Below are 144179 nucleotides of genomic sequence, written 5' to 3'. Positions count from 1 at the left end.
GGTTTAAGTTTAACTTGCCACAAAATCATTTATGCAATGAGCACTTGCTGTTAAGTAATAAGGAAGAATGAAAAAGAGAATTTGATCAAATTTTGCTTTTCCTTTAGCCCATATTGACCCCCAAATAATATTACATCTCATGGAGAGTTTTAGTCCTGATTCTACCACTTACCAATTGCCTATGGCTTAGTACAAATTACTTTTTTACCTACTTCCTCTTTTCTCAAATTGAGCATGAAGTGCTAGAAGAATTTTTGAGAATGGAGAAAATACTAACAGATACTGGGATTATCAGGGAAAACTATAAAGAAAATAAAGAAGCTTAAGGTAGAAATAGGAAGAAAGGACATTTTACATATGAAGACTGAGCTGAAATGTTATAGCATTGGGAAAATAGCTAATAAATAGTTTAGTTTGATGGTAGCATAGAGTCATTAAAGGGGAATATAACCTATGATTCCATGCCCTGAAGGTCTAGGATTACATGGCCTGGGTCCAATACGGAGAACAGTCTCCCAAAATCATAATTTTAATGCATTTTGTCCCATCTCACTACAATAGAGAGAATAAAATTTCATATTATGTGACTTTAATGGTATAATTTAAATGTGAGCTTGGAGATTGGAGATAAGCATTATCATTGTGGTTTTTCTTGGCATTTAAAGAAGAAACCTGAAAGAATATTATGAAGAATTTATTAGGGAACAGATAGGTAACTCAGTAGATTGGGTGTCAGGCCTAAAGAATGGGAGGTCCTGGGTTAAAATCTAGCCTCAGACACTTCCTAGATGTGTGAGCCTGGGCAAGTCACCTAACCCCCATTGCCTAACCCTTATTATTCTTCTGCCTTGGAAACAATACACAATATTGATTCCAAGACAGAATGTAAGACTTTGGGGATTTTTTAGAGTATATTAAATTACTTTGGTGCATATATATATATATATAATTATATATATTATATATCATATTATATTATTATATTATATATTATAATATATAATATAATTATATTATGTTATTATGTTATTATTAATTATTATATATTGATATTTCTATATTAATAATATATTATATTATATTATTATATATTATATATTATATATATTATATATATATATGTATATATACATATATATATAAAACCTACTGCTACTTTCCCTAAAGGACTGAAACTCCCCAGAAGGAAAGGTACTTAGAATTGTATCTTAATCTAAGATTTCATGCCACTGCTTCTCCAAGGCCAAGAAACCCAGAAACCCTCTGGTTTAGTGAGTGGGAAGAACTTCCATATGCCTCTGCCTCTGCCTCTGCCTCAGTTTCACTGGTAGCTCTGATGTTCTCTGGTCTGTGCTCTGAAAGAGGAAAAGGTAAAAGGGACAGGTTCTGATAATCAAGATACCTTTTTATAAAACTAACACAAAGGGGTGGTTCTATCTCATGTAAGTTTTAAATTGAGGTTTTTATTACTAAATAAGAAAGTTATAAAGTAATATTGTTGCTGATTTTAAAATATTATAACTTAAGTCAAAATGACTTTTAGCAGCTTTTATTTACAAAGAGGTGGAAAAAGTGAAAGTGAAAAATGTAGATAAGGAGACATGTAATATGTCTACCAGCCCTTCTCTGGTGAAGTCTGGCTCAGCCCTGAGCAGGGGCTTCCCCAAGTCCACTCTTCATGTGTGTCTCCCAGTAATCCTCATCAGAGGTCCTGGTGGTGTCTTCAGTCAGAGTTCTACCAACTCAGCCTCCTCCAAAGCCAAGGCAGAAATCTCAGCCAATCACTCCAAATGCCAGGAAAGGAATGGTCCCTAGACCATGCTGTTCTCTTCTTTTATGCTCCTTTTTCCAGGTCACATCCTGTCACTCCTCCTCCTCACAGAAACCAATTGCAGTCTTTCAATTTGCCTAGCACTGCCCAAGGGGGGTTGGGGGTGGCAGTGACCTTTGGAAGTGTGAGTAAGCGACTTGTGAATTCTCATACTTAATGGTAAGTAGGGGTGCTTTGAGTTTTGATTTGATTAGCTACAAATAGACAGGGGAGAGTTAATCCTATCTTCACACTCATAAACAATCAATCATCTTAATGATAGTTTGCATGGGTTTGTGTATGTGAATTGCCTTAAGGTTTATGCAGCAAGCTGGCCAGCAGCCACTGCAAATAAGGGAATATCTACCAGATTTTGACTTTGAGGAGGAGAACAGAAGCCGGAGGCATGTTTAGAGAAACTGAGGCAGACACATACAGATCAGATTGCAGGGAGGAACCGCACAGAAATAGTTCCTGTTATCTTTCTTTGTAGGGAAACAATGCAGAAAGATAAAAATAATCAGCAATACGTGAATCAGGTATGAGGATAGAGATCAATTGAGAAATAACCTCTGACAGATTGAGAGCCTATGCTCTGAGTACAGTTTGCACTGGCCTGAGGTCAGGTGAGAAGGAAGGAAAGATTAAAGAAAGAAGATCTTTAGAGAAAACAATGGGGCTCCATAGAGGGAGTGATTCAAGTTCCAAGTAAGAGAAAAGAAAGGTAAGAGAGGGCATTTCTGGTGGTTCCTCCTTTTTTATTAGGATAATGAGGTAAGAGGTACATAATGCATATGCAACAGCACACAGTGGATTGCCATTGGTTTAAATGTAAAATTACGACAAGTTCCAGGCGTGGAGTATTCTAATCAGGTGAAGACAAAGAAGCCTGGACTGGTGCCAGAATGTTAAGAATGCTGAGATCAAAGGTCAAGACCTTTACTGCCATGTGCAGGTCTGACCATGCGTTTCTTAATACAATTCCATAGATCAAACATCTACCTTATACATACACATGTGTGGACTGTTACAGTTTACAAAATGCTTTACATACATTATCTCATTTGAACATCACAACTCTGTGAAATAGAGGGTCAGAAAGGTTAAATAGCTTTCCCAAAGTCACATAGCTATTAAGTGTCTGAGGTAGGATTTGAACCCAGGTCTCCAACTCCTATGCTCTGGCCACTAATTCAGATGTCCTCATTTTAAGTTAATGAGTTTCAAAGAAAAAATTAGACAGAAGACCTCCTCCTCTATCATAAGCTTGAGTGTGTATTTTTAAAAATTAATTAATTTGTTCTTTACATTAAAATTCCCACATATCTGCTATCCTCTTTCCCCTCTCAGTACTAGAGAAGTTATCATTTGATAAAACAATATATGTATATTTAAAACCATGTCTTGTTTGTTTATATTTTTCATTTCTTTCTATGGAGATAGATAACACAATTTATTCTTCACATAAGATTTGTGTTATATATAATATTCTCTTGGTTATGATCATTTTATTCTTCATAATTTCATGTAGGTCTTTCTATGTTTTTCCAAAATTAACCTGTTTTTTACAGTGTGATGATATTCCATCACAACCATATGGCACAGCTTGTTTAGCCATTCCCCAACTGATGAGCATCCCCTCAATTTCTAGTTCTTTGTATTATGGAGAGTCACTATGAATATTTTAGAATATAGGTTCTTTTCCTTTTCCCTATATTACCTTAGGAAATAAACCTAATAGGGACATTGCTGGGTCAAAGGGTATACATGGTTTTATAACTCTTCCACCATAATTTCAGATTACTCTCCAAATGACTGGATCAGTTCACAGTTCAACCAACATGTATCAGGGACCTATCTTTCTATATCCCCTTCAACATTTTTCATTTTCCCCTTTTACCATTTTAGGTTGGATAAATCTCATTGGCTAAAGCTACAAGATATCGCAACACTGCATTTCTCTAATCAGTAATAATTTAGAAATCATGTAACCATGGAAAAATATTCTAAATAAATAAAATAAATAAAATTTTAAAAAATAATGATTTAGATTACTTTTTCACATACTTATATATAGCTTTGATTTCTTCATACAGAAACTGTCTATTCATATCTTTTAACCATTTATCAATTGAGAAATGGCTCATATTCTTATAAATTTGACAAAGTTCTCTATATATTTTGGATTTGCAATATGAGAAAGTATCTATAAATATTCACCTCTTTTTGGTTTTCCTTCTAATCTTGGCTACATTAGTTTCACTAATACAAATCCTTTTAAATTTAATATACTAAAATATTCATATTATTCATATCTCATAATGCTTTCTAACTTTTGTTTATTCATAAATTCTTCTTCCATCCAAAAATATGGTAGGAGATCACAAAAGGAAAACTAAATCCAATATGTCACCTCCAGTTTCCTGATTTCAAGTTTGACATAAAAGTTTTCAAGAATCCTGTATGAATTTGATGTGCATAAACAAAAAGCTATAAAAAATCCTTTAGGAAATATGTTCCCTATTCTAATTTATGATATCTCCCTTTATACCCAGGTCATGAATCTATTTTGATATTATCTTGATAAATGGTATAAAATATTGGTCTATATATAGTTTTTGCCAGACTGATTTCCAGTTTTCCCAATAATTTTTACCAAATAGTGGATTTTTATCCCAAAAGCTTAAATATTTTTATCACAAGGTTACTATAATCTCTTACTGCTACTTGTTTTATGTCTATTCTGTTCCACTGATATACTTTTCCATTTCTTAGCCAGTACAGAAGTATTTTTTAAATAAAGCTGTTAAAGGTAGGCTGGAACTAGACTGTGAAAGACCATAAATGTCAGGTTAGGGAATTTTATACTTTATCCTATAGTGAAAGCGAAACACTAAAGATTTTTGATCAATGGAGTGGCATTAATATGGAGTTAGAGGAGGCCTCAGAACCTATCTAGAGCTTTAAAAAAATAATTTATAAATTCATAGATGTACATGGCCCATTGTTATCAAACTCATGCCTCAGATGCTGAGAAATCAAGAACTTGCAAGAGATCAGCAATTTCTAGAGGCTTGTAAGGGTTAAATGGTAGGAGTTTGACAAAAGTGAGGAGAGCAATTTAAAAAAAACACTTAATTTAATTTGAGAAGTACTGATAAAAAATAGAAAGTAGGAAAGAAATATTACTTTAATGCCTTGTAACTATACCTAAATTACTCATTCTATTTCAAAATCAAATCTTTAAATACAAAATTTTTGTATTTTATTAAATACAAATCTTTTATTGAAAAAATATGTTGCACATAATAACTGGAAGTTGAATTTGGATTAATATCTTTAGGTTCTTATTTATGTAGAGCATAGTCAGGATTGTGTTATTTGTAATTGTAATTATTTATAATTTTGTAACTGTATTTGTAATTGTTTATAATTTGAGACTTGTATGTTGTAAGATTTGACTTTCTTTCTTTCTTTCTCTCTACTTCTCCATTTCTAATATAGAGTGTAAGATAGTATTTTTTTTCCCAAAGATCCATTGGGGCAACTAGTCTCCCAAAGGATATCAAGGTGGGGTTTGTTAAAGGGTTTTTCTCAGTCTCTCCCTCTGTCTCTTTAAGAGGCAGGAGAACAGTTTTTCTAAGTGGAACAGAACTGACAGAGGTCAGTGAAGGAGAGCTGAAGTTTATGTTTCCTCAGAGATGAGGGGGATAAGGAAGTAACAGTTGTCAGAGGTTTTTTGCCTCTGGATCTCTTGAGAGTAGGAGATCTGTCTCTGTCTCTGCTACTGGCAGAGTGGCAGTTGAGGTCTTTTGCCTTTGGATCTCAAGAGAGAAGGAGGTCTGTCTCTGAAGCAAGAAGCTACTAACATTTTACTACTGACAGTTGGAGGATAAAACCTTATTTAAGGAGGTCATGGGTGGTGGCTGTTGATTTATTAGTGTAAGATAGGTAGTTAGATAGTGTAGTTTAGATAGGCCTGGTCTGGCCAGGCAAGAAGAACCTGTCCTCAGAAGACAGTTAGAAGTAGGTTTTAGAAATTTTAGTTAGTATTAGGAATTTAGATAAAGTCATAGGGTATTAGAATAATAATCTCTTTTCCTCCTATTATCTATCTATACTTCTCAAATTAAACTTAGTGTTTTATTAAACTGTTCTCCTCACTTTTGTCAAACTCCTACTGTTTAACTCTTCTAAGCCAAGTGAGCCAGGTAGGGGTTTGATTGATTTTGATATGTTCTGTAATATTTAAAGGGATTGTAGAAGACTGAAGAAGGTAAAGGGGATAAGGAAGGTTTTATAACAGGGAATGGAGAAGTTGAAGGGAGAGAGGGAATATAGCTGCCGGTGAGGCAAAAGGAGAGAGATACCCCTACTGAAAGGCTATCTTTGAAAATTGGGGTTCCCAGAAATGGGCCAACTATGATAGCCTGAGGGCATGTCTTCTCAATTGACTGCTGTTGAAGATACCCCAGAGCAGTTAAGCAAGGACTCCCTTGAGAGACAAGCCTCACTGCAGACCAAGGTTGCCCAGGAGGGGTCTGATGAGAACTGTTTATGGTTTAATGGCTATCCTGAGGTTCAACTCCTTCTATGTTCCCCTGAAATGACAGTCCTCTTATCTGACTGTGGTTATTTAAATAAAGATGAATTTAATAACAAGTTTAGATTGGGAAGGTATCAGGGAAGAGGGAATCGGGATTTCCCTAAATTGGGTTTGAGTTTCTCTCAGCTTTTGAGCTGAGGCCAGGTCTCACAGGCTAGTGGAGGATTCCTTTTATTCTTGTCTATGCTAATCTGTGCTAGTTTTCTTAACTTCAAAGTCTTTAGCAATAGAGAGCAAGAGGAAGAAAAGGTTCTGACCTTCAGAGCTGGTTGGGCCTGTCTCTTCAGGCTGATGCCCTAAAGACCTGCCTTACAATTCAAACCACTCCCTTAAATCCTTTTGTTCAATGACACGATCACAGGAATCCAGGTAGAGTACACAGTTGGGAAAAATCCAGGTACTTCTATCCAGAGACAGGTAGAGAGTCTCCTTCCAGTCCAAGGGCCAGGAAGAGAGAGCCCATCACAAGACCAACTCTCACTCTAAGTAGCCCTTCCCCCATAAACTCTCATTCTTGTCAATATCTTCTCTCTAACATTCCAACTGTTGTTTGTTCCACCTGAGTGGCAGAAAGTCCAAAAGTTGCTTCAGTTTTCCTTTCCACAATCATCCCCTTTTTTGTTGTGACCTTCGCAAGGTCACTTATTTTTATTATACTTGCCAATCTACTAAACCTACTTTCTAACTACTCCCCCCAAAATAATAATCTTCCCTCAATTACTCCATCACTATTCTATGCTAATTTATCTAATCTAAGGAATTCTAGGCAGGAAAGTTTGGGCAACGGTAGTTTTAGGGTTTTACAATAAATTCAGCATGATAAATGTATGACTAAAACCATTACAAAGAAATTTGAATCTTAGTGCTAATACTACTTACTCTTGCTAAATTAAACTAATACAAACATTTTTCCTATTTTATATATCTATAATTATTTTCAAAATATTTTATCTATATATATTTCCATTAAACACAATTTCAGCATCAGCTTTATAATAAATGATTTAAACTTTACTATCTGCAAATGCAACTTAAGTCTAAGTATAATTAACTGTCTATGATATGCTTAACTTAATTTACTCCTAATCTATTCCCTACTTATTATAACTATTCTCTAAATCCCTAGTCTAATCTATAACCTAATTTTATGTACAACATATATATATATGCAAAACTAAATATTTACAGACTCTATCACTATGTTACTAACCTAATTATAGTATATATATTATTTATAGAGATTATTTACATATTAAACAATAATATAAATTGTTCTGCAACCTGATGTCAGTCAAATAGAAATAGTGTTTTATTAAACTGCTCTCCTCACTTTTGTCAAACTCCTATTGTTTAACCCTTATAAGCCTAGTGAGCCAGGTAGGAGTTTCATTGATTTTGATATGTTCAGTGTCATTAATGCATGCAGTCAATCATTTCTTATGGAAGGTCATTTTTTTAAATACAATAATGTCATATAAATAATGTATATTATATGTATGTGTCTATAATATAATATCACATATATATATTATATCCTTCCTGAGGCAGGTATTGACCAACACTTATAACACTTTGTAACACTTTATCATTTGCCTATCATTCAGGTATTTTAACTTTTTCTACAATCCTATAAAAGTATATTCATAATAATAATTTCTAAACAAAAATCCTATAACATAACATAAATTATGCACTTATCTATTGGCTATTATTTATTCTTTTTTCACATGAGAGCAATGGATCCATGATATCTTTTCTCCAAATTTTACCACTATTGGGATTGTTAACAGTACTTAGAAAGGACCTTTCCAGGCTGGCTGAGTTGCTCCTGTGTGCTGGAAGTCCTTCACATATATCATATCTCCTGGATTTAAATCATGAAGAGAAAAGTCTATAGGTCCAGCTTGCATCATGGTTCCTGATTCCTGAAGTTCTCATATTTTGGTTTTGTTACAGTTAAAAGAGTGGTTGCCTTAAACTGTGACCACGAAGATGTGGGTTTCAATACTTTGAATTGCCAAAAACTGTAAAGATAATTTTTAGTGTCTTGATTTAAATAAAAAAATAAATGGTCGCCATGGGAAAATTCCCAAATATAAAATACAAGTCAGCTGGGTTTTATGGAGATTTTAATTAATACAAATAAAGGAATTATGGAAAAAGGAGAGAGAATACCTGAGCCTTAAGAGAGAAACTAGTCAGTCTTTTATCAACTCACCACAAGATCCTTTCAAGCAAAACTCTAGTGTTCAGAGAGACCCTCCAGTTCAGCTCCTGAGCTCCACTTCAGCTTCCAAGTCTGAATTCCATTCAGAGGCCTTCTGGCCTCCTTTTAAAGAGAATTTTCTCCTATGTCACCTCCCCTAAGGTTTGACATCTACCAATCACAATAGATGTTTTCACATGACTGACCATTCTTAATTCACACCTTATTATCACCTTCTCCAGGTAGACTAAAACCTCACACCTCTTGCTAAGCTTGCTTGAACTTTTAGTGATTAATTTGACCTTCATAGGTACTTAGCAACTTTTTGTATTAGATCTAAAAATAGACCCAGCTTAAGGGTTTTAGCTTTACTTTAAGTATGGGTTAAGTACTTTTCATTGTTCAGTAAGGAGTTTACAACTTTATCTTCCCATAAAGTATGCTTAAGTATGTGTGGAGTAATGTTAGAGTTCTCACATTCCTGATCAAGAACCTTCATTGTTTAAAATGGGTTTAGAACTATATGAACACAACTACAAAACACTCTCCACACAATTAAAACTAGATCTACACAATTGGAAAAACATTGATTGCTCATGTGTGGGACGAGCTAACATAATAAAAATGATCATCCTACCCAAACTTATCTATCTATTTAGTGTCATACCCAGTGAACTACCAAAAAACTTTTTTGCTGAATTAGAGAAAACCATAACAAAGTTCATTTGGAAGAACAAAGGATCAAGGATATCCGGGGAAATAATGAAAAAAAATAAAAAGGAAGGGGGCCTTGCAGTCCCAGATCTCAAACTATATTACAAAGCAGTGGTCATCAAAACAATTTGGTACTGGCTAAGAAACAGAAAGGAGGATCAGTGGAATAGACTTGGCGTAAATGACCTCAGCAAGAGTGTCTATGACAAACCCAAAGACCCCAGATTTTGGGACAAAAATCCACTATTTGAGAAAAACTGCTGGGAAAAATGGAAGACAGTGTGGGAGAGATTAGGTTTGGATCAACACCTCACACCCTACACAAGATAAACTCAGAATGGATGAATGACCTGAACATAAAGAAGGAAACTATAAGTAAATTAGGTGAACACAGAATAGTATACATGTCAGACCTTTGGGAAGGGAAAGATTTTAAAACCAAGCAAGATGTAGAAAGAGTCATAAAATATAAAATAAATAATTTCGACTACATCAAATTAAAATTTTTCTGTACAAACAAAACCAATGTAACTAAAATTAGAAGGGAGACAACAAATTGGGAAACAATCTTCATAACAAAAACCTCTGACAAAGGTCTAATTACTCAAATTTATAAGGAGCTAAATCAATTGTACAAAAAATCAAGCCATTCTCCAATTGATAAATGGGCAAGGGACATGAAGAGGCAGTTTTCAGTTAAAGAAATCAAAACTATTAATAAGCACATGAAAATGTGTTCTAAATCTCTTATAATTAGAGAAATGAAAATCAAAACAACTCTGAGGTACCACCTCACATCCAGCAGACTGGCTAACATGACAGCAAAGGAAAGTAATGAATGCTGGAGGGGATGTGGCAAAGTAGGGACATTAATTCATTACTGATAGAGTTGTGAATGGATCCAACCATTCTGGAGGGCAATTTGGAACTATGCCCAAAGGGCGATAAAAGACTGTCTGCCCTTTGACCCAGCCATAGCACTGCTGGGTTTGTACCCCAAAGAGATAATAAGGAAAAAGACTCATACAAGAATATTCATATCTGTACTCTTTGTGGTAGCCAAAAATTGGAAAACGAGGGGATACCCATCAATTGGGGAATGGCTGAACAAATTGTGGTATATGTTGGTGATGGAATACTATTGTGCTAAAAGGAATAATAAAGTGGAGGAATTCCATGGAGCCTGGAACAACCTCCAGGAAGTGATGCAGAGTGAAAGGAGAGGAACCAGGAGAATATTGTACACAGAGAATGATACATTGCGGTTCAATCGAACATAATGGACTTCTCCATTAATGGCAATACAATGTCCCCAGACAATCTGCAAGGATCTATGAGAAAAAAAAAAACTATCCTCAAGCAGAGGACAAACTGTGGGAGTAAAATCACCGAGGAAAAGCAACTGTTTGACTACAGGGGTGGAGGGAATATGATTGAGGAGAGACGCTAAATAAGCACCCTAATGCAAATACCAACAACAAGTAAATGGGTTCAGAGCAAGGACACATGTGATACTCAGTAGAATCGCGCATTGGCTAGGGGAGGGGGGGGGGAGGAAAAGAAAATGATCTCTGTTTCCAATGAATAATGTATGAAAATGGCCAAATAAAATAATGTTTTAAAAAATAAAATAAAATAAAATAAAATGGGTTTAGCTTAATCAAATCTTCTGAAGTAGAGTCTGAGAATTTTTAAGATTCACAAGTCTGAGAAATTTTACGATTCACAGTTTTCAGATCTCATAAATATGAGGCAACAGAAGTATCTCCCCCTTCCAATGATGTATATACAAAGTTAAATTGTTTCGCATGTATTGGTAGATGACCAAACAGCATCTCAAATGGTAAGATGCATAGACCTCCTCTGGCCCTGTTTCAAAGGTAGAATAGCACTAGAGGTAGAGCTTCAAGCCATTTCAAATGAGTCTCAGTGCATAGTTTTCCAATCATAGTTTCAGTTCCCTATTCATTCTTTCAACTCATCCTGAGCTCTGGAAGTGGTCTGGTACATGAAACTTTGGTGTTATTCCTAAACATGAGTAAATTTCTAACAAAACCAAATCAATAAAATGAGTTCCCCTGTCTGAATCAATCCATGCCAGCAGACTAAAACAAGGTATGATTTCTCTTTAAAGTATTTTAGCAACAAACGCCACTGTTGTTCTAGTGGTTGGAAATGCTTGACATCTGGTTAGCTGGTCTACTATAACTAAGCAAAATTTGCAGTGTCCAGCCTTTGGCATTGTAATGAAATCTATATGGAGATGTTCAAAAGGTGTGTAAGTCAAAGGACATCCACCAAATCTCTTCCACAAAAGATATGCTGATTATATGCTTGGCAGGTTTTGTAGGCTGTATATACTTTATAGGCAATGTTAGTTATGCCAGAAGCTATACATAAATTTTTCACAGAGTCTACAATGCCTTCGGTTCCAAAATGACCGTTTCTATGGATGAATTGATAGATTTGATAATAAAAAGGTCTAGGAAGTATTGGTTTTCCTTCAGGTGCCACCCATACTCCATTAATCTGTTTAGTCTTGAAGTTTTGTTTCCATTTTTTAATTTCTTTTTCATTATATGAAAGGGATAAATCTGAGTCATTGATAATTGCCAATTTTAAAATTAATTCAGGGCCTTCTATAGAAGTGAATTTTGCAGTATCATCTGCCTGATGGTTTCCTCTAGAGACAGGATCACTTCCACCTGTATGGGCAGAGCAATGTACAATAGCTAGGGTTTCAGGTAGTTGGAGAGCAGAAAGTACCTCATTGATGATTTTAGCATTTGTGATAGTTTTGCTGACTGGTGTAAAAACTCCCCTTTGAAGCCAAAGGGTATCAACAGCGTGACATATTCCAAAGGCATATCTCAAAATGTAGTTTGTTGCTTTCTTGTCTCTTGCGATTACACAAGCATGTTTCAAAGTTATTAATTCTGCACCTGGAGCACTTATATTTGATGGCAGTGAAGGTGACCACAGACTGGTAAATTCTGTGACTACAGCTGCTCCAATGTAATGTATACCATCTCTCATAAAGGAAGAACCACCCGCAAACAAAACTAGATCTGCATTTTCCATAAGAGTATCCAGGAGATTTTTGCAAGGTTTTTCTGCCATAGACAGTAACGATTCTCAATTATGCAATGGTTCTCCTGTGATTGGTAAATCTGGAAGCAAGGTGGCAGGGTTGAATGTTGTGCAGCATTTTAAAGTGATGTTTTCATTGCCTAATATAGTACATCTTGTAAGTCTTTGGTCAGAGAATGCCTGTGTTCTATGCCTTAGCAATAATGCTTCAACTTCATAAGGACACATCATTACTGGGCTAAATCCAGATTTTGTTACTAGCAAAGCTGTTGCAGCTAAGCCTCTAAGACATGATGGTGCTCCTGAAGCTATTGGGTCTAGTTGAGCTGAATAATATGCAATTGGACATGGAACAGGTCCTAAAGTTTGTGTTAAAACACCTGAAGCTACTATTCTTCATTCATAAATATGTAGGATGAATGATTTTTTGTAATAAGGGATGCCTAGAGTAGGGGCAGACAGGATAGCCTGTTTTAATTTAGTAGGCACAGCTAGGTGTTCTGCATCTGTAGAGAAGGAAGTTATAAAGTGCAAGAAGTTGCATAGTAGTTTGATTGGCAGTCCTCAAGCTCAGAATTCCCCGAGAGCTGGCAGAGGAAAAGTTCCAAGCTATTGAAGACACAGTTTACAACTGTCTGTTTTGGAGCTGATGGTGAAGCCTGAAGGGTGTGTGGATCTGGACTCTACCTAGACAAGATCATCTTGGAAGCTGATTGCCTCTGAATAAAACAACAAGGCTGAGATGAAGATTTCTCATACATTCCTGGTGGACAGAGTGTGTTGGAGGAGCCTTTCTCTCTATTCCCTGGGACTTCTGAGGACTCAACAGCTGGATTCCTGCTATCAACTGTTAAGGGTAAATTTTAGGGTTGAGACTGAATAAAATTTTAGTGGTCACCAGGGATTTAAATTCTAAATACCAATGAAATACTCAAGTCAGAATAGAATTTTATGGTGGTTTATTTTCAATAGAAGGAAGAAATTAAGAATGAGGGAGAAAGAGTGAAAAGGGAATTAGATCTACTCCAGCCTAGTCTGAGCCAGGAGGGAGTTCAGAGACCTTTCAGGCAAGGGACCTTCCCAGAAGATTAAATCTAGCTCAGCTTCCATCCACGAGGCCTCCTCCAAGAAGGGGGGTCCTCCTTAGAGGCTGGTGCCTTCAGAAAGGTCAAGGGAAAGGGGAGTCAGCCTTATCACTCACCACGTGGTCGCCTAAGGGAAACAGGCTGAGGTCCCATTCTAGAGCTCCGAGTCAAGTTCCACTGCCAAAGTCTACAAAAGCCCCTCTCATAGGAAGTGATGTGAAATATAGAGGCAGTTTTTTACACTTCCTGCAATGACTTAAACTTGGCTTAGGACAGCCCAGGGGGTAGGTCAGTTGTTTCTGATTTGTCACTTGTTAGCACACATGAGTCATAGAACATCCTTCCCCACAATTAATCCTTAAGTGGGGGGGTATATACATTCCTGGTTGCTAAAATTCTAAAGACTAAGCAGGGGGGGTATAAATCTAAAATTCACACTACCTTACAAGGACTCTGTTTGTGAGGTTCTGGATCTCTGTTGGATCCCTGTTGGATTCTACCCCTTAGTAATCTGTAATTTAGTTATCTAAACAGGTTAGCTTAGGATAATCATTATAGTGGGAAATAGCTTGGGCTTATAGTAAGATGCCAACCTCTCCCTCATTCCTTTCCCATCCTTCCCTTCTTTGTTAAAAAAATCATTTTATTTATATGTGATTTTACCCTTTGTATAAACCCTTTCCCCTTTCCTAAAATCCCCATAAAACATCCAACCTAAGTGGTTCAGTGACTGCATCTTTTTTTCAAAGCTATAAGGGGTTTGGTGATTTCCCCATAGCAAGGAATCCATTGCCTGCAAAATCCTGTTGTTCCCAAAATTGCTCTCAACTGTCTCTTAGTGGATGGGGCACTCAATTTTTGGATATTTTCAACATGCTTAGGGAAAATGAAGTGGGTACCATCAGTTAAAACAAATCCTAAATACTACACTTTGGGGAGATATCACTGAACCTTTGACTTTGAGATCTTGTGTCCTCTCTTATATAATTCCAACAGGAGATATTTGCTATCTTCTTGGCATGCTACAGTATTTGGTGAGGCCAAGAGCAAATCATCCACAAAGTGTATTGAATGGCTCTCTTTAAACTCAATATTTGCCAAATCTTGGGTCAAAATTTGGGAAAATAAAGTTGGATTTTCTACATAACCTTGGGGCACATGATACCACATATAATGAGATCCTTTCCAGATAAATGCAAATATGTTGGGGATCTTCATGGATGGATTTTGGGAAAAAAAAGCAGAACACAAATTTACTACTGTGAAATATTTAGTGTTACAAGGAATAGAGTATATAATAGTGGATGAACTTGGAATGACAGGATGTCTTTTGATGACATGATTATTAACAGTTCTTAAATCTTTAACAAATCAATAAACAGGTTTTCCATTTTTGTCTAATTTTGTTTTTTTGATAGGCAAGATAGGTGTATTGTATTATGATTTCCTTGGGATTATTATTTTTTGTTTAATTAAAGAATGTATCACTGAGGTAATTCCCTCAATCACTTCTTTTGATAATGGATACTGAGTAATGGATGGAGGTGGACCACCTTTTTCTAATTTGAACTGGAACAGATGATTTAAGTAGGCCTACATCATACGAAGATATAGCCCAGAAAGATTCGGGTATATCTGTTGGTATTTCAAATGTGGAAGTTTTATCTCTCTCCTGACTATCTAGAAAGAGTACAGGGAACAAATTTAGAGATTCTTCAGGTAGTTCTAATGTAATATCGCCAGCTTGAGTACATCTTATCATGGTTCTTAATTTACACAAAAGATCTCTCCCCCAATAAATTCATAGGGGAGTTAGGCATTAGGAGGAACAAATGTTCCATTGATAAAGGTCCCACAGACACCATTCATGGTGAAAGCTTTGGAACTTTCAGAGGTGCTCCAAACACCCCCACAACATTGATAGAGCCATGAGAATTACCATTAGAATAGGAGTACTCATCAGCACAGATCTTGATGTCCGAGTATCTATAAGACAATCATATAATGTATTTCCTACTTCAATGTCACATGTGGTTCATTGCTATTCAGGGGGGATTGCCCTGGGATTACTGGTGTAATTATATCAGTGTCTGGAAAATCAAATGTTTCCATCTTTGATTCCAGAGTTCTTTCTCCCCTCTCAAACCTTCATAAAGGTCCATGTATACCTCTCTGAGATCCCTCATATTTAGGAGGCTTTACATTTCGGCTATTACATGGATGAGCCCCATTTCAGATATATTGTAACGTGCCATTTGCCTAATTTTGAATACTGGTTGTATCATTCCCATAATTTCCATAATTGTTATTTCTGTAATTTTTTCTGTTGCTATTATTATTTCTAAAATAGTTGTTTCTAGAATAATTGTTCCTATAGTTTCCACCATTATTTCTAAAATTATTGAATACTTGAATCCAGCTTCTGCAATTTAACATTAGGTGTCCCCTTTTTTCTACATAAGTAACACATTGGTCTTTGGTTTGTAGATTCTCACAAAGGAGCCATAGCTACCCCATAATTTGTATCTCTTTTTTCAAGTTTTCCCTTTAATACTTTTATCTCCTTTCTTAACACCTCCACTAAATCACTATCATCATTATCTTTCCTTTCATATCCCTTATACACATATACTACATCTCTTCTTAATTCATTAAGGTCCATATTTGGCCAGTTAGGACAACTGATTTTGAAATAGTCCTTGACCACCCCACAACAATTTTTCACAAACTGTCTTCTCAATTGCCTAACATCCCTTTCTCTGGTCAAATCTAGGTCTACATATCTTCCTTCCAGTCCTACAAGTCTGTCCATGGATTGTGAAGGATTTTCTCTGATCTCTTGTTTTAATTTTTCAAAATTTTCCAGGTACCAGATTATGATGTGTCATAGCATGCTCTCATTGATTTGAGTACTGACTCCCTAGCTTGACACAATCTTGTGTAGTCATCTTCATCATTAAAATCCCATCTGGGATCTTTCACCAACCAGTGAACTGCTCCTCTTCCCCAAGCCTCATTAGTAAGCTTGATAAACTTATCCTTTTCCCTTTTTGTTAACAATTCATCTAGCAAAAGCTGAAAATCAGTCCAGGTTGAATCAAATTGTTGGCATATGATTTCTGGCCTTTTTATAACAGCTACTGAATCTTCCTCAAAAAATGTGATAGCAAAGGATTAGAAACAAAATAGATGCCCATTGACTGGGGAAAGGCCAAACAAACTATGGTATATGGATGTAATTAATATTATTATGTTGAAAGAAATTATAGATGTAGCATACATAGAGCACAAGAACTGACTACATGAACTGACAGATCCAAGAAAACAATATACACAATGACTATAATGATGTAAATGGAAAGAATTATATTAAACAAAAATATTACAAAGAAAATGTAGTAAAATTGGGAAGATGACACATGCCTAGAAAGGAAAGATATGAAAAGATACTCTCACTTACTTGACCCTTATTAGAGACATGAGGTCTACAGGTATTACACATTGGATATATTTTCAGACTTTTTTTTTCTATGTATTAATTTGTTGTGCTGATTTTTCCTCTTCTTCTTCTACTTTCCTTGGTAAAAATACTGTTATATGGGATGCCTCCCTGAAAAAAGGAAGCATACTGGAAGAAATAGCAATTATGTAAAAAACAAAAGATAGCAATGATAACTATTTTTAAGTCATTTGACCATGTCAGTTGTGTTCACTAAAAATTTGAAAATCTGATCTGAATAGTTGGAAAATCTTGAACTCCAGGACTACATTCCCCAAATTCCTTCTAGATTTCCCAGCATCCTTTTCCCTTCATTTACATGTGTCTTTACATGATTGCTTATAACTTTCTGTGGCTCCTCCCTCTTCCTTTTCTTTATCAAGACTGTGGCTTAAGTTAGCTCCCTTTTAACTCTAGTTTTTTATTTTAATAAATCTTATAATTATAATATTTGAGTTATTGTATATTAATTTTAATTCTCACAATCTGTCCAACCATAAAGGGATAGAATTCTCAAATATTTTTTAAGATAGAATAGATAAATTTTGCAGATGCATTTTCTCCTGCCACCCAGTCTGGAGCTTCCACATGCCTGTGACAAGACCACCCTCCCCTGCTGTGAGCCTGTGCTATGTCTTTTCAACACACAACCTGGGAAATTTTAAGAACCAGATGAAGTATAGATCCCTATTCCCAATCCCTACCCCACTTCACATGGATATTCCAGCCCGCCCTAGCCATTTTTCAGCATGGAGAAGCAAAACCCCACTATTCAGCTCCAATCCCTTCTAGTTTCTAAGCATATTTCTTAAGCCAACCCTGGGCTCCCAGTTTAAAAGACTTTTACTAAAGGTTTTTCACAGGGAGGGCAGTTAGTCCAAATCAGTGGATTGAAAGTCAGGATTTTGGGGAATAAGCCTGATTTTTTCTCTTGTCCCAAAACACCAAGGAGGAATACTCTTTTCCTCATATGCAAATACATTATTGTTCTTCCTCCAAGTTTTGTCTCCTAGCTTTTTTAGCCTATAAATAAAATCCATTCTGCTTTTTTTTTTTGAGGAATAATGCTGTTTCAAAACATGCTTGAAACTCTGAAACAACAGTTTGAGTTGGTAGACCTAAAACGTGCAGTTTGAATATGCTTAATTCTTTTCCTGGGAGTTTTTATTTTCATTGGAGATTTCCCCCTTTATTTACTTCTCCTTAAGAATATGCAGCAAGAAGCTAGGCTGCTTGAATTCCAGTCCAAACTGGAATATTTTGACAAAGTTTTGAAAATCTTAAATACTCTCAACATACAGAATGGAAATCCTGCCCAGTGAGTGTATGAGAGGGGTGAAAAAGAAATTGAAATGGATGATAAATAGTTGGGAGGGAAAGGAATCTGAAAGATATATGAAAGTTTATTGCTTGCTAACTATTTTTAGTTTATTCCCCTCCATAATAGTGAAGAAGTCTATTGGAATTATAGAAAAAGGATTTTTTAATTCACTGCCTATACCCTGTCAATCCTTATTATATTTTTCTGATTGCTTTAAGGTCGTATCTTAATCTATTCAATATTTTTCTGTTATACTGAATCATTTTAATCTACTGTGTTGGCTATTAGATATATTCTGTTCCATTGTTCTTTATTTGTACCTTTACTCTATGACTATACTGAAGAACATCATTGTGAAAAGCCATAAAACATCTTTTTCAGTGGAAAAACCATAGCTCCTTAGGAATGCTGACTTTGTTAATTATTACATAGATGATGATGGATGGATTTCATAAAAAAAAAAACTGGCTACAATTTGTATACAACCTTTAGATAATTTAATGAGCTAAGAATTTAAATTAATTTAAGGGGTCTTCAGAAATAATTTTTAAAATAACTAGTAAGCTTCTGAATGTATGGCTGAATGGATAATATATATATCATTGGATATATGTATCCAATGATATATCTATCTATCTATCTTAGATAGATAGATAGATAGATAGATAGATAGATAGATAGATAGATAGATAGATAAGGAATGTTATATTAAAAGGTAGAGACCAAAAAAGAAGTTCCTGCCATAAAAGTTTTATGCAAAGCATGAAGCCAAAGTAAGCTTCTGCATGTTGTTGTTGTTGCTGTTGTTTTATTCTCCTAAGTTTAATCTACTTCCACCAGAATGATCTAGAATTCTGAAGACATTTTAGAACACAAAAGCTTTTCATCAACATTATAAAAGTTTGTGTTTTTTCAATCTCTTCTGCCAAACTTTGGAATAATGGCAACAATAGACTTTGTTAAAAAATATCTTTGCCAAGGTTGAAAGATTTGCTATACCTATAAAATTTGTGACAAGTATCCATCAATTCATAGGTTGTTTTTTTTTTAAATGTAATATAGCAAGTGGCTATATACAACAACTCATGGGAATCCTATATGATAGTGTGATTGTTTGCTATTGTTGTTAACCGGGGTATTGTGAATTTTGGGAATTTTTTGGTATTCTTTAAATGTGCATTATCTACTGTACTACTATTTTATAAATCTGGGTTTTTTTTGTGGAAATCATTTGCATTCACACAGTGGTTCATGGTCAAGTTAAAAAAGGAAATAGATCTCATTTTTGGTGAGGAATCTTTGTATTCTACCTCTCCTTGGCTGACATAGTGTGTCATTGAACGTAAGCTATATATTTTTTATTTTTAAAACTTTTTTATTATTGTTTTTCTTGCATGTGCAATATAGTATCTGAGTTTTATTTTTTCTCTCCTTTTTATATTTAAAGCACATGTCAAGAGTATTGAGAAGATTTTCTTTAACTCTTCTTGATTTCTTAGTAATATAAGTTTAAACTATATTTACCCTAATGTCAATGCATACCCAACAAGCTTTTGAGTATAAAAATGATGCCATTGGTTGTTTAAAATGCATGGTACTTTGCTTAATGATTCTGTCTGATTCCAGGAGAAGAGAATACAAAAAAGGAAAAAAAAGGCACTGTACAGTTCCAAAGAAGCACAAAGCTACTTGCATAGGAACATTCAAGCACAAGGTCAAAGAGACCAACCTATCCCAGGTGGGATTGATGACATTCTGTGCAAAAAAACACAAGGACTTGATCATGTATGAGACTGAGGTTGCAGCATTTAACATGTGTTAAATGCAGGACTTCCTTGTACCACACACCCTATATCAAGTACATAAAATAGATTGTTCTGGCTCCAGTATCCCTAAGAGAAAAGGTAAAATCATACCAAGTAATGCTATTTCCCAATTTGCTACTGAAATCTAGACCCTTTTCTGGCTTTCATAGTGTGGCAAACTTTCTGTAATCCTAATTACTGATTGGGTAAGTGCATAATTGCTTAAATCATTTTAATTGGGCCCTAGTTCAAGGACCTGTTATAGTTTTGTTTTTCCTTTACTGATATTCTTTTAGACAATAAGACTGATATTTTATATTTCATCCACAATTTATTTTTTCTCTTTTTTTGGATTTTTTGATGTTTTTTTTATTTCTTTTGCCAATTGATTCATATACCTCATAACTCAGCCATGCATCCTTTAGTGATCCCTGTGTGCATTATTATCCTCCTCAGAGGGGGCTATATTATTATCCTATAATACAAAATTTTAATTCTTTTGAGAGTAATTTTAGGATAAGAAAATTGGTGAATCCAGAAAGTAAACTGTTTTGAGAAGGCACCATGAAGATGCATGCAGAGACCACATGCTGCACCAGAAGATCCAGAGATATGGCCAATTTCAACTTTGGGAGGCTGAATTTATTTATTTTGAATATATACTCTTATGCCAAAGGGGACTGCCCCCAATTGGCTTTTTATCAATGTGTCTAATAATCAGTGGTTTTGTTCTCTATTCCTTTTATCCACAAATTATTACAATGTATAAGTTAGTTTTGTTTCCATGATCCTTTTGGGGAAACTTCTCCCAAGAGGATCACAGGGCAAAATGTATAGTTGGAAAATCTTGAACCCCAGAACTATATTCCCCAGAATTCCTTCTGTATTGCCCAGCATCCATTTCCCTTCATTTACGTGCATCTTTACATGATTGTTTATAACTTTTTATGGCTCCTCCCTCTTCCTTTTCTTTTCTTTTTTTTTACTTTCAAACATTATTTTATTTGTTCATTTTCAAACATTATTCCTTGGTAACAAAGATCATTTTCTTTTCCTCCCCCCCTCCCACCACCACTCCCATAGTCGATGCATGATTCCACTGTCTCTTCCTTTTCTTGACTTAGACTGAGGCTTAAGTTAGCTCCCTTTTGATTCTAGTTTATTTTAATAAATATTATAAATATACTCAGTATATTTATATATATATTTATTTATTTAAATAAAATATATTTATATATATTTATATATAATAACTTGAGTTATTTTATTGTATATTAATTTCAATTCTCACAGATCTCAACTGGACTTTGCTATAGATCAATCCCTTTTGACTCCTGTGTAATTTTCTCATCCTCAAAATCATGTATTTTTGTCCTATTAGTGGAAGCTATTACTCTACTCCTAACCCCACCTAGCTCTGATAAGTAAAATCCCTTGCTTTACCTTCCATGACTCTCTGAAGACCCCTAAACATGGATTTGTGAAAAATAACCTTTTCTTCTTCCCTTTTTCCTTCCATCACCCCTTTATATCTTAGCTCATTAAATGTATGCACCTTGAGAAGAACAACAGTTTCATTCACTTTTATATTCTTGATCACTTAGAACAAAGGTTCTCACCTTTCTAATGCCATGACCCCGCAATACAGTTCCTCATGTTGCAGTGATCCCAAACCAAAAAATTATTTTGGTGGCTACTTCAAAACTGTAATTTTGCTAGTTATGATTTGGAATGTAAATACCTGATATGCATTATGTATTTTCATTGCTACAAATCAAACATAATTTAAACATAGTGATTAATCACAAAAATAATATTTAATTATATGTTAAGAAATATTAATCCAGCAGGAGGCAGCCTGAGCGCTAGGGCAGGGAGGTAAGTCCTGGGGGTCCTCTGACGCTGCCTTCTTCTTCCTGTCGTCTCTCTCCAGCTCGAGCTGAGGCTTCACTTTTCTGAGGTTATTCTGCTCGGTTATCCGCTCCAGGAGTTATCCGCTCCAGGACTCATTCTTAACCCCTCTGGAGTCAGCGCCTGGGTGCTCTCTCTGGGTTTCTGTTTGAGTCCAGTCCCCAGGCAACAGGGTAAATCCATCGTCCCTCATAGGGGGAGAGCTGCTCATAGATAACTAATTAGTACAATGTTCGGGCAGCAGGGTCCCCGTTGTTTCCGAGATCCTGCTGTAAAGTAGCGCGATTTCTCAGCGGCTAAAGCCATTGGAAATATGTATTTTCCGATGGCTTTAGGAGACCCCTGTGTTTTGGTTGTTCGACCCCCACCGGGGTCATGACCCACAGGTTAAGAACCGCTGACTTAGAACAATACCTGGCACTTAGTAAGCACTTAATAAATATTCAACTATTTATCTATCAATCCCAAACTTTTTTCTCCCTCTTCAGGCTTCCTAGGCCACCTTTCTTGTTCCTCTTAATAGAGATCTATTCCTATTTTTCTGATAAAGTAGAAGCCATCCATATGAAATTTCCTCTTCATCACTTCATACCTCAGACATGCCCCATCATTTTCCATTTTCTTCTCCTTTGCTCCAACATCTGATAAGTAGATGGGTCTCATCAAAGCTAACCCTTCCAAGTTATATACTTGATCTCATCCCCTACTATGTCCTGGAGCTTGCCTTCTCTTTCTCTCTCTTGCCATCTTTAGATTCTTATCTACCAGTTCCTTCTTCCTCTCTACTGACATTCCCAGGTTTTCCCAATCCTTAAAAAAAATCATCATAACTTTGATATTCCTTAAAGCTATTGTCCTATATATTTCCTCCCTTTCGTGGCTAAATTACTGGCATGAATTTTCTAAACTTGAGATCTCCATTTCCTCATTTTCCTGTCACATTTCATTCAGTACCCTATAATTCAACATCCATCCCTAGCATAATACTGAATCTACTCTCCAAGTTTATCAGTCTCTTAACTAACAAATCTAAAGGCCTGCACTTTGAACTATTTAATAACTAATAATGATCCCCTGGAGAAAAAAATATGTCCCTTCTCTTGACAGAATGTTGAGAATCTTGCATACGTTGTCATATCAATTTCCTTTTATTTTTTGCTTAACTTTTTTCTTTAAGGGGAGAGTTCGTTGTCTTTTATGGTGAAGGTGAGAGAATGGTAACATCTAGAAATTATATAAAAACAGAAGGCATCAATACTACTTTTTTATTTAATTGAATGACCTTTTCTTGCTCTCAACCCTCTTTAGCTATCTGATCTTTAGATGTTAACCACTTCTTAGACACTCTTCTCCCTTGGCTTATGTAGCATTGCATACTCTTGTTTTTCTGTCTATCCACTCCTCATTCTCTTTTATTAGAGTATTGTTTTCTTCTGAACTACTGTGTTTCCTTTTCACTCTCCCAAAGACTATCCTGGATCCTCTTCCCTCTTTTTTCTTTCTCCTATTTTTCCTTCTTATGTCCAAAGGGTCCAGTTATCAGCAATGCAAATGATTTCTGAATATATATGTGTATATATATATATATATATATATATCCCTAATATAATTCAGTATTATCAACTACCTGATGGATAGTTTTATTTTGATGTTCCATTAGCATTTCAAACTCTGCATACCCAGAAGAGAACTCTTATTCCCCCCAAAACCATCTTTCTGCCATACTTTCTCATTTATGCTAATAGTTCTTTGTAATTAGAATTTTGTACCCCAGCACTCTGTTTCCCAGAATCTCCTTTTTATCCTCATGTTACATGCTTAAATAAAGTTTCTGAAACCTCGCCTCGTCTCTCTCTTCTCCCGCTATCGTGGTCAGGAAAATTTCTCTTCACTCAGGCTTTACTTTTGTCATTTTATTTCCTCTACTTTAATTGATTATTAATAAATCTTATAAAATATAATACTTGGAGTTATTGGATATTGATTTTAATCTTAAAGTTCCACAATTATTTTAATCATTTGAATTCATATGACTTTGGAGCCATCCTTCCAACTCTGTATCTAATCAGTGGTCAAATCTTGTTGGTGCTGCTTCTACAATATCTATCACAATTGTATTTTTTTTCTCCATTGTAAATCTTGAAATTTCTCAGACTTGTGAATGTTAAAAATTTCCACACTGGGGAATTCTCCATTGGAACAATTCCCTATTTTGACAGTGAGAACTCGACTTGGATCAGAGAAAACTTATTCAGAAGTTTTTCTGGTTCAAATGTACTAAAGGGATTAGTCGACCCAGCAGTGAATTCAGAATGGGCTATCCTTTGGAAAACGTCTACTGTGATTGGTAGATGGAAGAACTTAGGGGAGGTGACATAGGAGAAAACCCCCTATATAAGAAAAAGCAGAATCTCTTGAAAATCAATCCTTTTGGAAGGATCTCTTGTGAGGAATCCTTTTGGAAGGATCGCTTGAGAAAAGAATCCTTTTGGAGAAGCTCTTGGGAGAGGCTCTGGAGAAGGGAAGCTCTTGGAGGACAATCTCTAAGGAGGTCTCGCTGGAGTTCCTCTGAGGGGACTCTGTCCCTCTGGAGGCTCTTGAGAGAGGCCCTTTGAAACAGTCTCTGGCTGGAAGGCTCTTTGAGGAGGACTCAGGCTGGAACTCTCACTGAGGAGACTCTGTCACTAGAATCCTTGCTTAGACAGACCTTGTGGTGAGTGATAAAAGACTGACTGATCTCTCTCTCTTAAGACTCAGGTCTAGGCCATGTTGGCTTAAGGCCCTTCATACTTATTCCTTTCTTACTCTTTCTCTCTTTCTTTGATTCCTCATTGTATTATTAATTAAAATCTCTATAAAACCCAGTTGACTTAGGTATATTCATAATTGGGAATATTTCCCTGGCAACCACCTTATATTTGATTTAAAACAAGACACTGTAGTTGAAACATATTTTAAGCAGTCACAAATTTACTCACCCACTCTTATATCGATTATAATTTATATCTTCCACTATTTTACTCACTACAGTTTATGTCTCTAACTCTTTTAAATGTTACAGTTTATGGAATCCCACTCTTTTAAATATAACACCATTCAAAGAAAAATACCTTAGTTCAGGCTTCCTTCATTTCTTGCCTAGACTATTGTAATAGCTTTATTATTGGCCTCCCTGTGTCTTATTCTGTCTCTAATCTATCATCTATATAGATGCCAAATGGAAATTCCTATAAAAGAGGAATGAAATAAATTAGTAACTGAATGAAAAAGCATTGATTAAACACCTAATATGGTCCAACCACTATGCTAAACTCTGGGAATATAAATATAAAAGTGAGCCAGTCCTTGTCTTCAAGGAATTTACATTCTAGTAGAGGCAGACAATACACGTATGAAATGTTAGACAGAAAAAGTAGTTAATATTTGGGGAATCACAGGGATGATTAGTGGAGTCCACTGCCACATCTTTCCAGAAGCTATGGTATCATTTATTTGATTATTTTTCCCAGAGTAAGAGGTAGAAAAGGTCTGCCTGGCTGGCAGAACACCAGAGGCAACTCAGAGATAGGGGAGCTTCCCTTTATTGAATCAATTCACAGTATTCTTGATATATCCTAACTTAATATCCTTCCTCTATGACCAAGTAAGTCAATTTTTGTTAACTGTTGAATGGTCTATGGGTGTCTCATTTAATTTCAACATTGGGCTTAAATTGCTAGGGAACTGACCTAAGTCAGGCCCAACTCAGAACAATGGGAGAAATAGTGGCAAAATAAATGGCATGATGTCCAGAGTGGAGGGATGTGAAAGTCCAGTTTGAGGCCAGTTATATATGGTGCAATAAATGATGTTTTTGTTCGTTCACTCATTCATTGGGGCAGCACAAGCCCAGAGCAGAATTCCATAGCTATCTGTAGAGACGAGCTTGACAAATTATTTGTGGGTCATGGAATGGTATAAGAGGAATGAGGTTGGAATCAGGAAGGTCACAGACAGTCTTACAGACAGACTCAAAGGCCTCTCACTGATCAGTGACAAAGTTTATTGATTTCAGGTAGATACTTCTAAAGAAATGATGTAAACTAAGGGATTAGGTAAGCTTTTTACAGGGACAATGGTTAGTAATGGTTTACAATCTTAGTACAATGACTTAGTTTACTTCACTGAAGCTTAGATAGAAATTTCTATAGGATAATAAATCATAGGTAAATATATCTAGCCAAGCTTCTCACAGAATTCCCACATCAGTAATTTCTTGGAAGAACATACAGTTTTTACAAAGTACAGCAGGAAGGGGTTAGAAAGGAGGGCTTTGGGGGGCCTCATGTGAAGAGTGATTCTGACCAGACCATGGCTTTGATTTTACTGGGGTCGACTCTCACTACTGAGGACTACAGCTATCCTAATTCCTATCCTCTACCCTCAGCTGTTATTTCTGCTTCTATTTTGTCTCTATGTAAGGTTGATAGAAAACTCTGGGACTGTCCCCCTTTTGATGAAGCATAGCAAAGTGGCTCTTTACCACAATAATAAAACAATTAGTCCCCAGTTGATGAGATACAATAAAAATGGTGACAGATAATCAAAGTCCCAAATAAAAGCTCCTAACCCTGCAAGTTCATCAGATTGGTGAGGTCCCAAATGAATGAATGAATGAATGAATGAATGAATGAATGAATGAATGAATGAAAATATTCATTAAATAATTACTCTGTTCCAAGCACTGTAATAAGACCTAGAATACAAATACATGTCTGTTTTTGCTATTTCCTTTCCTGAAGTCATGATTGCTATCCTTGCTTTTTTTCAGTTCATCTGATGCATGATAGATTTTGTTCCCATGCTTTATTTTAATTCTTTGGAGGCTTTATCTGGTAAACCATATATTCTGCTTTGTAATTCATTCAATTATCCTCGTCCATTTATGGCTGAGTTCATCTCATTTCACACTCATAGTTACGATCATTAATTATACATTTTCCTCCATCTTATTTTCTTACGTTGTTTCCTTTCTTTTCTCCGTGCCTCCCCTTTAAGAGATAGTCATGAAGTGGGAGTGTGTTTAGCACCAATACTCTATGCCAATTATAATTGACTTCTGTTTCCCCTGCTCCCTTCCTGGAAAAACAAATATAAAGGCTAGAGGATCCTTGCCAAACCCTATAGATGAAATCATGGATCCTTAATGTATTGAAATAAACAGAAGAGATTAACAGAGATACTAATGTTAGCCACTAACATCAAGAGACAAGCCATCTGGCATAATGGCTAGAGTGTTGAACTTGGAGTCAGGAAGATCTTAGTTTAAATTTGACCTCAGATACTTATAAGCACACCTTCTTTTATTGTGTTCCCTGGATATACTGTATCAGTTTTTAATAAATTAAAGATTTATAACAACTCTAACTAGTGCCATTTTTCCAACAGAATACATTCACATCATGTATGTGTGTCAGATTTTGGTAATTTTCATAATATTCCAAATTTTTCCATTATTATCATATCTGTTATAGTGATCTGTGTTCAGGGATCTTTAATGTTACTATCGCATTGTTTTGGGGCACCACAAATCACCCCCCCAAATAAGACAGTAAACTTAATTGGTAAATGTTGTATATGTGTTCCGACTGCTCTATCTAACTGCCTTTTTGGTTTCCTCTCCTTCTCCTCAGGCTTCCCTACTTCCTTAACAGGACAGTATTAAAATTAGGCCAATTCATAACCCTACAATGGCCTCTAAATGTTTAAGTGAAAAAAAGAGTCCCAAGTCTTCGATTAAGCTAGTGAGGAAGACATGTCAAAAGCCATGATAGGTCAAAAGTTGGGCTACCAACCTGATCTATCAGTTCTCTACATCAAGGGAAGACCCTCCACCAGCAAAAAGATGACAACTCAATGAAAACACAGATGATGGTTAGCATTTTTTAGAAGTAAGATATTTTAAAATTAAAGTATATACATTTTTTAGACATAATACTATTGCATATTTAATAGACTATAATATGATATAAGCATAACATTTATATACACTGGGAAACCAAAAATTTTATGTGTCTTACTTTACTGTGATATTTGCTTAAATATCTCTTCTGAGGTTTTTGCCTATATTACTTATGTGTCCTTGGGTAAGTCACTTAACTGCTCAACCTGTTTCTTAATCTGTAAAATGGAGATAATAATAGTATCTACTTCACAGTCTTGTAGTGAGGATCAAATGAGATCTGTGTTTTCTGTGTTTCTTTATTCACAACAATAATCAATTTGCTCTTTTTAAAAAATATATTTAAGTTCCGAATTTTGGTAAAAATAGAAAGCAGTTAGTAAATATTTATTGAATTGATTAGAATTCCCCACCCTTGGCCATGATCTTTTTCTTAAGCTATTTCTTAGAATAGCCATTACACTTGATATACTTCTGGTTATCTTTTGACTATGAGTATCCATAATTAAAAATTGAGTTATAAGTACATTTTTCTATAAGAATATTTAAAATATGTGCCCCACTATTACCACTGATATCATGTACAGTTTGGAGAGTACATACACCTATTGTTTATGGGGGAAAGTTTTGTTACTTTTGGTCTTATGATGACATCTCAGTATTAACTTTGTTTTGAAAAAAGATTAATTTTGAAGAGAAGTTACTTGTTAAAATTTACATATACTCTAAGAATAGATGAATATGAGAATTCAGAGAAACATAGAGACATATATATATATGAGTGAGCCAGAAAAACAATATGCCTGACAATAATGCAAATTGAAAAAAAAATCTCTTGAATTTACATAATGGTAATGACCAAATTTGGCCCCAAAGAAGAGTTATGAAAATTAATCTCCTTCCTTTCTTTGCAAAGGTAGAAAACTATAGGAGTGGAATATTGTATGTATGAGAATAGATTGGTGTGTTGGCTGGTTTTGAAGAACTGCTGTTTTCCCCTATTTCTTTTTTCTTCTTTATGTCAAAGAATGGCTCTCTGGAGATGTGAGGTGGAAAGGATACATTCAGAAATAAAGCCTTTTTAAAAACAAAAGATATTTAAAGATTTTTAAATATACCTCATCATGGAGCACACCTGGAGTATGCATTCATCATTCAAGGCACCTCTGTACATGACACTGTTCAATTGGAAAAAGCACAGAACTATTAAATAGTCAGAAAAAAATACTTCTTTACTTAAGGAGAGGGATTCGGTACTTTCCTCAAGGCACAGAGTTGGGCGCTAAAAAGTCACACAGGGCCTGAGACTCTGGCCACTCTGGCTACTGACCTCTAGTAGTGCCAACTGGATAGCTCCCAGGAAAAAAAGAATTTGGGGAACTTATGTACCCTTTAAGGGAACTGAGAGTGGGAGAGTATAGTTGATTGGCTTTACAATGGCTACAAAGAAAATCAGGAGCCCTAAAGAGGATTATCAGTGAGAGGCTGATGCTTTACAATGGACACAAAAGGGTAAGATTCAGCCAGGGACTGGGCTACCTTGGAAAAGGACTTTGACACAAAAGGGAGAAACTATCTGGACAAAAAAGGGTTCTTAACACCTGATTGAATTTGTCAGATCCATCTAAAATACTTTAAGGTCTATTATTCATCTGAAACTTGTGAAATTGGGCTTTCTTTCAGAAGAAATTCTCATGTGGCAAAGTCAATCTTGAGGTCTTCACTTCCAAGCTAGCTTTCAGATCCCGGTGGCTACAAGTTTGGAGCTTTCTAGATTCCACCTTGACAACACTAACCAGATGAGTTGTAGAGACAAATGACTGACATTTGAGTCTTGAAGAGAGGGTATTATTTCCACCCTTCATGCTGTAATATATACATGCAAAAATTCAAGACATTGTTAATGAAATTGGAGAAGATATAATATTGTCTTCCGCCATTCCAGTAATCGTTCTCAGGAGGGTACAGGAACCTATTGCATTTGTCCATTTATGGACAGTCACACCTCAAAAAACAGAAGCACTAAAGTAGAGACTAGAGGGACAATGCTCTGCCTCCACACAGTCAAGCACAACTATCTCTAGGAAAATGCATCAGGAAAAGGGATTTTCCAATGAACCGAGGAACTTGGGGTTTTATATACTCTTGGGGGGAATAAAAGACAGGAAAGATAATTGATTGGCTTACAATGGAGACAAGGGAAGAAGGATATCAGTCAGGGGCTAGAGAGGCCAACATACTAGGAGACAAACTTCTAAGACAAGAGGATACTTAAGATTTGATTACATCTAATAATTCTATCTGGGCTGAGATCATTGGGTACTTTAAGGTTTATTGTTCATTCTAAGACAAGGGTCAGTCTGGGATTTCCCCCAAGGCAAGTTCCCTAGGGACAAAGGTAGGTTTGTGGGTTCCTTAAAACAAGGTCATTAGGACCACATACTAAAATGCAGCTGAGTGGTAGGTACTGATAATGCATTTTGTTCTCCTTTCCTGAAATAAATTACTTTGGGGAACAACCTAAATTTCCAACAAATTTTCTTCCCAGTAGCTAATAAATTTAGGATTTATAAGAGAAAAGGAAAAGAAGCCAATTGAATGTATTAATTTTTACATTTCTTTTTAGGTAAGGAACCTACAGGCCTGGGAAACCCTAGCACAGGGCTTTGCTCTTGAGCATTCAGTAAATGTTTGTTGAATTAAGGAGCTCTGTAAAGAAAATGGATTGAGCATCCAAAAAAATTCTCTGTCCATCAAGCAACTTTTTATTTCTTATGGGAGGAAAGGAGAGGGGGAGAAATAGGGGGGAGGAAGGGCTGTGTCGAGGTGAGTGAGCAGCCGCACGTATGAACTCGCACATGCATTCATAATTTAATTATTTTCAAATGAGCCAGTGAGAAGTCCTGGGACCACGACAGCAAAAATGGTGACTAGTAAATAGGGGTCTAACAGGAGGGAATCTCATGTAAAAGTAAAAGAGAAGCGCAGCCAGCCGTAAAGAGGAAGAGCAGAGCAGTGGTCCCTTCCAGCACCCCCATCCCCCTCTGGCGTAGACCACGTGGTTTGACCCAAGCGGGTACAGTGGGGGGACAGCAAGGAGGAGGGGGGCGTGGGAGGACGCAAAGGAGTCTCAGTGCCCAAGGCTTCGGTTGGAAGGAACGGATGAGCTCATAGCTGCGCAGGCGCGGGATGGGCGCGACCATCTTGTCCTCCCTGAAAAAGAGGGGAATTCAAGCAGTAGCTCTGAATATCTAGTTGTGGGTTAAATCCGTAGTTCCATCTTGCCTTTTCATTTTATTTTATTTTCCTTTGTTTTCTGTAGCAATGTGAAGACAGTTTGGGAAGGCTAACTAGTAGCCTAATCTAGAAGGCTCTTTTGTGTTACTTCCCCCACGGCAGTAACAGTAGGTGCGTCCCCACCTCCCCACGCTCCCCTGAGGTGGTGGCGACTCTTCCCCCACCCCCTAGTGTCGCGAGTTGGCGCTGCTTCCTCCCCGACTCCACTTGTCGGCCCCCTCTGCCGGGCGGTGCCGATTCCCCCTCCCGGCACCCCTCCCTCCTCACCCTCCCTCCCTCCCTCTTTCCTTCCCTCCCTGTCTGTCTGTAGCGCCCCCGTGGCCGCCGCCACCACCACCACAGTCCCCGCGCAGGCCATCCTCTGTCCCCTGCGCGCTCCCGGCCAGCCGCGGAGGCGGCAGCTGCAGAAGCGGCTGCAGAAGCCCAGGAGCCCGAAGTCAGCAGCAGCAGCAGCAGCCGCAGCAGCGGCGGGGGCAACTGGGGGCCCATGGCGTACAGTCAGGGAGGCGGCAAGAAGAAAGTCTGCTACTACTATGATGGTAAAAGAGGCCCACCCTCAGCGGGAGAGGGAGGGCTTGCTACTGGGGCTTCAGGCTCCCCTTTCCCCCTCCCCCACCTTGCACTCAACCTTGGCCTTCCCTCTTTCCCCTGCAGTGGTGGAGGAGTCTGAAATTGGGATATGTTCCCTTCCCCAACACACACACACACACACACACACACACACCCCGCTGTGAGTGAGGGGTGGTCACTTGTTTCCCTCTCTTTACTCCCGCCCACGCCCAGTTTGCAGGCGGGAAAACAGCATCTCTTCTCCCCACCCTTCCTTCTCCCCCACGATCCCCATCCTCCCCAAAAGTCACCACCTCCTGGGGAGCCCGCCCAGTCTTCTTTGGGGTTAGGGTAATGGCGAACAAGGCCCGCCCTTAACTCCCACTTGCATGCCTGGGGAGGAGAGGTTGTGAGGGGTGGGGTGTGATGGGGCGCTAGAAGTGCATCCCATTTACACTGTCACTCCTGAAATAATGGTTTATAAGTCTATATGGGAGATGTTCTCCGTTTACACAAAGCGGTGCATCCCCCTAGAGCCAGAGCTCCGCCTTCTCTCCCCTTCCACCCTTCCGCCCCTTCCTTTTTTCCCTCCCCTTTTTATTTTCCCCTATTCCCTCCAGTCTTTCTCCCTCCTTCTGGCTCCCTTACTTACCCACCTTTAATGCATCCACTGCAGAAGGTGGAAGAGGGTTTTTTTTTCCAAAACCAAAGGCCAGGTCAGGATTACATCAAATATTCGTGTTAAGGAATGATCTTTTCCCTTAGCCGTTGTGCATCCAGTTTTTGAAGCCCCATATTCTCAGAGCCAGTGGGATAAAGAGGGCCCCTCCTACCTCGTCTTAAATGACACAGTTTTTTGGCGTTTAAAACTAAGGTTTTTACCCAAGGGTTTTTATCGACTTTGACACTGTCGCTGAAGTGATCAATTAGAATTAAAAAGAAAGAAAGGTGATAAGGAGGCCGTTGAGGTGTTACTACTTGTTTTTGGAAATCAGATCTGATGGGGCCTGGTCTTGGTCAAGCCTCTATCTCAGTGGTGCCAAGTTAGAAGTGGTTGCTGCCCACTTCTTTGTTGCTCTTTGGTGGGGGCGGTGAAAACCCCTGGTTTAGGAATTTTCATAACCCTTTTGGAACATTTGGTTTAGTGGAATTAGAATCCTGGTGATGGGAAATGTCAGCAGCAATTCGGAAGTGCTCTATGATTGCAGGTAGTTGAATACTTAAAGGAACCTGGATATTCGTTCTACTGGTACATATTGCAATCCCTTTGCATCTTATTAGAAACCCTTCAGAATTGGATATGGCTGGAAAAAAAAATCACCCGGTGGCCAACATGTTCAAGAACCTCTATTAAACACCTTTCCCTCTCCTCTTAAGTGTAATGGGACTTGATAGCACTTGTGCTACACTAGTGAACCCTGAAGTTATCTCCACAACATGAGGTATCAGAATAAAACTTGATGGAAAAAGTTGCAAAAATATTTTGAAAATTATTGAAACATATTATGCTAGAGGGAAAGAAATCCCAAATTCCAACAGAAAAATTAGACATCTTAGTCTGATAGACCTTGAAATAAATAAATTTTAAAATTTGTATGAAATAATTCAAAAGCTTCCCTTTATAAACAAGCTTTCTCGCAGAATATTTTGGAAGAGACCTTATAAGTCATCTATCCCAACTTAGTCATAGCCATATCAAAAAAAAATAGAAGTTGGTCTTTTGCCTTTAGACTTTTTTAAAGCAATACCACATCTTTGTAGTGAAAATGACATAGCTTTTGGCATAATTTTTCTTAATACCTGTTCTATGAGCCAAAAAATTGACCTTTCTTTCTTAGCAAATGAAGTAAAATGTATGGGATTTATGGCAAGGAGAATAAAACAGTAAGTTTTGTCTTTGTTAGAAGTATATCATCTAGAAGACTTAAATGATTAAATTGTTTAGAAGTTGTATATGCGGCCTTAAAGTATCTTAGCAAGACTGATACTTTACTTTTGTATATGTTTTGGGGTACCATAAAATTTTTTGGTTTCTTTAATAAACTTCGATTGTTCATGTTAGAAAATGACTTTTTATTTAAATACATTTTTAGAGCACTTTTAAAAATTGGTTTGAATCTTTAAAAAAGGTTTGAAGAAATCAAGGAAACCTGATCCACAGAATGATTCAAACAGCTGTTAGTTGGTCTTGGCAGTGAATTGTGGACTCTGAATGGAGTAAGCCAGCCTGTACTTTTTTTTCTGGTCTTAGTAACATCTGTGATATCCAAGGGAGAAACTTAGTCTCTTCTTTTCCCTGTATCACTATCTCTTTATAACTGTATATGTGTAGTTGTGTACCTAATGTATACCTCTCAATAGATTGGAAGGTTCTTGGGAACCGAAACTGTCATTTTTAATTGTATCCTACATGCCGTAGATATTCTAAATAAATGTTAGAATTGAATTGACCCCAATAGAGCTCTGAAAAATTTGGGTTATGGTGGCTACTACGTAATGAATACATCAGGGTTTTTTGTGTGTGGCAAGGTAGTAGTCCTAGGTAAAATGATGGAGTAGCAACAGTGAGAATGGTTATAGAAGTTGTCTTTGTTAACATTTATTGTGGACACTTTTAATTAGTTACCTTACTGTGCCAAGGGGCTGCCATCAGAGTTTTTAGGGACACTATGAGTTAGAATAGATAGCTTTATATAACACTGGTCTTTCCCCTCTTCCTTCTTTCTGATACCATCTTACTTTTTCTAGCCTTATCAAATTCCCCATGGCACTTTAATCAACCAAACCTGACTACTCCCTGTCCCAGAAGAAAGTCATCATCTTTTTTGCTTATTTGGTTAATGGAACCACCAAGAACATCATCTCCTTTTCACCTGTTTATGTGCTTTCTGTTTTAAAAGAATGATGCCTAAATGCCTTTTCATAGAAGGGTTTTTCCCCCTACCTCTGTCCTTTTATAGCATTTGTGTTTTATACTTGTGAAGTGGATTTTTTTATTTGTTGTATATCACACAGTTAACAGCTTTATCTAAACTTTGCCTCATTGTCTAGCATGAAAAGCATAACTGTTATTTAGGTGGATGTTCAATAAATGTTTAAGTTGAATTGATTTACTTCTATGGTTCTTTTCAGTCTATGTTCTTAACTTGCCTACTTTTAACTACCTTAATATGAAATTATAATTACATAAATATAAGTGATTATGTATTACTTCCTGTACTCTGCATTCTAGTTAAACTGGTCTTGCTATCCCTCGAGACATTTTGACATATCCCATCTCCCTGCCTTTGCACAGGCTGATCTTCCCATTCCTGAAATGTATTTCTTCCTCTCCTCAGCCTTTTAGACTAGATTCTTCCAAAGCCTAGTATGTATGTATATATTTTATATTTGTGTGTGTATGTTGTTTTGTTCATACATTGTAAGAACCTTCAGAGCAGAGACTGCTTTTGTCTATGTGCCAGTGTTGCCACATAGTAGGTAATTAGTAAATGCTTATGGTTGATTGCTTTTCTTTAGAGTAGTATATTTAGATAAACTGCCATCATTTTGATCTTTGAAAAGAAGTTGGGTCTCTATTTTTGAACCTTTATTGGTTAACAATTTGGCAGCAATATCTTTGATTTTAATAACTTTATTATGTTTATAATCATTAGCATTATTTAATAGTCTTAGTCCTTCTCCTGTACATGGTGCTGAGATCTATGTAATAAATGTAAGTTTTTCATATCTTCAAGAACCTTATTGTTATGATAATATTATGTAGGGAAGGATTTATCAATCCTTTGAAACCTTTGGGGTAAAAGCCTTGTAAGTGGTATAGTTGAGTCAGAGGATATGCACAGTTTATTAATTATGGGCATAGTTCAAAATTGCTTTCCAAAATGGCTAACCCAATTCACAAATCCACAAGAGTTCAGAATATACTTATTTTCCCACAGCCCCTCCAACATTTATCATTCTCATCTTTTGTCATCTTCACCAATATGTTGGGTGTGATCACTTTCATTTGATTTATTTGGATCCTTTTTATGTTAGTATTGATAACTATTGGGGGAATAGCTCTTAATTTTATAATCTGAATCAGTTCTTTGTATATCTTGGAAATGAAACTCTATACAAACTTTGCACAAGAAAACTTTCCAGTTGTTTTCCCTCTCTGACTTTAACTACATTAAGTGTGTATAAAAACTTCCAAATTTTATGTAATTAGAATTGTCCTATTTTCTGTGATGTTTATTGCTTGTTTAGTCATGAACTCTTCCCCTGTCCATAGATCTGAAAGGTCATATCTTTCTTCCTCCAGTTTGCTTATATTACCTTTTATGCCTAACTCATGTATCCATTTAGAGTTTATCTTGGTATGTGGCCAGTATAGATATCTATATCTGTGTGTGTGTGTGTGTGTGTGTGTGTGTGTGTGTGTGTGTGTGAGAGTGTGAGTGGGGGGTGGGGGGGGAAGGACACAGGATATTTTCACACACACAGCCATCCATCCATCCATCCATCCATCCATCCATCCATCCATCCATCCATCCATCCAGTCTGTTGTGAAATCTATTGATTCTGTCTTTCCAGTATCTCTCACTCGGGTCTTTTTCTCTTCTTTGACACTGCCACTACTCTAGGCTCTCATTTCACATATGGACTGTTGCTCTTCCCATTATTTTCTATCCTCACCTCTGTTTTCAAAGTGATCTTAACTAAAACAAGTCTGACCATATCAATTCTAATTTATCGTATATATGTTTTACTTGTATATAGCAGTTTGTGTGTTGTTTCCCCTTTAGGATATAAGCTCCTTGAAGTCAAGTACTGTTTTTGTTTTTCTTTGGTGCCTAAACCTAATGTTTAATAAATACATGCTAATAAATAAGTTTTTAAATTTTATTTTAAAACATTTTTACCTATATATACAATTTAAATAATCATTTTCTGACATTTTTTATCTATGATCTCCTTCCCTCCTCAAAGAGGTGGGTACTATGATATAGGTTGTACGTGTGCTATCATGCAATACATATTTCCATGATTTTTGTGTTGTGAAAGAAGATACAGATCACTTATGCTTGAGAAAAATTCATGAAGGAAATAAAGTGAAGAATGGTGTGCTTCAATCTGCATTCACTTAGTCATTTCCTTCCATGACAGTGGACAGCCTTTTTATTATGAATCCCTTGGAGTTGACTTGGATCCTTGTATTACTGATAATAGTTAAGTCATTTCACAGTTGATCATTGCATGTTATTGCTGTAACCATGTGTAACATTCTCCTGGTTCTTCTCACTTCACTTTGTATCACTTCATATAACTCTTTCCAGGATTTTTATGATCATCTCGTTCATCTACTATACTATAAGTGTAGTATATAGTACTATAGTATTCCATTATAATCATATAACACAACTTGCTTAACTAAGCTTTTAATAAATACTTGTTGAGTTGATTTCACTTATACTGTGGTAGATTTAAGACTTGTAAATCCTTGATAAAGCAGTTGCAGGAATACATGCCATGTTTAAATTTATTTATGATGGATTTTTTTTTTACTGTATTCTATATTATTTCCATAAGGATCCATATGGAACTTTTAAAGGTTCCATTATATCATTGATTAATAGCCATCATAACCTTCCACACCTAAGGAGTTGGGAAAGGATCTCTGTGAGTTGCTGTTAAAACACCACTAACTATCTTGTTATGACTAAACTAAGACTCATCCATGGTAAATTCTACCTTGGACTAAGCTCTGAATATATACTGTGATAACCTTCAAGAATCCAGGGTCACCTTTAATCCACCATGGGGCATGGGATGAACTTAAGTGGAAGAGAATTTATTCATTTAGGATCCAATTAAATCAGCTAAATAGTTCCAAACATATTTAGACATTGTAAGATATGGAGATCTAAATAGAAAATCACTTTTCTGAGCACTCAGAAATTGAGTTGTTTGAATATCCTATAAGAATAGAAGTTTTCTACAGAGGCCAGAAACAGGACCAGTATGGAAGTTGCTGAAAGGCAGACTTAGCAATGTCATGTAATGAGAAATTTTCCAAAAGTATGAGGTGGAGGAACGGACAATCTTTCAGCAGGGACTGCAATCAAGCATTTGTTGGAAATTTTGTAGAGTAAGAAGTCTTGCTGCGGTACCAGGTTGACTCGGTAACCTCCAAAATCTCTTCTAACTCATAAATGCTAAATATTTTGAATTTTCATAGTGCTCTACATTCTGTCTTAACAATTAAAGATGTCTTAACATGGAAGGCATTTTTAAACAGTCTAAAAGACAATTTGCCAGAAGTCTTGTTTGTGGGATTTTTTTGGTGTTTTGGATTAGATGGAACCCATTGCCCTGTTTAACTGTTCTTTTACAATGCTAATTTTCAGAGTTTTTTTTCCTAATTTTTTTTAGAGGTAGAGAAAGAAGACTTCACAGTTCAAAGTTAAATTAGCAAAACAATATAATATTGAGATGTTTTCATCTCCTCCCTCTGACCCCCACAAAGCTTTAACCACTTCCCTCTCTGTAATACTCAAATAGCAACCTAAATTGTCATACCATTAAAGTGAGGAAAAGTGGTTTTTGAAAGTCTAAGAACAGTGTAGTCTCTACTACTTATTCCTTTTGCATTTTTAACTTAAATCTTATAGGCAGTTTTTTAAGTGGAAGGTGACAGATGAAATAAATTGACCTAGACTGATGGTAGTCTGGTAACGTGTTCTGCTGTAACAGGCTGTGGGCCATTCTGGTAGGCCTCACCACCTGATTGACTGGTAAACCACAATCTGACTGCTGTTGATTTTTATTAAAAGGTATATGGGTTTATTGAATATTTCAACTCGGGAAAAGGAAGGAGGGCCAGGGATAGGATTCCCTAAATACTAGTTTCTCTATTTCTCCTCCCTCCAGTCTGTGGGGTCCTCACAAATCTGTCTTCTGGTCTTGCTGTTGCTTATTCTACACTGCCTAAAAGCCAAACCCCTATCTATCTAACTGACTACTGGCCCCCCAAATATTATTAATGGATAAGTATAGTTCAGGTGGAATAGATAGGTTGAAGGTGATAGTGAAGTCACCCTACTGGGTCCAGCCAAATATGGCTACAGCTTCACTTCTTGACAGACAGATCTCTGGGCTCTGGTTGGCTTCTTAGTATAGATGAAATCTGTTAGGATACTGGAACACAGGAACAAGGTTGATAGGAACAGAAGAAATCCAGGTGGATACGATCTCTATCTAGGAGACAGGATGATTGAAGAATCACAGGATCAGGGCAAATGGCTTCCCCCAGAAAGTCTGGTAACTCATGCTAGGAAGTGTTCTCTCCCTACTCTCGAAGAGAAAGGAACACACCCCATCTGACTCTGTGAATCCCCTTATATCCATTCCTGACACTGTAGAATCTCTCCTGCTTAGTTCCCTGTGTGAGCCAACCTTGGTTTGCAAAGCCATGCATCTGACTTATGCAAAACACCTTACCTGTCTTTTCTCTCTTTCACAGAGGGAGTCCCCCTATAATTTCATTGCTAATATATTTGTGATTTTTTTCTTTTAATTGAAAATGAGATGTCCATCCAGTGTGTTGCATAGTACCTTGTACATAGTATTTGCATAATATTTGTTGAATAAGGAAAAACTTCAAATTGGTTTTTGTAGATATTTTATTTTATACTTCAGTTGTCTTTGACCTTAGGTTAATAGTAGAGGATTATGGAAATGTGAAAATACAAGTAATTACCTATTAATGGAAACTAAGAAGTTACTTATCCATTCTCTTAATGTTCATGTGTGTTAGCTCTCTCTTAATGTTCTTGTGGGTTAGCTCTAACTTGTTGCTCTCTGACAATTATATAGATACATTGTTTAATATCATTCCTACTATATTCACTTTACTTCTGTGATGAGGTTACTGTTTGAGTCAACTGACATTTCAGAATCCAGAGATATCTGCCTTCATAAGAGGCTTTGCTGCTTAATGTTGTACAAATAAAAATGGCAAGTTATAAAAAATAAAATATTTAGAATCAAAACTGTTCAGATTCAGTGATGAAATGAAGCTCAAATGTGAACTTCCCTTCAGGACCAGGCGCAAGGATGCTAAAGAGACTCTTATTATAAAAATAAAATATTTATTGAAATATATAAGGATAAAAAAGAATGTCTAATTCTGAAGGATTCTAAATCCACCCAAATAAACTCCCTGGTTCTGCAAGGAACCGCTTCTCCTGTGTTTCACAGGCTACACTACTCCTCCCTGATCTGACTAACCCAAATTTATACTGTCTGAATAAAAACTACTACTATTATCCTTATAGTCCTTTTTTTTTTTTAAATATAACCCCTTACCTTCTGTCTTGGAATTGATACTGTGTATTGGTTCCAAGGTAGAAGAGTGGTAAGGGCTAGCCAATGGGGGTTAAGTGAATTGCCCAGGGTCACACAACTGGGAAGTGATGAGGGCAGATTTTAACCTAGGACCTCCTATCTCAAGGTCTGGTTCTCAATCCATTGAGCCACCCAGCTGCCCCTATCCTTATAATTCTTAACTTCGCCTTCAAATTATAAAATAGCAAAGGCTAGCTAGCTGAGGCTCAACAAGAATCAAGTTAGACTCTAAGCCTTAACAGACTCAGAGTCCAAACCAAAGACCAGGCATTTCTTTGGCCTTCTCAGTTTTAAATCAATTTATAAAACCGTAATAGATATTCAGTAGTGTTTCCCAAGTTGGGAAAGGAAAACACTAAACACCTTCAGATCTTTTCTTAAGACAGAGAGAGAGAGGCAAAGATGTTACCTCCTCCAGCTCTGAGAGTATGTCTCTGCCAACTGCCAGAGACCAACTCCCAACTGCCAGAGAGAGTAGACACAGAAAAACGGTTATAATTGTCAACATCTGAAATCAACATGCTCTCTCAGCTCTGTTTCAAACTCCAGTTCTTTTTCAAGCCAGCACACAACTTTTTAATCCCTAAACTAATAATGCCTATTTTCTAATATTATCTTTACAATGTACAACCATAATGGATCAGTAGATAATTTTGGAATTGTGGATAATACAGAGATATTATTACCCTTTTATTTTTCATAGACAGACCTTTGCTTTCACAACAGTAACCAACCCACAGGCTTGCCAGTCCTTGTTGATAGCAACTGGAAATTAGAGGTTGCTAACCTTTATCCTAAATAATTCCTAAATTCTTCTTTTAATTTCAGAAGAAAGTTTCAAAGCTAGGAAAAGAGAAGAAGCAAGTACTAATAGACTGAAGATACTTTATCTCAAAAGTTGGCTGAAACTAGAAGTTTCAGTTAACAGAATACTTAATATCAAATAGCATGTTAATGATTTTGCAAGCCTTAAGGCACTATATAAATATTAGCTATTATTATTATTACTTTTGGAAACATCCCAGCATTTTAAAAATTGATCATTATCCTTGTATCTTGGCCGTGGCAAAGAAACAAAAAGACTTTATTCCCAGAATTTCCATGATAATATAACTAAAGCTTCTCTGCTAAAGATGAATAGGTAGCACATGAGGAAACCTTAAGTAACTCCTAATTGCAAGAGTACTAAATTTGCTACTGAATCATAAGCCTAATTTAATACATTGAGAATAGTTTGATAATTATAACAAAAGTATAAAAAGTTTGTTGCATAATTTTGTTTCACAGTATATTTCATATAAGTGATATAGAAAGGAAGCATAATTTAGTACAAAGAGAATAGCACTTATAATCAGGAAGACTGGGTTTCGTCCTCCCTCTGACACATTGAGACAAATAAAGCTATGACCTGCGAAGGTCACCTAGACTGAGCCTATAAGATGCAAAATGATATTGATCTACATTGGTAAAGTGTATTCTCTTATACCAGGAGTCCCACAAACCAATGAAAATATAGGTCCTAACAAAAAAAAAAGATAATAAATTTGGTATGAGGGTATAAGAAGCAAACTATATGCTTAAAGGATGCACAAAAAATAGTTTCATAGTATGTTGTTTGTCACTGAATTGGAAAACTTAAATTAACTTGAATATTATTTTACTCATTGTCTTTCATTATGGAAATTTTTTTAATAATTTGAATTTGTAAAGATGTGATTTAAAATAGATTTTAAATGGTATTGACTTTTTGGTAAAAACATTAATATAATCTAACTTAGAACCAATACCAGGTAAGGACTGGGCAATGGAGGTTAAGTGACTTGTCCAGGGTCACACAGCTAGAAAGTGTGTGAGGTCATATTTGAACCCAGGACCTCCCATCTCTTGGCCTGACTCTCAATCCACTGAACCACCCAGCTGCCCCCTGTAATCTAACTTTGAATTCTTAAATGTATTGTCACAGGATTGGCATGAGTATTTGAGACAATATAAATTATACTTTTAAGTTTTTCATTTATTTTGAGTTTCAAATTCTTTCTTTCTCTTACCCTTCCCTTACCCACTAAGAAAATAAGCAATATGATCCCCATGCAAAACATTTCCATATTAGCCATATCCCTAAAAAAAAAGACAAGGAAAATAAAGTTGTACTTTAAATATGCATTCATAATTGATTGGTTCTCTCTGGAGGTAGATAGCAATTTTTATCATGAGGTCTTCCAAATTATCTTGGATCCATTATATTAATAAAAGTAGCCAAGTCATTCACAGTTTATCACTATACTATTGCTGTTACTGTGTATAATGATTTCTTGTTTCTATTCTGACTTTACTCTGTATCAGTTCATGTACAATTTTCTAAGTTTTTCTGAAACTACTCCCCTTGTCATTTTATTTCACAACTCTTTCAGCGATTCCCCACTTGATTGACATGCTCTCAATTTCCAAATTATTGCCACTACAAAAAGAGCTGTTACAAATATTTTTGTACATATTGGTCATTTTATTTTTTCTTGTATCTTTTGGGGATACAGACCTTATATGATTTACACTTTTAAAAAGTTTTATAAATAATAAATGGGTCTCATCAAGCAAAAGATCATGAATGGACCAGTTTTTTCGTTCCTTGTCACTCATCTACTTGGCTGAGACATGAATACTAAGCGGTGTCTTATCATAATAATCAGTTATAACTTTCAGGACTATGAATGAATTTTTCAAGTATAGTTATTTCATCATGAGTCCTTTGAAATTGTGGTGAGTCATTGTGTTGTGATATGGAAATCACTTTAAAAGACTGATATATATTAATTTAAGATAAAAAATTAAATTAACTGCTCACCCTAATCAAGGGAGGGGACTAGAAAAGGTGTCCCAAACATTGCCTGCCCTACAAACACCCAGTCAGCACACTGTGGCTGGCGGGTCATCCCCTTTAAGTGGTCGAAATCAAAGAAAAAATACAAAGAAACTCCTACTAGGAGCATGGAACATCAGGACATTACTTGATAGAGAGAATACCCCAAGACCTGAGAGAAGAACAGCTCTAATCGGTAAAGAACTGGCGCGATAGAACATCGACATTGCATCCTTAAGCGAAACACGCTTACCAGAAGAGGGATCACTCAGCGAACCCAGCACTGGATACACCTTCTTCTGGAAAGGTAGAGCCTCCAATGAAGACAGAATCCATGGTGTTAGCCTGGCCATCAAGACCAGTTTGCTCAAACAGCTGCCAGACTCGCCTGTGGGCATCAGTGAGAGGCTCATGAAGATCTGTTTGCCTCTCAGCAAAGACCGGTATGCCACAATCATCAGCGCATATGCCCCAACACTGACCAGCACAGAGGAGACCATCGAGCAGTTCTACTCTGACCTGAGTGCTGTCCTGCACTCAGTGCCCACAAATGACAAGCTGATACCACTGGGAGACTTCAACGCTCGTGTTGGCCAGGACCATGAAAGATGGAAAGGAGTGCTTGGAAAACACAGCGTGGGCAAAATGAATAACAACGGCCTACTGCTACTCAGCAAATGCTCAGAGTTCGAACTCACCATCACAAACACTGTGTTCAGAATAGCAAACAAATATAAAACAACGTGGATGCACCCAAGATCAAAACAGTGGCATCTCATTGACTACATCATTGTACGCGGGTGAGACATCCAGGATGTTCAGATCACCAGAGCCATGAGAGGAGCTGAATGCTGGACAGACCACCGATTGGTTAGAACGACTCTTCAAATGCGCATTGCGCCTCGCCATCCAAAACACACCCCGACAGTTCGCACATTTTACAATGTGAGTCTTCTTAGAGATCCATCTTATTTGCAAACATTCCAGTCCTGCTTGGACAACAAGCTGTCTGCCAAGGGACCACTCCCTGGAAGCTCAACTGAGAAATGGAACCAGTTCAGAGAAGCAGTGAAGGAAACATCAAAGGCAGTCCTAGGCCCCAAACAACGCAACCACCAAGACTGGTTCGACTAGAACAACACTGCTATTGAAGACCTTTTGAGCAAGAAGAACAAAGCCTTTATAGAGTGGCAAAATAACCCAAACTCTGCTCCTAAAAAGTACAGATTCAAGTCTCTCCAAGCCACGGCACAGTGTGAGATCAGGAAGATGCAAGACCGATGGTGGGAAAAAAAGGCAGAAGAAATCCAGCAGTTTGCTGATATGAAAAGCTACAGACAATTTTTCGGTGCCCTCAAGACTGTCTATGGGCCATTAAAACCCACCACCACTTCCTTGCTATAAAAGATAAAAAAGGCATCAGCAACAGGTGGAAAGAACACTTCAGTCAGCTTCTCACCCGACCCTCTTCAGTCGACCAAAGCGCCCTTGACCAGATCCCCCCAAACCACTCCATTGAACAACTTGACGTCCCTCCTTCAATAGAGGAAGTCCAAAAAGCCATTAAACAAATGAGTGCAGGCAAGGCACCCGGTAAAGACGGGATCCCAACCGAGGTGTACAAGGCCTTAAATGGAAAGGCACTCCAGGCATTCCACATAGTGCTGACCAACATATGGGAAGAGGAAGACATTCCCCCAGAACTCAGAGATGCTTCAATCGTAGCCCTATATACGAGCAGCCTGTGACAACTACAGAGGCATCTCACTACTCTCCTCTGCTGGAAAGATCCTCGCCCGTGTTATACTCAACAGACTCCTGTCATCTGTTTCAGAGCAGAACCTGCCTGAATCACAATGTGGCTTCCAACCAGATCTCAACACCATCAACATGGTCTTCACAGTGAGGCAAATGCAGGAAAAATGCCTTGAGCAGAACCTAAGTCTCTACATTGTCTTCATAGACCTGACAAAGGCGTTCAACATAGTGAACAGGGATGCATTGTGGATGATCCTCAGCAAGCTCGGTTGCCCAGCAAAATTCGTCAAACTGATCCAGCTCTTTCATGTCGACATGACAGGGGAAGTCCTATCTGGTGGAGAGACTTCCGATCACTTCAACATCTCCAATGGCGTGAAACAAGGCTGTGTCCTCGCTCCAGTACTATTCAACCTATTTTTCACCCAAGTATTACGACATGCTGTGATAGATCTAGACCTGGGCGTCTACATCAAATACCGACTGGATGGCTCACTATTCGACCTTCACCACCTGACTGCAAAAACAAAGACAACAGAGGGACTCATCCTGGAAGCTCTCTTTGCAGCTGACTGTGCTCTCATGGCCCACCAAGAAAATCATCTCCAAACCATAGTGGACAGGTTCTCCACTGCAACAAAACTGTTTGGCCTGACTATCAGCCTCAGCAAACTAGAGGTGCTGTTCCAACCTGCACCAGGGAGGCCAACTATCCAGCCGTGCATTATAATCAACAGCACACAGCTTTCTAACATCAACACTTTCAAGTACCTGGGCAGCACCATCTCCAACGATGGGTCCCTAGACCACGAGATTAATGCCGGATCCAAAAGGCCAGGCAGGCACTTGGGCGGCTGCGCTTCAAAGTCCTCCAACACAGAGGTGTAAGCACTGAGACGAAGCTCAAAGCGTATAACGCAGTGGTCCTCAGCTGGCTTCTGTATGGTTGTGAAACATGGACACTGTACCGGAAGCACATGAAACAGCTGGAGCAATTCCACCAACACTCCCTCCGGTCAATCATGAGGATCCGATGGCAGGACCGAATCACCAACCAGGAAGTCCTCGACAGAGCCAACTCCACCAGCATCGAAGTAATGGTCCTCAAAACCCAGCTATGATGGTCTGGACACGTCATCCGCATGGACCCACAGTGAATACCAAGACAGGTATTCTATGGTGAACTGTCAGCTGGACTCGGGAAACAAGGTCGACCAAAGAAAAGATTCAAAGATCAGCTAAAGTCCAACTTGAAGTGGGCTGGCATTACACCAAAGCAATTAGAACTTGCTACCTCTGTCGGAAGCAGCTGGCAAACCCCACATTAACCATGCCGCCACCACCTTTGATGATGAGCAATGTCGACGTCTTGCCGTTGCGCGTGAACGCCGACACCAGGCCACAACCGCACCTCCCATAACAACTGGCGTCCCATGCCCCATGTGCCACAAAATTTGCTCCTCAGCCTTTTGACTCCAAAGCCACATGAGGGTACACTGTAGATGAAACTGCACAAAGACAATAGTCATTCTCGATCACCGAGAGACTACCACTACTACTACTACTACTATATATTAATTTAAGGTCACCAAGGAATTCAGCTATGTAATTCCTAAATGAAAACTCAAGTCAGCTGTCAACCCTTTCATGGTGTTTTAATTACAAACAGGAGGAAGAAAAGTATTAGAGGGAGAGAGAGAGTGGGGGAAAAGGGAGAGAAGAAAATAGGGCTTAAATACCCACTTTGCTTAGGATGAGCCAAAGGCCCAAGGCCCTGGATAGCTGAAGCAAAGAAAAGAGTTCAGTCCCTATCTCTCACGTGACCAAAATGGAGAAACATTCTGTGGGCTCCTCCAGCTCCAAACACCAGGCTCCACCAACCTCCTTCCCTCCTCACAGGAAGTACCTAGAACTCCTGAGCTGTCCTCTACCTCACTTCCTGTGTCTCACCTTTGCCAATGATGGCTCTAGTTTAACCCAGGACCGCCCAGAGGTCTGTCCTTTTTGCATATGTCTATTGAAGGCCATATTCTCAAATAATTAAATCTTGAGTTTTGCTGCAGCCCTTCCTAAATCTTGTTACCCTGAGTAGGGTGGAGATTGTAGTTTCTAAGACCTGATTCTGTTATTCCAAGTATCTCTATTGTTATTGATCAGGAAATAGCTAAATCCCATCTTCTAAAGAATGATCTGAATAGAGTTGAGTAGTTTTGAAATTCACAAATGCCCCTGAGGTCCAAGGAAGACTAATCTCTCAGATGGGTCTTGTAAACATAACAGCTATGAAATTACAATAGTTAGAGATAAGGGAAAAATAGGAGAGATAGAGACAGCAAAACCAATGTTTTGCTGGGCAAATTGACAAAAGCCAATTAGGGGGCAGTCCTCTTTGACAGAATAGTGTACATTCAAAATAAATTAAATCAACCTTCAGTTCAAGCAACCACACCCCAAGGTTCATTCTTGATCTTGATGTAATGTAGGTTTTCTGGCATCTTTCCACAACAGTTCATTCTCTGGATTTAGGAGTTAGCAAGCTTCTTCCTTGAAGATCTTTCTCAAACAAACAAACCAAAAAAAAAAAAAAAAACCAAACAACTTTTCAAAATCTTGGAATTTTATTAAAATACAATGCCCCCTGAAGTGGGGGTTAAAAAAATCCAGTTCAGCTCAGGATGCATTGTTGAGTTTTGGGGGTGTATGAGTCAGTTATTAAAAGAATTCAAAAACAATAAAAACAAAACAAACAAAAAACAAAAATATATAAAGGGAAAAAATATGGAAGAAAGTTAAACTTTTGGGAGAAAGGGAAGAAAAAAAAATTCAAAATCAGAATCAATACCAAAATCTATGTATAAAATGTTGAGTAAACAAGAATAACTTCATAAAGTAATTTCTATCCCACAAGTCTGTAGGACAGAATGCAATAATATTTCACTTACCCATTTGCAGCCAAGACTACAGGAAGTTGTCATATTACAAGAAGGAAAGGAATTAGAATTCTATTTTGATAGGGAAGAGTCATTCCCTGGTCTGACTTTTTTCATTCTTAAGGATATAGGGAGCCAGCATGATAGTCAAGTTTTTGTACTTGTATAAAGAGTGTAGATACAAGGAAGTCCTATGACAACGTATGTCAAGCATCGCAACCTTGAGTCCACATTAGTATTTCCTGTGTGCTCTTTTGGCACTATTCAGGTTAAGTCTGTGCTCCTTGTTTTTATCCCATTTCCTGGAATCAGACACAAACATTAATCATAGTCCCATAACATTTTCTCAATAAATGGCAGGTTCCCACAGTCTAAAGCTGTTTGGGTATGTTTTAATAATATAGCAAGTATGTATATTTAAACTTCTATTACTGCAGATAGAGAGGGAAAAATTTAATTATATGTACCTTTTGTATAAGAAATTATGAAAAGGGGGGAATTCAAATATTCAAAAGAAAAGCAATAATTTAAAAAAAATAAGGGAAAGAGAAGGAAAAAATCAGGAATTCAGTGTGATTTTGAAAAACAGCATCCACTTGTCAATGGATTATTATCTTCAATGCATATGATAGGATACAGTCAATCAGTCTCAGCAGAAGATGCTCTCTTTACATGTGAGCAATGAATCCAGGAGTCCTTCTCTCCAACCTTTATAGATGTTGGAGTAGTTAACAATATTTGGAATGGTCCTTCCCATGAAGGCTGAGTTGCTCCAGTACGCTGGAAATTTTTAATATACACCTTGTCTCCTGGGTTCAGGCCGTGAAGTGAAAAGTCTAGTGGTCCGGCTTGTACTGCAGCTCCAGATTCATGAAGTTCATGCAGTTTATGCTGTAATTCCTGTATATAGGAAGCAATAGTAGTATCTCCCCTGTTGGAAATTTCACCATTGGGATATTTCATACTTGGAAAATTTCTTACTGATAGTCTATTGGAATGGGAACCCCATTGGCATGGGAGGTTCCTTCTCTTCCCTTCTTAAGATTACTTTAGGACAGAAACCTTTTGCTGAACAATGGAAAGGACTTTGACCTATGCTTAAGCATAGAACAGGAATTTCTTTGAGTCATGATTGATTTTAGAATTGATACAATGGAGATACTTGGAATCAATCTCCACCCTATTCAGTCCTAACAGGATTGAGTAAGGGCTGCAGCCTAGATCAAAATTTAATTATTCCAACCTCTACCCTACTCAGGTTAACAGGATTTAGAAAGGACTGTAGCAAAGGATCAAAGATTTAATCATTTGAAAATATGACCTTCAACAGACATGTGCAAAAGCCAGAAACCTCTGGGCGGTCCTGGGTTAAGCTAGAGCCTCCATTGGCACAGGGAAATTGATGAACAGTGATTGGTAGATGGGAGAACTGAGGGGAGGAACTTGGATGGTTTCCTAAAAGATAGGAGGAGTCTGAAGACTCGGGGGGGGGGGGGTGGAGGAGTTGGTCGGAGTGGTGGCAGTGTACTCTGAGAAGCTTGCTCTGAAGGAAGCTGAAGGTGGGGGCCTCTGAGACTGTTTCTCCATTTTGGTCACGTGAGTAATAGGGACTGATCTCTTTTCTTTGCCCCAGCTATCTAAGGGCTTGGGCCTTTTGGCCCAGCCTAAACAGAAGGGGTATTTAAGCCCTATTCCCTTCTCTCCCTTTTTCTCTCTCTCTATCTCTAATTCCTTTCTTCCTCCTATTGAAATTAAACTCCATAAAAGGTTGACAGCTGACTTGAGTTTTCATTTAGGAATTACATAGCTGAATTCCTTGGCGACCTTAAATTAATATATATCAGTCTTTTAAAGTGATTCCCTTGTCACACCCCCTAATAGTGATGTATATGCCAGGGAGAAAGGCTTAGCCTGTATAGGCGGATGTCCAAAAAGCATCTCAAATGGTGAAATATGTTTCCTCTAGGCCTGCTTCTAAGATAAAATAGGGCCAGAGGGAGAATTTCAGGCCATTTTAAATGGGTCTCAGTGCATAATTTGCCAATCATAGTTTTAAGTTCTTTATTCATCCTTTCAACTTGGCCTGAGCTCTGGGGATGATATGGAACATGGAATTTGGGAGTTATCCCAAAGCAAGAATATATTTGGTTTAAGACAGAATCAGTAAAATGACTTCCTCTATTGGAATCAATACGTGCTGGCAGGCCAAAACGAGGAATACTTTCTTTTAATAGCACCTTTGCAACAAAAGCCACTGTGGCTCGTGTCATAGGAAATGCTTCCGGCCATCTGGTCAGTTGGTCTACTATGACTAGACAAAATTTATAATGTCCAGCTTTTGGCATTGTTATGAAATCTATTTGTAGGTGCTCAAAAGTGTGTAAGCCAGAGGACACCCACCGAAAGCTTTGCCACGAAAGGTGTGTTGGTTATATGCCTAGCAGTTAGAGCAGGCTGAACAAACTTTAGAGGCTATGATAGTTATACCGGGGGCTATCCATACTCTCTTAACAGAGTCCACAATGCCCTGGGTACCAAAGTGACCATTTTTATGAACAGATTGGCAAATTTGGTGATAGAAACTTCTAGGGAGCAGGGGTTTCCCTTCAGACGATACCCATACTCCATTAATCTGTTTTGCTTTGAATTTTTGTTTCCATTTTTCCACTTCCTTTTCATTATAGGAAAGTGATAAATTTAAATCATCAGTGGTTGTTAATGTTAAAATTTATCCAGGTCCTTCTGTGGCTATTAGCTTCGCAGAAGCATCTGCTCGGTCATTTCCCCTAGAGACAGGGTCAGAGCCACATGTATTGGCAGAGCAATGAACAACAGCTAGGGCTTCAGGCAGTTTGAGAGCAGAAAGAACTTCATTAATAATTTCTTCATTAGCTATGGATTTTCCAGATGAGGTTAAAAATCCTCTGTGGAGCCATAGCATCCCGATTGAGTGACAAATGCCAAAAGCATATCTAGAATCCGTATAAATTGTTGCCTTTTTTACCCTTGGCAATATACAGGCATGTTTCAGAACTATGAGTTTTGCCCCTTGAGCGCTAATGTTAGAGAAAAGTCTTTCACAATCAATTAACTTTGCAGTTTTACTATTACTGTGTAGATTGCTCTCCTGGTTCTGCTCACTTCCTTTTGCATAAATTCCTATAGGTTTTTCCAGGTTTTTCTGATACTTTCTTAGAGCACTATAGTACTTATACCAGTTTAACTTGTATAGTCATTCCCCAATTAATGGGCATTCCTCTCAGTTTCTAATTCTTTGCTACCACGAAAAGCTGCTATAAATATTTCCTGTATATACGAGTTTTTTTTCTTTTTTGGGGGGTATATCTAGTCACACTCACTGCATATAAAGTTGTGCACTACTTAATAGCTTTTTGAGTGTAGTTCCAAATTACTTTCCAGAATGATTGGACAACGTCACAGTTCCACTAACTAGTGCATTAGTGTATCTGTTTTCCTACCTCTCCACCAGCATTTGTCATTTTCTTTTTTTGTCATCTTAGCCAATCTGATGGTTATAAGGCTGTACCTGAGTCATTTTAGTTTGCCGTTCTCTAATTTTAAATTATTTAGAGCATTTTTATTTGTCAATAGTTTTTATTTCTTCTTCTGAAAATTGCCTATTCATATCCTTTGTCCTTTTGTCAATTGGAGAATGACTCTTATGCTTGTAAATTTGACCCATATCTTTATATATTTTAGAAATGAGACTTTTATTAGTGAAATATGATACAAAGATTTTCCTCCCAGCTTACTGCTTTTCTTCTAATTTTAGCTGCACTGGTTTTGGTTGTACAAAAACTTAAATTCCTTATAATAAAAACCTTCCATTTTTACTTCCCATGAACCTTATTGTCTCTGTTTGGTCATAAACCTTTCCCCACTCTATAGGTCTAACTGGTAACTACTACTCTGATTTACTGATTTGCCTATGATATATCATTCTTTATGTCTACATTGTACACCCATTTTAAGTTTCTCTTGGTATGCAATATGAGATATTGGTCATTTCTACCAAGATACCTTTACAGTTTTCTTAACAGTCTTTTTATCAAGTAGTTATTTCTTGCCAAGTAGTTGTGATTTTGGGATTTGTCAATAACTAGTTTGCTTTGTTCAGTGGCATCTGTATGTTGTGAATCTAATCTGTTCCATTGGGCAGCCTATTCAATTCCTATATTGTTTTTAATGAGTATAGCTTTTTGTAGTAGTGTAGTTTTGAGTTCTGGAATTAATAGGCCCCCTTCCTTCCAATTTTTAAAAAATTAATTCCTTTGATACTTGTGATCTTTTGTTTCTCCAGGTGATTTTTGTTATTTTTTCCTAGCTTTATAAAGTAATTTTTTGGTACTTTAATTGGTATGGTATTGGATAAATAAATTAGGTAGCATTGTCGTTTTTATTATATTGGCACAGCCTACCCATATGCAATTAACATTTCTCCAATTATTTATTTGTGTAAATTGTGTTTTATAATTGTCTTCATTTAGTTCTTCTGTGTGTCTGGTTGGTAGATTTCCAATTTCATTTTGCCTGTAGTTATTTTAAGTGGAATTTTTCTTTCTGTTTTCCTGGTGGTTTTTATTGGCAATATACAGAAATGCTGATTATTTATGTGGGTTTATTTTATCTCTTGCAACTTTACTGAAATTGTTAATTATTTCTGTTTTTCTAGTTGACTTTAGTGTTCTCTTAGACCATCATATCATCTGCAGAGAGTGATAATTTTGTTTCTTTGCTGCCAATACATTTCTTCAATTTGTTTTTCTTATAGCCAGCATTTCTAGTACAATATTAAATAGAAATGGTGATAATGAAATCCTTGCTTTACTTCACCTCACCTTACTGGAAAGTCCTCTGGCTTATCCATGGGGTAATAATACTTGCTCTTGGTTTTTATACAGGTGCTACTTAATCATTTTAAGGAAAACTTTTATTCCTGGGCTTTCTCAAGTTTTAACCAGAATGAGTATTAAATGTATTTTGTCAAAAGCTTTTTTCTGCATCTATTAAAATAATCATGTGGTTTTTATGGCTTTGTTATTGATATGGTCCATTATGCTTATAGTGTTCCTAATATTAAATCGACCATTTGTTTCTGATATAAATCCAGCCTGGTCATAGCTTATGATCTTTGTAACCTCCTTACTAGTACTTTATTTACTTAACTAATTAATTTTGTTCTTAAAAAGTCCTGGTAGTGTTGATTATACCCATTTCTTTTTATTTCAGGTGACATTGGAAATTATTATTATGGACAGGGTCATCCTATGAAACCCCATAGGATTCGCATGACCCATAACCTGCTACTAAATTATGGCTTGTATCGAAAAATGGAAATATATGTAAGTATCAACTTTTCATATGAATATACATGACTAAAAAGTTGAATTGAGCTGCTGCTTTGAAATGAGTACCATTTTGACAAAATTAGGAATATTTGTTAACAGTAATGAGAGAAAACCGTCAGTGTTTTTTTTTTCCTCTCTTTCCTCAGTTTTCTTGGAACCTCTGCACCTACTCTATTAACTAATATATAAAGGATTCTGTTTAAATGGCAATTCACTAACTTAATTATTTAATAAAATAGAACAGCAGAAAGGAATAAAGAATATTATAATAAAATATTATTATTTTATGTAAATAAATATAATAAATAATAAATAAATAATATATTTATTATTATAAATAAAAAAAATAAAAAATGAATAAAAAATAAAAAATAAAAAAAAAGCATTAAGCATGTTTGTCAAGTACCAGTTAATTTATATATGTATGTCATTGCACAGAGTGCTGAGGAAAATGCAAAAGAAGTGAAAAAAGAGTCCCTTCTGTGCTGTAACACATGGTCCAATTAGGAAGACATGCTAGAACCAGAATTTGAATTAAAGGTCTGCTGTGGGGTGGGTCCACCACCCACAGGGAATGGGGTCTTGGAGGTGGGAAGGTGTTGGCAAAATGATGGATGGAACACAGCTTTTGCATTCAACCTGCAGCACAGGTTTCATAGGATAAACTGTTCCACCTTGGCCCAGGCCTGGCTTTATTTTATACCCTCATGATCACACAGTTACTTGGCACACAGTTTCATTCTCAACATACATGTTTCCATGGTATCTAACAGTAGACAGGAAGCCTAGGGAGATAGTCAGCGAAACATTGTTGCTAAGGGAAGGATCAGTGGGTAGAATCATGACTCAGACATAGGTTAGGGAATTCAGAGCACAGATTTGCCAGAAGTTTTTATGCCTAGAAAATGGGATCCTATCTAAGTGGGCATTTAAGAATCCTTAGGTTTAATTTTATAAGTGGGCTCTCCTGGTAATATCTTGGGGGAAAGAGTGGGACATCTGTATTAACCCTGCAAGCATGTTGCTCTCATCTATTTTTCCTGGGGCTAAGTAAGAATAATAATCATAGCAATTCCAATAATATGGGGATGTTAATAATGAAAGTCAGGGGGGTTTCAGTGGGTGTTTCCAGCCTTCCTGGGTACTGCTTTGCAGTCTGCAGTTTCCAAATGTACCATGTCAAACAGCATGATCTTTGATGTCTCCTGGCATCTCCCCCTTTTTTGTTTTTTAATTGGAGTGACTGCAGTTCATCTTGGGCTAGATGTAGGGTAGAACCTAGTTGTGGATGATGACTGTTGTGCAGTCAATCAATTTTCTACGTATGTGACATTCTACAATTTGATTGGATGTTATCAAATCACTTAAGCAACACTCTTGTGATGTTACTACAACAAAGAATTCTTTGATCATTTACTAGGTTTCTACAGCACTCTGTAATAGATAGGATTAATGTGAATAAAGCCATTTGTAGGTTAGTACCCCTTGACCTGCCGAGAGGATCATTGTGCTTTTGGTCAGCTTTCACTATCAATCATAATTGCTTGGGAGATGAACAACAAAACATCTTTGTATCTAGGTGTGAGGACTTAAAGCAGACCAGTTTTAGAGTTTTCCTCAATCTACAAGTTGTTTTTCTTGTATTACTTTCAAGTGCCTAGCAATGCTGCTTGGCTTCTATTTTAACAAATTTATTGGAGTGTTGTAACTGTAGGAAAAGATTCATTATAGTACTCAAGCTTTTGTACTCAAGTTTATTATAGGGCCTTGGAGTGTGTCTTGTGCTTGAGAAAGGAGGGGTCATGGGCAGTAATCTTTGGGCTTTAATTCTGTAATTGTAATCATTTGGGGGTAATAACCTAGGGGGCTTAAAGTAGGGTATATATATATTTATTGATTCTATAAGTATTTGCTCTCATATTAATATTATTTCTTCTGTGTTGGGGAGAGAATAATAATCATAATAAGTCCATTAGTGGGGAAAATTTGGGGAGAGAATTCACAGAGGGGGATCATCAGGGAGCCCTCATTCTGGGGTCTGCTTTGCTGACATTCCTTCCTTGGACCATGACCTTGTCAACCGGTCAGGGTATTATGGCCTCCAGCAAAGGTCCAGCGCATTTTTGCCTAGGCCATTGTATAAATTAGTAAATTAAGGTTCAGAGAAAGAAAGTGATGTGCCCAGGCTAATTGATACCAATATAACTCTCAATGTCTAATTCTAATATTCTACTATGCTGCATGACCTTAGGTCCTTGAGCAGTCTTTCTTGTCCACCTTGATGTTGGCATTTCATATCCTTACTTCAGCTGCCATCTAGTCCAGTGTAATATATACCTGAAAAAAGCACTTTCCAGTGCCGCATAGCCAACCAGTAATTTATTTGTCCTGTACCTAAAGACCTCCAATGAGACTATACCCTATTATGCTCTACCTTAGTCCCTACTTAAAGTTAAACATCCCCATTTTCTTTAAGTGATCTTCTTTATAACACTTAACCCTAAGGCTTTTCACTATTCACTATTATTTGAATATTTTATTTTATTAATATCCTTCCACAACTATGCCACCTAAAACTGTACATACTATTCCAGATATGGTCTGACCACAGAAGAATAGAGGAACCATTATCTGCCTTTCTTAATGGCACCTCAGAATACATTAGGTTTATTGATTGCCATATCTCATTGTTGAATGCTAGAGTTTTCACTTTGTTAAACCATATTTCCAACATTTTGTATCTGTGAAGTTGATTTCTTGAACTGAACCTAAATATGAAACTTTAATCCCTATTGAATTTCATCTTTCTAGAGTCAGCCTAGTTTGCTCTATATAGCCTATCAAGAGTTTTTTAAGATACTGAATATCATCCATCCACTGATAACTATCCATCTTCATCTTTGTGTCATTTTCAAACTTGATTAGCATGCTATCTATACCTTTAATCGTAATACATGGATAAAAATGTTCAAATAAGATAGCTAAGCATAGATCCCTGTGACACTTGCCTGGAGACTTCAATGTTAATTAATAAATTAATGACTGCTTCATGAATTGAAACATTAAGCTGGTTCTGAATCTAATTGTATTGCCCTCTTATTTATTGAAGTATGAAGCTACTTTAAAATGCTTTACTAAAAATCTTTATTAAACTCTGTTATGTCCCCTGTTCTTGTCAGTTAAATAATCCTATCAGAAAAACAATTGCTGCTATTTTAGCATGGCCCATTCTGGATGATACCATGCTGGGTCTTAGTAAAAAACACTTCATTTCCCAGGTGGGTACTAATCCACTCTAATGCTCTTTTCTAGAATTTTCCTATGAATCAAAGGGAAACTCTCTGGTCAGTAGTATATAAACCAAAGGCGACTGGGTGGCTCAGAAGATATAGAGCCAGGCTTAGAGACAGGAGGTCCTTTGTTCAATTCTGGCTTCAGACACTTCCTAGCTGTGTGACCCTAGGCAAATCACTTAATCCTCATTGCCTAGCCCTTACCACTCTTCTGCCTTAGAACCAATATACAGTATTGAGTCTAAGATAGAAGGTAAGGGGTATATAAACCATTTCTTTTGAAAATAAGAACATAACCCTTTTCTAATCTTTAACAGTTTTTCCCCTAGCCTTTCTTCCTTTCAAATATTGTTTGTGGTGACTCAAGCCATCCTACCTTCTAGTTGTTTAGTTTCATCTGAGTCAGGTTAACTTAAATTAGCAATGAGTGTAAAGAGTACTCCTTTACTTACCTTGAGTATGCACTCCCCATTAGTCTTTTTTTCCATTTTTCTATCCCAAAGGTCATGTCTTTAATAGAGAAAACTGACATGGAAAAGAATTGAGTTCTACCTTTTCTTAATGACCTGGTTTTGTTGCCATTTTCTGATCATATCTTTATTTATTTTTGCCTTCCTTTTTTTTATTGTTTATTTATTTTTGATATCTGATCATATCTTTATAGAGTTCCATGTTCATTCACATTGGTCTCTTCATAGGTACTGTTTTTCCTTCTTATTAGAATTGTTTCTCTTTATTTTCAGAAATTTCATTTTTGAGGGTTTTCTGTCCCCCACCCCCAAGTCAACTTCCCTTGTAGAATTTTAGACCATAGAACTTGACATCTATCTTTAAAACCTTAATCTTTTGAAATCTGCTCTACCAATTTATAATGTGCATGCCAGACTATACCTGGTTTTCCTCTCCTATATCACACATACTATGAGAAAGTGGTCACTTCCTTTCAAGGGTTCCCATCAATTCTACTCTAGCAATCAGTTCCACTGTTTGTTAGGATCAACTCCAGAATTGAATTTCCCCTTGTTGTTTCCTCTACTTTTTGAAAGACAAAATTATATCAAGAAATTACTAGCAGTGCTTTTTGGCACAAATTGCTCTACGTAGAATTTAAGTCTTCTATCATCACTGTATCACGTCTTTTACATAGGGCTTGTTTTCTGTTATGTTAAATTTCCCATCTATTTCCTCTTTTTTTGTCTAGGTGGTTGATAATAAAATTACTTCTTCCCAATACACAACCAAAGACTTTCTGCCATACTTTCCCCACTCTTGTCTATAAATTTGAAGATTTCTTCACACAAAAATTTTTTTTTATATACAGTGCTACTATTATCTTCTTTTCCTTTTAAATAGTCATACCATAATTTTACATTAAGGCACAATTTATCTAGAGTATATTCCAGTCATAGATTTTATTTCACCAAATTTCAGTGGTGAGGGGAATTTTAAATAGACAGAGAAGGGCATTTTAGGGAAAAGAGAGCATGTTAAAAGTTTAGAGTTGGGAATGATCTGATATTTGGTCTGGTCTGTCTGGGATAGACTTACTTTTTCAGTCAAAAAAATTTTTTTTCAATAATATCTACAAATGAGAACATTTAAGCATCCTTTTTAAATTAGTTCATTTCAAAATAATTAGCTACAATCTTAACATTTTAATTTTTTTCCTACAGAGGCCCCACAAAGCTACAGCTGAAGAAATGACCAAGTATCACAGTGATGAATACATCAAATTTCTGCGCTCAATAAGACCAGATAATATGTCTGAGTATAGCAAGCAGATGCAAAGATGTGAGTTTGGATATTAAAAGCATATGTTCTATGTGACTCTGGGCAAGTCACTTAATGCTATTTGCCTAACCCTTGCCCTTCTGCCCTAGAGTTATAATTAGGACAGAAAGTAAGGGTTAGAAAAAAAAGTAAATGTTAATATTGTTTCATAAAATTGCCCTATTTCTATAAAAGCTTCATATATGAGGTTATGTAAAGTTTATTGTAAATGATTACTTACAGGTATGATAGGATTAACATTAATTGTCCTCATCATCCCCACTCATCATTTTTATCAGTGCATATCAAGATAATAACATTTATGGAAAGAAATGTCTAGAATTTTCAAAACTACTTAGCAAATAATAGTAATAATGACAACTAACAAAAAATATAAGGACAACTAACATTTACATAATACTAAAGTTTTGCAAAACACTTTACGTAATAGTTCATTTAAGCCTAATTGCAGTTCTGTAAGGTAGATAACAAGTTTTTGTCTCCCTATTTTGCAGATGGCAAATAAAAGTGACTTCCTATAGATCAAATGAAAGAGTAATAATCTCTAGTCAATTGGAAAAGATTAAAATGAAGGGGCAGTTGAGTGGCTCAGTGGATTGAGAGCCAGGCCTAGAGATGGGAGGACCTAGGTTCAAATCTGGCCTCAGACATTTCCTACCTGTGTGATCCAGGGCAAGTCACTTAACCCCCATTGCCTAGCCCTCACTGCTCTTCTGCAATACATAGTATTGATTCAAAGATGGAAGTTAAGGGTTTAAAAAAGAAAGAAAAGAAAAGATTAAAATGGCATTTAGTCTGGCTTAATTGTTCTGTATTCATTTCTGTCCTAATTGACAAAAGATTGACTTAAGACTATAAAAGCAGTATAACTAGAAAATGTCAGGATTTGAAAATTGAGTTAATGGCCTTTGTTTGTTGGCTCTAGGGACTAGGATACAACGAACTTTAAACCCTTACTTACTGTCTTGAAATTAATATTGTGTATTAGTTCCAAACCAGAACAGTGGTAATGGGGGTTAAGTGACTTGTCCAGGGTCTTGTGACAAGGAAATCACTTTTAAAAGACTGATATATATTAATTTAAGGTCGCCAAGGAATTCAGCTATGTAATTCCTAAATGAAAACTCAAGTCAGCAGTCAACCTTTTTTGGAGTTTAATTACAATAGGAGGAAGTAATTAGAGAGAGAGAGAGAAAAAAAAGGGAGAGAAGGAAATAGGGCTTAAATACCCCTTCTGTTTAGGCTGGGCCAAAAGGCCCAAGCCCTTAGATAGCTGGGGCAAAGAAAAGAGATCAGTCCCTATTACTCACGTGACCAAAATGGAGAAACAGTCTCAGAGGCCCCCACTTTCAGCTTCCTTCAGAGCAAGCTTCTCAGAGCACACACCAACCACACCGACCAACTTCTCCACCACCACCTCGAGTCTTCAGACCCCCCTATCCTTAAGGAAACCATCCAAGTTCCCTCCCCTCAGTCCTCACATCTACCAATCATCTGTCCATCAATTTCCCTGTGCCAATGGAGTCTCTAGCTTAACCCAGGACCGCCCAGAGGTCTTCTGGCTTTGCACATGTCTGTTGAAGGTCATATTTTCAAGTAATTAAATCTTTGATCCTTTGCTACAGCCCTTTCTAAATCCTGTTAACCTGAGTAGGGTAGAGATTGGAATAATTAAATTTTGATCTAGGCTGCAGCCCTTACTCAATCCTGTTAGGACTGAATAGGGTGGAGATTGATTCCAAGTATCTCCATTGTATCAATTCTAAAATCAATCATGACTCAAAGAAATTCCTGTTCTATGCTTAAGCATAGGTCAAAGTCCTTTCCATTGTTCAGCAAAAGGTTTCTGTCCTAAAGTACTCTTAAGAAGGTAGGAGAAGGAACCTCCCATGCCAATGGGGTTCACATTCCAATAGTCAAGACCCACTATCAATAGGAAATTTTTCAAGTATGAAATTTCCCAATGGTGAAATTTCCAACATTTATAAGTCTAAGAAATTTTGAGGTTTACAGTCTCACAGTTAGGAACTATCTGAGGTCAAATTTGAACCCAGGTCCTCCCATCTCTGGACCTGACTCTCAATCCCCTGAGCCACCTAGCTGCCCCTGATATAACCAACTTTTAATGGGAATCTAACATATATAGTTGAACTTTTGAATATTAATAAAATAGTGTGATCTATCCTTACTCTTTTATAGGTAAAACAAAATTTGGGGATAATAATAGCACCTAGGATATTACAAGAATTAAATGAGATACTTGTAAAGTGTTCAACAAAATGCCTGATACACAGTGGACACTTAATAAATGTTTATTTCTTTCTCCTTATAACCATTTTTGTACTGTTATGGTAGGATTTGGGGTGAGGAAAGAACAAGAGGAAAGCATATAAATAAATTTTGATTTATTGTTTGTGAAGGGTAGAAAGCAAACCTTTTCATCCTTTATCACAGTACATATGAACCTTTTGCTGGGAATAACCTACTTAAAAGGGAATGCATAGTTCTCTAGTAGTGGACTTTCTGGGTCAATGAGTATAAACAATTTTAGGTAGTTAAGTGATTGAAAACTTGTGTGGTCCAGCCTATAATGAATTAGTGCTGCTTGTATTCATGTAATCTTTTCAACAATATTTTCCCATCTCTTGGCATTTTTACTAGTTTGAAAGATATGTCTATTTAGCTTTGTTTTGATATTCATTTTTATTATTAGTAATTTTTAATATTCTTCAGGTGGTTACAGATATATTATTTTGAAAACTATTTTTAGTCTTCGAACACTTACTTATTGTGGAATGACTCTTAGTTTTATACATTTATGTCAGCCCCTTAAAGATTTTGAATGTCAGATACTTAGTTAAAAAAGGGATTTTTCCCCCTACTTTGTAAGTTTTCTTATTCTAGCTAAACTGATCTCATTTGTTCATTGGTTTTTTAAATTTTATATCATCTTAACTGTCTCTTTTGTCATGTATGATCTATCTTATGTCTAGTTATGAATTTTTCCTCTGACTTCTCATTCTTTGCTATTTTGTAAATGGTTTGACTTTTTTTAGCTCCTTTGTCCATTTGGAATAGATTGTGGTTAGATTGCTTTCCAGTGTCTGACCATTTCTTGTTGAGGATGAGTAATCCACTCCTTGGTATTCTTAGATTTATTAAATTCTAGATAACTTCATTTTTATGAGTATTTATCTTTTATGTGTATATATGTTTAAAATAACCATTACCAGATTGTTTTTTATGATTATTGTTTCTAATGTTATTTGAGTGAGATCTGGTAGCTCTAAGACTCCATCATTCTTACTTTTTGTAATATTTTTCTCAAAATAAATTTTGCTATTATTTTTATCTAGTTCTCTGAAGTAGCATACCTCTCATTTATTCTATCTTTTAGTATCTTTTCCTTTTCTGGCTACCAGTATTTCCTTTATGCTATCACATAAAATCATAAAATGCTTCTATGAGTATCTTATTACATAATTTTACTGCTCAGAAATCTTTAGTGATTCATCATTGTTTCCTAAATATGAAGCCATGACTTTTTTCTTAAGCCTTTACCTTCTGTCTTAGAATTAATAGTAAGTATTGATTTTAAGGCAGAAGAGCAGTAAAGTTTAGGCAATTAGGGCTGTAACTTGACCAGGCTCACACAGGTAGGAAGTGTCTAAGACCAGATTTGTATCCAGATCCTCCTGTCTCTTAGGCCTGGTGCTCTATCTACTGTACTACCTAGCTGCCCCTGAAGCCATGACTTTTTAACTGGATATTCAAGGCCCTCCATGATCTGGCTTTAGTTTGCTTTTCCTGTCTATCTCACACTGCTCCCTCTCAAACTCAGTACTTCACAAATATGAACTTTCCTTCCCTTACTTCTGGTTGTTGAAATACTACCCCCTAAAAAAAATCTTCCCTGAAGCAAAACTCTAGATAAAAATAATCTCTCTTGATTTTAATATTAGAACACTTACATTTTTCATGACTTTGTGTACTGAACTGACATACTTGTATTAACTCATGATTTTCTTTATGGCACTGACTAACTTTGGTTCCTTATACATACAGGATATTTAATATTTATTGTGTTTAGTTTTTTTTTTTGCATTAATAGATTAGGTTAAATTAGACTTGGTACTTTTTTCAGTTAATGTTGGAGAAGATTGTCCAGTGTTTGATGGGCTTTTTGAGTTCTGCCAGCTGTCAACTGGTGGCTCTGTTGGTAAGTAATTTTGATTTAACCCTACATCCACAAATGAGTTTAAAATTAAGTCTTCCTGTTTCAAAAAATACATAATAGGCCCTTAAATACTTCTTGACTTAAAATCAAGATCTGAAAATTCCCTATCTTTTGTGTATTTACAAAATTATGCCAAATTCTTTTTTGTTTTAACCATTGTTAGAACTAACAGCTTTTTCACCTTTTTAATTTTTCTTTCTCAGCTGGGGCAGTAAAATTAAATAGACAACAGACTGACATGGCTGTTAACTGGGCTGGAGGTCTTCATCATGCAAAGAAGTCAGAGGCATCTGGTTTCTGTTATGTTAATGATATTGTCCTTGCCATCCTAGAACTGCTAAAGTAAGTTTATTTAATATTAAGTTGCAAATATTGACATATTAGTGAAAAGCTCCCTTATTAACAAAAGGTATATTTTCAAGTATTTTATCCTGTTTGTGTTTTGACTTGCATTAATTTAATCCAGCATTAATAAAGAGATTATCCTTGACAGATTTTATTTTATTTTTATATTTTATAAAGTTTTATTAATAACAACTAAAACAAAAGAACTGCCTGACTTCAGCCCCATCTCAGATCCAAGAGAGAGTGTGGGTGGAGTTACTTCCTTGACAAATTTTTAAGAAAAGAAAATTTTAAATGTACAAAAACCAAAATTAATGTCCTGTCATGATTTTCCATTATAAGAATGTAAAATCTCAATTATCATTGGAACCTTAAGGTCTTTCTGAAGACTTGGAAAAGATATGAAGGAAAGTAGACTTTCACTAAATAGTCAGTATAATTATATTTAATAATTTCCCTACCAACGAGTTTTAAGGGGTTTCCTTCCTGAAGACAGGCCATAATCAGAATCTGGTGTTTTAAAGCAACCTTTTCAGAGTTGGCATTCTGTATGGTTTTAGGCTTTTCTTCACCTTTGACTTCATCCTCAAGAGGGAAGAGAGGGTAGAGCATAACACATTATATTAAAACAGAAATGTGTAGGAAGATTAATGTTCTTTGCCTGAATTTTACAGAGAGATTAAAGAAGTAGTGGCTAAAGTATAAGAAAAAAATTACCATTCTAACCATTAAAAATATTTATTGAGGGGAAGCTAGGTGACTCAGGGGATAGAGAGCCAGCCTCTCAAATAGGAAGTCATAAGTTGAAATATGTCCTCATAGACACTTCCCAGCTGTGTAATCCTGGGCAAGCCACTTAACTCCCATTGCCTAGCCCTTACCGTTCTTGCCTTGGAACCAATACACAGTTGATTCTAAGATAGATGGTAAGGTTTTACACATATGCACACATATATACATATATACCCCCACAGATATATGTGTATGTATTATACATGTGTGTTTTAAAAAACTGTATGCTGGGGGACTACATTCCCCAGCATTCCCTACTCCCAGAGTTCCCTTCTCTTTATGTCCTTGTGTGGGATTGGTCTATAAATGGTCCAATCCCACTCTGGGAGGGACTTTTTGTCCTGGGCTTTGGTAGGAGTGCAGGAGTCTGCAGGAGCTCAGGTTATTTTTTTCCATATTAAACACCCTTTTTTCTTCACATGTAAATAAATTTAATTCATTGATAATATTTTTTATAATGTAAATGATCATTGACTGTCTCCATAAATATCTTTTGGTAGTTTTGTAAATTTAGCACATTCCTTCTTTATTACTAATTTATTTTATATTCTCCATCTATTTTCCCATAAACATTTATTTTCTATAAATCTTTTTGTAGGTACCATCAGAGAGTGCTATACATTGATATTGATATCCATCATGGTGATGGTGTTGAGGAAGCATTTTATACAACAGACCGTGTAATGACTGTATCATTCCACAAATATGGTGAATACTTTCCAGGCACAGGAGACTTGAGGGTAAGATTACTAAACATTTTAATTTGTATTACCTAATAGGTAATTGAGGAATTCATATGTGAGCATTATACGCAGTATGCCAGGAGCTTTCTGTGTCTTAGACTTGAATTTTAATTTTCCTTTGTAGCATTTTATTGAGCATCCACAATTGTAAGAAGTACTTGTTTTAGTGAAGCATTGCATAACTGATGTAGCCATGATTGTGAAGTTAGCCATGGTAAATGAAAGTAATTTGAGGGCTTTGCTTGTTTCTCTGGACAAGGACTAAATATATATATTTTCTTGCTAAGTCCTTCACCCATTTCCTATGCCTTACCTTTCTATCCAATTTAAATCTTATAGCCCTATATGTTTAATTATCATAGAAATATACAACAAAGGAGAATCAGGTTAATTGTAAAAGGAAAAGAGGGTGCTTTTGTTTTCAATAAGGTTTTAATCACAGTTTTTCTGGTCTGATTAATATTTTGCTATGATTAGTCAAGTCACAAAGTCTGGTTACTATTTACTGTTATACCACAAAATGTATACTATTTTATTGTACTATATTGTATACTATTGTATGTATTTTGACTGCCAATGGTTGTATCTTCCATTTTTAATATCAAGAATTATTTTAGGATAGTAGAAAGAACACCCAACTTGGAACAAAAGAACTTATATTTTATTAAAAGTTTGATGGTAATTCCAAAATCTCATTTTGATGAACTCATAAGTAGAAAGAACTTTGAGAAATTATATAAGTAAGGGTTCTACCAAAAAATATGTAATTAAAAAAACCAAAAGGACATGGCTTTCCTATAAAATAAGATGGATCTATGATTTTTTTATTTTTACTTTTAAACATTATTTTATTTGTTCATTTTCACAAACAAAGATCATTTTCTTTTCCTCCCCCCCTCACCCCTCCCATAGCCGATGCATGATTTCACTGGGTATCACATGTGTCCTTGATTCGAACCCATTTCCATGTTGTTTGTCTTTGCATTAGGGTGTTCATTTAGCATCTCTCCTCAGTCATGTCCCCTTAACCCCTGTAGTCCAGCAGTTGCTTTTCCCTCAGTGTTTTTACTCCCACAATTTGTCCTCTGCTTGTGGATGGTGTTTTTTCTCCTAGGTCCCTGCAGATTGTTCAGGAACATTGCATTGACACTAATGGAGAAGTCCATTATGTTTGATTGTACCACAGTGTATCAGTCTCTGTGTACAGTGTTTTCCTGGTTTCCTCCTTTCGCTCTGCATCACTTCCTGGAGGTTGTTCCAGTCTCCATGGAATTCCTCCACTTTATTATTTCTTTTAGCACAATAGTATTCCATCACCAACATATACCATAATTTGTTCAGCCATTCCCCAGTTGGAGGGCATCCCCTCATTTTCCAATTTTTGGCCACCACAAAGAGTGCAGCTATGGATATTCTTCTACATGTCTTTTTCCTTATTATCTCTTTGGGGTACAAACCCAGCAGTGCTATGGCTGGATCATAGGGCAGACAGTCTTTTATCGCCCTTTGGGCATAGTTCCAAATTGCCCTCCAGAATGGTTGGATCAATTCACAACTCCACCAACAATGAATTAGTGTCCCTACTTTGCCACATCCCCTCCAGCACTCATTACTTTCCTTTGCTGTCATGTTAGCCAATCTGCTAGGTGTGAGGTGATACCTCTGAGTTGTTTTGATTTGCATCTCTCTGATTATCAGAGATTTCATCTATGATTGTTTACTACTAGAACTTTAAGTTTTTTGATTATAAAAGTTTTCACTATTTCACTGAAATAACAATTAAAAATTGTTACATTTGTTTCTAATATATTAAAATATTATTTTTGGTATTTTAAAGTTATTTTTTCCTTTTTTTAATTATATTTAGATTGTCATCATTAATTAATATTTTACTTCCTTATATGTATATCATTCATCTGTCAAAAATAGCAGTGTTCTTTACGATTTACTTTTGGTAGCAATTTTTTTTTCTCCTACTAGATTTTAGGCAGAAAATAAATGTATCTATGCTTTTCATTCAGTAGATCAAATTAAACCCTTAAATGAAATTTTCTCCTTTGATATGACTAAGCCATGAATTGTGAGTTCTTTGGTAGAAAAAAAAGTAGATTTTTTTTTTTTGTAAAAAAAAAAACATTAAAACATTAAAAAAAACAAAAACTCTTACCTCTTACCTCAATACTATCTATTGGTACTTAGACAGAAGAGTGGTAAGGATTAGGCAATGGGGGTTAAGTGACTTGCCCAAGGTCACATAGCTAGGAAGTGTCTGAAGTCAGATTTGAACCTAGGCCCTCCTGTCTCTAGAGTTGGATCTCAATCCACTGAGCCATCCAGCTGCCCCCTAGATGTTATTTTTCATAGACTTTAATGATGATAGTAGTTGTCTTATAATGGAAGTATCATGAAGACAAGTGCTGTATTACAGTTTTTATCTTTGTATATATCTAGTGCCATCTACTTAGTAAATGCTTAATAAATATTTGTTGAATTTAAATAAAGTTTAAACCAAATCTTTTCTGTTTATTTTCATAACTTTGAACTATTTAAATGACATATTTGGGTGTTGGAATAATCAATGTACAGTATTTCTAAGTCTTAGTTGTTTGTAAAACAAGTTATTAGAAGTCTTCAAAGCTACAATATTTCTTTCTAGATGTATAATTTTTACTTCATCTGTCCACAAGATGGTACTGTTTCTTTAACCCATGAGTAATTAATGCTAGATTCTTGAGAATATTACAAATTTATCTTGTAAAAGGCATTTAGATATTTTTTTATTCCATACATATATGATCAATATAATTATTAGGATTTTTTGCTAGTTTGAAGATTTTTTAAAATTTGCTATTTTCAACATTGTACATAAAATTCTATACCAGGTGCTTTTTGAATATTTTGTTTGATATAAAATTGACTTGACCCAGTCTTGCTCTTTCTACTTCTTTTTTTCCTTTCCTATGTTAATAATAGACCAGGGGATAAAAAAAAATGTTAGAAGATTATCATTTGAAATGCTGTTGTTTCAGCATGTAATCAACACCCCCCACCCCAACCCCCATGTTACAGTTCAGGGAACAACCAACCTTTTATTTACTCAGACTCACAACCTAGATTTCATCCTAAATTTATACTTTATTACATATATTATTAGCAACATGAACAATCAGTTGCCAAATCTAGTTGATTCTACTTCCTAGCATTTTTCATATTTTCTTTTCCTCTGGCATTGCCACTATTCTCATACAAACTATCATCTCCTTGCACCTGAATGATTGCAGTAGTCTGCTGGTTGGTTTCCCTAACTCAGGTTTCTCCCTACTCCAGTCCATCTTCTTATGCTATCAAACTGATCTTCCTAAAAATTGTCTTTTCTGACCATTCATTCATATAACTACATTGGCTCTCTGTTACCTCCAGAATTAGATGTAAAATTGTTTGACTTTTAGAACCCTTTGTAACTTGACCCTTTCCTATCTTTTCATTCTTCTAATACTTTACTACCTTCCAAATACTCTACTTTCCAGCAATAAATCCACCTTGCTGTACAACATACTCCATCTCCAACTCCCAACTCTATGTATTTTCAGTGGCTATTTCCCATGCCTGGAATTCTCTTCCTCTTCATCCATGCCTTCTGGTTTATTTCAAGTAATTTTTAGGGAAAATCTCACCTTGAACAAGATTAGTGCCTTTACTCTGTCAATTATATCTTTTTGTACATAGATTTGTGTGTGTTATCTCCACCATTGGACTGTGAACTTCTTCAAGGCAGGGGCTGCTTTTTTGAGTTAAATGTCAAATGCATTAAGTTTTTTCTCTTAAGATTAATGAGTTCAGTTTGGTCTAAGTCAGTATCTTTGATAGTGTTTATGCCGGAAAGTAGAGGATTGTCAAATCAGGCTCAACTATGATACCACCAAAATAAAAATAACTTTAAAAGACTTCTGAATTGTTTATAGGTAATTTAGAGATTTCTCTTTTTCAGAGAAATTAACACAATTTTACTCCACTTCATAGTGTAATTGTTGGCTCCTGTTTTCTTTCCTAGCTGCTTAGCCAAAAACCTATCATTACATCAGTAGTATCAATAATGGTGATTTCGTGAAAATGAATTGAAAGATGTGTCTCATTTTTATTCTTAGAAATATCTAGCATGAAGGCAACCAGTGAATTAAAGTCCTTTCTTTCAAAGTGTTTTCAAAACCAAATTTACTTTTTTTTCCAGTTGCCATTGGTTCACACAAGCTGTTCAGGACTTGTCCTTTTGAGAAGTAGGGAACTCCTGCATAGTGGAATAGCATTTCATTTTCTGCTCTACTTTTGGATAGACTTTAAAAAATATGATGATTTAAAGGCCTACTTCTGATAAAGTTGATGACTTTTATGGCTATTGACAAAACTTTTTTTGGAAGAGAAAACTTAGAAGAACTTTGTTGCCAATGCATGCCAATCTTAAAAGCAGTGAGCAGTGGCAACATGGAGTTTCCTTTTTTTTTGCTTAAGTAGTAAAGATTACCCATCTCTGAAGCAACACTGTACAAAACATGAAACTTTTCATTCTAAAGTTATATTTGGCGAAAAGAAAGCTTTATTTTATTGTTTCTAAAACATTAATGGCTTTTGTAGTTTCCAAAAGGAATTTACAAAGTAGTATCAGCTATTTTCATTAAGAGGTATTTGCTTTCATGCATACTAAAGGTGGATAATGGCAAGTCTACAAATCCTGCAGTGACCTGTTTCAAAATATTAAAAGAAATATCAGCTATTCTATAATGTATCACAGTATTTGACAGTGAAATCACTCCCAAATTTTTCCTTTGTTACATTCCATAAACCAGCTTGACATTTTCCAAATGTGGGGTTTCTTTTGTTTGGCAATTTAGTAACATAGCTTTATGGAATTATTCAGAGTTTTTTGAAAAGGCAGATATGAGTTTTAGAAATACCCTTACTTTGGGGAAATACCTATATTTTCAAATTGTGCTTTCTTCTAACAAAGAACCTAATGTCTTTAGATGCATTTTTAGGGTGACTAATATAAGGTACACTTTCAATTTTGCTGACTTTATACTAACATTGGCAAGAATTTTTACTGCAAAAAACATTGTGACATGTTCCATCATGTTCAGATATGGTTTCTGTCATACTTTATTTCAAAACTTCTTTTTAAATTGGAATTGTAGGATTTTTTTTGAAATTTGGTATTTTGTATGGTTTATAAGTGATTTATTTGATAAGCCTAATAAATAAGCAATTTATATGTTATCAGTAAGCATTTAAGTGCCTACTATATACCAAGCATTGTGCTAAACTCTGGAGATAACAACAAAGGCTAAATCAACCTCTGCTCTTAATGAATTCACCCTCTAATGGTGGAAACAATATATAACCATGTAAATAACTTCATATGTGTAGGCTAGATACAGGATAAATTGAAAATGATCGAGCAAGAAGGCTAGCAGCAAAAGAAACAAGGAAAGACTTCTTGCAGAAGGTGGAATTTCAGCTACAATCTGAAGGAAGTTAGATGAATCAGGAGTCATAGATGAGGAGGGAACAAATTCCAAGTATAGGGGATAACCATTGAAAATGCAGAGTTGGGAGTTAAGAGATGGAGTACCTTGATCAGCATTATTTCACAAAGTAATGGGGCAGGGGAAGGAGGGTAAGATATAAGAAGATTGGAAGGGGAAGGGGCCAGACAGAAGAACTTTAAAAGCCAAATAAAGGGAGTCCCTGGAGTTTAATGAATAAGAAGGTGACATGGTCAGAAATTAGGATTTTTTTCTTCACACTCTGTTTATATACATTTATAAAGCATAAAGGTATTTGCACATAGCATGTTGCATATATGATGCCATATTTATTATTCAATGAAAATAATACTCATTTAAAAATTATTTTTCAAGAAAACTGAATCTGAAATGAGAACCATTATTTCTAGGAAGTTAAAACAAAATCCAAATTCCAGAAATAATAGGTTTCTTGAATTATTAAACCATTAGAAATATTAAAGTTTTAGAGAAATTATAATTGTATGTTTTTTTACTTTATGACAAGTAAAATAGTATTTAATTTTAACTTAAATATTATTTTACTTCTCATAAAAAGTATTTGAATATTGATACTTTACCTGACATTTTGGTAACTGTTTTCTCTAGGATGTTCTACTTCCATCCTTTAAAAGCTCTTTCTCGGGGGCAGCTGGGTAGCTCAGGGGATTGAGAGCCAGGTTTAGAGACGGAGGTCCTAGATTTAAATCTAACCTCAGAATCTTCCCAGCTGTGTGACCCTGGGCAAGTCACTTAACCCCCATTGCCTAGCCCTTATCACTCTTCTGCCTTGGAACCAATACACAGTATTGATTCCAAGATGGAAGGTAAGGGTTTAAAAAAAAAAACCCTTTCTCTCCTCTCCAGCTATACTTATACTGGAGAAATTCAGCACACATATTGATGTTTCCTGAAATATCCTAACTTTTCAGGTCCTCAGCCCCCACCCCATCTCAGCTCCACACAGAGATTATCCCACCCTCAATATTGCCATTACCCACAAGTGTTCTACACTTCCACATTTGTGAACTTTGACATTCCTGATTACTCACACCATCCACTGTCCTTTCCCTCTTTTAGTTATATGCCTTTGAGAAATATCACAAAACCATACATAATCTCATCTGGGCCCTCACTGAAGCAAGACAGTCCTTTTGTACCTCTTATCTATTCACTATCCCCACTCAAAATAGCAGCTTTCTCAATCTTTATTCTTTCTCAAATCTCCAGTGGCTCCCCAAATCCCATCTTGCCTCATATTTCACTGAAAAAGAAAACAACCAAAAAAAAAAGGCCATTTGCTAAGAGCTCTCTCTTCTCATTTCCAATTATTCAGATGCCTTTCCTCACTCTCTCTTCCTTCATCCTTATCTGATATTAAGAGATAGCCCTTCTCTTAGGCAAAACAGACTCCTTTACGTGGAAAAGTGGATCTCAGTCCATCCCATATTCTCCAGCAGCTTGCTTCTTTGTCTCCCCCACTCTCTCACTAATCTTAAATCACTCTCTACTTGTTTTTTCTTTACTACAAACACACCTGTCTACTGTATCTTCAAAAAACTTGTCATATATCCAACCTCACTAGCTAGAAGCTTATATATTTCCTCTTTCATAGTTTTAATTCTTTGAGAAGTCAGTCTATAATTAATATTTCTACTTTTCCTCTCAATTCTCTGCAGTCTGTCTTCTAACTTAATCCTTCAAAATAACTACCATCTCTAAAGTTACCTGTGATATGTTTTTTTTTTAAATTTTTACATGTTGAAACAATTTTTTAAAAATAAATTTGGTCATTTAATTGGGATGGCATAGATTAGTTCAGGCAGGATTGTCGTTTTAATTATTGGTTGAAGTTGGTAAATCTGGAAGCAAAGTGGCAGGGTTAAGGGTTGAACAGTGTTTCAAGGTAATGTTTTCATTGTTTAACAAGGTTATTTCATACCCTATAAATGATCAGAAAATGCCTGTTCTATGTCTTAGCAACAATGCTTCTACCTCATGTGGGCACATAATTGTTAATGGGCATCCCAATACTAGATCAACCGTTTTTGTCACTAGTAAGGCTATAGCAGCTACTCCTCTAAGACATGGTGGTGCTCCTGATGCAACTGGGTCCAGTTGGGCAGAATAATAAGCAATTGGGCACTGAGAAGGCCCCGAAGTCTGAGTTAAAACACCCTCTTCACTCATGTACATACAAAGTAAATGGCTTGTTATAATCTGGGATGCCTATAGCGGGGGCAGACAGGATAGCCTTTTTTAGACCTATTAGAGCTGACAGTTGTTCTGGCTCTAATTTTAGGGGCTCAGGGACCAAATCCCTTGTTAGTGCTATAAGGGGTTTAATAATTTCCCCATAGCAAGGAATCCATTGTCTACAAAACCCTGTTGCTCCTAAAATTGCTCTCAACTGTTTCTTAGTGGTAGGAGCGCTTAAATTTTGAATATTCTCAATTTGTTTGGGAGAAATAAAGCAGGCACCCACAGTCAGAATGAACCCCAAATATTCTACTTCAGGGAGGCACCATTGAACCTTATCCTTCGAGATCTTATGCCCTCTTTTATGCAGTTCCAAAAGAAGGTGTTTACTAACTTCCTGACATACTTCTGCATCTGTTGAAGCCAATAGTAGATCATCTACATATTTGATTAATTTGCTATTTTTAAATTTTGTATTATCTGTATCTTGGCTCAAAATTTGCACAAATAAGCTCAGGCTGTCTATGAAACCTTGTGGGAGAGGACTCCAGGAGTACTTACAGCCCTGCCAGGTGAAAGCAAAGATATGCCTCGAGTTCTCATGTATGAGTATGGAAAAGAAGGCTGAGCACAAGTCTACTACTGTAAAGTATGTAGCTGTGCTAGGAATAGAAGAAATAATAGTATTGATGTTGGAAACTGTGACAAGGAAATCACTTTTAAAAGACTGATATATATTAATATAAGGTCGCCAAGGAATTCAGCTATGTAATTCCTTAATGAAAACTCAAGTCAGCCGTCAACCTTTTATGGAGTTTTAATTACAAACAGGAGGAAGAAAGGAATTAGAGATAGAGAGATAGAAGGAGAGAGAAAGGGGAGAGAAGGGAATAGGGCTTAAATACCCCTTCTGTTTAGGCTGGGCCAAATGGCCCAAGCCCTTAGATAGCTGGGGCAAAGAAAGGAGATCAGTCCCTATTACTCACGTGACCAAAATGGAGAAACAGTCTCAGAGCCCCCACCTTCAACTTCCTTCAGAGCAAGCTTCTCAGAGCACCCTGCAACCACTCCGACAAGCTCCTAAAAACCTCCAGTCTTCAGACCCCCCTATCCTTAAGGAAACCATCCAAGTTCCCTCCCCTCAGTCCTCACATCTACCAATCACCTGTCCATCAATTTCCCTGTGCCAATGGAGGCTCTAGCTTAACCCAGGACCGCCCAGAGGTCTCTGGCTTTGCACATGTCTGTTGAAGGTCATATTTTCAAGTAATTAAATCTTTGATCCTTTGCTACAGCCCTTTCTAAATCCTGTTAACCTGAGTAGGGTAGAGATTGGAATAATTAAATTTTGATCTAGGCTGCAGCCCTTACTCAATCCTGTTAGGACTGAATAGGGTGGAGATTGATTCCAAGTATCTCCATTGTATCAATTCTAAAATCAATCATGACTCAAAGAAATTCCTGTTCTATGCTTAAGCATAGGTCAAAGTCCTTTCCATTGTTCAGCAAAAGGTTTCTGTCCTAAAGTACTCTTAAGAAGGTAGGAGAAGGAACCTCCCATGCCAATGGGGTTCACATTCCAATAGTCAAGACCCACTATCAATAGGAAATTTTTCAAGTATGAAATTTCCCAATGGTGAAATTTCCAACATTTATAAGTCTAAGAAATTTTGAGGTTTACAAAACTACGGAGTGTCTCTTTATAACGTGATTGTTCACAGCCCTCAAATCCTGTACAAATCTATAGAGGTATTTGCCATCAGGCCCTCTTTTTGGTTTTTTAACAGGCAGGATGGGCATGTTGTATTCAGATTTACAAGGGATTATTATTCCCTGTGCAATTAATGAGTTACTTACTGGGGTAATTCCCTCAACTGCCTCTTTTGAGAGGGGATATTGAGGAATGGAAGGAGGTGGGCTAGATTTAGTTTTTATCTGCACAGGAACAGCCGACTTAAGTAAGCCTACATCAGAAGATGTGGCCCAAAGAGACTCTGGTATATCTTCAGGTATTGCAAAGGTGGGATGGTCTTTTCCCTCCTGGCTCTCTGAGAGAATTACAGGGAGTAAATTTAAAGATTCCCCAGGTACTTCCAGTGATAAGGAACCATCTAGAGAGCAAGTTATTGTGGCTCTGAGTTTGCATAGAAGGTCCCTCCCCAGCAAATTTAAAGGGGAGTCAGGCACCAAAAGGAAGGAATGTTGTACCTCTAGGGGTCCTACAGACACCATTCTAGGGGGAAATTTTTTTAACTCTTTGGGGTATTCCTGATACTCCCATTACATTCTCTGAGCCAACAGAATAACAATGTAAATCAGGTATTTGCTTTACAATCATAATAGGTGTTACCCATCTATAAGTAACATAGGGTTCATTAGTATGGGGGGGCAGTGGATAGGGATAACAGGTAGTAGGACATCAGGGTCTGGGAAATCAAAGGTTGTATCCTCAGATTCCTGTGCCCCAGCCCCCCCCCCCATCCCCCTGGACACCTTCATTGTGTTTGGGAAATTCCTTCGGCACCCCTGAGGGGCATTAGAACCTCGAGTATTTTTCGGATGAGCATCACTTAAGTTATATTGTTGTGGAGTCATTTGATTTGAGTTATCATTTTACTAATATCTATTCCTATAGTCATCATTCCTAAAGCTGTGGTTTGCATTGTCATAATTATAGTTATTTCTATAATTATCACTTCTGAGGTTGTTAATAAACTGCATATTCCCTCGGATAATCTTGAGAACAACTCTAAACTCTACCATTCTGTCGCCCTTCTTCCCACAGAAGTGGCAGGTAATGGATTGATAATTAGATTTCTGGAGAGGGGCAAGTGTCATTGGTTCATTTTCATGCCCACTTTCTAGTTTAGCTACCTTATCTTTTAAACATCTCATTTCTTTCTTCATTTCCTCTATGACATCATTATTTTCTTCCTCCTTTTCTTTGTTTCCCTTTAAAACATATACAGCTGTTTTTCACAATTCTTCAAGGTCCATCTCTGGCCATCTTGGACAATGTGTTCTAAAATAATTCTTAATCACTTTGCAAGAGTTTTTGACAAAGATCCTTCTAACTTGTCTTAAGCTATTCTCTTTAGATAGGTCAAAATCCAGGTATCTACCCCCAAACTCGATTATTCTATCCATGAATCTGGAGGGTGTTTCCTCCTCATTTTGCTTAATTTTTTTCAAGTTCCATCCACTTATCTGTACTGTCTGCACATTCCCTCATAGCTGTAAGGATGGCCTCTCTACAACAGTATAGTTGTAGATAATCATCAGGGTTATTATAGTCCCATTTGGGATCCTGAGATGGCCAATGTGCTGCATTACACTCCCGGGTTTTATTGACATGAGCAATTATTTTATTTTTCTCACGTTCAGTTAAAAAAACCTGTAGCAAGTTTTCAACATCTTTGTAAGACGGGTTATATTGAAAAAATATTTCTGTCTTTTTTGTTACCAGAAAGGGATCTTGTTCATATGTGGGAACATTTCGTGTAAATTCATTTATTTCTTGGGGAGTAAATGCTATATTGTGCGTTAAAGTCACCACATTGCCATTCTGTCCTATTTCAAGCACTTCTCTTAGAGGAAAAAGGCCTCTAGTTGAATTTTGTACCTGTGGGTCAGTTCAACTAGGATGAGTTTCTCTAGGAGGAGATCTCCTTTGGGCTGGAATTTGGTTTTCTGTAGGAGAAGGAACATGAGAAACTGGGATTGCAGGGGAAGGGTTTTGGGGATTAAATTCAGACAAAATTTGCTGACCATGAGAGACCCAAACTGTTAGCTGAGCTATAGGGAAGGTGTTTTCCATCTCTGTTTCAGGGAAGGAAATTTCCTCATTCAAAGGTTCTGAAACAGGTCTATTTCTGCTAGGGTGGATGTTTGCCAATTGAGCCTGTAAGAAATATTTTAAGTTTTCTAATTGGGCTTGCATGTTCTCTTACATATTTTTTATGTTCTCAATTTTTTGAGTGTTTTTCTGAATTTCAGCTTCAATTAATTTTTTTATGTTAGCATCTCTAAACACAGTGCTGAGGAGTACAAAAATGACATTACCTAATAATATAAAAAATTGGAGGTATGCTGTATTCCTCAATGTCCCTAATTCTTCAACTGCCATATAAATGTCAAAGAATATAGTATTCATTTATATATATATATATATATATATATATATATATATATATATATATATATATATATGTATTTTTCTAACGGTCTTCACAAAACACGTGGGGAGCAGGACAAAGCCAAAACTTTCTACAGGTTTTTTCCACTCCTAATCTAGGCAGTTGTTCCCTAAGGGAAAGGAGATTTAGAAACAGCTCTCCCAGCTAGGACCTTAGGGCTACAGCTATGTTCTATCTAATTTAAGGAGAGAGGGAGAAAAGAGAAAAAAAAATAAATCCAAATGTACTTACCTTTACAGCTGATCAAAATAAGCTATTAAAAAAATAGTCACAGTAGGAAAAGGCTTAGGAAAGTTAGAAAGATTGAGGGTATAAAGGGTGAATATTATGGTTGAGTTTGAAAAAATCTAAATTTAAATGGTTGCCAAGGGAAATCCCAAATAATAAAATACCCAATTCAGCTGCCAAATTTTTATGATGATTTAATTACAACAGGTGGAAGAAAATATTAGAGGGAGAGAAAAAAGGAGTTTATGTCAGAACCACTTTGGCTCATGCTGAGCGAAAGCGGGCGTTATGGCTTTGGAGAGCCAAGGCAGAGAAAGGAGTTAGTCCTTATCACTCACATGACCAATCTGAAAGAAAGCAGTCTGTGGGGCTCCTCCAAGCTCAAGCTTCAGGATTGAACTGAATTCTAGCCCTCTCCACAGGAAGTCACAAGAACTCCAGAGGCTGTTGTCTACCTCACTTCCTGCGTCTCACGTGTGCCAATGGTAGCTCAAGCTTGACTTGGGACAGCCCAGAGGTCTGTCCTTTTTTTGCACATGTCTGTTGAAGGCCATTTTCTCAGATAATTAAATCTTGAGTTTAATGCAGACCTTCCTAATCTTGTTAAACTAAGAAGGGAGGAGAAATGTAGTTTCCAAGACGTGATTCTGTTATTCCAAGTATCTCTTTTGTTACTGATCAGGAAATAGCTAAATCAGATCTTCTAAAGAATGGTCTGATTAGGGTGGAATAGTTTTGAAATTCCCAGTTTTAATTTTCTTTTTTTTTTTAAACCCTTACCTTCCGCCTTGGAATCAATACTGTGTATTGGTTCCAAGGCAGAATAGTCATAAGGGCTAGGCAATGGGGGTCAAGTGACTTGCCCAGGGTCACACAGCTGAAAAATGTCTGAGGCCAAATTTAAACCTAGGACCTCCTGTCTCTAGGCCTGGCTCTCGATCCACTGAGCTACCCAGCTACCCCCTCTTTTCTTTTTTTTTAATCAATAGTGATTTGAAGCATTTTTTCATATGACTAAAGATAGTTTTAATTTCTTTATCTGAGAATTACTTGTCCATATCATTTGACCATTTGTCTGTTGGGGAATGCTTTGTATTCTTATAAATTTGACTCATTTATCTATATATTTGAGAATTAAAGCCCTAGTGATATCTTCATTACTAAATATAATGGCCTTTTCTTAATCCTCAATCTCTTTGACCTCTTTGTCATCTTTGACACTGCCAATCACCTTCTTTTCCTTGATACTTATCTTTAGGTTTTTACTTTACTGCTCTCTCCTGGCTCTCTTCCTTTTTGTCTAATTGTTCCTTCTCAGTCTCAATTTCTATATCTTTATCCAAGTTACTTCAACTAAATGTGACAGTGACTCAAGATTCTATCCTGGGTCCTCTTCTTGGTGATGTCATTAGCTATATTTACTAAGCCCTCACCTTCATTCTCATATCTGCCAGCTGCCTATGAGATCTATAACTAGATGTTTTAAATTGAGCATGTTCAGAACTGATCTCCTCATTCCTCACAATCTCTTCCTGTATTTTTCATTTCCCTATTACTGTGAAGTTCACTATTGTCCTTTCACTGACCCAGTGTAGCAACTGAGGAATCATTCTCAACTCCTCATCTCATTAGGTACCCATATCTAATCAGTTGTTAGACCCTATCACTTCTAACTCTCAATATCTCTCACAAATACCCTCACAAAAAAACACCTTTTAAGATGGTGCATGACCTGTATCATTACCTAATTTGTTAGTAGTAAAAAGTTATTTTAAATTCATAGAGATAGCTCCTTGGTACAGGAGATTGAGTGCTGGACCTTGAATCAGGAAGAATTGAGTTCAATTCCTTCCTCAGGCAAGTCCCTCAACTTCTCTCCACCTTGATTTTCCTCATCTATAAAATGGAGATAATTACATCAATAATTCTTAAGATTTTTATATAAAATGAGATTATGCATGACAGCTATTTCAACTGAGAGACATGTTGGTCATATTTGTCTTCACTCATGGCCTAGTTCCTATCTTTGTTGGAAAAAACCAATACTACCTTGTGTAGAATTTTAATTCTCACTTGTACTGCTGAGTTTTACAACATTTTAACAAGGAAAACAGCATACTTTCTTCCTTGTATTGATTAACAACCAATTTTAGGTTGGACATACTGGAAAGCAGCATTACCAGTCTGAGAGAACTGTTTAGTGGTAAGTGGGTACCACAGTGGCAGAATTGCCTAATAGTTGGCCAGCTATGATTTCTTTTGGTGATAAATCATGGATATTCATAATACTACACTGGCTTGTTGTTGCCTACATTCATAATTATAATAAATGCAAACTTTTAATTACACTTTTTTGTTAGTTTTTATGAGTTAAGAAACATTTGGGTGCCCACCACTATGTGGTTTTCCTTTTATGTTGATGTGTACTGGTATTAGTATTATGTCGGATTTTAGGTTTGTTCCTTTGTACTTCACTAAACATTGTAAGATTTGTAATGAATTAGTTTGATAAGTTTTATAGAACTTGTTAGGAAAAATTCTAATTTTTAACTCATAAATTTTAGGACATTGGTGCAGGAAAAGGCAAGTATTATGCTGTCAACTTTCCAATGAGAGATGGTATAGATGATGAGTCCTATGGGCAGATATTTAAACCAGTAAGTATTATATATGTATATATATATTAAATCTTATCTCTGTTTTTTATTATATTTTGAAAGGGATTAACCTTTGATATCCTCTGTTTTCTTGTAGATAATATCGAAAGTGATGGAGATGTATCAGCCTAGTGCAGTAGTGTTGCAGTGTGGTGCAGACTCATTATCTGGTGACAGACTTGGTTGTTTCAATTTAACTGTCAAAGGTAACTTTAAAATATATTCCTAGATCAGGGTGGGAGGGAAGTTTTAAAAAATAATTTTAAGTTATTATATTTTCTTTGATAAGAATTTAAACCTCAGGTGCATACATGTTTATACATATACATAGCTAGTATGAGGTGTAACAACCATTTGATCATTGGACCTTCTGCCTGTTGTCATTTTTAAAAATTAATTTGTGATTAGTCTTTCACTAAACTTACCTAACTATATTGTAGAGATAATCTTGGGTTGTTAAAGATTATGCCAATGGAATACAATCTTTAGCAGATTCTGCCATTCTAGAAAGCCTCTGAGTAAAGGCTCATTTCTGAGGTCCAACTTAACATGAAAAAAGCTCATCCTCAAATTGGCTTCAGAGGAAAGAATTTTTCAGCTGTAACATCTCTTTAAGGCTGTTGGAAGTAGAGCTTTAATGCCAGCACTTTTAGTTTAGGTTCAGATTTTAGAACAAAATGACTGATAAGTCATTAAACATTTAACAAAAGGAGTTTTACTTTGCTCTAACACAGCAAGGATTTGCAACAAGAAAACAGTAGCACTTATCTTTGACTTTGGTTGATCCGAACTCCCTCACCTCCTCATGGAAACACATCTGATCAGCAGGTCATTAGCATATGGTCCTAGGCATCCATCAAGACTGAGAGGCTTAGATTCCACATGGCTTGGACTTTTCAGTCATTAGATGACCTTAGATCTGTGACATGAAAATTAGGGCCAATCAAGTCCCAGGACAGATTTTGTCCTAGGCCTATCCGAGAAGGGAGGTAGGAGTTGGGGATAGAGGGAAGGAAGCTGCATCAGAGAAGTAGGAGTTAATCATATAGGCCAATTTACCGCTCCATGTTTTAGGGGGGGTGGAAAGAATCTGTGTCAGGAAAACAGTAATCCTGTCATATAATATTACTTGGTGTCAAGGTCTTAAGGGTCTTCTAGAAGACTTTCTACCATTTAATGCTTATAAGACTTTTGCTGTACAATAGTAAAGGGGGATATGGAAAAGAGGAAGAAAAAATAAAACAAAAACATGGAGGTAATAAACAAGAGCAAGAAATGCTAGTCCTTTCCTCTCCCCTTCAGAAGAAACAAGGCTCAAGTTTAAAATCTAGTTCGTGTGGGTGCTACCACATCAACTTAGGGATCTCCTTTCTTCTAGGTAATTATGAACCCTCCTCCATTGTTACACAGTTATAATATCAATTCTCTTGTACTACTAGAAAGCAAGGAACTTTCCAACAGTTCTATCCCTTTATGGGAAAGAGTGGTCCAACCTGTCCCAGAGGAAAGGAAGCCTGCTAGTTGAGGGGAACATGCACTACTTGTCAGGGGTGTATACCACCCTCTGAGGAGGCAAAGACCCTGAGACCATGGTGTCTGCATCAACACCAGACGGACTCATATACCATTTCCACTTAGCCTCCTGTGCTCTAATGACATTTAGTAAAGAGGGACCCTTTTATATCACCCAGTTTATGACCTTGTTCTCTGTTCAGTAGCAGAGCCTAGAAAGAAATAAGCAACTGATTTTCAAAAGTGGTTTAGTTACCATGTGGCCTAGAAAACTTGGAGCTCCAAAAGCCTATTGCTTCTAACCCCTTGCTGTTTGCTAAAGATTCTCTTCATCTTGATCTTTAAGGACATTGACCTCAAGAAATGTCTTACACAGTCATATGGGTCCAAACAGAAACTATAAAATAGCTTGTTTTATATCTTTCCCAGGCTGGGGCCTGCTCTGGGATACAATTTGAAAGAGGCATATTTGCAAGGGACAATAAATAGGGGTTATCATGATACCCAGGGAGGAAGTACAGGTTCTCTATAACTTGAAAAGTCCATTGACTCTTTGGCTTCTTTTTCAGCTCATGCAGAAGCAAGTATACATAACTTATTCCTAACTCTACCAGAAATCCTCTGGGTTTTGTTTGTTTTTAAAAAAAACTCAGTGGAGTAGTCTGGACCCTGCCACTCATTCTTGTTCTTCCTCTGTGGCTTCTGCCATAGCAGACTTCACCTGAGCCAATTAGCATTACATTATCATTGTGGTAGCATGCACAAATGCCCTTTGAGGCCTCTCAGGACTCTCCCTACTGTAATGTGGTAGTATGAGAGTTCTCAGGAACCCTGGGGATGGATGGGGAAATTGTATTGAACACCTTTCCAGGGGAAAGTAAATTGCTTTTGACCAACCTCAGCCATAGAAATAAAGGGGGAAGGGAGAAGCATTGGGAGAAGTTGTTTGTGCTTGCCATTTACTCTGGTCCTAGGCAACTCATCTACAACATTCACAAGATCAGGAATAGCTGCGGAAATATGTTTTACAGCTTTTCAGCGTTTAGTCCCCTATAAGCTACCAGGCACTATCTACTTGCTTTCAAATGACACAGGGTTATTTAAGGGGAGTTGGTATAATGATGTGATCCAGCTTCTTTCATCTCTTTCACTTGAGGAAAAATTATCTTTCATCTCTATTCACCCCCTGAGAACCAGATATTCTCTGGCGTTAACTACATGAAAACAGGTAACTAAGCATTTTCATTTGGCCCTGCCAAGAGTAATATGTCTGCAGAATGCTGAATGGATCTGCACAGGCCCTGAGGTATGCTCTCTCATCTCTACGTGGTCTTTCCTCTGTAGCTTCCCCTGAATGTTCTATTGAGGCAGGGGCTTTAGGGGATATCTCAGGGTAGGGCTGAAGGACCCTTGGGATAGAGTTTCTTCATTTCTATGTACAGTTTTGCTAACACAACCTTGAACTGCCCATCAATTATTATCAACCTCATGTTTTTGGAGTCCTTGGGGAGGTGTTATCTCTTCTGCCTACCCACCAGAGTGATAGTTTCTGATGCCTCTTCAATTTCCAGTTTTCCATTTGAACTGACAGTACTTACCCAACTGTCCCAATCTCTTGCTCAAATTTCACCACTTGATAAGCTCATTTTTGTGATGTTATGTATCCACGGAAATCCATAGCAAGTCTGAAGCCTCCAATCAGGGCTCTACCCGGGGAGCAGGATCTACTTGTACCTGAGACAGGTTGGGTGTAGTGTGTAGCATGTCATCCAGTCTGCCAAACATATTTCCTTTTACAACTTTACCCTTTCCCTTGTTGATTTCTTCCTTGGTGAGGAAGTAACTGCAGTGGGAATTCTTCTTTATGAGGCAAATAACTCTATCTTTGCCACTTTTAAAGGGACAAAGAGCATTCCCAGTCTGGAGGTTCTAAAAAATTTAACTGACTTTATAAAAGTCTACAGAGTTGCCTAAGCAATGTGAACCTCTCAGCATTGGCTCTGTTAGACCAGGCCTGAGGAGCCATTACTCCAGGGACTCCATAGGTTTCTCTTTGTATTTCTAAAAACACTATTTCTTCAGTGGAAAAGGTTCCCATAAACTGAGTTCCTGAATGGGACCTGACAAACCATTGGTCTCTATTCCCATCAGGGAATGCCTTTAATTGATCAGTTAGTAGCTGACCTTTGGCTTTTATTGCATAGTCTCTGAAAGCTGAGAGTTCAGTGTCTTAACTACTGAATGCCCCATTCCATTTTATTTGTAGTCTTATGTTGGTAGTCTAACTTTTTCAGATTAATCAACAACAGTCAGGGAATTCTGAACTTGAAGCTTTCTTACCTTTCTGGGCAACCACTGAATGAATCCCTCTACTTAAGCAGGAGCTTCCTTGCCATACTATACCAAAAGACACCATCAGGAGGGCTTTTAAAACAGGAAGTCACATAGTGGTCCAATCATCCCATCCTCCTCTATATTTGTAAGACTTCCTCCACTTCAATCTAAACTCATCACAACTTTCTACATCATGTATATCAGAGGTGTTGCTCTAACAGTACTCTTAGTTCAGGTTCAATTTTGAGGACAAAGAAAGTTTACTTTGTCCTAACACAAGCAAAAATATATTACAACTGCCTCCTCACTGGATGTGGTTTTAGTTTTCTGCCTAAGTCTGAGAGGTTTAAGTTTCACATAGCAGAGAGTTTTTATGCCTTTAGATTACCATGAACCTGCATCATGGAAGCTGGACCCAATCACATCTAGAAAACTTTGTCTTTTGATAGGTAAAGCCTCCCCATGTCAGTGGGGAAAAAAAGAAGTTGCATCAGGGAAACAGGTCCTATCCCAGAGACCTAAATTTAGAAGCATTGCAATCCAAATGTAAAGACTACCCAAATAAATTTCTGAATTTCTGAATTGAATAAAGCAATCCAGAGTTTTCCTAAAAGACTGCTACCAAAAAAATATGAAAGCGGTAATTACTGTTTTATAATAATAACATTTAATCTGTGGGCTTATTAAATTATAGCATATTAAAATCACATACCAAATATTCTTTATATAGGCTAATCATAAATTCAGTTTTTCTTTTGAAAATAGTAAACTGATTAGTCAAATGGCACTTTGAATTTTTACAGAGAAATTAAGATAGACTGATGTTCTAAAGTGATAATTATTCCTATACATAATTCCAATTCTCAGAACTCATTGTGATAAGAGTCCCTAAGTTCTTTTGAAGGCTATATTAGGAAAGTTCAAATAATTTAAGGTTTTACACTTTGGAAAGATTTGGTGTCAATCAAAGAGTAGATTAGATGTGCTTCCTAGAACCCAGTCTACCTAAATGGAAGAGGCTCATCACCATGTCTGGCCACTAGACATGAATTTTTTGAACACAATAACCTTAAGTAAAATGTTTTAAATGGACCTCTGTCTCAGGTAATTCCTTTCTACTTATTAATATGATTGGAGTGGCAGAAAAAGGAACAGAGGTGGCTAAAAATATCATTATTTAGAAGTTTAGAAAATAGTAATTTTACCTTAGGTACCCCAAACATAAGATCCAACAATCAATAAAATATTTGATAGGGTTGATTTTTATACAAAAGCATCAAGAGAAATCAATTCAGGAGATTCCTGGTCATCTTGCTTTTTCATGCTTATAATGAACATGAGCAGAAAAACTACCCCTAAAGATTACTGCAGCTTAGGTACCAGAAGATATCTCAAATGCGTATGCCTCAGTATCATAGTTATTCTGTTTAAGAAGGGAGTTCAAAGATCAAAACACCAAGTTGGAAAAAAGGAAGCGGTCTCCAATTATTCCAGTAGAACTGTTCCAGTGAACTCTTTGAACTGAAAAACTAGGACCATCGCAAGGAAAAACTCTCACACAATTCTTTAGGTAGCTATAAATAAGGGAACATGGCTGTCTTTTGTAACAGTTAAAATTAGTTTCTCTCTTAGAAGTATTATATTTTTTAGAGGTTTATTAAAGGTTGAGAATTTAAGAATATACAAGTAAGAAAAGCACATGCAAAGGAGGGCCGAGAGGCCCATTCAACCTCACCTACATCATGAAAGTCCCGTCTGCTTGCAAGTGGAAACAGGAAGGCGAGAGCTCAGTAGGCTTTTACAACCAGTTAAATAGAACTCTTGATCCCGCTCGGGTGAAGATCTCAGTGAGATTACAAAGCATCCTGGGAAGTGTCCAAGGACTTCTGGGGATTGGAGTCCCGGGTTCAAGACTCCATTTTTACACTTTTAATGTTCAAAATTGCTGATGACTCAAAGGACAATGATGAAACATGCCTTAGTACTCTGGCACTGCCACTAGCAACTTATATACATTAAGAAGTGGTATGAAATATACCGTCTTGGAAATCTGATTAGAAAAGTAAATAAGACTAAGTATAAAGGCCATGGATCAAAGAACAAAAGTCTAGGATTGTCAAGGGAGATACTTTTTAGAAAAGGCAAAGATAAGAAATTTAAAACTAAGGTTAGGAGCAACTATATAGCTCACTGGATTGAGAGTCAAGCCTAGAAATAGATAGGAGGTCTTGTGTTCAAATTTGGCCTTAGGTACTGGAAAGCTTAAAATTAAATATCGATAATAAAAATGTTATACTTTAAAGGATTTATTATTGATCATTAGAAATCAAGGAATAAAGAGGATACAAAATAAAGACCATGTGCCCATGGCCGATTAGCCATTTCAAAATTCCCACTTACCACCTCCATGCTCGCCAACAAGGCCAAAAAGAGGGTGGGACTCTTCACATCCTTGCCTAATATATCCCATCTACAGGAAGTCAGTGGACTCCCAGGAAATGTAGTTCTTTTTTAGGGTAACAGATTTTCAATTATACAATACTTCCCAGACGTTTGACCCTGGGCAAGTCACTTAACCCACCATTGCCATCCCTTAACACTCTTCTGCCTTGGAACCAATAATGCATAATAAAATATTGAATTTAAGATTGGAGGGTAAAGGTTTAAAAAAAAATCTTCGAAGGAAAGGAAACAAAGGAACATTTTATTTGACTCTAGCTGAAGGAGGAGAAAAGGGAGACTAATCATCTAGGTAGAATTAGCAAGAAAAGTGAATCTGTAAATTAGGGAATAATCCAGAACGAATGGGGTAACAAATGAGATTGAAGAATCCAATAAAAACGACCTGCAAAAAAAACCCTAAATCTGTTGCTTACAACAAAATGTATTTTTAGAATACATAAACAGAATAAATATGTATTAAGAAAAAAACTACTATGTGTCATGAAAGTTTCAAAACAGCATTGTCAAGTAAAAGCACATTGAAAAAATGAGAACTGGCTTAGGTTGAAATAACCATTTATCAGTTTTATACATGTTTCAAATACATTTGCATCTAAATTAAGAAATGAAAAATAAACAAGAGGATATAGTAACAGAAGTGACAGTATTTTTATGTCTTAGTTGTGGATGAGTTTATAAGAGAAAATAGAGAACTGAACATTTTGCTGGAAAAATTAGACTTGAGATGTCTTGATTTCTCATCCCCAATCAAAACTTTTGTAAATTTTATTGTGTTGGGGCATAGAGATATTATGAACATGTAAAAAAGATGTAAATAATACATTCTTTATGTAATGCAATAAAAATTATGAGTTGAGAAACCACAACAGAACCAACTAGAGACTAAGCGAAATCATAAAGTAGATTTAGAATAAATCATGGAACTATTTGAAAGAAAGTGACAATGATGAAGCAACATACCAGAATAGCACCATGGGTACAGTTAATGCAATACCTCGAGGGGAAAACATTTTTGAAAACATAACAAAATAGAAGTATTAATGAACTGAGTACACATTAAAGGTTCGAAAGCCAACAAATAAAGCTAAAGTAAATACAAAAGGTAATGTCAAAATTTAGAAGAAAAACAATAAACTAGAAACACTAAAGAAATTATAACACCTAGAATTGTTACTTTGAAAAAAAAATAAAGAGGACATCTAGGTGTCTTAATGGATTGAGAACAAGGTCTCAAAATGGGAGGACCTGGGCTTAAATCTGGCCTTAGACACTTCCTAGCTTTGTAACCCTGGGAAAGTCACTTAACTTCCATTGTCCAGCCCTTACCACTTTTGCCTTGGATTTTTTTTTTTTTTAAAGAAAAGGCTAATAAAGTTGATAAGTCTTTAGCCAATCTGATTAAAAAGAGAATGGTAAAAATAAAATTTAGCAATAAAGCAAATGAACTAGATGAAATTACAGTCAGAATAAATATTTAAATTGACATATTAGAAACAGTCTAACAAAACAGCACAAAATAAATATCTGCAATTAAAAATAGTCAAATTTAATAGAAAAACAAAAAAAAATTTAAATAGCACTATCTCAGGATGAAAATTGAACTAGCTGTAAAGGAACTACCAAAGAAAAAATTGCTCCTGATAGATTCACAGCTTTCTATCATACTTGTAAAAAAAATTGTCCATATTACATTCGTTATTTAAATTGAGAAAATACTCTGTCATATTTTTTTTGAAAGATAGTTCTATGCTAAACCAAGAAGGGATAAAACAACAGTGGAATAATATTACTAGTGAATATTGATTTTTAAAATCCCAATAAAATTAGTCAGGCATATTCCATTGCTTTAAAAAAGCATGAGCGAATTTTATTTACAATATGGATATAAGGATGCTATTCTCGGGGGGAGGGGGGGGGACTTCATAGGAAAAACAAACATAAGAACTTTTCCAATTAAATAGTAAGAATGCCCACTATTATTTGATACAGTTTTTGGAAGTGCTAATAGTAGCAATGAAGAAATTAAAAGGCACAAAAATGGAAGTAAAACTTATTTGCTGGTATTTCCTTATGGAATTGACAGAAATGATCAAACTTTCATACTATAGAATAAACCCTCAAAAATTAACTGCATATCTTAATAATAACAAAATCCAAGAGGCAAAAAATAGAAAGGGAGAAACCAAAAAAGAAATTCCAAATAACTACAAAGTAAAAAGTATCTGAGGATCAAACTGCCAAAGCTTACAAAATACTTAATATAGATTGCTATAAAGTATTCCTTTATAACTAGATTGTTTGTGGCTAGTTTGTGCCAATATATGACCTCAGAGTTAGTTTACAATTGTAATGCTACAATAATCAGATTATCATGCAGAACTTAAAAAAAAATTAAAAATTACTCTTATAATATGAAGGGAAATAAAAGGGTTCAAATGAAAGGAAAGCAACATTTCCAGTAAAGAAGTCATCAAAAACATCTCATGGTTTGAAATAAAGGCAAATGGTAAAACGTATAAGATGAAGGAGAATCAAAAATATAATTCAACCCTATGATACACAAGAAAACAAATTTCTTCGGAAAGAACTCCTTATTTGTTTTTTTAAAAATAGAAAACAGAAAAAAGTAGAAAGTTGTCTATTAGAAATTAGGCTTTGGGGGGCAGCTGGATAGCTCAGTGGATTGAGAGCCAGGCCCAGAGATGGGAGGTACTGGGTTCAAATCTCACCTCAGATAATTCCCAGCTGTGTGACCCTGGGCAAGTCATTTGACCCCCATTGCCTAGTTCTTACCACTCTTAGTATTGATTCCAAGTCGGAAGGTAAGAGTTTAAAAAAAGAAAAAGAAATTAGGCTGGCACCATATTCCACAATGAATTCTAAATAGATTCATTGCCTTGTCCATAAAAGTCATACTGTTAAAAAATTAGAAGAAAAGCAAGTTATATACCTTTCACAGCTATGGATAGCAGACATATAAGAATAATGGCAGTGTCAAAAGATAAAATAGATAACTAATTATAATGAAACTAAAAATTACACACAAAAATGCACCTTGGAGAAGTTTAGTGTTCAAATAGGGAAAGACTCAAATTTCTATGATAAGGGTTTGACCCAAAGATAATTGACTTGTATGCCTCTGTATACACAATTCATAAGCCATTCCTCAGTAGATAACTGGTCAAAAGAATTGCTAGGTATTAACAATATGAAAGAATAAACCAAGTCATTAATGGTGAAATGAAAATCACAACCTCGAGTTTTCACTTCATCCTGCAAATGAAGAAGAATGGCAGAAGGTAGGAAGTCACTGCTGAAGGAGTTATGGGAATATAGGCACACTACTGCAATTTTGGTGCAGATGTGAATCAGTTATACTATTTGGGAAATCAATTTGGAATTACACAAATAATAAAGTATCAAAAATGTCCATACTGTTTGACCCAGAGATTCCACAACTAACCTATCTTCTAAGGATGTTGATGTAAAGTGCCCATATACACTAAAATATTTGAGCCCTTTTTGTGATAGCAAAGAATTGGAGGTATGTAAATGTAATAGTAAACGTTCTGTAGCATAAGATGAACTCAGAGAAGCATGGAGTGTTCTACAAGAACTGATGCAGTCAAGCAGAACTAAGAAAACTACGACTACAATAATTCACATTGAAAAAAACTGGCATAAGTGAATTTTGCAAAATTAAGAGCAAGCATACCTCCAAAGAAGAGAAATAAGAAAAGATTCCCATCTCATCCTTTTCAGAGACAGGCTCCACTAGTGTTATGCTTTTCACATGTTTTAAACTTTTTTCATGGATCAATTATATTGATATTTTTCTCTATGTTTAGGGAGGTATTTTAAAAATACTGTTATATTGAATGCCTCTGGGAAAGGCTGAAGAGATTTAGGTGTGGGGGAAAATATGGTCATGTAAATTAAAAAATATATCCATAAGAATTCACTTTGAAAAACCATTCATAAATTAATATATCCAGTTGAGAAATCCTTGCTTAGTGTCAGTGACATTTCTAGTAGAAGTGTGAGTATTTTCCCATATAAACGTTGCAGTTTTCCTCCAACCCCAAAGTGGAATGAGAGGCTTTAGGAAGAAAACAGGTTCCTTTTTCCAAAATCTGGAACTCTTATTGGAGATGCTATTAAAGGCATTCTTGGTTTACATCCGTCATGAAGCAGTAAAAATCACTTCTAGTACAGGTTTCTGAAGTGTTCTTTGTGGTCTTTTAAAGTTATAAAAAATTCCTTCTAAAGTTTACATATAATGTTTAAAAATAATTTTTGGCTATTTACCTTTTTTTAAAAATGTTATATAATTTATTCTGTAAGTAAAACTACTCATTTTATTTGTCTTCTGTCTTTATCAGGTCATGCTAAATGTGTAGAAGTTGTGAAAACTTTCAATTTGCCCCTTCTGATGCTGGGAGGAGGGGGATACACTATCCGTAATGTTGCTCGGTGTTGGACATATGAAACTGCTGTTGCCTTAGATTGTGAAATTCCAAATGGCAAGTATTAATACCCTATTAAATAATAAAAATATTAAGGAGAAACTGACAAATTTACTCATGATTAATATTTGCTTAGAAATAGATGAGGAGGTAGCCTTTAGCTAGAGTAAGGGCTCTTTACCTTTTTGGTCATGGACTTCTGGAGGCGCCTATAGACACCTTCTAAGAATGATGCTTTTAAATGGATTAAATAAGATACATAGTATTACAAAGGAAATTACTTATATTGAAATGCAGTTATCAAAATCTTAAAAATAAGATCAGAGACCTCAAATTAAGAACTCCAGAATTAGACAATGAATGTGCCTAAGTAGTCAGTGTGACGTAACAGAAAGAACACTAAATTTGTTTTACTATTCTCTTTACCATCTTTACCATAAGGGATCCTAGAATTCTCTAGGATATACTTATAAAATATTCACCAGTAAAAAATTATTTTTATCGAACAAGAGTATTTGAGTGAAACAAAAATTAGAATAAAAAACAGTTTATTAAACAAAATATAGCTAAAAATTTTTTGCAGACCTTAAAGCATTATATAAATGCTAGCAATTATTATTTTCTTACTTTTCCCTCTTTCCTCCATACAAACATGAAATAAGTAGAAACTATATGTGTATATATATATCTGTATTATATACATAAACACAGCTGGGACTGGGGAGACCAGAAAAGCCCTTTTGAAGGTAGGGTTTGACTTGAGGCTTAAAGAAAAGGAAACCAAGGATGAGGAAATATGAATGACCCATATTTATTATGAATTAATTATATTAAATTATATTAATTATATTATATTAAACATTTAATACAAACATGCTAAGTACTGGGGATACAAGTTCAAAACAAAGATAGTATGTACCTTCAAAGAAGCTTGCATTTCGATTAGGTAAAATATCAAAAATTTAGGGGAACAGTGGTGGGTAGTTAAACTTTGGTTCAGAATGTAACTGGGAGCATGATTGGCTTCATAGGAAATAGATCAACACACCCCTAACAAGAACAATGACAGAGTTTATTTGATGCTAGTTCTAGGAGACAATGGTTATGGGGTAGAGAAACTAGATTTAGATAAAATGGCTAGAAAATAAGCAGCTTAATAGTGCAGAATACAACACTAGGCCTGGGGTCAGGAAGACTTCAAATCTAGCATGTGTTTGGCATAGAAGAATAGGAATTATTAGACTAGGGAGAAGGAAAATGGCACCAAAAAGGAGGAGTATTCCAGATATGGTGGACAAGCTTGTGGAAAGACTTAAGACACAGTTGAGTGTCCTGTGTGAAGAACAAGTTAGGCAGTATGTTTGGGAATAAAGTATAGGAAGATTATAAAGGTAGCAAAAAAGATTTAAATCTATTTCGTTTGATAAAAGGGAAATAGATGGAAGAGGTGATATATTGTGACAGTGGCTAAAGAGCTAACCTCAAGGGGTTCAAGCCATGCTTTTTGACACATCCTGGCTGTGGGACTAGCAAGCAAGTTATGTTACCTCTCAGTGCCCTAGACAGCTCTCTAACACTTTTAAGTTATAAGGCAGATGCTAAGCTGCATTGGTAGAAGACTTCTCTCTAGAAGTTCCCTATCATAATGAAATCATATGTCCAGTCCCTTCTGACTCCCTTCCTCTTTCTCCTTGACAGTCCCCAAATGGTTCAGATTAGCAGTATTCCTGAGTTAGAGGAATGGTGACTAAGACAGCTCAGATTTCTTGTCATAAAAGATTTGAACTTAAGTATTAATATTAATTGTTGCTGGATTTTTAAATTTTCCTATACTTTTGCATTTCACATGTGTAGATTTGTATGTGGTCCTGATTATTCTTGTAATTTGCTAGGAAATATTTTTAAACTTTTTTTTTTTAAACCCTTACCTTTCATCTTGGAGTCAATAATGTGTATTGGCTCCAAGGCAGAAGAGTGGTAAGGGTTAGGCAATGGGGGTCAAGTGACTTGCCCAGGGTCACACAGGTAGGAAGTATCTGAGGCAAGATTTGAACCTAGGACCTCCCATCTCTAGGCCTGACTCTCAGTCCACTGAGCTACCCAGCTGCCCCCTATTTTTAAACTTTTAAGTCTTATGGATGATTAATATTTTCACATAAAAGATGAGCCTTTTATCTATAACTTGTTTTGTTGTTTTCAATAGAACTGCCATACAATGATTACTTTGAGTATTTTGGACCAGACTTTAAACTGCACATAAGTCCATCAAATATGACAAATCAGAATACCCCAGAGTATATGGAGAAGATCAAGTAAGTAGTGATTGAAATAGCTTATTTCATTAAATGTTGGTAAAATAAAACATTTTGACACATACAATTCAAATAGTTTTCAAAGTATCTTTTGTATATTTTAGACCTTTTTTTAACATTTTATATAAAACTTAAACTTTTTAACATGTTATATAAAACTTAGTGTTAGACATTGAATCATAATGTTTATATCCTTTCCACTTTTTTACTTCTTCATTATACTTAATATCATTAAATTGGCATTCCAAAACATTTTTCTTCACAGAATCAGAGTTGGAAGAATCTTTGGAGACCTATGTAGTTCAACCCATAGTACAATAAGAAACCCCTTTTCAGCATACCTAACAAGTGGTCATTCAGTCTTTACTTGACAATGTTATTGTTACTAAATGATACCCTCTTTCTTAATGGTTAAGGTTTTTTATTAATATCAAGATTAACTTGAGTCTTGTATTTTTAATAAAATCTACAATACACCTAGTCTAGTTTGGATTTGGCAACTCTAAACCCCAACTTATTGGTTGAATTGGGTCCAGATTTAAGCTTTTTGAACATTATAATTTAATAAAACATTGATGCATCAAAAACAAAGTACTCCATACTATATAAAGAGTTGGAGCAACTGAAGATATATATATTGTATGTATGTATATAACATACATATATACAGATAGAAAGACACATATACATGTGTATATATGTTTTTAGATATAGATAGATGAATTTAGATATGAAAGAAGACACAAAACTTAACAGAAATCAAGGGAAACATTTTAACTAAAAAAACTAGTAACTTTCTTCAGATATATCTAAATTTTGACTAATACCTTGTAAGGCTTTCAACTTGTTCTGCCTCTTACTAGATGGTAAGACTAGAAACAGGAGGCAGTAGTTGCAAAGAGACAGATTTGCACTCAGATAGAACCATCTGTTCAATCCAGAATGAAATCTTAGCAGAGGACAGTGCTTTCTCCCCATATTCAGTGGCTAACTGATCACTTCTTGGTTATGTTTTAGAGGATTTCTGTTCAAGTACAGGTCTGAGGTTCCAAGTCTTGAGATTCTGATGCATAGACAGAAGTTCCCAGTGTGAATTCTAGCAATCATGAACAATATTTAAGTAGCCTTTATTGACTAACTTATGTAAACTAATATTGTACATTGAAACATTAGTCCATTTGAAATTTTTAAAAAAATCAGTCAAATTTTTACCACCTTAATAGGTTTAAAGCATTATCTTAATCTATTTTCAAATAATTTCAGTGTTTCATGACTTGACATTACTCTTATACTGTTGTAACTCTGATGAAAGTATTAGGGAATTGTTTCTTAATGAAACATAAACTAAGATATAAATGATGATTGTTTTTTATGAGAATATACTTGCCTAACACCCAGATTTTCCCATTCTCCTTTAATATTGTTTTAAATTGGCCATAAAAGTCTTTGGTTGATAATATTATTTTCCTTTTATAATTTTGTCATTTTAGATGTAAATAAATTCTATGCAATAAAGACACTAATTAGAACCAATGAAAGAATTTTTTTTAATGTAGATATTAACTTGTTTAAGAAAGCCAATTCTTGATGTGAATGATTTGTAGTGAAAAATGTAATTCTTTACAGTATATATTTAAGGAAGCTTAGACAAATAAATGTTTATTTTTATGTGATCTATAGTATAAATAGCAAATATGACTAATTCTGTTTTTAGCATCATCTTGAAGGTTTTTAATTGAAAAGAAATATAGATTTTATTCAGGCTTGTTATTTTTTTAAATCATAGAATGTTAAAACATAGGACTTTCCCCACAGACACAGTTTCTTCTTTCTTTGGAGTAATATGATAATTTCAAGAATGAAATTACATATTGATTTGTTAGTTGGATTATAGCTAAGTGCATTCAATTTAAAGAGAAGGAAAGAACATGAAATATGTGAAGATTTTAAATTAGGTATTTGTTAAAGCATCCTGTGTTATAATCCAGTATTACTCCTGTGCATATAGTTTTTCTGTGTACTTTGGATAACTTTCCATTGAAACTTGAACACTAGAAAAATATTCTATTTTGCTAGAAAAATATAACCATTATAACTTCCAAATTTCGAAGTACCCAAGCTTTAAAAGATTGTATATGTTGCTACTCAAGAGGCTCATATGTATGCATGTATTTATTTATTGAGCCCATACCCTCCATCTTATAATCAATACTGTGTTTTGGTTCTAAGATAGAAGAGTGGTAATGGCTAGGCAATGGAGGTTAAATAACTTGCCCGGAGTCACACAGCTAAGAAGTGTCTGAAGCCAGATTTGAACCTAGATGACCTCCCATTTCTAGGCCTGATCAAGAGTCTTTTTAAAATAAATTAGAGACCAAAGAAAAAAATGAAATATTTCAATAACTTGTTTCCAATGCAATATAGACAACGTTTGTTTGAAAACTTGCGCATGTTACCTCATGCGCCTGGTGTACAGATGCAAGCCATCCCTGAAGATGCTGTTCACGAAGACAGTGGGGATGAAGATGGGGAAGATCCAGACAAACGAATTTCTAGTAAGATCATACTATTAAATGTTATGAAAATTGTGTTATGTATACAGGTTTTCTTAGTTATTCAAACAATACTAACCTATTTGAGAGTTGTTTAAATACCAAGAATTTTGATATAAATTTAATTTGAACATATTTTTCTTAGAAAAAATGACTTCTCATTGAAAACTTTAAACTGAGTTACTTTGTCTTTCTTGAAGATTCAAAAGCCATTTGAAATTATTTACACATCTCTAAGATTTGCAGCTTTTCAAATTTGTTTTTATTTTACCTTAACTGCTTTTTACCCCAATGCAAAAGTAGGTTTTTGTATTTATTGAGAGAAAAACATGGCCTAATTCTGGAATTTTAAAATGCCCATTTTAGCTTTAGCTTTGTTAGAAATAAATTTAGGACTCTGGTCCTTGTTTTTCATAAGTTTATTAGTATTTACTTGGCTAGGAAAAGGTAGAAAGATGGAAAGAAAAGCCTATTCTCGCTACCACTGTAACATCACCTGAGATAGATAGTAGGCAGAAGAGTGATATTGGTTAGGCAATGGGAATTAAGTGACTTGCCCAGGGTCACACAACTAGAAAGTTTGTGGTCAAATTTGAACCCAGGACCTCACATTCTAGTGCTGAATGCAAATTTTATACTGCTATTTTCCAAAATGTAATGTGTACCTTTATGTATTATTCATGGGATCATGAAGAATTGGGCACAACTAAAAAGCAACTGAACACCAACAATCTTTATGTTATGTTTCAGTTCGAGCATCAGACAAGCGGATAGCTTGTGATGAAGAATTTTCCGATTCTGAGGATGAAGGTGAAGGAGGGCGTAGAAATGTGGCTGATCATAAGAAAGGAGCAAAAAAAGCAAGGATAGAAGAAGACAAGAAGGAAACAGAAGACAAAAAAGCAGGTTAGCTGTTGGTTTTCTAAATGTGGTAAATGATAGATTTATTAAGAAGATATATTCATCTCTGAAATAATGTGAGCTCAATTACAGTAGTAGGGCATGGCACTTAGTAAATAACTGCCCAAAAATTGAGTTACATTTCTCTTAGCCTTTAAAAAAATCATAATATTTTTAAAAAGTATATCTAATCATCTCATTTTAACAATTCATAGTCTCTGTACCCAAAATAAAATGGGAAATTTAAACAGATCAACAGAGCTCATTATATATTCAATGCAATAAACATTTATTAAGTGCCTGCTATATGCCAAGTACTGCCCTGTTTTATCACATGGAGGGGAGGTTAAGAGACATTCATATGCCTCCTAAATAAAGTAACTTCCTAGAAATAAAGCCTGATTGCAGCCCAAAACTTAACATCTCACTGTTTCTTCCACATTTTTGTTTAGCTCTTTGGTGGGGGTTTTTTTGATCACTTGAATGGAAATTAAGTAAAACATTTAATATGGGTGACAGAGGTGTAAAAATTAAGAGGTTTCATTTGCTAAGAACTTTTAAAGTTGGTGTTTATTCCATGAGAGTGTTGAGGGCAAATATAGATTTTTTTTTTAATTTAAGGACTAAGCTTTCCTGTGTAAGCTATTTGTATTTATTGTACATTTCTTTTGATCTTTTATTTTTAGATGTTAAAGAAGAAGAAAAGTCTAAGGACAACAGTGGTGAAAAGACAGACACCAAAGGGTAACCCAGTACTAATTGAATCTCTTATGAGTTAAATGTAGTTAAATTTTAAATTAAAATGAAAATAATCCAGGATTAGTGCACACTAGAAATAATGAATACAGCTCTGCAATTTCTAGGCTTGTTTGTTCAGAAAGCATCTATGTCGTCTCATGATAATCTGTGCTAGGTTTTACATAATAAATTACCATACCTAGTCCCAACTCTCAGAATTTAATGAAAAGAACAAAGTGAACAAACACAAAGACATTTTCTATCACTAAAATACCTGTTTTGTTGTATATGGTTATACAAATGCTAATTTTAAATTGTCCATCAGTCAAAGTGCATTTAAACTAAAATTGTGCCACTTTTATATTTTGCCTTTTTAAACAGAGCCAAATCGGAACAGCTCAGCAATCCTTGAATTAGAGAGCCTCACAACAATTTCAGGAAAAATACTAAATTGGTAAAATATTGGGAGAAAAAAAATACAGGTTTCTTTTCAAAAGAGACTGCTGACTTCATTTTGTACTACTTGGCATGGAATGTATTTATTTTCAAAACAGCTTTTTTTTTTTTTTGGTTGTTGGCAAGGTGTATTGTGAGTTTTTCTAATTATGATGCAAAATTTCTTTCTCCACCATGCTTTATGTGATAGTATTTAAAATTGATGTGAGTTATTATGTTATGTCTAAAAACTGATCTATTAAAGAAGTAATTTGCCTTTCTGAGCTGATTTTCCATCTTTTGTAATTATCTTTATTAAAAAACAAATTGTACTTGGGTTGTCTTTTGTTTTTTTATTGCAATTTGTTGTCACCTTTTGATTGACAGGGTAGAATACCAAGAATTATATAGAATTACTATATTAGGGTTCATTTAGTAATAGAGAGATTGCAGATGATTTTAAAATTTAGGAACTCCTCCTTTTGGGATGTCTTATTGAGCTCATATACCTCAAACTGAATTGTCCATGTTAAGATATAGAAGTAACTGAAATAAGGATTTTAATGAGCCCCCTAGAAATTGTTATTCAAATGAAATAGAACCTTTTTTAAACTTTTGGTATTCAGATGCCAAAAACCTAGTACCAAAACCTGCTCTAGATTATTTGCCAAGCTTTCAGAGCCTAATCACTTAACCTCTCTTATCTGACCTTCAGATAACTTTCTAAAATGTCTCAGCTTAATAATAGATGGTTTGAGATAATCCTATGTGAAGCTAGTTTTTATACCAAAAAGACAAATAGACCACTCCTAGTCCCACACCTAATAAATTCTTCATGAGAAGAAGATTCATTTTTTTTGCTGTGTTTCTTGGATTTTCAGTTTGAGTTTAAATTAGAAATATTTTATCTCCTGAATTTTATCTTCTCCAAATCAAAACATTTGGAAGTGGACAGACCTCTAACCCCAATCTATAGCTTTTGTTTTAGGTTTAGAACCAAGAATATAAGTGGGATTTTAAAATTTTAATTCTATAATATGTGTTTCTTTAACCTATATTGAGATTCAGAAAGGAATGTTGTTTAAAATTTAGTCATTGTTTTGGTGTGGTTTATGATAATCTAGAACACTGTCTTTAGTAATTAAAACTTTTTCTAATGCTACAAAAATTCAGTTAATATCACCATTCTATAGTTCAAGGAGTTGATTTAAATTGTTTATGAAAGTAATAATAAACTGGGTAATAAAACATTGAGTTGGAAGAATAATTTCTGAGACCTATCAATGATACTCTGATACCTAAAAGTATAAGGAAATGAGAAATACTGTTGGATGGAATGGGAAGTTAAATTTAATCGTTTTTAAGAACCATGATGTAAAGGTTTGCATGTGTAATCAAGGAAGAATGGCCAAAAGCAGAGTAAAACCTGAAATTTAATGAAGATGGATCCAGGTGAGCCAGATGGAACATTCAATCAGTGGGGGAAGGGAGAATTTGAGAATTCTATTTGAAGATTCAAAGGAGGAAAAAACTATTGGCCAGGGCTGAGTCTGGTCACTCACTCACTCACTCACTCACTCTCTCACCAGACACTCTGACAAGAGCTAAGGAAGAGAGTTGCTTCCAATACCCTTTCTACCTGATTGAGCAGACGTTCTTGCCGATTGAAGACCTCTGCTGATTTAAATTCACTTTCTCTTAGGGGAAACTCAAGCCATTTCTCTGAAGAGACTTTGTGATAAAAGCCTTCAACAGTTAATAGGGAAAAGACATTAAGGGACCTCCCATCTTTTCCCTCTCCCCCTCTCTCTCCATGCCTTTCTTTCCCCAGAAATAAATTAGCCATTTAGTATACAGAAGACTGACTCTCTTTGTAATAGGAGGGAGGATTTGAAAGTCAAAGAAGAAAGTTAGAAGGGGTTGACTTGCTTTTGGTCAGGTCCAGACTCCATTAAGGTTGTTTAGCCTTGGTGGAGGAAAGAGGAAGTAGCTACACAGTAACAAATCCCCTCCAGCAGCTGGTTTCCTTTTCCTAGCATTTTAAAGCCCCTCTGTCTATCCCACCATTATACATGTTTCTGGCAAACTCCACTAAGTTGTGTTTTTTTTTTCTTTTTTTTTATAATCCAGTTTCAACCAGGAATTAAGATTATGGAATAATGTAAAGCTATCCCAAGGGTTCTTGAGGTCTATGAATTTTTAAATATTTGTTATAATTATTTCAATATAATTGGTTTTCTTTGGAATCTTATGTATTTTATTTTATACATTTAAAAACATTCTGAGAAAGATTCTTTGACTTCATCAGACTGCCAGAGGAGACCCATGATACCAAAAAGCTGAAGAGAACCCCTAGTCTAAAATGAATCTTTTCTAGTATTCATCTTGTCTCATAAGCCAAACAACTAATTACCCTTATCTCCTCCCAGTTCTCAAATGGCTTGGTTGTGCAACCTTTTTCCAAATCCATTAGATTTTCATTTTCTTCCTAGTCCTCTTATTTGCTTTCATCTCTTGAATTCCCAACTTAGCTCAACAAAGACTTGTGACAGGAGGTTTGTTGAATGTATGTTGTTCTGCATATAGTATGTGTTTAATAAATTGTGCACAAAATCTACATCATTGGGAAAACCCTAATAACCACATAAGAAAGGATTTTTCAAAACTGAAGCTATATTTTGAGATTTGCACAGATGTCATTAGGTTGGTGACCTTGCTTCACTTTAAAATTTTGCCCCAGCTATATCTATATGATTTGTCTTCACTGGCAACAAATTAAACTAAGATCATACTTTTTTCTTTAGGGGCCTAGAATTGGTCAGGTTTTCATTTTTTTAGTCTTTTAGAGAGACAGTTTATATATGTACCATTTTTATTTTTCTTGGCTACAAAGCGTTCAGCTATTGCAAACTATTCATAATTTTGATATGATAGGTCTGTAATCTATCCTCAACCATTACGGATCACAGCTCATCTACACTTAATCATCCTATGAGACTCTTGTCCCTGTTTTCCATTAAAACTCCAATATGCATCATTCTAGGGATCTTGTAGATTTCTGGACATTGCATTTAAACAAATGAATCATACAAATAAAGTACTTTACTCTTGGTACATGACTAGCTCCTTTTCTGGTCATCTTACTAATGTTTTTTGTGCCATTCCCCTATACGATTCTTTGTAAGTATCGGTGGAAATTTGTTATAAATCAGGGGGAAATCTTACATTTCAAAATGGCTCTGTTTCTTATGTTATGGTGAGAAGGAGATCAGGTGACGATGTAGAACCTTAATTCTATTTCCATTTGTGTTAAGACTACTGCCTTGGGAGTATTATATGCTGAAAAAGAGCTATGATATACAAATAAGGGAAAAGTGATGAGATTTAGGAAGGAGTTGAGGTTTATGTGGGTTGTGGAATTCACATGTGGAAAAATCTTGAAAATGAACAATTCATAAACATGATTGTCTTGATTGTTAAGAAACAAGACTATTGGAATGCTATCTGTTTTTAGGTATTTAAGAAAAATCAGGCATTGGAAACAATGTGGAATGCATTCACTGTAGAAAACAGTTGTGATATAAGCAGAACTGTAGGAAAAAATACTTATTTCTCTGCAATTATATTTTTCCCCTTCTCACCACAAGATGTCAGCTTTCCCATTGTTCAGATGTCTAAAAAATTAATACAGTATGCTTATCTCCTTACCATATTTATTACTACTTAAGTTTTTTTAAGGTTTCATAGTAATTCATAGTATGGGGATGTGGTGGGGTGGAGATTGCATTGATTAGGAAATTAAGCTGTATTTTGTACCATCTGTATTTTGAAAGACATGATCTGAAGAGAGTTGAGATGACATTTTGATGACTTCAAATATGTCAAACATGATACTAACTCCAAAACTTTGTGTCCATAAAGACCATAATGCTGTATTAATTTCTTTGCTTAATAATCATTGCGGCTACTTATGTGGTGCTTTAAGCTTTTTTTAAAGCATTCTATTCTAGATAGTATGAGTTAGGTTCTACATGGATTCTTCCTGTTTTTACAGATGATCCTATTTCCTCTAAATAAGTGGCATGTTGGAACTGAGATTTGAACCTAGGTGTGTCCTGATTCCAAGTCCTATTCTCTTCCTTACTATACACCACAGTACCTTACCTCTTTGGCTTCCTAGTCAAGGAATAAGAAGTAAATGGAGAAATCTAGTAATACTAGCACTATCCTTAATACTTTTTGTCCTCTTAAAGCAAAGACTTATTGCTTGTTTGTTTTTTTGTTTTTTATGTTTTTTTATTTGGGGGGGGTGAAACGATATGCAAGATCAACTCCTCATTCTCTGGAAATAGAGTTCAATAAATCAGTGAGCTTGACAATGACATACGAAAACAAAAAGGACCCTTTTGTTTCAAATGGTTTAGATTCCAACCCATAGCTTAATATCCAGAAAGTAGGGACTGAAATTCTGCTTTGCTCCTCATCCACATTTTTGAATCTTGTCGTTTTGATAGTACTTGGAGCCTACGTCTTATAACACCTTATCACTACTACATACCTACTACACACACCCATACAACATTGCATCCAAAGGTGAGCTGAGGAAGCACCCTGTTCACTTTCAAGCTTCAAGTCTCAACCATGTGGGGTGATACTGCTCAGACTTTAGGGAAGACATTTAACATTTTGGAGTCTCAGCTTATTTAGCTATAAAATGAAAAGTTGCATTAGAATTGAAGTTTGATGGACTATTATACACTCAAGTGAGCCCAAACCAAGCAAATAGTTAATATTAAACAAAATAAATAGAATATGATACAAGTTATATTCATATGATCAATATACTACCCTCGACATTCATATGTAGAGTTTAGTGGCCGCCATTTCTGTTTGAGTTTGACCCCACTGGATTTGATGACTTCTAAGATCCCAGCTCAAAATCTACATGTTTATAATCCTTGTCAAACTTGTCCCCAAGAGCCTAGGCTTATAGATTTCATAATTTCAAAATTATATTTTTAGTATAACACCAATTGTTGCACTACATACTCCCTATGAGATAGTATCATAATTAAAGAAATTTTAAAAATTAAAGAAATGTCATTAAAGTTTTTTTTTTTAATTAAGTGTAGGGTACAACTGTACAAGATTAATGCTTTCATATAAGCTGTGTACTATGACAATGCAAAGGGAAGATATATCTCCACCCTTTTCTAATGTTTTCATCACATTTAGTATTTAATTAAAAACAACTTAATTTTAAATTAATTTATACCCAGCCGTAGTTCAAGTATTGCATCACCCACCAGATGAACATTCTCACATAGCTGTCCCATAAAATCAACATGTTCAAAATGGAAATTTTTTATCTCCAGGAAATGTCCCAATTTTTAGTAATAGATTTTATTGATAACATGTTTTTATATCACCTAGGTTTCATGTTAGAATCCTTTCCCTTCTCTTTCCCCTTTATAGTGCCACCTCTTAAAAAGAGTAAAAGGAAGAAGGGGGGTGGGAGGGAAATCGGCAAAACCAACCAATACATTAAAAAAAAAAAGTTACATGTTCTACTCTCCACATCTCTGCAGAGGAAGAAGAGGGGGTCTTCTTATTTTCTTCTTTGAGGTCAGGCTTGTTATTGATATTTTTGCAACTATTGGGCTAGGCCTGAAACTTTTCCAGATCATGAAGTCGTTGCTGCAGTATATCCATCTCCAGGTTGATATTGTGTCACTTCATGATTGAAATGACTGCTACTACTGGTGGATTCTGCTAATACTATCATTGATTTGACTTCTGATGGGATCTTAGTAACTAAACTCATATAGTGGCCAGGATACTCCCCTTCGTAATATTCACTTAAAAGCAGAGACAGAGACCCCATACAGTCACAGACACATGGTAACTTGGTGGGGAAAGGCAGCCAGCCCTTCTTCTACCTGCTTGCTTCTAGCCACAGAAGAAAAACTTAAAGGTGTTAAGTCACTCCTATTTACACACTTAGCCCTGGCTCAGTTTTTCTGGTTCCAAAGCGAATTAGAAAACTATCATGCAATATTGCCTCCAGAAACTACTCCAAAATTATTTTTTTTAACTCTTACCTTCCAACTTAGAATCAATACTAAGTATTGGTTCCAAAGCAGAAGAGTGGTAAGGGCTAGGCAATGGGGGTTAAGGGACTTGCTCAGGGTCACACAGCTGGGAAGTGTCTGAGGCCAGATTTGAACCCAGGACCTCCCATCTCTAGACCTGGCTCTCAATCAGCTGCCCCCTACTACTCTAAAATTCTTACAAGTGTCACAATAAAAATGACAGAGAAACTGAGACACAAAGTTCCAAGTGTGATCATTTTATTAGTATGGCCGGCAACTGCCAATAAATCCAAGATTCTTCAGTAGTCAAGGATGCTTCTGACAGTATATTCTAGTATATATTGCACAGTGACTATACAGACACATGTCACTCCTGATTGGTTGGTGCTGCTTATATCATCTCTTCCTCACCAGGTGGACCATCATCCCATGACTAACATCCTTTTTGGGAAGTCCTGTGATGGGGAAACATCCCATCACCAAATTGATTCATCTTCCCCCATGGTCAGCAAAAGCTCACAGGTTAGAATTTTTCTAGTTGGACTTTAGCTCATAGGAATAGGGAAGTTTAAACTCTTATCATTTTTATTAACAGGGCCTATACAATCAAGTCTCAATTTGATTCACAAATATTGATTCTGATAGATAAAATTTTCAATCATGGAATATCAATTTTCAAATTTCACAAAAGGCAAGTGAAGTTGTAGGCTTAAGAGAGCTCAAACATATAATGAGGGGGTCAACCAATACATAATAAATTAAAAATAATATAAACTAAGGTATCAATTTTCAATTCCAAATTCTTCTAGTGTTATCTCAGTCTCTTCTTTTTCTCATTTCTTATGTAGAAATAACAATTCCATTATATTCCTATACTATATCTTACATTTCTCCAACTCAGGAGCAACTACTTTGCTTGCAGGTCTTGGCTACAACAAAAAAGTGCTTCTGTGAGTATTTTGTACATAAGAGTACTTTCTTGGATTCTTTGGGACAAAAGACTAGAAGCGATATCATTCAATCAAAAAGTATGAACACTAAGTACTTTTGGGGTATGGTTCCAAATTGCTTTTTTCAGAATAATAGGACCACTTCATAATTCAACTAACAGTGCACTAATATACCTATCTTCCCCATCCCCTCCAATAATTCTCTTTTTGTCCTTTTTATCAATCTGATGAATATGAGGTGAAACCTCAGAATTATTTTAATTTGCCTCTTTTATTAGTGATTTGGAGCATTTTCATTTTTATCTCTTCATAAGTATCTCTAGTAATATATCTCTTAATTTTGATGGTCATCTGATCCTTGTTCTTATATAGTTGAACAAATTACATATCTTAAATACAAGACCATTCTAAGAGATAATTACTACAGAAGCTTTTTCTCATTTAACTATTTCCCTTCTAATTCCAAATAGCATCAATACTGTTTGTATAAAAGCCTTTTAGTTTTATGTAATCACAGTTCTCCAGTTTGTCTCCTGGGATATAAATAGAGGGACCCCTTTTATTCAGTGTTTGACCAGGAACTCTTCCGCTATTCATAACTGCCAAAAGCATCCCTTTCCTGCTTCTCTTTTTTGTTTATGATGAGATTCTTTACTAGGTCATATATCTATTTGGAGTTTATTGTGGCATATAGTATGTGTGATATGGAAACCTAAATTTCTTCTAGAATGCTCAGCAGCTTTTGCTAATGTGAGTTTAAATCAGGAACTGAAGCTCTTTAGCTTTATCAGGCACTATACTAGTGTGTTCAGTTACTTGTGAGTCTTGTGTAACTAATCTGATCAACTTTTCTCTTTATTAATTATACAGGATAGTTTTGATGATGATTGTACTTTAAAATAGTTTTAGATATGGTACTGCTAAGCCCCTTTTCTTGTCATGTTTTTTCATGACTTTTGTTTCTAATTAGATGAATTTTTTTCCTAGTTTTATAAAGTAACCTTTTAGTGGTTTGATTGGCACAGGACTGAATCTATAAATTTATTCAGATAATCTTGTGATTTTTATGATCCTGGCATAATCTAACCATGAACAATTAATATCATCCAATTCTTGTATTTAGATTTGTCTTTATTTCTGTAAAGAATGTTTTGTGATTGGATTCATATAATTCCTGAGAATGTCTTGATAACTGGACTTGCAGATTTTTTTATACCCTATAATTAGTTTCAAATGGAATTTCTCTTTCAATCTCTCCCTGCTGTTTTTTTAACTTGCAGAAAATCTGATAATTTCTGTTTTACGGAAACTGTTAAAAAACTGAATAAAAAAACATTTATTTAGTTCTTACTATTCTTATACTATATAGTATATATTTTATACAAATAAAAAAGGGATGTGGTCCCTACTCTCAAGGTAGTCACATTCTAATGAGGGAGACAATACATAGATGTTTAAGCTGCAAATTCAGTGGAAGATTCCCATGATCTTTGGGGTGTAATTCACAAAGCATATGGTGATGCCTTTTCTTCAATGTCACTTTTTGAGGTGTTGAAGCACAATTTATTATGTTTCAGGAAATTTTTAAAATGCAGGAATAGAATCCCTGATATAAAACAAGGCAATAATAAAAATAAACATGGCTAAAAGAGATAAGCAGGGAAACTAGACCATGCTTAAAGGAATGGTAGCTAATGAAATACTATATAGAAATAAAAAACAAAACTATAATCATTAAAAATCTCAATGTACCGTTGGGCAGTTGGGTAGCTCAGTGGATTGAGACCCAGGCCTAGAGATGGGAGGTCCTAGGTTCAAATCTGGCCTCAGACACTTCCCAGCTGTGTGACCCTGGGCAAGTCACTTGACCCCCATTGCCTACCCTTACCACTCTTCTGCCTTGTAGCCAATACACAGTATTGACTCCAAGACGGAAGGTATGGGTTTAAAAAAAAAAAAGAAGAAATCTCAATATACCCCATTTAGATCTAGACAAGTACAACAAAAACATAAAAAAAAAATCAATTGAATTTTTAGAAAAGTTATATGTAGTAGATTTCTAGTGATTACTTACTGAAACAAGAAAAACATATTCCTTAGGTTTTGCCTGTCACTTTTAAAATCTTTTTTTAATTCCAAATTTTACAAAACAAAACAAAAAAAAGCTTTTACATGTCTGGAGAAGAAAGGCTACACATAAATGAAATCACAAATCTATTATATGCTTAACTTACTTCTTTTCATACATATATAATAAATCTCAATCACAAGTGCCTGAGACCCTCCTTGCATCATAGAACATACTATTCAGGAGACCAGCATATATATAAATTAAATCTTTCATATTTCACCTTTCAGTTCACCTTCTGGAAATACATTTCACAGTTTATTCCACTGTCATTAATTCTGTGGCAGTGTTTAATGTTCTCCTGGATCTATTCGTTTCACTATTCATTATCTTGTGTAGTTCTTAAGGTTTTTTTAATCAGCCTGCTCATCGCTCCTCATGATGCACCAGTATTCCATCACAATCATATGGCACAATTTGTTGGTTAACCATTCCCCAACTGAAGGGCATCCCCTTAGTTTCTAATTCATTGCCACCACAAAGAGAGCTGCTATAAATATTTGGAACAACAGGGGTTCTTTTCCTCTTCCCCTAATCTCCCTGGGAAACAGACCCAGCAATGTTACAGGGTCTAAGGGTATACATAGTTTTAGAACTCTGAGTGTAATTCCAAATTGCTCTCCAAAATAGATGGATTAGTTCACAGATCCACCAACAGTGTATTAGCGTCCCCATTTTTCCAAATCCTTTTAGCATTTGTCATTTTGCCCTTTTGCCATTTTAGCCAGTCTGATGGGTATGAGGTGATAATTCAGAGTTGTTTTGGCTTGCATTTCTCTAATCACTAGTGATGCAGAGCATTTTTTCATACACCTATCTATGGCTTCATTTCTTCATCTGAAAATTGTGTCTTCATATCTTCTGATTATCAGTTGGGGAATGGCTCTTATTCTTTAAAATGTGATAAAATTCTTTATATATATATATTTTTTTTTAAATAGAAGACTTCTTTCTGAGAAGCTGCCTATTTTCCCCCCAATTTCTGCTTTCCTTCTAATTTTGACAGTATTTGTTTTATTTGTACAAAACCTTTTCAACTTGTACTCGATGTACTCAAGATTATGCATTTTACATTTTATAGTTCTTCCATATCTTGTTTACTCATAAATTCTTCTCCTATTCATATTTTCTAACTTGCTTATGATATGTCCTTTTATGTCTACGTATGGAATTAACATAAAAATGCAACCCCTTTCCCATACATACTATTAAGGTAGGACACCATTAAGTCATGTGATGGGATTGCTGTGTAGCAGTTCAGCCCCTGACCAATGGAAGTAATAGTGGGTGACATGCCTGGAGGTCGGGACTTGTGACCCAGACTGTCCAATCAAAGAGCCCCAGTAGGACTGACATCATTGGCCTTATAGGAGATGGAGCCAAGTGGTTCCTTGGGTTCTTTTCTTTTTTTTTGTGGAATCAGAGCTTTCTTCTCTCTGCTCAGGAGTCTTTAATTGTATCTAATTTTCTGCCATTTGTGGCTGGGCAAACTGGACTGGCTACCCCTTGGACCGGGAACCAGAAAATGGAGAAACGCAAAGCAATATGGAGACTTTTCATAGCTGGGCCTTGGTGATTTTTCTTTTTCTCTCTCATTTTTACTAGCAATTATAATTTAATATAGTCTCCAAGATTAATTTTAATCATTACATCTCATTCTGAATAATCATTACAAGATCACGTATCCATTTGTATCTTACTTTTAGTTTCTGCCAAATTAGCTTCCAGTTGTCCTAACAATCTTTACCAAATAGTGATTTCTTATCCCCCAAACCTAGATCCAAGCTCTTGTTCAGTACAAGATTACTGTTATCTTTTACTGCTTTTTGTCGTATGTCTATTTTGTTCCACTGAACTGCCTTTCTATTTCTTAGCCAGTAGTTGATAGTTTTGATAATTACTGCTTTATAATACAATTTAAAATCTGTTATTGGTAGATCTCCTTTCTTTACATTATTTTTCATTAATTCTTTTGCTATTCTTGATCTTTTGTTCTTCCAAATTAATTTTATTATTTTTTTCTAACTCAATAAAATAATTTTCTGGTAATATCATTTCCACTAATAAAATATCAATGTGTGAGACAAAACTATTTGACAGTGCCAGAGACTTTGGTAGCAAGAACTTCCTGGATCTTTCATAGGTGGTATATATCTCTCCACCAACCTCTGCTGACTTCTGGTCATTTGCTTTTATAGATCTAGACTGAATAAGAGGGGCTTATTTCTAAAGCTTTTCGGATTGCTTGCCTTTATAATAGAGAGATCTGCTCTTCAAGGTGGACCATACAAAGCATGCGCAGATATTCCATGCTTAGTTTTAGTTACATGTGTATTATGATAGCCTTAGACATTTACTAGCTGTGTGATCATTGGCAAATCACTTTACCCCGTTTGCCTCAGTTTTCTCATCTGTCAAATGAGTTGGAGATGGAAATAACAAAGCACTCCAACATCTTTGCTGAGAAAACCTTACATGGGGTCATGAAGGATCATCAGACGTAACCAAACTAAATGGTTTCCAGGTAAAGCACCATGCAGGAACAAGGCATTGTGCGCTATAGATTCTCCAAAGAGGAGAGTGCATCAAGAAATTTTCTATCATCAGGAGACCCAGTGCTAAAAGTCTCAAACTCAGGAATTCTTGAACATTGTGAGGCAACTTTCAAGGCTAGTACTTTTGTCCAAAAATTCTTTAGAAGGCTTGATTCCTGGTTTGTTTGTTTTTTAAGTTTTGTTCATGTATTTTGTTCTGACATTACAGTCATTTGTAAATAACCCCTACTCTGAGAGAGGTTTACTATATCAATAAGATTTAAATTAATATCAATAACTATTATATTTTATAAGATTTATTATTAATCACTTGAAGCAGAAGAAAAAAATAGTTCAAAGCTTGAGTATGTAAGGGGAAAAAAGGGTATAAAAAGGTTGGATTGGATTATTTAAGAATATGGTCGCCAGAAATTTAATTTATTCCAAAGAGATTTATTTACAATTCACTTACAAAATGTAGAAAGAGTGAAGTAAGAAAATCAGAGAGAGGATAGGATAAGATATCTAGCCTAAGCACTCCTGGTCCCTGGCTCAACCCGGGCAGGGACAAATTGTCCTTAGCCAGAGAGGCCTTGGCCCTTGTAGCCGAGGACCTGGGGAAGTAGGTAGGTTTCTCCTGAGACTAGTTTTTTTTTTTTTTTTCCCAGAAATCCAGGAAAGGAGTCAACCTTTTCACTCACCATGTGTCAGTCCAAAAGGAAGAGATTTTTTTTAAACTTTTTAATTTATTTATTGAGTCAATTTAGAACATTATTCCTTGGTTACAAGAATCACATTATTTCCCTCCCTCCCCTCTCCCCACCCTTCCCGTAGCTGATGTGCAATTTTATTGGGTGTTACATGTGTCCTTGATCAAAACCTATTTCCATGTTGTTGGTGTTTGCATTAGGATGTTCATTTAGAGACTACATCCCCAATGATATCCCCTTGACCTATGTAATCAAGCAGTTGTTTTTCTTCTGTGTTTCTACTCCCATTGTTTTTCCTCTGAATATGGTTAGTGTTCTTTCTCATAGATCCCTCCAAGTTGTTCAGGATCACTGCATTGCCACTAATGGAGAAGTCCATTATATTCGATTGTACCACAGTATATCAGTCTCTGTGTACAGTGTTCTCCTGGTTCTGTTCCTTTTGCTCTGCATCAATTTCTGGAGGTCATTCCAGTTCCCATGGAATTCCTCCAGTTTATTATTCCAAAAGGAAGACATTTAAGAGCAGCCTTATCAGGAACAAGGTCTCAGGTCCAGTCAGCAGATTCTTCAGTTGAAGATCTCAGACAATTCTCCCACAAATCTCAGACAATTCTCCCTCCATAGGAAGTTGTAACTCCCTTTTAAAGACACTTTCTTTTGTGTCACTTCCTGTGCCTTCCCCTAACTTTATGTCTACCAATAACAGATGAAGCTTTGCTTTAGGACTGCCCAGGGGCAGTTAGTTTAAAATGTTACCCTAAAAAAAGAACTACATATCCCAAGAGTCCACTGACTTCCTGTCACTATGTACTTCCTATAGACAGAGGATAAAGTGAGTGGGCGTTGAAGCTCTGCCTCCTCTTTGACATGATGCAGCTGTAATATTTATTGGGAAAGGATAGAGGATTGGAAAAATGGGAGATAATGGGAAGTTTGTATTGGGATATGGAGGAGTTGAGGGGAGAGAGGGAATATTGCTTGGTTGAGGCAAAGGAGAGAGAGATGCCCCCTGCTGAGAGAAAGCAGCAGAGGTCCAATAAGGATTATTTGTCTTGAATGACTGAACTGAGGTGCAGCTCCCTCTATGTACAGAAAAGATTGTCCATTTATCTGACTGTGAGTTCAAATAATATAAAGTTTAATAACCATTTGGGATTGGAGTTTTTTCCTCAGCTTTTGGAGTTGAGGCCAGGCCCCAGAGGCTGGAGGAGGGTTTCTCCCACTCCCGTCTACTCTATATCAGTCCTCACTTTGTCTAATTCAGAATCTTAGCAGTAGATATAAAGCAAATAAGAACAGATCTGAGCTTCAGAAGTGACTGGGCCTGAATCTTCCAGACTGGGCTGAACAAGTTCCTCTCTCCTCCCACCACCAGGAAAGAAGTCCAGCCCGGCAGGCAGGAAATGCTAGTCACAAGACCCAACTGCCACTCCCAGTTGCCCCTTCACCCACAAACTGTCAGTCTTGTTTCCTTTCCACAATTGTCCCCTTTTTTTGTTGTGACCTTCCCAAGGTCACTTATTTATATTATAGTTACCAATTTACTAAATCTACTCTAAGGATTCTTAGCAGGAAAGTATGGGTAAGGGTAGTTTGGGATTTTTACAATAAATTCAGTACAATAATGCTGAACAAAACTATTACAAAAAATTTGAATCTTAGTGCTAATACTACTTACTCTAAGTTAACTAAAACTAATACATTATTTATAGAAATTATTTACATATAATACAACAATATACATTGTTCCACATCATGATGTCAGTCAAATAGAAATATCTATTGATCTTTCTATTTGCCTAAGACCTTATGGAACTAACTATATACATATTTACATTTTGCATAAATACAATTTCAGATACTTGTGATTCTATAAACAAAGTCTCTTAATATGTCAGTTTGTGATTTTGTGTTTTGTGTCTGAGTGTTGTGTTGAATTAATACTTATCAAGTTTCTTCAGATTTCCACTTCTCATGTTGACTGATGGATCTCTTCTTTCTTCCATGTTATGTAGTGATCCATGCTATTTCCCTAATATGTGAAATTACTTTTGTTTTATTATTTCAACATACTCAGTCTTATATATAAGTCTCATTTTTGATCTGTCCTCTTCTTATATAAACAATATGGCAGAATGTTTGTCCATTTTTGGTGTGTTTCTGCACAAAATTTTCCTGTCAATGTTTTAATGTCTTTATTTAATCTCTCTACTTGCCCTGAACTTTGGGGATGATATGGTGTGTGGTATGTAGCTTGTATTCCTAGATTTTTATAAATTTCATTTAATATTGACTGAGTAAAGTGACTTCCATGATCTGAGTCCAATTTTGTGGGAATCCCAAATCTAGGGATGATTTCTTTTAATAGGATTTTGACCACAAATGCTGTGTTATTCTTTTTTGCAGGAAAAACTTCTGGCCATCTAGTCAATCTGTCTATGATGACAAGGCAATTCTTAAACCCTTTGTCTTTTGGCATATTGATAAAATCTCTCTGTATGCATTCAAATGGAGTATATGCTAGGGGACGACCTCCTAACCTTTTGGTCTTATAAACTCCCTGATTGAACTGCATATAAATTTTACATTTTTGACAAACTCTTATGCCATATTAGGATATTCCTGGTGCAGTCCAAAACCATCTCACTGAATTGATCACAGCTTGGGTTCCACAGTGTCCTTGTGCATGTGATGCAGCAATCATGGTGGCATAGTAAGGTTGGGATTTTGAAATGGCTAATTAGCCATGGCCACATTGTTTTTATTTTGTATCCTCTTTATTCCTTGATTTCTAATGATCATTTAATAAACCTCCTAAAATAAAATATTTTTATTATTAAGATATAATTTTAAATTTTACAGTTGGCAAGCAGGAGGGATGAGAAAAACTCTCAATTTTTCTTAAGATAGGCTAGATAAATTTTTAAGCCATATTTCTCCTGCCAAGGCTTTACACCTACCCACCCTCACAAACTCTGAGAGGACTCCAACCTCTACCTGAGCCGATTTGTTTGTTGTTTGTTGTTTGTTGTTTTCTTTCCTTATGAGCCTGGCTATGTTCAGGTTGAAGACTCTTATACTCGGTGAAGAAGAGATAAGCCGCTTCTCTCATTCAACTGCTTGAGCCCATGTTCCTCAGTTCCTTGTGACTGACTCTGGCGTTGCTGATACTGCTTCCTCCAGCCCCCGACCCTGATGGCTCATCTGGTCCTGGTCCCAGCCCCAGCCCCAGCTCCCAGCCCCCAGCAATCCTCCTCCTTATCTCTGGCTTTGCTCCTAAAATCAGCCTCCAACCCTGACCACTGTTGCTGCCCCTGCTAGGCTGATTGCTGTCACTGAGAAGCTAGGAGTCCTTGGAGCCACTTCTCAGGGAAAATGGTAAAAAAAAAAAAGAAAAGAAAACCAGGGTGTCTTTTCCTTTTTATCTTTAGTTTTGTATTTGAAGCACATGTCACCAGTATTGAGAAGATTTTCTTTAACTTTTTTGATTTTTCAGTAATATAAGTTTAAAAATACATTTGCTCTGATTTCATTGCATACTCCCAAAAGCTTTAGACTATAAAAATTATGCCATTGATTGTCTAAAAAACATTTATGGGATTTTGATTAATGAGTGTGTCTGATTCCAGGAGAAGGGAACAAAAGAGCCATTATACAGTGACATGTGGCACATGATTAGCCTTCTAACTCCCTCTGGGGAAACTAGCATTTTTCCTTAGGGAAGGGGGGGCAGGGAGAAGGAAGTTATTCTTCCAAACAGGAAGTTGATTACAAGCATGGTATATTCTGTGAAAGAGTAGTGTGTTACCTATTTCAAACAGCTTCTAGCTTGAGGTATTTTTTCATGAGTGCACTGATCCTTTCACTTATCTTGCCTGAGATTCATGAGAGAATCAACCCTTTGCCATTCTGGCCTGCCCAGTCTCTAAGATTCATTCAATTTGATTGAAACATTGCTCACCTGAAAAACTTGTGACAAGTATGCATTAGCTTCTAAGGTGGTTTTTTTCTTTCTTTAAATGTCATATAGTAGACTCATGTAAAATATGATAGTGGGTTTATTTGCTATTGTCATTGGGTTATTATAACTTTGGGGATTTTGATACTTTTTGAATGTGCATTACATGCTGAACTACTGTTCTTTATAAAACTGTTACTTTGTGAAAATCATTTGCTTGCACTCACAGTGGATCATGGCCAGATTTGAAGAGAAAATGGACCTCATTTCTGGTGAGAAACCTTTGTATTCTACCTTTCCTTAACTGACATAGTGTGTCAATGATTATAAGCTATAGATTTTTTATCTTTAGTTTTGTATTTGAAGCACATGTCACCAGTATTGAGAAGATTTTCTTTAACTTTTTTGATTTTGCAGTAATATAAGTTTAAAAATACATTTGCTCTGATTTCATTGCATACTCCCAAAAGCTTTAGACTATAAAAATTATTCCATTGATTGTCTAAAAAACATTTATGGGATTTTGATTAATGAGTGTGTCTGATTCCAGGAGAAGGGAACAAAAGAGCCATTATACAGTGACATGTGGCACAAGATCAACAAGAGACCAAAGCAATCCTAAGTGAATTGATGACATTCTGTGCAAAGAGTGCAAGGACTTGAACCTAGTGTGAGACTCAAGGTTGCGGTGCTTGACGTATATTAAGACACAGGACTCCTTGAACTACACCCCTTGTGAAAAATATTAAAGTACCTAACAATTGGCCATTCTGGCTCCCCTATCCCTGAGAGTAAAGGTAAAATCAGACCAGGGAATGACACTTACCTATCAGTCCTTTTTTCTCTCTTATAGTATAGCAACTTCTTGTAATCTTGGCTGCAAATGGGTAAATGAAATATTACTACATTTTGTCCTACAGACTTGTGGGATAGAAATCACTTGAATTGGGCCCTGATTCAAGGACCTGTTATAGTTTATTTTCTTTTACTTAAAATGTTTACACATAAGACTTAGATGGTCTATATTTCATCCTCAAATTATTTTCTCTTTTATTTGGATTTTTTTTTTATGTTTTTGATTTCTCTTACCAATTGATTCATATACCTCATAACTCAGCCATGCATTCCTAAGTGATCCCTGTGTTTTTCAACACCCTCTTCAGGAGGAAATATATAATTATTCTAAATTGCAAAGTTTAAATTCTTTTTGAGAGTAATTTTAGGTTAATAAACCTGCTACCTCTCCGAATCCAGAAATTGAACTGTTTGGAGAAGGCACTATGAAGATGCCTCCACAGACCACATACTGCACCAGAAAACCAGAGTAAACTTTGGGATGTGGTGATTTGAACTATGTGGGATTGAATGCTCTTTTGGCACTATGCAATGGCTCTTTTTGTATTGCCTTCTCCTGGAATCAGACAGAATTAGGGGGAAGTTCCCTCGGCATAAGAGTATACATACAAAAATGTTCTAAATTGATTAAATAAATAAAATTTTTTTAAAAAGGTACAAGACAAACAAAACCATTGCAAACAAGATTAGAGGGAAATCAGGAAAGTGGAGAAAAACATTTATAGCAAGTTTTTCTGCTAAAAATTTCTCAAATATATAGAGAAATGAGTCCAATTTTTCAAGATACATATTATTCCCCCAGTTGATAAATGGACAAAAGATATGAACAGATAGTTATCAGAAATCAAGATAATCCATGATCATAAAAAGCACTCAAAATCACTATTTATTAAAGAAATGCACATTACAAACAACTTTAAGGTATCATCTCACACCAATCATTAAGGGAAAAAAAATGATACATGTAGAAGGGGATGGGGTAAAATTGGGACACTAATGCACTGATCCAACCATTTCTGGAAAATAATTGGAAACTATGCCCAAATAGCTTTCAAACTATGAAGACCCTTTGATCCAGCAATACCACTACTAGGTCTATATCCCAAAGAGATGGGGGGCAAAAAAAGGACATTTATAGCCACTCTTTTTGTGGTGGCCAAGAATTGAAAATTGATGATATCCTACCATTTGGGAAATGGCTAAAAACAGTTGTGGTACATGTTTGTGATGGAATACTATTGAGCTTTATGAAGTGATGATCAGGATGGCTTCAGAAAAAAACTGGGAAGACATATGAACACATATGTAAAGTGAAGCCAGCAGAACCATAAGAATATTGTAGACATGTAAAAATTAAAATTAATCTCAATGAAAATATTATATTTTAGGAGATTTATTAAGATCATTAGAAATAAAGGAATAAAATGGATACAAAATTGAAAACCATGTTCCCATGGCTAATTGGCCAATTCAAAATCTCCCATGCTTTCCAGCACCATCTCTGCCAGCAAGCCAAAGAGGCTGGGACCTTCAACATCACTGCCTAATATCCCCTGACTACAGGAAGTGCATAATGACTGGAAGTCAGTGGGCTCCTGGGAAAATGTAGTTCTTTTTTAGGGTAACAGATTTTCAATTATATAGACAGGAACAGCAACATTGAAAGGATGATAAAGTATAAAAGACTTTGCTACTCTGATCAAGACAATGATCTAAGATAATTCCAAAGAACTTATGAAAAATGCTATCCATTACAGAGAGGGAATCAATGAAGTCTGAGTGTAAATTAAAGCATATTTTTTCACTTTATTTTTCTTTCTTAATAACATGGCTATTTAAGGAATACATTTTACATGAATTCACATGCAGCGTTGATATAATAACATTTCTTGCCTTCATAGGTGGGAAAGGAAGAACATTTGAAACTTAATTTTTAAAAGATGAATGTTAAAAATTTTTAAATGATAAATTTATTTAAATTTTTTTCTAAAAAGAAGGTGCAAGGAAAAGAGTCAAGATTACATCTCTAAGAGGCCTAGGGCTCTAGATAATAAGATTAACCCACATGTATAGGCTATAAGGAAGAATGTCAGATTTTTAATCAGCCAATTAATAGGCATCCCAGTGTTCCATGAGACACCTCCACATACAGTGGCCCATGCCAGCTCTGTAATCTCGTGTTTGATTGGGGGGGGGGGAGGGGGGTTTCAAAGACCAGTGCCCTGTGATCTTATCAGGTTGATTAGAAAACCAGTCATTTAGATTAAGACTTCCGTGATCTACTCCTCTTTAAAAAAAAAAAAAGTGAAACTAGATTGTGTTCCTTTCGTTTTGTTAGTATATCATCATAATTTATTGAAGATTTGTCTACTTTAAATGTCTGTGTTCTAGAAAAGAACCAGATACTGAACCCATAGTCAGGAAGATCTAATTTCAAATCTAACCTCAGATATTTACTAGTTATGTGACAGAATAAGTCACTTAACCTTGGTGTGCTTCAGTTTTCTCATCTGTAAAATGGGGATAAGAGGAGCACCTAGTTTTGTTGCTCTGGGCAAGTCATTTGATTTCAGTCTGCCTCCATATCCTTCTTCATCTCTCAAATGAATATAACACATCTACCTTCCAAGATTGTTGTGAGGATAAAAAAGTTAATTTTTGTAAAATGCATTGCAAACCTTAAAGCACCGTTATTAGAATGTAAACCCCAAACCCCAGTTTGGAGCTCTGCATACAAGCTCATGAAAAAAATAGATTTTGTTTTCCAAGGTTCTTTAGCCACATAATTTAGAGTATAATGGAATTTGACATGGGAGTGAAAGGGCAAACTGGTGTATGAGAATATGAACTTCCTCTGGAAACCAGCTGCAAGCCTCTGGATTCCAAGACTTTTAGCAATTAGACATTCTACTTATAAACTCTTTCCAGGTGGTCAGTTTATGTGCTGGAGCTAGAGTGGGCTGAGAACACTGAAATCCCAGAGCTCCCAGGTGGGAGGGGGGAAAACTCTCTTTTTCTCCATTGAATAGAGAATAGGAGTTTTCCCCCTTTCAATTCTCAGCACCTAGTACAGTGCCTGGCTCATAATAGGTACTTAAATACTTGTTAATTGATTGATCACATAGAACAAAGAATGCCAATTATTCCTTGCTGCTTACCACTAGGGAAGAAAGGAAAGGCTTCAATCATTGGGCAAAAGGCTTTGAAATTTCCAATTGCTTCCTATTCTCTCATTTGTAGTTTTTCATGGCAAGGGGGTGACAATGTCTTAGAAAGAAGCTTCAGTGGTGTGACCTAGCTGTATGGCCTTGGATCACTCCATTTACTTCTCTAATACTCAGTGTCTTTATCTTGAAAATGAGAGAGAGGGACCAATGGGTGGCTCAGTGGATTGAGAGCCAGCTAGAAACGGAAGGTCCTAGTTTTAAATCTGGCCTCAGACTCTTCCTAGCTGTGTGACCCTGGACAAATCACTTAACCCCCATTGCCTAGCCCTTACCACTCTTCTGCCTTGAAACCAATACATAGTAAGAATTCCAAGACGGAAGGTAAGGGTTTAAAAAGAAGTCCGGGAACCACTGGTAAATAAATGTGGGTGGTGGCAGTGAAAGGGGGTAGACCGGGTCACTTCTGAAAGTCCTCCAGAAACCCTCGAGGAACCCGGGAAAGAGTCAGGCATTCGCAGCAACAGACTCCTTTACTTGTAGACTTGAGGAGCAGCCTAACAGGGGATCCTGAAGGGAAGGTATTCCCGGGTATGGGAGGCAGGAGAAGGTTGTGAGGGGGCTCAGAGCGCTTCGCCCTAGAGTCAGGAGCTGGGCTGTACCTGCAAACACAGAGAGCTTCTCTTAACCCCCTCCCTCGTGGGCTAAACCGGGCGCCCTCAGGCTAGGTGAGACCATTCCCCTGCTTCATTCTGGGGCTGGGTTGGTCCAAGAGAACGTATTCAAAGCAGAATTTAGGAAGGTTCAGCCCGAGATCCTGCAACCCAACGATCGTTAGGCTATGGAAGGAGGAGGGAGTCCATGATCGGCTGGTACCCCTGAGTCTGCTTCGCTCACCTGGCCCTGGCGGTCATCTCCTCTTCAATATCAGGGCTGTTCCAAGCGTCTTATTGTTATTTTTTAAACCCTTACCTTTCACCTTAGAATCACTACTTCCCATTGGCTCCAAGGTAGAAGAGCAGTAAGGGCTAGGCAACGGGGGTCAAGTGACTTGCCCAGGGTCAATCAGGTAGGAAGTATCTGAGGCTATATTTGAACACAAGATTCCTGGAACTGACTCTCAATGTACTGAACCATTCAGCTGCCCCCTATTCTAAGCATTTTAGAGGGTGAGGAGAGAGAGGCCAGTTTAGGTATGTCTGACTATGTTTCTGCTCCTGAGATTACAGGCCATCAACTAGGAAACTAAGTGTTTCTACCCAGTTGTGTTTCCAAAAATAAAAGAAGCAGCAAGGTAGAAGGAGACAGGGCTACCAGGCAGGGGAGGAGAGGCATGAAGGTGACATTAAATGTTGGACAGAGGAATATTAGCCAGAAAAACCAAAGGTTTTCCAGATTTCCAACAGCTTTAAAGCAATTGCTTATCTAGCTTATTCTGTAGAGAATATAAATTCCTTATTACCTTTCTTGAAATAGCCTTACCTTCCTTAAATCCTACTTAACCTTCGAGGTCCAATTCAAGCCTGTGCCCACCCTGAAGTCTTCACTTAATTATTTTACCCGCACTGGGTTTGTTTGTGTGCTTTCCTTCTCTGACCTCTTCTAACAATAGTTAGCATGGCAGAATTTAGCCCATAATTTTTCTCTGCTAGGGTGTAGATAGAATTTACCCCCCAAGGCTCTTGTCTCCTGATGTAGATTGTAAACTCTTTGAGGACTATTTGTTGTTTATCTCAATTTTAGTGCAAAGCACACATTGGGGAATCAGTACAAGTTCGTTGATTGAACATCAGTTATGTTGCAATATAGACACTGGAGTCAATCTGATCAAGTACTGAATTTAAAACTATAGGATCAAAGATTTAGATCTAGCAGAGGCCTTAAAGGCCATCCATTAATCCAACCCATTAATTTACAGATGAGGAAACTGAGATCCAGACAAAGCTAAATAATGAAATTATGAAGAGTGACAGGAGCAGAACCAAGAGAATATTATATACAGCAACAGAAAATTGTTTGAAGAATGATTTATGTGTCCATCTCCAAAGAAAGAATGGATACATAGAAACAAGAAAGACATAATTTTATATGTACCTATATCTTTTTATATAAATGATGCCTTTTCTAGTGAAGAGAGGAGAAAGAGGGAGGGATATACCTGAGAATTTTAATGTAATAATGAATTTATTTTAAAAATAATGCTAAGTCACTTAACCCCCATTGCCTGTTTTTCTGCCTTGGAACCAATATGCAGTATTGATTCTAAAACAGAATGTAAGGGTTTAAAAAAATAATGCTACTACTACTACTACTACTACTACTGCTGCTGCTGCTGCTGCTGCTACTACTACTAGTTAACATCTGTATAGTACTTTAAGGTTTAAAAAGCACTTATAGACTCTCATTTGATTCTTATAACAACAACCCTATGTGAGATAGGTACTATTATTATCCCGCTTATAAATGAGAAGACTTGGGTTTTCTGATAGAAGATTAAGTATCTTCCCCAGTGGCATACAACTGTTAAGTATCCAAAACAGAATGAAAACCGTGATTATAAGAACAGTACTCTATTCACTACACTAATCTAATTTTCCCACGGTCACATAGTATCAGGGACAAGATTTAAACTCATATCTTTAGACATTAAAGCCATCTCTCTATTGCAATACTATTGGGGTCAAACCTTGGCTCTGCCACTTATGTGACTTTCTTTGGGCAAGTCTGTTAACATCTTGGGGTTTCAGTTTCCTCAGTTTTAAAATAAGAGGTTTGGTTTATAAGGGCTAAATGGTAGGAGTTTGACAAAAATGAGAACAGTTTGATAAAACACTTAGTTTAATTTGAGAAGTACAGATAAAAAAATAGAAAAAAGGAAAGAGATTATTATTCTAATACCCTATGACTGTAACTAAATTCCTAATACTAAAATTTCTAAAAAGCCTACTCTGTCTTCAAGGACAGGGGCTTCTTGCCTGGACAGACCAGACCTATCTAACCTATTTACTAACTACCTATCTTCCTAATTAAACAGACATTCATCACCCATGAACTCCTTAAATAAGGTTTTATCCTTCAACTGTCAGTAGCAAAATTGCCAGTAACAGAGACTGAGACTGACCTCTTGCTCTTAAGAGATGCAGAGGCAAAAGCCCTCTAATTGCCAACTCATTCCTTCCTTATATATCCCCCCTCATCTCCCTGGTAATGGAATCTTCAACTCTGGCACACAGACTCCTCTCAGTTCTGCTACACCTAGAAATACTTCTCTTCTGCCTCTTAAAGAGACAGAAGGAGAGATTAAGAAAATCCCTTTAACAAGATTAAAGGATCTGAAAAAAGTCTCTTCCATTTCTAAACATATGATCTTGCCAAAAACCAAAAAACCAAAAACAAAACCTGAGGCACTTGAGGTCATCTTAGCTTAGATAGAAGGGGATTTACTCAGGTAGGCTTGATTGGGGTTCTACCTTGAGGTCACAGACAGAAAAAGCCTAATTACCCAAGAAACTTAAGGTTTCCAGATTGGGTAGGAGGGGCAAAGGAAGAAGGGAAATATTCCAGAAAAGAATCAGGGCAAAATATAGAAGAGGAATAAAAGAGAAGAAAGAAGGCACAATTTAAGAAGTCTATTGGACAGAAATTAGAGATGGAGTGCCTACACTTCGTTGAGGTTACCAGATGAGGTGCCAACTCCTGATTCTGGTAGAAACTCAATTTGATCCATTCATTAAAGACAGTACTTAACAATACTGGAAATGGAGAGAGACAAGAGATGGCATCTGGTCCAGGCCCCCTCGAATTTTAGAATTTAATCCTGCTAGCTGTGCCTCATCTTTAGAATTCTCTATCCTTATTATATTTTGCAAGCATTTTATCTCCAGAATTCCAGAATCCAAGTTAGGTGAGGCCTTCAAGTTCTTCTAGTCCAACTTGAACTTAAACAAGAATTCCTTCTCCAACATCCCTAGCAAATTGTCATCTCTCTTGTACTTGACATCTATTGAAGGAGAATCAACTACTTATAAAAGCAACCCATTTCACTTTCATGCAGATTTCTGGGAAAGAATTATTAAGGGTGAGTTACAGGAAATAGGCTATTCTTCAAAAACCCAAAGGAATGCCCAACTGTCTGGGACTGCTCAAGATAACCAATGGACAACTGAAAGGCAATATAGTGCTGTGTTGACAAAATGACAAAGGAATCTACTTCCCAAAGCCTGAACTAAGCATGTGCAAGATTATGTCAGTGATATCATTATTAGGGTAAACAATCAGAGGCAGGAAATTCTGGATCATTGTTTGAGTGACATTCAGGGAAAGGAAGGGAGGAGTAATGCCTATGAACATTGAAGGGATGAGAGAAGAGAATATAAATATGAAATACTTTATTTCTTGGAGGAGGGAAATGTTCACTGCAAGCCTTTTCCCCATGGCTGGTAGCTAGAGGCAGGTAAATTAATAAAATAGATAAATGCAGATCCCTCTCTATTCTCTCTAACCCTAGAAAGTCAGAGATAGGGCAAGCTGGAGGATTGGGCAGGGTCAGGGAGGAGGAGGTTGGTGGGCATTCTCCTTGCCCGGAACAAACCCATGATATGGCTGTCTGGAATACGGTGTGCTTTTCTGGACACGGCACATGAAAAATAAGAAAAGTGAAGATTCATAGAAGAATAACTACAATGATTCCTTTGTTCAATTAAAAATTTATTAAATATCTATTATGGTTTATGAAGAAATAAATGCTGGGGTTACAAAGCAATAATGAAATGGTCCCTTTACTCAGAGTTTGCATTCTATTGAGAGGAATCAACATGTATATTAAAACCTAAATGTAGGGGGCAGCTGGGTAGCTCAGTGGATTGAGAACCAGGCCTAAAGACAGGAGGCCCTAGGTTCAAATCTGGCCTCCGACACTTCCCAGCTGTGTGACCCTGGGCAAGTCACTTAACAGCCATTGCCTTGCCCTTACCACTCTTCTTCCTTGGAACTAATAGAGTATTGACTCCAAGACAGAAGATAAAGGTTTAAAAAAAAAAACCCTAAATGTATACATCTATCTCTAAAGATAGATCTATCAATAGATGCATATATCTATAAATATATCCTTATGTGTATATGCCTATAGATATATCAACATATGTACATATATAGATATAGTATATAGAGATCAATTTATGCATATATATATATTTGATATCTATTCAGTCAGACTGTTCCCTGACAGTGCTCAGTTACCAGTCCTTGGAGTATGTATAGGTATTCCCTGACTGGGTCCCTTCCAAATGGCCATGCTCTGGAGAGTTCTGGGGAGCAACCTTCTGCTCACATATGACTCATTGTGGAGTTGATTGACTGATGGATTGATGTTACCTCTGGGTTGCCACTTGCTGGTCATCTGTGAATTTACGACTGGTGTGTGTGCATGTGCATGTGTTGTCAATTGATTTAATATATAAGTTCTATCTCTTTTTATTTAAATCTGAAAACCAGTGTAACAGTCATTTTCTGAAAAGCCATGGATTCAAAGAAGCCTTGGGAGGGGTAAGGGATGCTAAAATGTTAAAAAAAACCCTAGGAATAGTATTTCTTTTTCCTTCCTTCCTTCCTTCCTTCCTTCCTTCCTTCCTTCCTTCCTTCCTTCCTTCCTTCCTTCCTTCCTTCCTTCCTTCCTTCCTTCCTTCCTTCCTTCCTTCCTTCCTTCCTTCCTTCCTTCCTTCCTTCCTTCCTTCCCAGAATCCCAGCCAAGTTCACTTCTTAGTATGGCATGGTAGAGGAGTAGCCACTTTCTTTGTTCAACTGGGCTGATTCCTTACAGGATGTGATGTCTCCCCTATCAGCTTGGTCCTCTTTGGGGCTGAATCAAACAGCTTGTTCCTCCCTAGATTCAGTTTTTAGTGCTATTAAGTGCTATTACCAACTCGGGTAACTCCTACTGATTCCACTAGCTGAGGGGGACCATGCATGGCTCTTCTGATTCTTGAAGCTGATACGGTTAAAACCTGATCCATTCAGTTTTCAGATATTCATTCGCCCAAGGTAAGGGGCAAGCAAACACGAAGAGACAAATGAATGTGCTGTGCATGAACCTGCTGCCCTCTTCACTCCAATGTCATCTGAGAAGAGAGGTTTTCTGAATGTATCTTTTGGGGAGATTCCTCAGTTTTGGTTTCTTAGCCAATCAGAAGACTCTTCACCACCTCAGTAGTAGCCCATTCATGGTGAGAATGAGGGCTGTCATCTCTGCTTTAAGTTATTGATGAATGTTAAACAGCACAGGGTCAAGCTTAAATTCATAGCATATGTCACTCCTGCTACCAAATTTGGCATGGCAATTCAACCAGTTTCAAATCGATCTAATTTTATGCTCATCTCTTCATTCCCACCCCATCCCCGCTAAAAATATTATCATGAGTTACTTTGTCAAATGCTTTGCTAAGATGTAAGTCAACTTTTTTCAGCATTCCCCTGATCTGCTTGGGGAATTGAGTTTAATCTGGTGCGGCTTGTTCTTAATCAATCCATGCTCATTCTTTGTGGTCATCTCTTATGTAGATGTTTGCCAACCATCTTTTTAATAATATCACTTAGGGGGCAGCTGCGTAGCTCAGTGGATTGAGAGCCAGGCCTAGAGAGGGGAGGTCCTAGGTTCAAGGCTGGCTTCAGACACTTTCTAGCTGGACCCTAGGCAAGTCACTTGGTCCCCATTGCCCAGCCCTTACCACTCTTCTGCCTTGGAACCAATACACAGTATTGATTCCAAGATGGAAGGTAAGGGTTTAAAAAAAATAATATCACTTAGAATTTTTCCAGGAATCAAAATCGAGTATGCTAGCTTATCATTTGCAGATTCCATTCTTTTGCCTTTTTTTAAAATTGAAATAATAGTCAACCTTCTTCTCTTCTGGGAGGCCTCTCCTGTTCTCCATGAACTTTCAAATGATCGTTGACAGAGGTTCAGCAATTGCACAGATCTTGCAGTAGCTGAACAGGTCGTTCATCTGAGTCAAATGATTTGGATTCATCAAAGGAAACTACAAGTTCTTAAAATCTCTTTACTTATGTTGGATTTCATCTCCCTTTTAGGCAATTTTATTCTGTTCTTTCCAGTCCAAAGGTCATTCTCCTTGGCAGAGAAAATGGAAACAAAACCAAACTCAATGGCTCTGCTTTCTCTCTTGTCAAGCTCTCAACATACCCATCTCATTAAGCAGTTTAGTGGATATGTGGGCAATCAAAGAAGGAAGAAAGCAAGGAAGAAGGGAACAGGGTGTTGCTGCTGCCCCTAAACCATGGTATTTATGCCATCTATCCACTTTAACTAATAGGAAAGTCTTTGCTCATATGAAGTGCTTTTAAAAAGAAATAAGAAACTGCCTTTTAAGCAGCAGTTTTTGGTACAGACTTCCTCTTCTCTTCGCAGACTACCCTGAGAAAGTTCAGTTTCTTATGAAACTTTAATGATTATCCCCTTCCAGCTAGGCAAAATGCGTCTTGAAATTCGTAGTGGCCGTTAGGACTCCTGGCTGTTCATCCCCACATGCGCACCCACACCTGCCCTCGTGCACACACAGGGTCCGGGAACTGAGCCTCCTGGAGCCATTGCAGAGGAGAATCAGTGCAGGAAACTGACCAGCTCCCCAAGCTGCAAAATGGAAAAGAAAATGGATGTTTTGATTAAATGAATCTTTGAGATCATATCATGCCAAAGAAAAAAGATCCCAGTTCCATGCCAAATAGTCAACATTCACAAAGAACAGATGCAACATGTGTTCTGTTTCAAATAAGCTTGAGGAGACCCCCGAACTTTTGTATTTAAATAGTATAATTCATGACAGAGTACTGACGGTGATTTCGAGATGAGTCAAAGGACAAGTTTTATTTATGTATGTGTGTATATATATATGCTTACATGCATACACATATGTGTGTAAATATATATCCCTACTCACAATGCTGTTTAGCTCTCCAAATCACATACCCTTTATTTCTGTGCCCAATTCCTTTATTCCTTTTTTATTTTAATTTTTTACAATTCTAAACAAGCATCAAATGCAATTAGCAAAATTTCCATATATTCCATATAATCCTCCAGAAGAGGATTATATCTGAAAGTCCCATCCTTTCTTTTTTTAACTAATTATTTTTTTTAAAGCCCTTACCTTCTTGTCCTAGAATCAAGACTACATATTGATTCCAAGGCATCTAAGCAATGGGGGTTAAGTGACTTGCCCAGGGTCACACAGCTAGTAAGTAGCTGAGACTAGATTTGAACCCAGGACCTCCAGTCTCTAGGCCTGGCCCTCAATCCACTGAGCCATCTAGCTGCCTGCCCTCTTCTGTCCACTTTCAAAGGGACAGGTGCAATCAATTCAGTAAGCAATTCATTTCAAAGACATCAGAATCAGCTAGAAATAATGGACTACTTATTTGTAAGTTACATTTAAAAGTAATGGGACTATGTTTGCTGGAATATAATGGCAGAGGCAAACCCATATTCGTCCTATTTCCCTAGTACAATTATTTACTGAAAATCTGCTTCTTCACTTAAATGATCAACTTGGAGTCAAATTCTTTGTCCTAGAGACATATTTTCCATAAGTTTCCTTAACCTTTCAGGAAAATGACATTTGTCAAATACCCCCAAGCAAAAACATAGTAGTAGAAATGTCTACTCACATCTGAAGTGATTTTGATATCAGGATTCCCAAGCTGTATCTAATCTCTCATCTAAATGTACCAACTGGTTATAAGAGGCTCAACAAACATTCCCATGGGTTCCTATCCAAGAGAATACCATCAGTGAATGGACTGTGGTGTTCTACAGTTAATGCTAAATACTTCTTTTTGCTAAAAGAAACAAGCAGTAATTTCTTAGACTTTAAATATGTTCTTAAAGATTGGCACAATGCTGGGAATCTTAACCTTTTGGTACAATGTGAACCCTTTTGGCAGTCCAGAGAAGCCTATGGACCCCTTGATGTTTTTTAATGCATAAGTATGATATGTAAGATTGCAAATAAAAGCAATTATATTAAAATATGATTATCAAAATGTTTATTTTTTTAAAGTTCACAAGACTCCAAGTTAAGAATCCTGGCATAATGGATAAAATATTTGGATTTAAAGTCAGAAAATCTGGGTTCAAATCCTAGCTATACCACTTACTTTTTGACTTTAGGCAAGTCACATCATCTCATAGCCTCAGTTTCCTCATCTGTAAGGGTAGGCTTTATCATAGGACCTCTAAGATTTCTTCCAACTCTAAATCTATTATCCTAAGATCATCATACTTGTATGAATTTAAAGGAAATACATTCAATTAGTAGATATTTGTCTACTATGTGTAAGGCACTATATTAGACATTGTACAATAGGAATTGCTAACGAGGGGTAGCTAGATGGCTGAGTGGATAAAGAACTTGCCTGGGCCCTGGGTTCAAATATGACCTTAGATACTCCTAACTATTGTGACCCTGGGTAAGTCACTTAACCACACAAGCCTAGTCCTCACAACTCTTCAGAAGCCTTAGGACCGATTCTAAGACAGAAGGTAAGGATTTTTTTCTGGAAAAAAAAGACTACTAACTAATCTTCTACTTGAAATATTTGCTGTTATTACATTTCATATTGGGGTTGTTTTAAAAAAATAAAAATGTATAGCTGATATTTAATGGCTTATCATCTCAGGGAAGATGAAGGGGAGAGAGGGAAGGAAGGAAAGACTTTGGAACTTCAGAACTCAAAATGTGAGAAAACAAATGTTAAAAATTGATTCTACTTATAATTGGGGGAAATATTACTGAGAAAATAAAATAATCATGAATAAAAATAATCTATTATCCTCTATTTTTCTTTCCTAACCTTCCATACATTTGACCTCTTAACCTCTATGTGAGTTAATAGTACCCATCTCTACAATGGCCTTGTTATTAGCTACCTACAATGCTTTGAGATTTAGGGGTAAAAATCTGTAGTAGAAATAGAAAAATAATACTATTTCTGATTTATTTGATTTGAATCCCTGCTCCATTTAAACAAAGAATTTAAGTGAATATTGTGATGGTCTTTGGAAAAAAAGAACTTGAAAGTACATTATATTTCAAACCTCATAAATGAGCATACAAACATTTCTCCATCAAGTTCTTTTATTGGCATAATAAAAAAGATAGGATAAAGAAGCTGTTTTGGGGTGGCAAAGAATTGGAAAGAGAGGGGATACCCATCAATTGGATATGATTGTAATAGAATACCATCATGCTACAAGAAATGATGAGCAGAGGGATTTCAGACAACCCTGGCAAATCTCACACAAACTGACGCAGAGTAAAGTAAGTAGAACCAAGAGAATATTGTACACAGTAACAATAATATTGTATGGGAAATAACTATGAATAGCCTATCTATTTCCAGCAACAGACAATCAAAAGACAATCCCAAAGGACTCATGATGAAAAATGCTATTCAGAGAAAGAATTGATGAAGTCTGAATCAAGACCAAACTATATTTCACTTTCTTCCCTTTTTTTGTTCAAGTTTTTTTCCATGAAAGGATTAATTATGGGGAAATGTTATACATGATTACACATATAAAATCTGTATCAGCTGGCTTACTATCTTGGAAGAGCTGGGGAAAGAGAAAAAAATTCAGATCTCAAAATTTTTAAAAAGAATACTAAAAAATTATTTTGCATGTAATTAGGGGAAAATAAAAGATTATCAAAGGAAAAAATGATATGATAATCAAAAAGTTCCCACCCTTTAAGGGGAAACTAGTTGACCACTGGGAGAGGATTTTAGAGCATTTTTGCTAAGATATAAAGCAAGCTAGATGACCTCTGAGATTTGTTTCAATCCTGAGAGTCTTTCATTCTATAAAAGATATAAAAGAAATATAGTGTTGTCCCTTTTCTACCTTTTCCTTTGTATGCAAAAAAAAAAAAAAAGATCAACCCTTTAGAAGCCACTGCCTTTTTCTCTATATTCTTTACAAATAGTACTTCAGATTTACAGAGTAATCTTCTTTTGACCAAGACAGCCATGTACATACATATTCAGGGACTCTTATGAAATATATGTGGACCTATTGAGTTTCTCTGTTGAGGCTATGGTTCAACCATCTGTCAGTTGCAGGTCTGGTCAGCTTCCTGCCTTTCCTCACCTCACCATCATGGTCTTCAGCAATGAGCCTTCTGGCATCAGGAAGAAGCCAAAGCTGATTACTTTTTGACACTGTTTACTTCTGTTCCTAATGGGATCATCTAGAGTGTTCATGCAATTCGTTTAATAGTTGTAGAATTGGACCATGTCCTGAATTGTACTCAGAAAAATGTGTGTCATGTCAGCATTCCCTAAAATCCCTTCTCCAGGTTCATATATTTATTTAACATTCGTCAAACATTTATATTTCATGGACAGGATAGCCATAGCCTGTAGGAAAGGAGAAGGCGGGCTGGAGTGGAGAGAGCCCTAGCCTTGGTTCCAAAGACCTGTGTTGGAGTTTTCTTTCTACCTTTTGCCTAGGAGGTCTCTGGACAAGTTATACCCTGGCCTCAGTTTCCTCACTTTTGAAATGAATGAGTTAAGCTCCAAAGACCTCTACGATTCCTTCCAGCTCTAATACCACAATTCTAAGGTACAAAACATGGAATCTTGCCCTTCGGGAATTTACAATCTAGTAGGGGAGAGTTGATACATATACAAATAACTACAGTACATAATTGGTTATGATAGGGGTTGTTGACCCCCAAATTATGTAATCTACTAAAACTGAACTTACATATGCTACAGAAATAGAGTCTGTGGGGGGCAGCTAGGTAGCTCAGTGGATTGAGAGTCAGGCATAGAGATAGGAGGTCCTGGGTTCAAATTTGACCTCAGACACTTCCCAGTTGTGTGACCCTGGGCAAGTCACTTGACCCCAATTGCTTAGCCCTTACCACTCTTCTGCCTTGGAACCAATGCAGAGTATTGACTCCAAGATGGGAGTAAGGGTTTAAAAAAAGAAAAAAAAAATAGGATCTGTGGGGAAGGCCAGAAAGAAATATTGCTTTTTCTTACAATATCTCTGGGATCTGGGGCTATGTGATCAAGAAATTATAACCTCCACTCTAAAGTTATTTTCTCAGTTTCTATGAGAACATTTTTAAAAATAAGAGATAGTCTAGCAATGCACTCATTATATATTTGTAATATAAAATTCCAGAGAACATTTTCACATACTATCGTGTAATAGAAATGAAAAATGTGCAATATACTTCCTGAACCCTGTGAAGGCAACCAGAGAAGGGCTTTGTAGCTTCCTTCCCCTCCCATGAGTAACTGCATTATGGGTTAGCTTTCATTTCAATATTAACTGAGTGCTGTGGGGGCATGCTAGGTGGCACAGCGGATATAATGCTGGGCCTGGACTCAGGAACTCATTTTCATGAGTTCAAATTCAGCCTCCCACTTATTGGCTTGTGACCTTGGGCAAATTTCTTAACTTTGCCTCAGTTTCCTCATCTGTGAAATGTGGTAAACCACTCCAGTATCTGCCAGGAAAATCTCAAATAAGGTCACAAAGAGTCAGCAACAACTGAAAAATGACTAAACAAGTGAGTCCCATACACTCTCCCGCATATTTTTCTTCCTTTATTATTATTCTTTATTCTTTTTATTATTAATTTCAAAATAATCTTCTTGTCCATGACAGAGTCTCTCTTATTCCAGTCAGGAACAAGGCTATAAAATGCCACACCTCAGAAGTACCTTTAATTTCTCCCTCTGGTGATGGCTTCTCTTTTTAAGGAGCTCTCCCAGGGCAGTCATGTCTTCGTTTCTTATCCCGTTACAGCTCCTCAATCATGCCCCTATGGCTACTTTTCTTTTTCCCCAACTTTTTTCATCTCCTTCTCATTTTCTCCATTAAAATATAAGCTCTTATACAACCCTGGGCAAGTTGCTTACTCTTTCTCTGCTTCAGATTCAATATTTTAAATAATATAATAATTTTATGTACAATAATACAATAATATGTAATTTATGTATATTATTAGATATTTATTAGGCACAATTTTATAGTGTATTGATATTCATTTATTAATCATTGATCATATATTCTGTTGTCTAATTATGCAATATATTATAATAATATAGAATTAACTTTGATGTTGTATACTTTATATACAATAATATACAATAATTCAATTATAATATCTTTAATAATATAATCTCCCCCACCCCACCCCCAGGGTTATTGTGGGGATAAATGAGACCAAATTCCTAAAGCACTGTGTAAAGCTTCAAGCCCCACATAAATGCTAGCTGTTATTTTACTGGGGCTCTCCTGAGCGTCGGGATCCCGGGTCGGAGACGAAGGATGCTCATGTGGGAGGGGCTCTTTACCTGAAAACAGACTTCCCCTTTACCCTGTGACAATCAGCAAACCAGCTCTGCTGGTAACCCCCATAGAGTCCTGCGTCCTTTGTCTCACTCTGCCTCGCTCCGCTGTGGTTTGTAACTGCTGCCACCTCAGGAGCCGGAAGTGGTGGCAGCCCCGTGGCCACCTGTTTGGCTGCTTCCCACTTCAAAGCGGCAGCTGCCGGATTTTTTGTGTTTTGTTTTGAATCCAGACTACTTGAATCTTGTCCGGGGCACCTGTCTTCTGCACTGGAGGTGCTCGCAGACTGTTCCCCAGATTATCTAATCAGGCTCGTCTTGCAGTGCTGGCATTCAATAAATTATTAGCACACAGAGTTTTCCTTGAAGAATATATAGGTATACATCCACATGTGTGTATATATCGATCTATTCACATATGTAAATATATACACGTGTGTGTACACACACTCTTTCATCGTTCAGTCATTTTCAGTTGTGTCGGAATGACCCCGTTTGGCTTTTCTTGGCAAAGATACTGCAGTGATTCGCCATTTCCTTCTCCAGCTCAATTTATTTATATCCTCAAGGCTTAGCACAGTCACACGGAGCAGGAAAGTGAGGCAAACAGGGTTAAGTGACTTGCCCAAGGTCACATAGTTAGTGTCTGAGGCCAGATTTGTATGCAGGAAGATGAGTCTTCCTGACTCCAGGCGTGGCATTTTATCTGCTGTACCACCCAGTTTCCATCTAACACACATTCATTATGTGTATGTGTGTATAGGCATGTTGATATAGTTATATATTACATGTAGCATGTGTATGTTTATGTATATTTAATATATAATTATATATCATATACACACTGTATAAAATGCATAGAACATATTCCCATGTGTATATTTCCATATATTTATGTTGATATATTGCATACGTATGTATATTTAATGTATAATTATATGTAATATACACAATATAAAAAATGCATATAATATATACCTACATGTGGGTATTTCCATATATTTATGTTGATATATTGCATATAATAGATGTATGTGTATGTATATTTAATGCATAATTAAATATACACAATGTTTAAAATGCATATAATATATACCTACATGTGTGTATATTTCCATATATTTATACTGATGTATTATATATAACATATGTGTGTATGTATACTTAATATATAATTATATATAATATACACAATGTATACAACATAATACACATACCTTCATGTGTGTTTTCTATATATTTTGTTGATAAATTTATATATTACATACCTGTATGTTAATATATTTTAATATGAATATATAATGTACACTAAATATAAATACATATAATATATACCTATATGTGTATGTATTTTACATACACACATTTATTGAACCTATCGATTTAAAACTTAGCCAAGTTACTTCGGGCAAATATTAGCTTAAAAATAAATGTAAGGGAAACTTAATTTCTAATTCCAAAATCTACTAACATGATTATACATAATAGAATGTTCTCATGAAAAGTTTCTAGACTGAGGAACAATTCTTTATTAAGTGCCTGAGGGAGCCAGAACACTGTGCTTCCTGTCCTGGCTCTGCTTCTCACCCTTTGGACTTTACCACTATGCTTCAGCTGCCTTTTCACCTGGGAGCTCTTTTAGTTTCTGTGGCCTTCTCATTCTGGGACATTCCTCTGCCCCTGTAGCTTCCTTCTCTCATTGGTAAATTCTTCCTGGAATTTAGATTTTGGGGAATGTCCCAAACCAAGCATCTGTCATTCTCTCCCAGTTCCACTTCTGACTCTCCAAATTTTGCCATGATTCTATTGTGCTGGTATCTACCCCTCCTTATTTCCTCTTCTATCCCTGTGCAACACACACACACACACACACACACACACACACACACACACACACACACACACACACACACTCCAACTCTTTTTTATGTGTTATCTTACCCCTTTAGAATGTAAGCTCCTTGAGACCCTGTGCTTGTATCCTTAAAGTTTAGCACAGTGTTTGGCACACAGTATTTGATAACAACTAAATGCTGGGAGATCTATAAAGTTTAAACATAGAATAGTCTTTGTTATCATGAATCTTATAATCTAAGAAAGGCATAAGACCCCAACACAGGTAAATATATTTTGATGTGTAGTAGGAATATTTAGTGCATTCACTAAGAGGAACTTTTCTATTATCTCCAGAACAAAGCAAGAATTCCTTGAATTATGGAAGATTTTTCCTTGTCCAGGGTCTCAGGTAGCTTTTGTTTGAACATCAATGAACATTATTTAAAAAAAATTTTTTTAAACCCTTACCTTCCATCTTAGAATCAATAATATGTATTGGTTCCAAGGCAGAAGAGTGGTAAGGGCTAGGCAATGGGGGTTAAGTGACTTGTCCAGGGTCACACTGCTAGGAAGTAGGACATCCTGTTTCTAGACCTGACTCTCAATCCACTGAGCCACTCAGCTGCCCCCATCAATAAATATTATTAAGTTGATATCGCGTTGAAGATAGAGTTCATGTTCCTTGGCATAACTCGTTTTTTAAACCCTTATCTTCTGTCTTAGAATCAATACCAAGTATTGGTTCCAAGGCAGATTTATGTTATCTCAGGCTAGATTTGAACCCACGACCTGCCATCTGTAGGCCTGGCTCTTTATCAACTGAGCCACCTAGCTACCCCCTTAGCATATCCTTTTAAAGAGATAGAAATCCACAAGAGGTGAAAACAGAAGAATCACAAACATGGGCATATGCCCATGAAAGATACAAAAACAATTAAAATTTATCAAAGAGAAACCTAGACCTTTGGTGGAACTGTGAGGCAGGTGGACTGTGGAGGTCCAGAGGAAAGGTGAAAAACCACCAGAGTGGAGGATTAGTTGATATTTTTTGGTTTGGGAATCAATATATTTTGCATTTTTGTTGGGTCAAATAAAATCTCTCCTATACACATCAAATTAACCTTAGTACTCAAAAGGTAAGCTTGATGCCTCCTCTTTTTTTAGCCTTGACCCTTGATCTTAGAATCAATACTATGTAATTGTTCTAAGGCCAAAGAGAGCAATGGCAGTCAAGAGACTTGCCCATGGTCAAATAACTAGGAAGTGTCCAATTTGAACCCAGGACCTCCCACCTCTGATCCTGGCTCTCTGTCCATTGTCTCATCTAGCTGCCTCCTTGATGCTTCCTTTTGAGTGAAGCATGTCACATTCTAATACTGATTCCAATTCGACTGAGCAATTATCTATTCCTAATATGTGCAGATCTCTGTGTAGAGTGCTAGAGATAGTAAAAAATAAAATACTCCCTACCTTTGAAGATGACATTCTATTAGATAAGGGATGCAATATGCAGGGTTAAGTAAATATACTAAGAAATTTTGGGGATAATAGTAATAGTCTCTTGGTAACCGAGGATGACAATTGTCTTTGTGCATTTTCATCTATGGTGTATAGATGAGCGTGCACAAAGACACTTGTGCATGAAGGAGATTTAAGTGGAAAAGTCGATGCACAGAGACAGTACCACTCTTTCGGCGTTGGAAGCCTGGGTCCAGTGGCATGAAAAATCGTTACACCTGGAGACTTCCTCAGCTGCATTGGATGGCCCTGTTGTCTTTTGTGCTCCAACACGTGCTAAGCACTCCACAGTGCTTTGCTGCGTCGCCCTCTCAGCCGTTGAACCTTCTTATTGGTTTCTTCTGCCTGTTCCACCGAAGCAGTCTTCACATGCTGGGTGAGCAAAGCCCTGGTTCACCAGGGGTCGATGACCCGATGGCTACCCTCACAAGGTTTAGCCAGCCTGTCGAAGCCGTTGCCCGGGGTGTGGCCGCTGCACATGCTAGCAGCTACTGGGAGCCACAAGTGAGAGCTGGGTGTCAGGTGAGGGTCAGAGGCTGGAGAGCTGCCCTAAGTGGGCACGACAAGCCCTCCATACCAGAGATACTACCCCTCTCTGAGCACCCCATAATAGAATACTAATAACTAGAGTATCAGGAGTGCCTAAGCAAAGATGCAGAAATGGAAGATATAGTGTCATAGTTGGCCAGTAATAGGTACGCTGGGGAAGGAAGGCAGCTCAGTGGCTAGAAAGCCAGGCTTGTGGATGGGAGATCTTGGGTTCAAATCTGACCTCAGACACATCCTAACTGGGTGACCCTGGCTACGTAACTTAACTCCAACTGCCTAGCTGTCACTGCTCTTCTGCCTTGGAACCAATATTCAGTATTGATTCTACAACTGAAGGTAAGAGGGGGGGAGGAAGAAGGAGGAGGAGATGGAGAAGGAAGAGGAGGAAGAAGATGACAAAGATGACAGAGATGATGACAATGATGACAAATTATATAAAATGAGTCTGCAAAGATGGGATGTTTGTAAAAGGGCTTAAAATGCTTTATCCTAGTGTCAATAGAATCCCTGAGGAGGAGATAGATAGTGCAGATGACTGGAAGACTGAAGTTTAAGTTTTAGGATAGCCATTGAGGAAAGAATCAAAGAATCTCATCACTGAACAATGGTGGTGGCCAATTTAAAATTAAATAGCATAAAACTATAATGGATCTGCTCTAGCAGATGTGACTTGCTCTGGCAGCATTTAGTAGATATACTCTAACAGAGTAGGAATGGAGAAGGCAGATGATAGAGGTAACAATAATGGTGGTTACAAAGGCATTACTGGAAGCAGGGCAAGGGGCTAAGGGATTCAAGAGTAGTGGAGGAGAGTATTTTCAGAGAAAACTCTGGATAAGAAAATGAGCTAAGTTCTGACTTTGCATGGGAAACTTTGGCAAGGAGCATGAACCATGGCTTAATTTTATTGAAAGAAGCTCCAAGGTGAACCTGATCTGCTGTGCAGTGGCAAAGTCCCAATCAAAACACGAAGTACAATCAGATGCATCTGATCTTACTGATGTGGGTACTCCAGCCATCAAAGGTAGGCTGTAGTCCAATCACTCCTCATCCTATATGATTCTTGTCCATTTCTTCCCAGAGAGTTTCCATTAACATTCCAGAGGTTTTCCTGTATGTCTCAGCCTTTTGGGGGATCAGTGGATCAGTCAGATGGTCCAGCTGTGATCTTTCACTACGTTACTGACTCACCCCTTTTCTCACCAGATATTTCCCATATGATATCCTTTATGTTACATAGGAGGATGGCATGTTATCATTAACAATATGTTGCAGCCTACTTGTCTTCTGAGTTTTGCTTTTCTGGTACCCTTTGAATTACTATTCCTCAGGGAGGGATTGTGATGCCTCAGGATTTATAATTATATAGACGCAATGGAAAAAGGTGGTGTTAAAAAAGATTCTGTGTCAGAGAACAACTTGAAAGCATGTATCCAATTTCCTAAATTCAATCTAACTTATTCTCTTTTTCCTATTCAACTTTGATTCTAGATCTCTATCTATCCATAATGCATGATCAAGATAGATGTTTTTATTTATGTCTTTGCAATCACAGGGCCCAACACCATGCTTGTCACATAAGTAGACAGATAATATTATTACTACAAATAATAATAGTAATAGCTAACTTTTATATAGCACTTTAATATTTATAAAGTATTTTATAAATATTGACAACAACTCTGGGAACTAGGTGTTATAATTCTCATTTTCAGATGTGTAAACTGAGGCAATAAGAGGTTAGTTACTTATCCAGGGTAACACAGCTAGTAAGTATTTAAGGCTGGATTTGAATTCAGGACTTTACACTTTTTACTCCATTCACCACACTACATATCTGCCTTAATAATATCCACTTAACAAATGAGTGTTGATCAATGTGTCATGAACTGTTCATCTACATCATTACAGGTTATTTATAGTTTTATTAAACTCTTAGACCCTCTTTATCCTGACCTAAAAGGAAAAAGTCTCGTACATGTCTTCTAATGTATATGCTACTTCCCTTTGTTTATTTGTTTGTAATTTTTTGGTTGAATGAGCACTTATTGTTTTTCTCTCCCACCTGAAAAATAAAAAATGAAAAACTAAAGCCCACATAACAAATGCATATAGTCAAGTAAAACAAATATCCACCTTGGCTATTTCCAGAAATGTATGCCTCATTCTGAACCTTGAGCCCAACATGTCTCTTATATGTACCTTTTGAAGGCAGATTCTTCTTTTAGGAGTAACAGGTTTGAGGGCCACCCAAAGTATCCTAAGAACACACATTCATCTCTTTTCTGGCAAAAAAAAAAATAGACATTCCAGAATCAAAGACAAAAACCATAGCCATTGTCATCATCATCATCATCATCATCATCATCATCATCATCATCATCATCATCATCATCTCTTTCTCTCATCTCTTCTTTATCTCTGTTTTTCTCTCTTTCTCTGCTTTCTGTCTTTCTCTGTCTCTCTCTGGTACATATAGAATTATAAAAATCTGACTAATACTGGGAATGGCTGAATTGCTCCTCCACAATCTACAATGAGCCTTCACATGAGCCAAAACACTCAGGAACTCTCCCAGCAGAGCTCTGCCTGTTCCCTTCCACTGTCCGTGATTGCCTTCTTCCTTTTCTTAACAGTGCCTCTCCACACCACATGCTTCACTGAACCAGATTAATATCCATCAGGGTTTTTCAGGTCTTTCCACAGGGACAAGCACAAGTAGACACCAGAGAAATCCTGTCCTAATTCCAATAGAAAGTCATTTCTTCATTTTAATATCATGGCCCCAGTGCTTCTTCCAGAGACTTCATTCTGGCTTGCAGTAACCCCATGAGAGCCTTCTCAAGCAGCTGGAAGACAGAAACTAGAAGATACTTTGGACCTACACTAGGTATTTTGCAAGAAGGCTGTCATCAAGCTCTCCTCAGCAAACTATCACAGGGGTAAGGGAGAAAGGGAGGTAGAAGTATTACCATCCTCTTTTCTGGTATCGCAGAGGAAGAAGAAGCCATGCAAGCATGAAGGTACTGGAGGGAGGGGAGACATAAACCTCTATCACCACACCCCACTTTGGTACAACTGTGGCAGCAAGGGTAGAAGCTAGGAGCTGCCATGTGGAACAGAGCCCAGAAGCTTGAAGTCAACCACAGGGGACATGGCTTACCCAACAGTTTAACTGAAACCACAGTAGCAGGAGAAATGCATCATACCAGCTATTTGATCCACACACCACCTCGCTGTCTCTTTGAATGACACTCAACTCTAACTCACTTTTTTCAGGAGATCTTTCCCAGTCCCCTCTGTTTCTGGTGTCTTCTCTCTGATAGTATCTTCCATTTACATGGAACACATCTTTTATGTATAATATTTTTCATTTTATGTTGTCTCCCCATTGGGAGGGAAATGAGTTCCTCAAGGACAGGCACTATTCTCTGTCTTTCTTTGTCTACCTAGTACTTTGTACAGTGCCTGACACATGGCGAACATAACAAATGCTTGTTGACTGACTTTATATTGGGTAAGTCATTTATTCTTACACAAAAAGAGTAATTCTCAGCCTTAAAGAGTCTCAGTGAATATTAACTTGAACAAAATAACTTGAACAGAATTCAGTCATCTAACTTATAGCTATTGTTACAGTCTATCAGAAGGTAATGCTTAAACTTTGTCAGAACATAAAGCAGTTGGCAGAACTGCTTAGTAGGTGTTTTACCATCCACATGGATTCCTTTGTTCCAAACTCAAACTCAAGCACCCTTTGGACTTCATGCTCAGCTGTTACCATTGTCATTTGCTGTTGCTGCCACCAACCTCTCTGGATACAACTGGTCACACACTAATCTGGTGTATGTGGTTATTATTATGCTCACCAAACTCCATACTTTTGAACTCACAAAGGCACTTATTCATGAGATGTCAAATTTATAAGGCTGCTAAGGGACCAGGTGAAAGATTGCCTAATTGACTCCATACTTTATGAGAAGTTCACACTGTTTCATGGAGGAGGAACCCATGCACTTACCCACTAGAACAAGAGAGTTAAAAAAAGAAAGTACCCAACCAGCTACAGAGAAGAGGGCTGATTTAGAAGCTATCATTAATTGTGACAGATACAAATCCACCCCTACTCCATCCCCACCATCATCCTTGGGCAGGTAGACGACCAAGGGACCACTCAAGATTGTCCAAGTAATTCTAAAATTCCAAGTCCCTTTAATGAAGGGCTTCCACATGGCTAACAACAGCTAGGAAGTTTGTACTCTTCCAAATACCAAATAAATGAGCCCATGTTCTTGGAGTAACCAGAAAATTTCAGGGGAATTCTGGGCATGAAATGTCTTGTGTAGGCCCATTTATCCTCCACTACAAAAGCTTAAAAGGAACTAGTGTGTATCTTGTCAGGCTCTCAGGAGATGATATTGATACAGGTAGCACTATTAAGAATAATAGAGTTGGGACATCTAGGTGGCTCAGTGGATTGAGAGTTAGGAACAGAGACTAGAAGTCCTGGATTCAAATCTGGCCTCAGATACTTCTTAGCTGTGTGACCCTGAGCAAGTCACTTAATCCTCATTGTCTAGCCCTACTCCTTCTTCATCTTCCTCCTTCTTCTTCTGCCCTTACCACTCTTCTGCCTTGAAACCAAGACACAGTATTGATTCTAAGATGGAAGGTAAGGGTTTAGAAAAGAAAGGGGAGGAGGAAAAAGAGAGGGAGAGGGAGGAAGAGCAAGAGGAAGAACAGGAGGAAGAGGAGGAGGAGGAGGAGAAGGAGGAGGAGGAAGAGGAGGAGAAGGAGGAGGAGGAGGAGGAGGAGGAGAAGTAGAAGAAGAAGAAGAAGAAGAAGAAGAAGAAGAAGAAGAAGAAGAAGAAGAAGAAGAAGAAGAAGAAGAAGAAGAAGAAAGAAGAAGAAGAAGAAGAAGAAGAAGAAGAAGAAGAAGAAGAAGAAGAAGAAGAAGAAGAAGAAGAAGAAGAAGAAGAAGAAGAAGAAGAAGAAGAAGAAGAAGAAGAAGAAGAAGAAGAAGAAGAAGAAGAAGAAGAAGAAGAAGAAGAAGAAGAAGAAGAAGAAGAAGAAGAAGAAGAAGAAGAAGAAGAAGAAGAAGAAGAAGAAGAAGAAGAAGAAGAAGAAGAAGAAGAAGAAGAAGAAGAAGAAGAAGAAGAAGAAGAAGAAGAAGAAGAAGAAGAAGAAGAAGAAGAAGAAGAAGAGAGTCATCAATGGGTTTGTGCTGATTTCATAAAAGCTATGCATCACTCATGGAACAGTAGCTGTGATTATTTAACATCAAAGGGGCTTCCACTAGAGAGCCTCTATCCATCAATGCAGCCTAGGGAAACTGATCCAGCCAATTTACCTGATCTCAGGTATTATAAGCATCAACTCATTTTGGGTTATTTTTTTCCTTCATACTTAAATCTCTTGACTTTCTGGAGTCATCCAAGATACCAGCACTACATCTATATTGGGTATGTAGTATGGCTAGCAGAGTCAAAGGATGCTAACACTATAACTGCAGGTGACTCACTCTTTTTCTTGTTATGAGTGGCATGTTCTTTATAGGATTAAGGAATTTAATTTCTGGTTCAAACCAAGGCTGTGTCATCATCCATATTCCCTGGAAATCAATGTTCTACCAGAGGCCTGCTATTATTTATGTTCTGGGTCATTGTCCCCAAAAATAAGAGATAGGAAGAATCAGTCAGTTGTAACAAATGCCTCTAAAATTCATGTAAGAATTTCATCAAATATAAGTTGAAAAATTGGCCCAGCATATTTCAAAGTTTCCTAGGGATATAAATGAGTAACACCCTCAGGAGAATTTGATGGTATATAGGATTTTGGTTAATGATGATGAAACTGATTTGAGATTTGCTAAGTACATGACCCACTGATAAAAAATAAAGCAGACTACTTTAAGTTTACAAAGTGTTTTCCTCAAACAACTCTGAGAGTTAATTATTATCCACATTCTATAAATAAGGGAATTGATGTATGGGAGGTTAAATGAGCTCTTTAAAAATATAGAATTGGAATTTGAACTCAGGTTTTTTAAGGCAAAGACAGTGTTCTCTTCAATAAACCACAGTACTTCCTCTTAGGTCTTTCCAATATTCTGTAATACTTCCTACTGTTAGAAATGTAAGACGTCAATATTTTCTTTCTCCTCATGAAAATTCTTACCCTATCAAAAGCGTTAACATTTAAATTAAACTAGTATATTTTTGTCTACATAATTTGTCATTAAATTCCCATATATATGGGATAGCATATGATATATAGCATATGATAAGTAACTAAGCTAACTAATTGTTCCAGCTTCTGACGGCAAAGTGTGAAATTTAGTTATAGACAATGTATCGCCCTGAAACAATGCATAATTTTAAATGTTTCTTATGATGATGAACATTAATTTTTATCCATATTAGCATCCAGTGCCATTACAAACTAGGCTTCTGAGTTGGTTTCAGGTCTCCCAGACTATAACCCACCTCTCACTTATGATCTTAGGCAGATTTGTCTCAGAGAGGCCAAGTGACTTATCTATATTGTAAGAGGTCAGAGATACAATTTTAACTCAGATCTTCCTAACTCCCAAGTCCAGAGAATTATTCCCTATGACCTGCTGCCTTTCTGAACCAAACCTTAAGAAACAGAAATAGGGGCTATTATTATTATTTGTAAGAGTTTACATAGCAGTTAAAGAGATGGTCTCTGATGAGTTTACCTGGGGCACCTAGGTGCCACAATGACTATAGTATTGGACCTGGAGTCAGGAAAACTTGAGATCAAATCTGACCTTAATCCCCTATTAACTGTGTGACCCTGGGTAAGTCACTTACCCTCTGCCTCATTTTTTTCTTGGCTCTAAAATGGGGATAATAGCAGCATTCATCTTGGCAGGGCAATTTTGAGTTTCAAAAGAAATAATAATTGTGAAACACTTAGCCCAGTGTCTAACACATAGTAAATGGTATGTAAATGTTAGTTATCATTATTTTATTAAGGTCCTGCCACTGACAAAATAGCTCTGTGACTCTGAGCAAGTCATTAGACTTTCTTTGCCTCTAGCTCCTCTCTAAGAGTTTAACTTGCATATGAGTTATTTGTTTACATTATTGGAGGAGTGTCTACACTGAGAGTTCCCTACATTCATGAAATCAGGGGTACATGTTGTTAGGAAAGATTTTGGGAAAGAAATAAAGTAAGAGTGTGGACATGCAAAGTGGAATGGAATGCTGTGAGCCAGGAAAGCAAGAGACATCCTTAGAATCTGGGGGGGGGGGGGGGGGAAGGGGTGAAAATTCTGTGAAAATAACACCTAGGAGTTGGGTGAGGATTGAGGAGCTAAAAGCATCTTTAGATCCCAACTCTGACCTCCAGTGAACTTCCAACTTGTTCTGGTGGAAAATCCAGCTACACTCTGAAGACCAGTTAAATCTTTGACTTTCCTTCTACTCTGAGGACACTGAATCTCAGGAAGGTTTGGCCAGAACTGCTTAGCTTACCTTTGGGAAGGCCTTAGTCCAATGTGGACTTGACCAAACCCAATGTCTGTTTCCATCAATGTTTTGTTCTTATGCTAGAGGCTATTACCTTTGTAGGCTTATTCTAGGATTAGAGAAGATAGAAGGGGATATTGAGGCAGAGAGGTCAGTTGGGGACTGAAGAGACCCTATGAAGGATCAGATTGGGGGAGGGAAAGGTAGTTTTATTAGTGTTAGGGTATTTCCTTAGCCCACATTTGTAACTCAATCCTCATATACAATCTTTAATAAACCTTTGTTACCTTGAACAGTACAGTCAGATTTTAACTACTGGCCTGAGTCAGTGAGCAGCCATTTTTGCTCTCTGACCCTGAGAAGATCATCCTGCCTGAGGGGGTTCAGCAAAACCTCAGTCAACCATTTATATTCACTTCTTTCAATGTGTAGAACTCAATCATTCACTGGGGAAAGTGAAGAGAGGGCATCTTACTCAATAATTCAGGCTGTGTTTTGTCACTATCTGTATTTCCACTACATTTTCTACTATGCTGCTTTGTTTTGATTTCTAAGTTGTTTCAAAGTGAAATCCTCAGTATAGTACTTCTTTTCTTTCCAATCTTTAAAATTATATCTTTTTTTCTTCACTTAGTGATATAATATATTGAAATGACCAAGGTATGAGAATATTAGGAAATGTGGGTATCTCTGCCAATGTTTCCTTACTAATGGGACCACAGTTGTCCTAGACTGGTAATAATGAATGAGGACTCTGGATGAAACAATCCACCGTTAATTATGTTAGCCTTTATAAATACTGTTGGCAGCTCTGTAGCTAGAACTCAGAAGGAGAATTGTTTGCCTGACAATTAATATCACAAGTATTATTGGAGAAAGACTTTTGCATGCTCGTTAATTAACTTTAAGAGAAAGGAGGGGAAAGAAGTCATCTTTTCTAAGTACATACAATAGGTATATTTGCCCCAAAATAGTTTTCTAAGTTTAGCAAAAGGCAGAGTGGGAGAAATACAATTTTGCCATATAAAGAGATGATATCTAGGTAGGTTTGAGCAAAAGTTTAATCCATTGGTGGGGGTTGGGGAGAATCATCAAGGATAGGGAACTAAAAGTGAGAAAACTCCCTGTACCAGTGCAGATTGGCACCTGCTCTTCAATTTAGTCTTATAGAGTTCCTTAGAGTCCTGGGAGATTAAGTTACTGGTGGATGATCACATAGTATAAGTCAAAGATGAGACATGAATACAGTTCCTAATTCTCAGGCCGGTTGTCCACTGAACTGCATTGCCTCCCTGTCTAAATCCATTTTATAGACATATGGTTATGTCCCTGATAGTGCAATAGGCACCCTACAATTTCCTCTGAATTTCTAAGTTTGACTATGACCATTGGTCCTACTATCTGGATAATTGCCAGATATCCCTAGAATTATTTTGTATGTGTAGCCCTGAATATATCCTCTGCTAACCCAGTTTGTGGTCCTTTTGCAAAACAAGATCACTAGCAGCTAGCTGTGGGCAAAGGTTGTATTCCCATCTTTAATGATGTTTCAATAAAGCACAGCACATTGCCTGGCACAGAGGAAGTGCTATATAAATGTTGGCAGCTGAATGATGCAGTGGATAGAGTGCCAGGCCTGAAGTCAGGAAAATGAGTTCCTGATTTTAAATCTAATCTTAGACACTTACCCTAGGCCAGTGCCGCTTAACTCTGATTGTCTCAGTTCCTCATCTATTAAAATAAACTGGAGAAGGAAATGCAAATCATTCCAGTATCTTTGCCAAGAAAAACCCAAAATGGAGTCACAAAGAGTCAGACATAACTGAAATGACACAACAACATAAAAATGTTAGTTATTATTATTATTAATTTCACAGGGATCAAATAAATAAAGAAACCTCTAATGAACCTTGATTTTCCCAGATCCATTTACAATTCAAAACTCAGGAATGTGTCTAAATTGTAGAGAATTTTCATTTTAAATTCAAACTTTTACATGAGGACCACAAACCTCATAAACACAGGTCTCAGTTTTTGATGGACTTAACATTTTACATTATAGTAACTAAGTTTCTTAACCACTCTGTGTCTTCATCATTCCCTATATATCTCATGATGT

At 36.5% G+C, this 144179-nt stretch overlaps 1 protein-coding gene across 1 annotated transcript; it reads left to right on the top strand.

Annotated features, from left to right (window-relative positions):
* Positions 1-31403: 31403 nt before the first annotated feature.
* Positions 31404-97219, top strand: HDAC2 (histone deacetylase 2). The gene is made up of 14 exons (XM_001368952.4): positions 31404-31824; positions 53021-53133; positions 58106-58223; positions 62368-62442; positions 62664-62802; positions 64196-64337; positions 79083-79175; positions 79273-79381; positions 89867-90007; positions 92154-92262; positions 94687-94817; positions 95565-95720; positions 96401-96458; positions 96834-97219. The coding sequence occupies exons 1-14, from the start codon at positions 31773-31775 to the stop codon at positions 96862-96864; spliced, it is 1467 nt and encodes a 488-aa protein (XP_001368989.1). The 5' UTR covers positions 31404-31772; the 3' UTR covers positions 96865-97219.
* Positions 97220-144179: the final 46960 nt, after the last annotated feature.

This window comes from Monodelphis domestica, chromosome 2 (genome assembly GCF_027887165.1).
Source record: "Monodelphis domestica isolate mMonDom1 chromosome 2, mMonDom1.pri, whole genome shotgun sequence".
NCBI lineage: Eukaryota > Metazoa > Chordata > Mammalia > Didelphimorphia > Didelphidae > Monodelphis > Monodelphis domestica.
Note: the sequence above shows the minus strand (reverse complement) of the source record. Positions and strands in the feature narration are given on the sequence as shown.

Bases quoted from the DNA above. Each gene is read 5' to 3' on its own strand.
- HDAC2 (XM_001368952.4), top strand. From the start codon at position 31,773: ATGGCGTACAGTCAGGGAGGCGGCAAGAAGAAAGTCTGCTACTACTAT. The intron at 31,825-53,020 runs GTAAAAGAGGCC...TTTTTATTTCAG, and splicing joins AGTCTGCTACTACTATGATG to GTGACATTGGAAATTATTAT. The intron at 58,224-62,367 runs GTGAGTTTGGAT...TACTTTTTTCAG, and splicing joins TAGCAAGCAGATGCAAAGAT to TTAATGTTGGAGAAGATTGT.